Raw genomic sequence first — 144,179 nt, 5'->3', positions numbered from 1 at the left:
AGACATGTTGCACAAGAATCAGTATCTTTCAAACCCATACAGCCCCTCAGAACTCATCCGCATTTGCTTACTCAAATTGCCTGAACATTTACGACATATTATTTTAGCAGGACGTTGCAAAGACGACATTGAAGCTTTTCAGGGACTCCTACAAGAATTAGAAATTGACACAGACAGTCGCCGCATGCGAAAACAGGAAAACAAACACTACAGGTCACATACGTCACAATTCCGTGACGACAGAAACAATAACTGGACACGACAAGGCTATTCTTACAACGCAAATCGTGACGAAAACAGACACCACCCATATGACAACCACTGGCAGAGTAATAATAGTTACAGAGAAAGATCGCATTTCCGTAGTAATGAATGTGACAGAGATTACCTTAGAAACAGACAATATGGGAACCAAAACAATTATTATCAAGGGAGACAGAATAACTTCAGACGCAACAGTTCAGCGCGCAGTTACGATTCCGGGAGAAATTCTCCACCACATGACCGACAAGAAAGAAACTATGGAATCTACCGACATGACGACAGACGATATACTCGTAATCATAACGACAGACGTGAATTTCATCAGAACTGGCGGGTTTCTAACAGAGCTGGGCCCTCTCGTCACGGTGAATTTGTAGAAGTTAGGTCTCCTAATCCCAATAACGGCGCGCGCCAACAAAGAGACAGAAAATGACTCGCACAAGCAGGCAGCCGCGTGCGCCCGCTGGCTCCGAGAAAAATAACATAAGACGCTAGCCCTGAGAAAAATTTTAGCATTCTTTATCGATGTATAAACATGACAATTGCTTTTCAGTTGAAAAGTCTGAGTACTATGAAGAGTAAAGGTTTACACCACATTTCACATGTAAAACCGTTTATTGAGAGATGATCTGCTTTTTAACTTAGTCTTTGCCATAAAATTTTTCACTTTACATTACTAGTATGCTTGTCAGATTTAGAATCTGTTAACATGCAACAATGTTTGAAGTTAAATATCCAATCAAGAACCAAGAGAACTTATTTAAACAGAAATTACGAATGCATTGTTATTGTGAACAGATGATACAGTGTTATTGTGTGTGTGCATTCTTGCTTGTTTGTTGCACGATTACGTAACGACTATAAGGCTCACATACTTAGAACATTTACCAGTACTGTTAATGAGATTTTAATGCAACATTTTCGTTTATTTGAAAATACATTCTGAAATTAAAGTGTTTTCTGAGAGATACCAGATGACACAGAGGTTAGTTTATGTGACAGCTACACGATTTTATCAAGACGCTACAAATGAGTGACAATTTACAATGTTGCTTTTGCGGTGTATCTGTTTTATATCTGCACAGTTTTCTGAATTCTTCTGGAAAGAAAAACATGTTTTAGTAGTAACTTTTGTGGTATAGCAACAATGAGACAGCCTTTTTCGTGGGACAACAATACGTTAGAGTACAGTACTTTCTTCATCACAACAATAAGTGTAATAACTAAGATATCTATACACAAAGCATTTCACTTTTGTTTATCATGAGGTAAGTACATTGACTTCTGCAGAACTTAACTTTCGGAGGACGATAACTACGAGACTTTCACAGAGGTTATCTTACAACATGACGCACAGTTTAGCGCTACAGTACACGTATTTGAGTGATTAATTTCGCACTTAAAACATTTATTTTTTTTAAGATATTTGAAGTACAATGATACAAGGGTTTTCCGTGATATATTTCATTCCATTGCTGTAATCTGTAACACCTGAGGATATAATTACATTAATCCTCAGGGGGGTACGCGCTTACTTTGTGTACCATGTGTGTGGCAACCACAAGGAGCCCTAGCTAATATGGTACTTGCTTATACAACTTTACACATCGGTACCATATTTCTCTAACACATAAATTACACAGCTATCTGATTATTTAACAGAGAAAGAAATTTTTTTTTACTACGTCTGTGACAGATGTTTACGTAATTACACCGTTGGATAACTTCATGTTAACGCAATTTCACAGTTGGGTAACTTCACACTTATGAAATTGTATGTTGTTGTACTTTGTGAACTGTTCATATTTTTTTTGGAACCATTGTGATACTATGAGAGCTTTGAATGATATATTTGGTATGGGATCACGATTTTTAAAGTACGTTTGAGGCAGATGACACTTTTGACATGAGCAGAGAATTTTTTTTAGGTTTTGAAATTATTGGAGGAAGCTACGACGATTTTGAGAGTTGACTGAGGTTTTATGATGTTATTTTACGACGACGATGTGTATTATGCTGTTGCGGTATGTTTATGATCAATAAGATGATGCTATATAAGGAATGTGATTACGTGTTTATATGTATATGAATAATGAATAGAAGGTAGGGACTCTGACTGGTGAAAAAGGATGTTGTAAACCGAGAATCGTACTTTAAGAGTTATGAAATGTGTGTAAATGCGTGAATGTATCACAATGCCGGCGAAAATTTTTTGGACACTGTTATATTCATACGATTTTGTTTCTACAGATTTGTATCGCAAATTCTTGACCTATGAAATTTTTATATGAGACTGTCGCTGTAGCGAAAACTGCTGTCGTAAATATTTCGTTAAGAAAGGTAAGTGACCGTGAAGTAATTCGTTGTGAGCGGCCAGGTGTGTCAGACGCCTGGAGAAAAAGCCATTATTGGGAGCTCTTTTCAGCGGCACAGGTAGAAAAAAAAAGGGAGGCCATTATCCTCGCTATTGACGTTCCTTTGTAGAAAGCATTGTAAATACGACACGCTAATAATAACTTGGAAACATTCTTACATCTGCACACCTGATTAGGACAAGTGTATATCTATGAGAGTTGAGAGAATGTCTACTAACTTATGAAATGTCACATGACTATTGAATGATATTTTTATGCTTTGGTTTGCGTAATTGCTTATTTCATTTGATATCTGGTTTCCAGCTGTCTTGCAGCATTGGTTTCATAAAATAAAATTAAATGCATTTGCTAATGTGAACACTTTCTGTCAACAGATCTATTAAATAATTACTTTATGATCCACATTCTTCGAAAAAGGAGCTCTTGGAATGGAAAGAACAATAAGAAGGGACTAGTAACAGGAACTGCAAACATAATTTTCTTTTCAACTACTTGGTAATTTTTTTGGTAGAGTAAGTTATCGTGATGCATCACTCTAGTGTTAAGATGTGACATAGGTATTAGACATGGCTATTTTTAGTGTAATATTTTTTTCTGCTTGAACTTTGTCATGTTTAGGTATAAGATACACTCCTGGAAATTGAAATAAGAACACCATGAATTCATTGTCCCAGGAAGAGGAAACTTAATTGACACATTCCTGGGGTCAGATACATCACATGATCACACTGACAGAACCACAGGCACATAGACACAGGCAACAGAGCATGCACAATGTCGGCACTAGTACAGTGTATATCCACCTTTCGCAGCAATGCAGGCTGCTATTCTCCCATGGAGACGATCGTAGAGATGCTGGATGTAGTCCTGTGGAACGGCTTGCCATGCCATTTCCACCTGGCGCCTCAGTTGGACCAGCGTTCGTGCTGGACGTGCAGACCGCGTGAGACGACGCTTCATCCAGTCCCAAACATGCTCACTGGGGGACAGATCCGGAGATCTTTCTGGCCAGGGTAGTTGACTTACACCTTCTAGAGCACGTTGGGTGGCACGGGATACATGCGGACGTGCATTGTCCTGTTGGAACAGCAAGTTCCCTTGCCGGTCTAGGAATGGTAGAACGATGGGTTCGATGACGGTTTGGATGTACCGTGCACTATTCAGTGTCCCCTCGACGAACACCAGTGGTGTACGGCCAGTGTAGGAGATCGCTTCCCACATCATGATGCCGGGTGTTGGCCCTGTGTGCCTCGGTCGTATGCAGTCCTGATTGTGGCGCTCACCTGCACGGCGCCAAACACGCATACGACCATCATTGGCACCAAGGCAGAAGCGACTCTCATCGCTGAAGATGACACGTCTCCATTCGTCCCTCCATTCACGCCTGTCGCGACACCACTGGAGGCGGGCTGCACGATGTTGGGGCGTGAGCGGAAGACGGCCTAACGGTGTGCGGGACCGTAGCCCAGCTTCATGGAGACGGTTGCGAATGGTCCTCGCCGATACCCCAGGAGCAACAGTGTCCCTGATTTGCTGGGAAGTGGCGGTGCGGTCCCCTACGGCACTGCGTAGGATCCTACGGTCTTGGCGTGCATCCGTGCGTCGCTGCGGTCCGGTCCCAGGTCGACGGGCACGTGCACCTTCCGCCGACCACTGGCGACAACATCGATGTACTGTGGAGACCTCACGCCCCACGTGTTGAGCAATTCGGCGGTACGTCCACCCGGCCTCCCGCATGCCCACTATACGCCCTCGCTCAAAGTCCGTCAACTGCACATACGGTTCACGTCCACGCTGTCGCGGCATGCTACCAGTGTTAAAGACTGCGATGGAGCTCCGTATGCCACGGCAAACTGGCTGACACTGACGGCGGCGGTGCACAAATGCTGCGCAGCTAGCGCCATTCGACGGCCAACACCGCGGTTCCTGGTGTGTCCGCTGTGCCGTGCGTGTGATCATTGCTTGTACAGCCCTCTCGCAGTGTCCGGAGCAAGTATGGTGGGTCTGACACACCGGTGTCAATGTGTTCTTTTTTCCATTTCCAGGAGTGTATTTCATTTTCTGCTTCTGCTTGCCAGGCATGGTGCTATTAAATTTCACTTTGCATTACTCTGTTAATCTAGTTATGCTACTGATTTATTTTTCTTGTTTGCTGCACATTGCCTTATATTAGTCGTAATATTGCAATTGCTTCGCTAATTTCTAAAATGCTGCTTCCTTTGCAAATCTGCACTTTTTTGTCATTGCTGTTTGCGTTAATTGTTTTATGTGCTGCTGCATTGCCTCATCCCTTAGTTTAGCATCTGAGCTCAGTAGATTTAAGTTAGCTTAAGAGGGGGTAGACTATATAAGAAACTAACTATGATGAATTGGAAGAAATGCATTGAGAAGCTATAAGAAACAGATTGGGCAAAAATGAGTATTGTACAATTATCCGTAATTATTTTGAAAGAAATATGGTTAGAATACAGAAAACAGGTATATATAGGACTTTTTGGAAATAGTGAGGAACGAAGGGAGATCTCTGAGAAGTAAAGAAAGTTTTGTTTGCAAAATACTGCAGTAAAAGAAACCCTGTCCTTTCCTTGTGTTATCCCACTATGTGTTTGTGTTCCCTTGTGTATTTATGTTTTTCCTGTATTTATATGTTTATCTGATAAGACTTATGTTGTAGAATTTTTCTGATAATATGTTATTTTCTTTGTAAAGATGTTTAGACATTATTTATTCTGTTTTGTTTTAATGCTCATGTGTGAAGTTGATATTCCAAAAGTTATTCTGATCTTTCATGTATGTACTTATGTCATAATTCCTGTGACACTGATGTATATGTTATTTCGATTCTTTTGTAAAGCCTGTATTACAAATGTTCTCTGTATTGTTATGTTCTTTAATGATGTATTTTGTACCTTTGTAATTGTATTCTCATGTTATTAAATTGTAATTGTCACCAGTTCATCATATTATTAACTTGTAAGTTACATTTCACTGCACACGTTTCTATTGGTCATAGTATATGGACAATATGTGATAAGTAGGGACTGTTAGTGTTTGCACGTGTGTTAATAATTCAGCAAGGGACTGGTTAACAGCATTGCTGGTCCTAGGACAATTCCAAAAACTTTGTGAGTGCACAAGTGGTGGTTATGGACTTGCTATATTATCCGCAAGACTCTTCAATGGTGATTGTGCACCTGCACAGTCACAACAGATGGCTGCTGGCCATCTCTACAAGGACTGCAGTGGGTCTGCACCTCTGGTGGCCCACCAGTACCATTATCTCTACAAGGACTACAGTGGGTCTGCGTCTTTGCTGACTCACCAGTACCATTATCTCTACAAGGACTACAGTGGGTCTGCATCTTTGGTGGCCCACCAATACCGTAATCTCTACCAGGACTACAGTGGGTCTGCTCTGTGATGACCTACCCACCAATACTCTTCAAAACTTCGACTGACTCCGCTGTGGGTTTGCTCTGTTGTGACCCATGACCTGTCTGCATGTCGAGAGTCAGCACTGTCTTTCCGTTGGAAGGACAACGCTACTTCTTCAAGATTGCATGGAAATCCACTACTTCCGTGTGCATTTTCTTTTACTGCTCAGACTTTGAGAAAAACACTGCAATGTGATGAATGATCGGGACTGTCTTTATGGACTGTGAGAAAATTTTAGCTTTTGACCAACATTGTATCAATAAGTATGTGCATTTGATTTCTTTGTTATTGTACTTATGAAAAATTTTTTAAAATCTGTATTGGCCACTGCCCAAACCAATTTGTAAAATTTTTTGTGGGGAGCATGGGGGCTATGTAAGTAGGCTGTTTAGGTTTTTTTATTGGTAACGCCACCTCTGTATGAAAATCACTGGCTGTGCTGTGTGCAGTCTGTGGCTGCTTTTCATTGTTGTAATACTCGCCATTGTAGTGCTAGGCAGCTGGCTGTGAACAGCGCGTAGCGTTGCGCAGTTGGAGGTGAGCCGCCAGCAGTGGTGGATGTGGGGAGAGAGATGGCGGAGTTTTGAAATTTGTCGTGAACTGCTATATTTATATATGATGATATTAAGTTAAATACAGTGTTTGTTCTCTATTAATATCTTTCATTTGCTAACTATCCCTATCTATAGTTAGTGCCTTCTGTAGTTTGGATCTTTTATTTAGCTGGCAGTAGTGGCGCTCGCTGTATTGCAGTAGCTTGAGTAGCGAAGATTTTTGTGAGGTAAGTGATTTGTGAAAGGTATAGTTTAATGTTAGTCAGGGCCATTCTTTTGTAGAGATTTTTGAAAGTCAGATTGCGTTGCGCTAAAAAAAATATTGTGTGTCAGTTTAAGCACAGACCTGTATAAATGTTCAAAAGGGGACGTTTCAAGTGCTACAGATCTTTAGGCGTTTAGATGTCCACTAGCGTGCAGTGACTGCTAACAGTGCCACATATCAATAAAATTCGATTAAAAAAGATTAAAGGGTAACTAGTTTACAAACAAAGCAGTTCATACTACTGAGAAAATTCTATCGCTAAGTTTCTCAGTGATGACTCAAATTTTTGAGTTAACAGTGATGGTGTTTGTAGTGTATCCTTCTGACTAGTTTATTGTTCAATTACTTTCAGGCAGACTTCAACATCACATTGCTTATTTTTCTCCACTTCCTTTTTATAATTAATAGTTGATTACTAAATTATGTCACATTATCCTATACAGTATTATATATTAATATCAATTATATGTACATTTCTATTGTTACACAGATTAATTTCTTTTAATCAATTATATACTCATTTCGGTAAAATGTATTTATCTCCATAGTAACCTCATGCAACAAAAAGAATTTAATAGCTATTTCTGCTGAAGCATGTGGATACAGATATAATTAATATACTTGTACCAATGAGGCAATGAACACTAAAAAGAGAGCCAAGAAGAAGCTTGAAAATGAATAAAAGCAGCAGGATGAACACAATGTGTCAGTAAAGTTCTGAAGCAAACCTGAATATGACTCACATGTTAATTCGCAAGGTGCCACATGTTGTACTTTTCAGAATTTAGGTGCACGTCCCTTCCTAACTTCATAAAGCATTGCACTATTTTTTCTATAACTTGTAGTTGTTTATACCTATCTATTAGATCTAAATTTTAAGGAAAATATAACAATTTTTATTCTTGTTAATAAACTTAATATGCAGAATTAAATAGTTCTAGTATCTTAGCCAACATTTCATACACGTCTTCAAATGTGTGTTATTAGATTAAATAGCACATGAATTTGAAGAAGCAATCTAAATAATCTTGTGATTAATTTACTAATTACTGTTCTTTATAAACATCAATACATGCTAAACTGTTAAAAATATTTGTTAGGCGGTATTCTTCGTTAATTGTGGTAAACTGCAAAACTGTAAAACATATACAAAAGAAATTGTACATGAACGAAATAGTTGCAATGAAAGAAAAGGTGCTGATTTTCACAAAATATGAAGCCAAAAGAGTACCCTGTGCCCTTCGTTAACGTATAGTGCGATTTCTGATGTGTTCCATTAATTTTGTATTCTTGCAAATTTTGGCCTGTAACATATCAGCTACGAAATAGTTACCAAAAATGGTGACATAACATCTTGGGAAGTGTTGTTTAACCACTAAAGTTACGCTCGTTTCAGCAAAAAATTGGCGCTACGTGCCCCAAAGCAACACCCAGAAAGCCTATTCGTCCTTCAGCACAGACCGCTTGTTTTTTCATTGCTTTAGTGTGAACATTCAGGGAATTTACTCTCCAACAACCATCGTTTTAGTACGATACTTGTATGGAACAGAAATCGGGGTTTCACTTAAAAATGTGTAATTTAAGTAAGAGAGACAAGTGATTCGAGGGAGAGTGAATCCTATTCATTAGTTATCGTACTTGAGAACTGCAGTACATGGTTAAATAAATGGTTGAACAATCGGCTCACAACGTGTACTGGATTCCTATTAGACTTTACACTGGATAAATGCAGGTATTTAACTACGGTCTGTCGTGCACCGAATAATACGCCGTGACTGGAGAAGAGAGTCCGCTTTACTCCTGTTTATAAGCAAGCTTAAAGAACAGATGCTGAGAGCTACAGACTAACGACGGTAACGTTGTCTGTTGTGGGAACTGTACCACAATCTAAGCTCAAATACTTTTACCCTCTTGGGATTTTCCCAAAGAATCGGCACAGTTCAGAAAAAAAAAACACTCATTTGAAACAAAGGTAGTTTTCTTCCACATGCCATATCTTACCAGTGACAGGAACAGATAAACGAGTGTTTCACTAGCATTCCAAAAGGCTCTCGGAGCTGAACCACAACGTTTGCTTTAAGCATTAACTGCGCTACATGTTGTCGCAATATGTGATTGGCTTGAGTAAATCTTGACCGCACAATTCACTACTGTATACTGGACGGAGAATTTTCAAGATACACGAAACTATCGCTAGGCGTGTTCCAAGGAAGCGTCACTGCGCCCAATGTTTCATTTATGTAACCTATTTGCACTGACATTAGACGAATTTCTTTCGTGAACAGCTTAAAACAAGTCAGTTTACCGCCAAACAGTTGTGACAAACGAAAGTAGTGTGACTGTGCCCAGAATATAGAAGAGCGAGTGTTTTACCCGCGCGTAACCCTACATGCTCATAAAGCAATACGCGTGTGGGAGAAACGATGGAACTCACTTGTGAAGATTTTTATATACTTTCCTTCGTTGGGCTGCTGAGTTAGCTGCCGTAAGTATTTTCTCGAAAGATTTAAGATTTAATGATGATTCTTTAAATAATGTAAACAAAGTAAATTTGTGAAAAGCTCACAATTCTTTTATCAATCCCTTACAAATAAAAACATGCTGGGCCTGCTCTGCAAGATTGCCACATGAAGATAGTAATACTGCTTTTCTCTTTCGCTTATTTCATCATTCTTGAGTGACAAGTGAAAATGACTCGTAGCAGATATATAATTTGGTCAAGTGAGCGACAAATCGATCTCAGAAGATACGAAACGATAATGCAAAATGCCTAACGCTGATTTAAACAACAAAGCTCTACGATAATTTGCAGGCGTCGGAGGTTTTAACGTGACAAAGTAATATGTGAATTTAATATTTAGCGTATTTCAATGAAATATATCTCTTAATTAGAAGGTATCTTCGCTACAAAATGTATGACACCATAAACTACATCATAATAAAGGAGAATGAGACTGCTTGAAAACATGACAAACATCGAAATGGAAATAGAAAACGTAGAAAGTAGAAGTAAAAGTGGTTTACATACGATGAACAGAGTCAGTTGAAGTTTTATGATAATATTCGTAAAAGTGATTGGTAAGATGGAGCATACAATGAGCATCGAAACAAAACTAGCTTAAGGAAAACAAATGAAGTTCATCCGATGAACCGCTATCTTATTGTGGCAACTATTCGGTTTAAAATTTGTTGTTGCAATCTTTGGTTTTGTCAATTGTTACTTATTACTGACACGGATACGTTATATTTATATTGGTTAAGCTATCTGAACCAAATTAATTAATTCCAACTTGTTTTCAGCAATGCCCTTAACAGTCTTAAGGATACATGTTACAGCATTACCTTATCAGTATTGACTAAGGCATTCCACTTTGTTTGTAGAGTCGACACATAATTGAATATCTGTTCGCAAGGAGTTCTGTACAATCCCATGGATTGTCTGTCACGCTTACGTAAAGTACACTACCTGATCAAGAGAATCCGGCCACCCCTAAAAACAAACGTTTCTCGCATAAGGTGCATTGTGCTGCCACCTATTGCCAGGTACTCCATACCAGCGGAAGTCACGGACTTCGAACATGGTCAGGTGATTGGGTGTCACTTGTGACATACGTGTGTACGCCAGATTTCTACACTCCTAATCATCCCTAGGTCCACTGTCTCCGATGTGATAGTGAAGTGGAAACGTGAAGGGACACGTAGAGCACAAAAGCGTACAGGCCGGCCTCGTCGGTTGACTGACTGACTCACATAGACCTCCAGCAGTTGAAGACTGTCGTAATATGTAATAGGCAGATATACAGTATATCCAGACCATCACACTGGAATTCCAAACTGCATCAGGATCCACTGCAAGCACTATGACAGTTAGGCGGGAGGTGAGAAAACTTTGATTTCATGGTTGATCGGCTGCTCATAAGCCACAAATCACGCCTGTAAATGCTAAACGACGCCTCGCTTGGTATAAGGAGCGTAAACGTTGGCGATTGAACATTTGGAAAACGTTTTGTGGAGTAACGAATCACTGTACACAATGTGGCGATCCGATGGCAGGGTGTAGGTTTGGCGAATGCTCGGTGAACGTCATCTGCCAGCGTGTGTAGTGCCAAAAGTAAAATTCGGAGGCGGTGATGTTATGGTGTGGTCGTATTTTTAATAGAGGCGGCCTGCACCCTTTGTTGCACTATCACAGCAGAGGCTTACATTGATATTTTGAGCACCTTCATGCTTCCCACTGTTGAGGAGCAATTCGGGGACGGCTATTGCGTCTTTCAACACGATTGGACGCCTGTTCATAATGCACGGCCTGTGGCGGAGTGGCTACACGACAATAACATCCTTGTAATGGACTGGTCTGTACTCAGTCCTGATCTGAATTCTATAGAACATCTTTGGGCTGTTGGGGAACGCCGACTTCGCGGCAGGCCTCACCGACCGACATTGATACGTCTCCTCAGTGCAGCACTCTGTGAAGAATGGGCTACCATTCCCCAAGAAATCTTCCAGCACCTGATTGAACGTATACCTGCGAGAGTGGAAGCTGTCATCAAGTCTAAGGGCGGGTCAACACCATATTGAATTCCAGAATTACCGATGGAGGGCGCCACGAACTTGTAAGTAATTTTCAGCCAGGTATCCGTATACTTTTGATCACATAATATATGTACAACCCCAGACAAAAAAAAAAAAAAAAAAAAAAAAACGTGTATCACCGAGGAGGGAAAGAGGAAATGAAATGAAATATCACGGATTAGTATATAACTTTAGTTCAGTGATGACAAAACTACCCAAATTTATAAAGAAACTGGCTGTTTCAATACGACGTTGCAGTCCCTCATGCTTGGCTGCATGATCTGACTCGGTTGGGAAACATGTCATAAAGCAGTTTTATCGTCTCCTCTAGCAAGCTAGCCCACGACTGTTGTAACAGCTCATTGCCCTCCTGCGTCCGAGCTGGTCCCAGACTTGTTCAATCAAGGACAGATTTGGATAACCTTTCTGGCCACGGGAGTCACTCAGTATCCCGCAGGTGGTGAATAGAGACGCGTCCCATATGTAACTGAGCAATGTTCTGTTAAGATGTGGCACTACGGTGCTGTTGTATGAAAGATAACACATGAGCACGCAGGATAATGCGTGACGTACCACTGTGCTGTCAGAGTTCCTCAGTCACGACCTGCCGTGACCTGAAGCATACCCGGTGGCTACCAACACCATGACGCTAGGAGGAATAGTACTGCATCTCTCCAAAACAGTGGAAGAATGAGATATCTCCATAGGTCGCCGACATACTCGCCAACGATGGTCATTCATGAGAACAATTCATCGCTGAACACAATCCGACGCCGTACTTCAGCTGTCCATGCTTTCGACTGTTTGCTAGTCTGCGACAACTTGTGCGGGATGACCACGGCGACGCGGGCAGTCCATTATGTGTTACCAGGCGGCAGGTGCAGGTGTGAAGGCGTTACGTCTTTCTTGGAGCACAACACTGTGTACCTCCTTTGTTGTGGTCAGACATGATCTATCGGCCTCTTGAACGAATGTGCCTGCCCTCATGTTCCCATTCATTCCAACATCACGCCACTGTCACATCCGAATACCCCAAAAATCTAGATATTACGCATTTAGACTATCCGGCCAAGCTGAGACACAAAACGACGCCGCCTTCAATCTCTGTCAGGTGCGGAAAACCCTACCTCACAAAAACCCTACCTCACACGAGTACCCGGCATCTCCGTGTCCTTCAAGTGAGGACATCTACCGCTGTTCACACCCGTTATATAGCCTACTAGAATGCCTGGTAACACCACTAAACACGAATGACACTAATGCAGTCTTGCGGTATTTCTGTTTGACGCGCAGAATTGTAATATTAATCATGTACATACCCGCCATGTATGTGTACGAAGTTACATTGAAATCCGACCATGCCGTCCGGGTTCTTCATTTTTTTTTCTGTTAGGCAGTGTAGAATTATTTAATCTGTGCCATATAAAAGCCATCCTTCACCTGGAAGATGAAACAGCACCTTCATTTTAGAACAAATTAGTGGATTTGCATTTGACTTCACATTTTTTCCACTGAACGTTGTGAAACAGTAGTTTTTGCCATCCGTGATCATGACATATTAGTATTATTTTTTTTCAAACAAACTCCTCAGAGACATTTTTTATACTTGTGACCACAGAGTCCGTAGTTGGTTTAAAATTATGAAAGGCAACTAAACAGAAAATCGTAGCGAAATGCAGGCGGAAAGTCTTGCAGAGGGCCGACGCTTGGTGCAGGGAGTGGCAGTTGACATTCAACAAAAATAAGTGCAGCATAATGCGTATACGTGAATAGGAAGACACATTACTGTATGACTACACAACTGCACAAGGATCACTGCAAACAGTTATTTCCGTAAAATGGGTGGCAGTATGGAGACGGAGCAACCTGAAGTGGAAAGACCACATAAAATTAATCGCAGATGAGGCGGTGCCAGACTGAGATTCATTGAAAGAGTCCTCAGAAAATGTAGTCCATGACCAAAGGACGTGGCTTACTGAACACTCATTCGACCAGTACCTGAATACTGATCGTCACTCTGGGACGAGAACCAGATAGTACTCGTAGAGCTAACAGAGAATATCCAAAGAAGGGTAGCACGTTTCGTCGCAGGTTGATTTAGTAAGCGCTAAATCATCACGTAGATCTCAGCCAACTCCAATGGCATACCCTACGAGATGAGCATTCTGCATCACGGTGTCGCTTTCTGGTAAATTTCCGAGAGCGTACGTTCCTAGAAAAATCAACCGATATATTGATTCCTGTCACGAATATCTCGGGAAAAGACTATGAAGATAAAATGAGAGAGCTTCGAGACAACACACTATCGTTCTTCCCACGAACAATTCGCGAATTGAACAGGAAAAGAGGAGAGTGACACTCGTACATGAAGCACCCCCCTCCACTCACGTAAGGTGGCTTGCGGAGTGTAGATGTAGATGTAGATGTGGCATATACGTCTTCGCAACTACTTGGTGGTTACGCCACCTGCACGACTGGGTACGCATGTGAGACTGGGCTCAAGGACAGCCGAATAAGAAAGAATAACCGGGCGACCGAAAGTGGACATCTGTAAAGTAATCAAAATATCCACGGGTGTACTGCCGGTCTACAGTGTCCAACGGGCACAATATTTCGGCGATCATACATGTCGCCATCATCAGGTGAACTGACGGACTGAGCTCCTGTGAACGTGCCGGCACGGAGATCCGTACACTATGGCTGCTCAGGTGGAACTGGGTTCGGTCGCGGCGGCGGCGGATTTAAATACCCTCCGCCCGCGGCGCGCTCACTCCGCCGTCCGCGCCCCGCGCCACGGTCGCGCGGTGGAACAGATTGCGACGGCGTCTGAGATGACGTCGGTGTGATGGCTCCGTCCGCCGTGGTCGTCACAACTATACATTTGCTCGATTTACTCTTGATTAACCCAATCGCTGGTTCCCAAGCCTTGCTAAGATTATAGCCACAGTCACGATTTATGAGGTCGTCATTGGTGCGAATTTCGATGGCCTCTCTAACAACGCTGTCCCAGTATCTCGACGTCTGTACCAGAATCCTCGTGCGTTCATACTCCATAGCGTGATTTTCCGACAAACAATGATCAGCGACCGCCGACTTGCTCGGATACATCAGTCGCGTGTGCCTCTGGTGTTCACGGCATCGATCCTCGACGGTACGCATCGTCTGACCAATATACGACTTGCCACATCGACACGGAATCTGGTACACGCCGGCCTTCCTCAAACCGAGGTCATCTTTGGCGCTCCCCACCAGTGCACGAGTTTTATTCGGAGGACAAAACACCGTTCCGACCCGGTGTTTCTTCAAAATGCGGGCGATCTTTCCCGAGAGTGCGCCTGTATATGGGATAAACGCAGTGCCTACCTCCTCCCTCGTGATTTCATCCATATCCACAGGTTGTGCTGTAGTGGTTGGGCGGAGAGCACGTTGAATCTGCCTCTCTGAGTACCCATTTTTTCCGAAATACAGTTCTCAGATGTTCCAATTCCTGGGGTAGACTCTCTGCGTCAGAGATAGTGCGCGCCCTATGTACTAGAGTTTTATGTACCCCATTCCTCTGTGAAGGGTGGTGGCAGCTGTCTGCGTGCAAATACAGATCAGTGTGCGTTGTCTTCCGATACACCCCATGACCTAGGGTGCCGTCAGGCCTTCTCTTGACCAAGACGTCAAGGAAAGGTAGTTTACCCTCCGTTTCAGTCTCCATAGTGAATTTGATGTTGGGGTGTATGGAGTTTAGATGTGTAAGGAAGTCAAGGAGTTTATCCATACCATGTGGCCAGATGACGAAAGTGTCGTCCACGTAACGGAAAAAGCAAGTAGGTTTCCATTCGGATGACGACAGGGCTTCCTCCTCGAAGTTCTCCATGTACAAATTCGCTACCACCGGTGAGAGTGGGCTACCCATGGCGACTCCCTCCGTCTGTTCGTAGTATTCTCCATTAAAAAGAAAATACGTGGAAGTCAAGACATGCCTAAAAAGTTCAGTGGTCTTCTCGTCAAACTTCTGACTAATCAATTCTAGTGACTCTCGCAGGGGTACCCTCGTGAACAAGGAAACGACGTCAAAACTCACCATGATATCTGACTCACCCAACGTGAAGCTATCAAGGCGTTTAACAAAATCCACGGAATTACGGATTTGATGAGGGCATTTACCCACGTAAGGACTTAATATTCCCGTCAGGTATTTGGCCAACAAATATGTAGGTGCCCTGATGTTGCTGACAATGGGGCGTAATGGTACCCCCTCTTTGTGAACCTTCGGGAGTCCATATAGTCTAGGCGGTACCGGACCTTGGGGTAACAATTTCTTAGCGTCACCCTCCGGTAAATCTGCGTCCTTGAGAAGCGACCTCGTCTTGTTGTCCACCTTCTTTGTAGGGTCAACGCTGATCTTCCGGTAGGAATCGTCATTTAGCAGGCTCTGCATCTTATCAGTGTAGTCCTTATGGGAGACAACAACTGTAGCATTGCCTTTGTCAGCCGGTAAGACAACAATTTCAGAGCACTCCCTCAGATCACGAATGGCCGCCCTCTCTTTACTAGTGATATTTGACTTCATCGGCTTGGATTTCGTCAACGCACGACAAGTTTCACGACGTATTTCCTCAGCTGATTCAGGCGGAAGTCGAGCTGCAACCTGTTCAACAGCACCTACAATTTCTGCGACCGGAGTGAACTTGGGGGTGGGAGCGAAGTTGAGACCTTTCTGCAAAACCGAGACCGCATCATCACTCAACACCATGCCACTCAAATTGATGACAGTCTTGCCCGGAACCTGCAGAGATGGTTTGTCAAGGAGACGTGAAAACTTAGCTGTTTGACGTCCCGTTGCCTTCTTATGGGCGGAATCAGCTGCAACCCAGGTGACACCATCAATCCAATCCCAGGAAAATGAAGTGAAATTACTAGCCAGTTGCAAATGTAGTTTGAGTAATTCCTGTGAGATAAACTCAAGGCTCTGGCGGGTGAATTGCACTCTCTCACGTACCAATGCGAGGCTGGCTCGTTTCTTGATTCTCTTAGCTGCTGCAGAATCGATGTGATGCGCATAACCTTAGCAAAATTTGGAACAACGTTCTCGGAACGACATCTCTTGAGAAAGGCAAGAGTACTTAGCAAACGACATCTACGGTGGCGCAACTTTTCAAATTTCTTCATGCTGCGATACATCTCCTCCCCGTAAAGGTGTATGATGTGATTCTTGAGTTTCTCCCGGCGTATTTGATAATCAAAATATCCACGGGTGTACTGCCGGTCTACAGTGTCCAACGGGCACAATATTTCGGCGATCATACATGTCGCCATCATCAGGTGAACTGACGGACTGAGCTCCTGTGAACGTGCCGGCACGGAGATCCGTACACTATGGCTGCTCAGGTGGAACTGGGTTCGGTCGCGGCGGCGGCGGATTTAAATACCCTCCGCCCGCGGCGCGCTCACTCCGCCGTCCGCGCCCCGCGCCACGGTCGCGCGGTGGAACAGATTGCGACGGCGTCTGAGATGACGTCGGTGTGATGGCTCCGTCCGCCGTGGTCGTCACAACTATACATTTGCTCGATTTACTCTTGATTAACCCAATCGCTGGTTCCCAAGCCTTGCTAAGATTATAGCCACAGTCACGATTTATGAGGTCGTCATTGGTGCGAATTTCGATGGCCTCTCTAACAATGCTGTCCCAGTATCTCGACGTCTGTACCAGAATCCTCGTGCGTTCATACTCCATAGCGTGATTTTCCGACAAACAATGATCAGCGACCGCCGACTTGCTCGGATACATCAGTCGCGTGTGCCTCTGGTGTTCACGGCATCGATCCTCGACGGTACGCATCGTCTGACCAATATACGACTTGCCACATCGACACGGAATCTGGTACACGCCGGCCTTCCTCAAACCGAGGTCATCTTTGGCGCTCCCCACCAGTGCACGAGTTTTATTCGGAGGACAAAACACCGTTCCGACCCGGTGTTTCTTCAAAATGCGGGCGATCTTTCCCGAGAGTGCGCCTGTATATGGGATAAACGCAGTGCCTACCTCCTCCCTCGTGATTTCATCCATATCCACAGGTTGTGCTGTAGTGGTTGGGCGGAGAGCACGTTGAATCTGCCTCTCTGAGTACCCATTTTTTCGAAATACAGTTCTCAGATGTTCCAATTCCTGGGGTAGACTCTCTGCGTCAGAGATAGTGCGCGCCCTATGTACTAGAGTTTTAAGTACCCCATTCCTCTGTGAAGGGTGGTGGCAGCTGTCTGCGTGCAAATACAGATCAGTGTGCGTTGTCTTCCGATACACCCCATGACCTAGGGTGCCGTCAGGCCTTCTCTTGACCAAGACGTCAAGGAAAGGTAGTTTACCCTCCGTTTCAGTCTCCATAGTGAATTTGATGTTGGGGTGTATGGAGTTTAGATGTGTAAGGAAGTCAAGGAGTTTATCCATACCATGTGGCCAGATGACGAAAGTGTCGTCCACGTAACGGAAAAAGCAAGTAGGTTTCCATTCGGATGACGACAGGGCTTCCTCCTCGAAGTTCTCCATGTACAAATTCGCTACCACCGGTGAGAGTGGGCTACCCATGGCGACTCCCTCCGTCTGTTCGTAGTATTCTCCATTAAAAAGAAAATACGTGGAAGTCAAGACATGCCTAAAAAGTTCAGTGGTCTTCTCGTCAAACTTCTGACTAATCAATTCTAGTGACTCTCGCAGGGGTACCCTCGTGAACAAGGAAACGACGTCAAAACTCACCATGATATCTGACTCACCCAACGTGAAGCTATCAAGGCGTTTAACAAAATCCACGGAATTACGGATGTGATGAGGGCATTTACCCACGTAAGGACTTAATATTCCCGTCAGGTATTTGGCCAACAAATATGTAGGTGCCCTGATGTTGCTGACAATGGGGCGTAATGGTACCCCCTCTTTGTGAACCTTCGGGAGTCCATATAGTCTAGGCGGTACCGGACCTTGGGGTAACAATTTCTTAGCGTCACCCTCCGGTAAATCTGCGTCCTTGAGAAGCGACCTCGTCTTGTTGTCCACCTTCTTTGTAGGGTCAACGCTGATCTTCCGGTAGGAATCGTCATTTAGCAGGCTCTGCATCTTATCAGTGTAGTCCTTATGGGAGACAACAACTGTAGCATTGCCTTTGTCAGCCGGTAAGACAACAATTTCAGAGCACTCCCTCAGATCACGAATGGCCGCCCTCTCTTTACTAGTGATATTTGACTTCATCGGCTTGGATTTCGTCAACGCACGACAAGTTTCACGACGTATTTCCTCAGCTGATTCAGGCGGAAGTCGAGCTGCAACCTGTTCAACAGCACTAACAATTTCTGCGACCGGAGTGAACTTGGGGGTGGGAGCGAAGTTGAGACCTTTCTGCAAAACCGAGACCGCATCATCACTCAACACCATGCCACTCAAATTGATGACAGTCTTGCCCGGAACCTGCAGAGATGGTTTGTCAAGGAGACGTGAAAACTTAGCTGTTTGACGTCCCGTTGCCTTCTTATGGGCGGAATCAGCTGCAACCCAGGTGACACCATCAATCCAATCCCAGGAAAATGAAGTGAAATTACTAGCCAGTTGCAAATGTAGTTTGAGTAATTCCTGTGAGATAAACTCAAGGCTCTGGCGGGTGAATTGCACTCTCTCACGTACCAATGCGAGGCTGGCTCGTTTCTTGATTCTCTTAGCTGCTGCAGAATCGATGTGATGCATAACCTTAGCAAAATTTGGAACAACGTTCTCGGAACGACATCTCTTGAGAAAGGCAAGAGTACTTAGCAAACGACATCTACGGTGGCGCAACTTTTCAAATTTCTTCATGCTGCGATACATCTCCTCCCCGTAAAGGTGTATGATGTGATTCTTGAGTTTCTCCCGGCGTATTTGATAATCAAAATATCCACGGGTGTACTGCCGGTCTACAGTGTCCAACGGGCACAATATTTCGGCGATCATACATGTCGCCATCATCAGGTGAACTGACGGACTGAGCTCCTGTGAACGTGCCGGCACGGAGATCCGTACACTATGGCTGCTCAGGTGGAACTGGGTTCGGTCGCGGCGGCGGCGGATTTAAATACCCTCTGAGAACTGTATTTCGAAAAAATGGGTACTCAGAGAGGCAGATTCAACGTGCTCTCCGCCCAACCACTACAGCACAACCTGTGGATATGGATGAAATCACGAGGGAGGAGGTAGGCACTGCGTTTATCCCATATACAGGCGCACTCTCGGGAAAGATCGCCCGCATTTTGAAGAAACACCGGGTCGGAACGGTGTTTTGTCCTCCGAATAAAACTCGTGCACTGGTGGGGAGCGCCAAAGATGACCTCGGTTTGAGGAAGGCCGGCGTGTACCAGATTCCGTGTCGATGTGGCAAGTCGTATATTGGTCAGACGATGCGTACCGTCGAGGATCGATGCCGTGAACACCAGAGGCACACGCGACTGATGTATCCGAGCAAGTCGGCGGTCGCTGATCATTGTTTGTCGGAAAATCACGCTATGGAGTATGAACGCACGAGGATTCTGGTACAGACGTCGAGATACTGGGACAGCGTTGTTAGAGAGGCCATCGAAATTCGCACCATTGACGACCTCATAAATCGTGACTGTGGCTATAATCTTAGCAAGGCTTGGGAACCAGCGATTGGGTTAATCAAGAGTAAATCGAGCAAATGTATAGTTGTGACGACCACGGCGGACGGAGCCATCACACCGACGTCATCTCAGACGCCGTCGCAATCTGTTCCACCGCGCGACCGTGGCGCGGGGCGCGGACGGCGGAGTGAGCGCGCCGCGGGCGGAGGGTATTTAAATCCGCCGCCGCCGCGACCGGACCCAGTTCCACCTGAGCAGCCATAGTGTACGGATCTCCGTGCCGGCACGTTCACAGGAGCTCAGTCCGTCAGTTCACCTGATGATGGCGACATGTATGATCGCCGAAATATTGTGCCCGTTGGACACTGTAGACCGGCAGTACACCCGTGGATATTTTGATTATCAAATACGCCGGGAGAAACTCAAGAATCACATCTGTAAAGTATGTTGCTGGCTATTCTTTAATACCGCATTGTTCCACCGCCTTCAATGTAGCACGCTTATATTCTCTTTACCATACTGTCCAGAACGATACCGAGCTGCAACTGCTCAAGCGCCTCCCAGTCTTCGACAGTGGCCCCTTCCTGAGGTCATTCAATGTGTGAGGAGTGTCTCTGCCTCGACGCACTGCAAGCACTGCCCACAAGCGTTATCAGTCATGTTCATGCCATTAACTCGGTTATGTTCTGCCTGCTGCAGGTACGACGGGCCTTCAATAAGTAATGCAACACATTTTCTCTTCTGAAGCAGGTTGGTTTTATTCAGGATTACAAAACATTCTATTCTCCCCCACTCTTTTGGCTACAGATCCCTATTTTTTAAAATAATCTCCGTTTAGAGCGATGCCCTTACCCCACCACGCTCCGAGCACCTATATACCCGCATAGTACCACTCTGCAGGTCGACGTCGGAGCCAAAGTCTTGCTCCATCAATAACCTCCCCATTATCCACGTACTGGTCCCCGCGCAGTGTATCGTTGATTGAGCCAAACAGATGGAAGTCGGAAAGTGTGAGATCCGGGAAAGTTTCGTGAGCTCCTCAAGGGTGAGCACACTTATGTGAGGCTTTGCGTTGTGTGGCGACGAACAAATTGAAATCGTTTCCTAAGTTTCTTAACGGTAGCGCAGCACACTTTAGAGTTGATCGTTGCACCATGAGGCCATTTCCAGGTATCTCAGAGTGCCCTTTCATCTATACTATCAATGTTGCGATAGTTCCTCTTCACCCAAACACAGCGTCGATAATTGCTGCAACGATGGGGTTGGTACAGCTATTATGATGATTCCTAATCAGTTGTCAGAGATATGACTACTGTGTCTGCTGTGGTCGTCTGTTTGAATATCAGGGCTTCCAAAATGGCAATCAGCTGAGCTGTCTAGTAGTGAACTATGGATCCAGATTATGTAGGCCTTGTCGTTTGTTTTGTGATATACAATAGACAGAACCAGCACTGTCACCCAGCTGTGTACACCACGCACGCATTGTGACAATGAGACAGGAATTCCATTGCCGTTGCGTTAATTAGGTCTTGTCTTTGAAACGTCAAACTCATCCTGGCATCAATCTACAGAATCAACATTTCGTATGGCCTGTTGTAATGTGGTTTAAGATGACTTTTCCACACCTTGTACCTCATATATTCAGTCGCGACAGGTGGAAATTGCTTGTCAAGTATCTTCTGCAGACAAAAATGGCTCTGAGCACTATGGGACTCAACTGCTGAGGTCATTAGTCCCCTAGAACTTAGAACTAGTTAAACCTAACTAACCTAAGGACATCACAAACATCCATGCCCGAGGCAGGATTCGAACCTGCGACCGTAGCGGTCTTGCGGTTCCAGACTGCAGCGCCTTTAACCGCACGGCCATTCTGCAGACACAGTAGGATATTAATTCCCAAGTATTTTCGTCGAGGGACACTTATTCGTCGATATAGAGACTGTACACCACTCATACAGACGTACGAGAGTGGTTTGCATTTTCGGACGAGAGGACTAAAGTGTACTGTCCTTGCAATATATGCATACGTCGTCGGCGTTTTGTAATACTTCAATGTCCCTGACAAAGAGGCATTGAAGGTCTGCAGTACAGAAACTGTATAATAAGGGAGCCAAAACTGATAGTTGCGGGTGCCTAAGCTAGTTTCTCTGGAACCCAGTGCAGTTCCGTGCTGTAGAATGATTGTCTTCTTATTGTTCCCAAGGTTTACAATGATACGCAAGAGTGGTCTTGGAATCTGAAGTTTCAACAGTATTTTTCCCTGAGACTGACAAGATGACGTTGTCGCATGCTCTAGTCAAGTCGATGAAAGCAACTGGCGTATAATTATTCCTAGAGAATAAGTAACCATAACTAAGGATTTCAATTATCCGTTTTCTGCTTCGAAACCCAAGTTGTAATATTTTCTTGTTTTCACAACAACATTCTAAGCGCCACTTAATTATCCCTTCCATTACCCCATTACCATCGCTGAACACGGTAGTAAGCTGATAGGTCAATACGACTCGGCTTTATCACATCTTTTTACCGATTTATGGATGGGGACGACACAACATGTTTTTAGCGAGTTGATTTTGATCTTTGGTGTTCATACACTATTGTAAAGATAGAGCAGCAGCAATTTCCGTTCCTGTGGGATGTGTCGTAGCACTGGGTAGTTAATATAATCAGGACCAGGCCAGGTGAAGTATGGAGCTACACCAGTGAAAAGTTGTGTAATGACACTGTTGTCCTCTTCATACCCCGCCTCAACTTCTTCCTGGCCCATTACGTCAAGTGGGGCTGTCACACACAAGAACGATTCTAAAAGTTCGTCGGATGGTGGAGGCTTGTTCACGTCCACTGTTAGACCGTTTTTCAAGGTGTTTAGCGCATAACAAATCCCGATTATTTGAGTCTCATTGCGGACTGCAGTGCAGACATTTTGCCATGATTTTATTTTTTGGCTACTTGAAAATTTTCTTGGCTGTAGCTTGTGCTTTCTTAAGAACAATAAAGCTTGTAGCATTACAGAGATTTTTGTATCTTCTTGGTGACTCCCTTCGTTCCTTGACGACAGTGTCACATTCTGAATCCCACCAACAGTGTACTGTCTTATAAGTAGTCCTCCTATGTACGTTTCTTTTTAGGTATTGAAACTTCCGCTGTTTCATTGATAAGCGATACCAAATCTCTTTCGAGATCCTGTTTCGATGATCGATTGCTGTTTTTCGTCCAGTAGTGTATCGTGTAGGTTCCAGTTTGCTTTGTTGTGTTCCATTTCCTACTGACTGTGTGTTTGACAGTCTCCCTAAAATGTGCGTTTATTATAATCTTAAATGGCAAGTGATCCGAACCTAAAGTATCTCTTATCACTTCCCATGTTGTTGCGATGGACTGTGCAGGTCGAACTACCTGTGTTGATGAGCCACCCACAAGTATTTTTCTCACTGTTTTGGCATTTATGCAGCTCGACAGTGTATGGTGGCCGTTAAAGTCACTTAGTAGCAGAAGCGGTTTGTCGATGGAGTCAATTATTGTTGCTGTAAAGCCAGCTTTGTAGGATGAGACCAAACTCCGATGGATGTTCTTGGTCCGCATGCAGATACCCACCAATTTCAACGTATCATGCTGAGTGCCAGTACTGACAACCGAAAAGCGGTTATCCTTTTTTTGCAAAAACGCAGCACCACCATAGCCATCACCTGTATCTTCTCTAATGACAGAGTTGCCCAAGTGTACTAACGGTTTGTTCCCTTTTAACCATGTTTCGATGATGGCACACATGTCTACATTAGTTTCGAGCTGAAAATGTCCAAAGTGGTCTTTGTTTGCCTTTAGCTATCTTGGGTTCCATTCGATGATTTCATAGACCATTTTCGAGTGTAAGGAGTGGGGTTAACGTATTTTGGATTGGCATCTGTTTCGAGTCACTAGTAGCCTGCTGGTAAGAATATCATTCATCAAAGCCATAATTATACTTAAAACGTTGTTAACGAGGTTTATCCCAACGTCACTCTGTTGAGTCTGTGAAATGGTGGCGGGTAGGCTTTGGGAGTCATTGGAGCAAAAGGAAGGCATAGTTGGTACAACTGGTCCCAGGGGACCGCACTTTGGTGGGGTCCTCTATATTCTACAGAAATTACGCGTGGCTGATGGTGTAGTTAGGATGCTGTGTTAGAAGACAGGGCAGTGATATCGGTGGAACATCCACTGGAGTCACAGTTCCTGGTGTCTGCTGCATGGTTTGTTGCTGCGGATAATAGGTGGCGGTGCTGATTTTTGTAGTGAGCCGCTGTTGAGCCGGAAGGTGCGAAAATTCTGTTCCCTTTCTCGTGAGGTCTGATTTCAAACACAACTGCTGCTACTCGAAAGGTAATATTACTGAGAGGCATACTTTTGTTAATTTCCTTGTGTATGAGATAGAAGGGGTAGGTTCGAGATAGGGCAGTGTGACCACCGACACAGTGAATACATGTTGGTATCGCTTCAGTTTTAGACTGCGCAGCACGCACATCTTGAGTTACTTCTGTACTGTTTGTGACCATGACCAAATCACAAACAATTTTAACATTTTAAGACGCAGAGTACATACGCAACCACAGGACAGTGAACTCCATGGATATAAACAAACTGTAGGAACCACTGTGATCTAAATGTCACAGCACATACTAGTGACGGCGTTGTTACATTTTCCCTGATCAAGTTTATAATTTTACTGAATCACCAGATGGCAATAACTCCGTAGCGACACGTCATGTTTGTCAGCAATTAGTTCTCCGTATGGGAGATTTCAACATTACACATTATGCTTTGTTTAGTAATGAACAACTTCGGGATATAGACCTGCCAACGTGCTTTGTCTAAGACAGAATGTTGAACCATGTCGTTGGCAGTTAATCCTGACACAATCTCAGTTTTCACATGCTTTCTCCCTATCACCGTAATAGTGATTATCTACTTGAATAATGACTCATATTTCCGTCTAATAAGTGTTTGCCTAGCTCCATAGTGTGGAACCTGCCTATTGTGTGTATTAAACCGGGGACCTAGAAATGGCGGAGAGGCTTCGTTCCACCGTTGCCCTCAATGGTTCACAACACAGCAGTCCACCCACCCCACTGCCGCTCCACACCGAACCCAGGTTTATTGTGGACCGCCCCCCCCCCCCCTCCCCCGGAACGTCTCATACCAGACGAGTGTAATCCCAAATGTGTGCGTGGTAGAGGAATTATGGTGTACGCGTACGTGAAAACGGTGTTTACGCAACACAGTGTAACTGAGGCAGAATAAGGGTAACCAGCCTGCATTCGCCGAGGTAGATGAAAACCGTCATAAAAACCATCCATAGGCTGGCCAGCACACGGGACCTCGACACTAATCCGCCAGTCGTATTCGTGCCGGGGACCAGCAAGCCCTCCAGCTCGGGAAACAGCGTGGTAGACCGCACGGCTAGCCCAACGGCCTAGCCTGCCTATGTTTCAGCCTCTGCTTTCAATAAGTAAGATGAACGAGCCTTTGTTGTTAGATGCGTATAAATTAGCAGTGCAACTTATATATTGGTGTCTGACGATCCTTCTTGGGAGGCGTCGACACGCACTTTCTCCATTTTGTCTCTTTGGTCGTCGCATCATCCCTCTTTCGTTGACGTTTCTGGGTGAACTTAATGTCTCTTATTGTAGGTGAATCGAACGGTGGAACATGTATGTGTGTGTCTGCGTTGTGGGACGCGACAATTGCGTCGCTGACCAGTTCACTGATATGTCCGTAAAGCGCGTTAGTATCCACTGCAACACTGTGTGGATGATATTGTGAAGTTCAAAATGGCTCTGAGCACTATGGGACTTAACGTCAGAGGTCATCAGTCCCCTAGAACTTAGAACTGCTTAAACCTAACTAACCTAAGGACATCACACACATCCATGCCCGAGGCAGGATTCGAACCTGAAGCGCCTAGAACCGCTTGGCCACCGCGGCGGGCGGTTTTGTGAAGTCTGTGGAACATGGGGATGCAATCGCCACCGTCTGTGGTGGTGATCGCAGCGTAACAAAAGTTTAAACGATTTGGAAGAGCCTATGGAGGTGTATCAAATTACTGTCCAACTATCACTGTGTGCAGTGCGTGAGTGCCAGCCAAGTAGGAAGTGTTTACATCTTCAAACCGAGCCGATATTTTCCATTTAGTGTCTGTACGGAAATATTTTCTAAGTTTTCCCTCAAATGTTCCACTACTGCTGCTCCTGAGCAGAGGGTCTATAAATGTGTAGGAAGACCATGTTTAATCAACCTTCATCACTTATATTCATTTAAGTTATATCGCATTCGGGATGTGTGTGACCCTCACAACATATTATCCTATTTTTTACAGCTATACAGGTAAACGCGCTTCCACCACAGATTTTCAAGCCATATTTTCTATATACACTGCAACCGAAATTTCTAATTTCATTGCTTTTAACATCTATTTTTAGACAACTTTCTGCCCTTAATACTAAGTGGTTATTGTTGTCGTTTATAAGCGATTTCTGGAACCTTACTGCAGATGCTACTGCAGCTAATAAATTACATTTTATTTGTACAACCTGCATGACGAATGCTATTTTCTTTAAATAATGGGGTTAATATTCTTCCCTGTCCAAAATCGAACATATCTTACTGGGCCTGTGGAAGTATTTCTCTATCCTAAAAAGACCCACACGTACTCCACTATCACTGTATCATCTTCTTGCAAATAGCGCATGGCTGACGTCTCAAGAGTTCTCAACCCAATAGCGGAGATCGAGAAATTCGGATTCATCATAGCCACAAAATCGTCTGAGCCTTCAGTTTAAGCTGTTCACTCGGCTCCAAACCACAGGACCGCAGTCGGTTCTGGGAATGATGCAGCAGAATGTTAGCTCTGCTTTCAGTAGGGCTGCTGTCCTTACCATAGCAACCAGATGATTGTAGGCACTGATAATGGTCTCCGAACTCATGTGGCAGCTGTCATTCGTGCGGACGTGAGCCACAGTCTGCAGCTGGGTGCACTCAGAGCGCTCAGTTGCTGCCGGCAGAGAGTCATCCACATCTCGGACGTGTCCCTCCTCGGCAGGTAGACGAGTGTATATTTGCCTTCTTTCCTGATCTGCCTACTGTTTTCCTAAGAGGCTCCATCACCTGCCTAACATCGGTGTTGCTAATGACAAGCAGTTCCTCCCTCAGCAGTTGTACGAAGCTTTGAGGAAGATCCTCCCCCTCGAAACATACGAGGCATCCCGAGCTATCTCAGAAGTACTTTCAATAGTGCGCAAATGCATCAGACCTATTTTAAAATATAAGGGGACGGCTGAGTGGTCAGTATATACATTCATCTTTAGCTCAGAAATTTGTGGTCCCGTCACTGTTCACTGTCGGCCAGCCAGGACGAGCAAATGGAAGGCTCTGTGCCATCAGGAACCCCAGGCGACATTTTAGACACCAGAGATGCCAAAGTATTCGTCAGAGGTACCCCAAAGGCAACGCAGCCGGCAGCCCGAGTAAGCCGTGATGCGACATATCGATTTAACTTTGCATGAATATCCTCTTTGCTTCATAAATCGATAGTGGTTAAGTGTTTAATTTTAACCAGAGGATATGATGAAAGGATGATCAGTAGTGGTCGCTTGGTGAGCGACCGAGAGAGAAAACAAGATTGGATGGCGTTTGTTGAGACGGCGTGAGCTCTGGTGCTACCATAGGACTAATGGTGCACTTGCTATGGACTTGAGTGGCGAACGGAATGGGGCACGCCTGTATTGCTGTGTTGTTTTGAAGTGCGGACGGAGAGAGGGTTTGCTGGCATAGGGCATAGCGGAAGGGAACTTTTCCTGCACGCCTCGGGAGGAGGCATGACTGTTGTGATACGGCAGTGTGATGGCAACTTCTCACTTGCAGCGTGAACATCCTGGATCTGGCTTGATTTGTCTATCTTGTTATGCAGACTTCCTCTGCTCAATGGTGAGCTTGTAAGCTCTGATAAACTTCCTTGGAAAATTGTTAGTCTTATGGGAAAGCCTACTTAAGGTACCTAAAAAGGACCGGAATAAGTTGAATGTAAAACTTCATGGCAGATCAAAACTGTGTGAACTCGGGACCTTCGCCTATCGCGGCAAGTGATCTACCTCTGAGCTCCCCAAGCACTACTCATGGCCGTCCGCCCGGCTAGCCGCGCGGTCTGACGCGCCGCTTCCCGAGAGGGAAGGCGTGCCGGTCCCCAGGACGAATCCGCCCGGCTGTTTAGTGTCGAGTTCCAATGTGCCGGCCAGCCAGTGGATGGTTTTTAAAGCGATTTTGTCGGCGATTGCTGCGCAAACACTGTCTCCACATGCGCGTACACCATAATTACTCCACCTCGCAAACCTTTGGGGTTACACTCGTCTGGTATTAGATGTTCCCAGAGGGGTCCTCCGGGGTCCGAACAGCACACTAACCCTGGGTTCGGTGCGGGGCGGTGGTCGGGCGGGTGGACTGCTGTAGCTTGTTGTGGGGTTGTGGACCACTGAGGGCTACGGCGGGACGAAACGTCTCCATGGTTTCTAGGTCCCCGGTTCAATACATAGTACGCAGTGCACAATACACACGACTCACGATCCGTCCTCACAGCTCTAATTCCGGCAGTATCTCATCTCCTACCTTCCAAACTTCACAGAAGATCTCCTGCTGACCTTGCCCGCGAAAGGCAAAGGTCCCGAGTTCGATCTTGGTCTGGCACACAGTTTTGATCTGCCAGGAAGTGTCATATCAGCGCACACTCCGCTGCAGAGCGAAAATTTCATTCTGACTTCAATGTAGTTACTCCCGGGTTGTGATAAAACTCGTCTTGTACTAGTGACATAATTTAAGTGATCTGAGATCTGGCGAGTTTGGTAACTCGTGAGTGGGATTTCCACAGTGGTTAAATACACACCTAATTGTGTAAGATCGGAACCGCTGATAAATGGTTATTTTGAGTTGGCTCCTTAATCAGCTCGATAGCCGCTAAAGCCCAAATTTTGTTCGTTTGTGGAAATCTGAACGGGTTCATTTCAAACTGTGTGGCTTCATTTATTTTGAGCCTGTGCTTATATTTCTCTCATTTGCTCCAGGTAACTTGATAATTGTGCTTGTAAATCCTGGAAATTATGCCGATGGCTGAGCAGCGTTATGTATTTCGTGACTCAGTGGTCCCTTGTCAGCGCCACGTGTAGTTATTCCATCAAGTGATGTGAATAGAGACGCCCGCTCGTTCTGGACGTGATACATAAGCCTATTATTACTGTAATTCTTGAGACAACGTGCAGCGTTACTGATGCGTAAAATTTAATTCTCTAATTGGCTCCGAAAGTAATTCATTTAATAGAATGCTGTGTAAGCTTTTAACTGTGTTTCAACTTTGTTAGGGTCTTGCAATTTTAGTCTGGTCAATAGTAAATATTATTATAAGAACTTTTCGGCTTCTGGCAGCAGTAATTTTCTGGAGTTTAAAGTTTAATGAGCTCTTTAAACTTTGAATGAGAAGTTGCGATTGAGTTATTTTTCTGTACTGATTGTTTAAGTCCATTGTAGGCGTGATCAATTAAAGGTCTGATTAAGATCGTGTCTTTCATCTACGAAATTTTATCTGTAATAGAGGTGTTTCAAAGTATTATGTGTTTGTTAACTAAACCAACCCCTCGCCACTACCACCTATCTGCGAGCTATCGCACAATTACCTCGAGGCATTTCTATCGTAACCAATACAGCTTCCAGCTGTATACGGACCGCGGACAGTTACCCCGCCAACCATATACAACAGGCGCAATCACTATCCATCTTTAATTTGTTTTCGTCCGTACCAGAAAGACGCAATGTGGGTACTGCTCCTACGCTGCTTGTTGTTACTGGCTACCCGGCGCACAGTTGCGACTGACAGGCGGTCGCGCTCCCTTCGGAACCAACACACTCGCCAGCAATACAAATACTGGCCGTCTAGCGCATTGCGTGTCTGAAAACGTATCGGGAAACAACACCAACAGGCCGGTCTGTTGTCAAAGAAACTTCAGGCAGCCACCATGGAAACACGCGATCCAATAAAAGGCATAAGAGGCGCCAACCTCACTACCAGCGGCGCAAGTTCTGTATCTTCGTCAACAGCAGTGTATACACGGGCATCACTTACCTCCGTGAATCACGTACCTTCCGATGGGCACGTGAAAGACAGACCGCGGCGCGTACGTCACAGCACGTGACTCTGCAGGTCTTACGACTGCTAGCAGCCGTCTCTGGCGGGGAGTGAGTAACTATTCCATACGAGATTAATAATTCTTGACTGCGCGTTGAAATGCACACGAGCTCTCGATAGCTCACGATAAAGTAAGGGCCTTTCGTGGATATCTTTCCAATTACATACTGATTTCCATTAGGCCGTGCACGGAGCCAAGCGTTTGCGAAGCGAAGCGGACAAGTTGACTAGTGTGACGTTACGAGCTCGTTGAGGGGTCTGTATTTCTCGTGGCCGCGGTACCCTGCAAGAAGTGACGGGCAGATACCCCCCCCCCCCCCCCCCCCCACACACACACACAGGGCACGTATTTAGGTGTGCAGCCAGGCTGCTAAGCAGCGGTTCAGTTCGCTGAGACTGCCGAGAATCATCTTTCTGAAGCGTTCATATAGCCAGCAGTTCCAGCGCCGAACTAGGATGCAGCTGAAGTCGACCTCCAGAACAACAGCGTCTCGGGAGTCCTCAACGAACTGCCAACAATCGAACACAAGTAACGCTCTGCTATGTTGACCTCCTCGGGCTCCAAAGTCTTTGTCTGTGATTGTGCATTTCGGACAGCCATCTAAAGTGAGGTCCGTCAAGACATGGAAATCTACTCTGTCAGACTTGCAGAGAGAGTGTTTAACAGCAATCCACTATTAAGACTGGTCACTGATTATCAAAAGACAAGACAGCTGCCAGGTCCTATTAAATCGAGAAGTTTTGTTGCCTTCTATGTGAGCGATTTAACTGCAACAGTTGTGGTTACTGAGAAGCGTCTCTGTTTATGTTGTTATTCATAAAGTGTCTATTATTAGTTGTCTACCTCAGAACCCTTTCTTGCTGAGTGCATATCATACCACATCACAATGAACTTCATTTTAGCGGACCAATCAGGTCACAGCCCGCCTAGTGGCGAAGTCTGGGTACGGTGTTTGTGTTCCCACGAACTTATCGTGAAGACTTTCTTTTTCAGGCTGATGGAGCGTTTGGCTGTTTGCAGCCTGACGGGGTGGTGTGATACAGTCTGATGGTGTGCTGGATTAACACATTTGTAATGTGAGTTCGCTATACGTTGATAGAAATTGTGCAGTTCATGTGTAATTATTTTTTTGGTTCGCATCGCGAATTCGAAGGTAGATTTCATTGAAACTTTCGTCACTTGGAAGTGTTTGTTTCATGACAAGATCTTGTCTTTCACCTTTTGTGAGTAGAGTGGTCTTCAATAATCGATACAGAATCTTTTGCTATTCATTCATTAAAATGGTAGAACCCGTAATTTCGCCATACTGCCTATCAAACGGTTTTGTCAATCTTTTGTGAAATTATATAGCTTTTGCTTCGTCTGATTTTCTCTCTTGTTCAAACTGCTTGTGCCACATGCTGAGAATTAATGTTACACTTATCATCATGGTTTAACTACTTTTGGAGGAAATTATATGGATTTATAGTAAACATTCTCATAAATAAACTTTATCTTGCCATCACTTTCTTGCTTAGGCGAGTTGATATCGACTTGTACTTAGCAGTTAGCGCATAATCCCTCGGTGTGGAGCGTACAACTTGCCTTCAGAAATGGTAAAATTATTCTAGAATTCTTACTGTTACTAATATTAAAACTAGAGCGAATCACAATGAAAACTGTACATCATATTTCTATGCACGATTTTTTAGCAAAAAATGTAGGTTGTCATTGTTGACGGACCTGGGAAAGCCACAGTCCCTCATTCTGTAGAAAGCGTGATTATCTGACGTCTTGAATTTATGAACTATTGTAACAGACTGTGACCGCATGTCTATCACTCATAACGGGGCTGTAAGTCATGTTATTTTATACGTTTTCATTCTAATCGGTATGTTTGTTACGACATAGGTTCGCATCAGTTCAGTTTCCCTGTTTAGGTAATCCACAGAAACTAAAAAAATGGACTGATGTATGTATGTACACATCTCCTCCTAAACCACTTGGCGGATTTCTACCAAACTTGATACACATATCAATTACCGTATGGAAAGAATTGATGAGGATATAAGAGACAAGGGATGGAGTTGAGGGTGAAAAAGAAATGTAGCCCACGTCACCGCGAATACGCAGAACTTATTCATCCTGTATTTGAGAATGAGAACACTTAGTGACATGCAACAAGCTCTATATGAGATTTCAAGACCAAGCGAATCTTTATCTCGCTCACAACCCTCACAAATGATGAAAGGAAAAATGTTTATCGCTTACTACATTTTCGCCGTTCGTGTAGTAAAAGAGCCGCATCAGGCATGACGCTTTAATTTATCACTTATTTACTACGCAATGCATTCGGGAGACAGTTTGTAGACAATATTCAAATATACTATTGAAAGTATCTGCAAAATTATACCATTGTTGGACACAAAGTTCAGGAGATATGACGTCATAAATACAGAGATCTGTGAAAAACTGCCGCATCATGAGTGACGTTTTTAATTTATTACTTCTTTGTTACTAACTCTAGTCGCAGCAATTTCGCACATTAGTATCCACATATGGCCCTGAATGTACCTACTATACTTTGTAATTGGATGACAAATAATTTAGGATGTATAACGTAATAAACATTGATCTGTGTGAAAACGAAACTGCAAGGCGAAATTAGCTAGAGATGCAGGCGAACTTTGTGTACAAATATGTGTGAAATAATTTAAATATATCTGACAATGTGCGTTCGCGGGCAAAGAGACGGATAAAAGCTCCTCCTAAACCTCTGGAGCAATTTCAACCAAACTAGGCAATCATAGATCTTGCTGCCTGGAAAGAAATGCCGTGGATGTAAAAACCAGTAACCTCCTATTAGGGTGGGGGGTTTGAAGAGATGGACTCAGATACGAAAGAGGAGGACATGGACAGCGAGAGGAAAAGGACTAATAGAAGAATGGCAACGCCAGGTATAGTATTTTTAAATTTTACAGTCACATCGCATTACTAGTTTGATTCATGGTACTAAATATTATAAATGAGAGCATTTTTCTGTAATTCAGGGCATAAGTTTAGGGCACCCTCATGAAATGCATTTTTTTGTTTTATTTGTAATTGAAAACTTCTTCCTCTATACTCGTTCGACGATAGAAAATTGTCACATACAGCCACCTTCATAATTGAGGTACAGGTAATCTACATTATCAGTGCTGTTGAGTAGAGCGCATTGTACCTCCAACCATGGAAGGGACAACGAGGCCAATGTAAACTGTTCAGTCTCTCAACGTCTCCCAAAGGGCCGCTTCAAGCTTAGACAACGCACACGTTGTCACTTAACGGCAAGACGGGTTATCAGCACGGGAAGTTGCACACGGAATTGACGTATGTCACAGCCACATCATTTTAATTTCGTCCGCTGTCATAGGACACATTGCTGAAAATCTGCCTCCTAGTCATCCATCCACCCCCCCCCCCCTCTCCCAAAAATAGAACCAGCTAACGACCGCTACTTACAAATTTTGGCTCTTAGGTATTCCGGGGAGCGTGAAACAGAATCGAGTGCTACGTTTTTGGAGGCAACTGGATGGGCTGTGTCCATACTGACTGTACCCAACTGTCTCGAAACAATCAGCTTGGCCTCTAGACGTCCATTACCAAAAACATCACAAATATCAGAGCACCGTGATGCGAGACGAATGTGTGCTAATACCCGAAAATGAACCTGTGTCATTGTCGTAGGGTTCATTTCATCGAACAGTTTAAGATATTTCTGACGCCTGATGGTCATCGTAGAAGTGTACAGAGTGGGTCAGGTACCAATGCGCTTCCCAGGCATGCAGTCTCACAGGTTCAGCATGCAGTGATCAGTCATGTTTTGGACCGCTACCATGCACAGGTTTAAGATGCCTCTCAAGGCTACTGAAGATAGTTCGAGAGCTGTGCAGTATCGGGTCAGCATTTTCTTACAGGACTGTCCAGACCTCCAGTCAAGATTTCGACGATAATTCACGAGCATACTGTGTTCATCCCATGTACATGTACAGGGAGTGTTCAACAAGTAGTGCAACACACTATTTTGTCGGCCAATTTCGGTTAAAAAGTGCAGAATTTGCTGCGGGAAATCATAGAATTTTACAGCTACAGACCTCATAATTTCATGAATTTCCGATAAGTGGCACCGCTGTACGTAGCCTTGAAACTGTCGTCTGTAAGGAAGGTGCGTTCCTAGCAGAGAGTTGTCATTGAGTTTCTTTAGCCCGCATCTCGTGGTCGTGCGGTAGCGTTCTCGCTTCCCACGCCCGGGTTCCCGGGTTCGATTCCCGGCGGGGTCAGGGATTTTCTCTGCCTCGTGATGGCTAGGTGTTGTGTGCTGTCCTTAGGTTAGTTAGGTTTAAGTAGATCTAAGTTCTAGGGGACTGATGACCATAGATGTTAAGTCCCATAGTGCTCAGAGCCATTTGAACCATTTTCGATTCCCGGCGGGGTCAGGGATTTTCTCTGCCTCGTGATGGCTGGGTGTTGTGTGATGTCCTTAGGTTAGTTAGGTTTAAGTAGTTCTAAGTTCTAGGGGACTGATGACCATAGATGTTAAGTCCCATAGTTCTCAGAGACATTTGAACCATTTGAACCATTGAGTTTCTTTGGTGGGAAACCAGAGCATCAGTGATATTTATAGACACTTGCAGAATGTCTACAGAGACCTGACAGTGAACAACAGCTCGGTGAGTCGTCGGGCGAGGCTTCTGTCATCATGGCAACATGGTGGCGCAGAACTACCGACTACCGCGCGTCCGCGGCCGCGGCCGCAACAGTTGTGACTCCTGCAATGTTGGAACGTGCGAACACTCTCATTCGAGGCGGTCGACGATCACAAGCAAACACCTCGCTGTTCAACAGGCTGTACGTTGGTAGTGTTGACACACTTGTCCACGAGTTGCGGTACTCAAATGTGTGTGCCTGTTGTGATCCGGCCGAGCGGTTCTAGGCGCTTCAGCTGCGTTCCTCGACACCCAGCAGAAGAGCATAAACAACAACGAAGGACCATCTGTACGGAATTAATTGCGCTTTACGTGTCTCATCGTGACAATTTTTTGTCGAACATCGACAAAGACGGTGAAAAACATGTTCATCTGTTCGAACGGGAAACAAAACGGCAATCCATGTAGTAGCGCCACACCACCTCTCCTCACAAGAAAAAGTTCAAAGCCACACTGTCAGTCGGTAATGTCACGGCGACGATCTTCTGGGACTCTGAAGCGGTTATTCTGTTTTATGTCCTCCCTGACGTATGCTCTTGGTAATTAGAATGCCAGGGGAAGCGAAAGCGCAATTACATGCCTGTATTCCCATATGCTACTCAGCAGGACACGGATTACTCACCCTAATGTATATAACTGTGTACGTCATATATGTATGTGTCTGAATACTAGTGTATCTATACACATGGCTTTAATACCCAAATATTATTGTTGTATGCCGTCCTCATGTTCTGTCTAGATGGTACTTATAGACCTGTACAGATATTCAGTTCTTTATTCGCAGCTTTTGAAACAATTCTAGCAGGATATACATAAGAACCTCTTATTGTTAGTCTACATACATAGTCATTTGAATCGACTTCGGAACATCCCATACGTGTACCAATGACGATTTATCATTTCTTATTGTGTTACCAGTAAGATTTTTATAGCATACTACGTCTGTGTATCCTGTGTTACCTTTTCGTCTTGTTTAGTTGTGTTTCATCCACAGTATACTGAAACGATACTGTGGATGTAAAACTTGTTTCATGTCAGAATCTGTCCTTTGTTAAGTCTGTATAAATTAAACTACTGAATACTCCCAGTTTCCAAACCAGACTGTAGTATAACATTTCCAGTGTTGAGATGGCCGTATGGGCACACGCCGAAAACCAATAAATAAATTACAAAAAAAGATTTTGCGTAAATTTCGTGGTCATGTTACAGTATTAGGGCAGATTTAAACTTAGCAGGTAGCGACTGACTCCAGTGAATTAAGGAGGACAGCTGAGACAGGAAACAAAGTGAAACTGGTCTAAATACCTTGTGTCAAAATAACTTCAGCAGCTAATCAGAGAACTGACTCGTGAAAATAACATGTTATATCTCCTGGTCCCTACGTCGCCCAAACTTCCCGACCATGCGTAGAACAGGGAGTCAGTGACCAAAAGGCATCACTAAACACGGCTGTAAATAAGACTGTAACGAAAAGCACTAACGACAAAAAACATGTTTCAGATAAACTGAGCGGTCAACGTGACAAATTCATCTCCAGAACCGAAAATTTTGACCATTAATTGACAAAGTTCACGAGTATTGTGCATTAGATGGGTACGTGGTGGAGAAAGTTGTGAGGGGTGGGAAGACCCGCCGTGATTCGACAGCGAGCTGTAAAGCTGCTACAGAAGTAAAGAGAGCTTCGCAGTAAATTTAAACGTAGTCGAAGCCTAAGAAGACAAACGATATCTGATCGAAACGAACATTAGGACACTCATGCGTGAAGCGTTCAACGAATTAAAAAGTAAGCTTCTTCCTACCGACTTGACAAAAAGTGCTAAGAATTCGTTTCCTGATGTTAAATGAGTAAAATGATGAAAGCCATCTGTCCAGACACTTCGTAACCGTAATGGCACCGAAACAGAGGATGACAGAGCGAAGGCTGAAATACCGTACTTTGTTTTCGAAACTTCATTCACTGAGAAAGATCATACAGTGGTTCCTCCTTTAAATCGTCATGTGAACACCAAAATGGCATGTACTGAAATAAGTGACCACGAGGCATAAAAACAATTGAATTGCTCAACTGAAGAAAGGCATTAATTGATGAAGTTAGAGAGTAGAGATTGGTATGTGCCGCACAAATTTTTTAGGGGTGGGAAAGACCGGCCGTGATTCGATAGCCAATTTAGAAAGCTGCAACGGGGCAAGAACTTGTCCCTGCTCTAGCAGCAATGTATCCCAGGTTGCCGGAGATGCGAAGCGTTCCTAATGATTGGAAAAATGCGCAGGACATTCCCGTTTCCAAGAAGGCTCGTCGAACAGACGCACAAAACTCCAGGCCCGTATCTCTGACGTCTGTGTGTTGCAAATTTTTTAAACTTGTTGTATCTTTATTTATGGAGGCCGAAAAACTCTAGAAACAGTGATCGCGTGAGACCCAACACGCTGTGAAACGTGCACGACACCCAGATAGCAGTAGGTAATGGAGACCAGGTTGATGTCTCGCTCCTTGACTTACGGAAGACGTTCGATCCTGTTTCAAGAAAAATACGAGCGTAACTATCCAGCAGTATGATTAGATTAAAGAGGTTCTTGAGGTCTTGAGAAAATAAGAGTTCGAATATAGTAAATTACCTAGAGACCGAAAAGCTTATGTGCACGAATCAGCACGGGTTTAGAAAGCATCGCTCATGTGAAGCTCAGCTTGCCCTTTTCTCACAAGATATATTTGCTAACTATGGATGATGGACAACAGCCAGATTCCGTTTTTCTGTATTCCCGAAAAGCATTTGACGCGGTAACCAACACCAGACTTAACGAAGTCATACGGAGTGTTCATATCGAGTAGTTCCTCAGATATGTGAGTGCCTCGAAGACCTTAAGTAGCAGAGCCCAGTATGTTGTCCTCCAGGAAAGTGTGATAAGCCCGCTGTTATTTTCTATACACACAAATGATGTGGCGGACAGGGTGGGCAGGAATCTGCGGTTGTTTGCTGATGATCCTGTGGTGTACGGAAAGGTGTCTAAGTTGAATGGTTCAAATGGCTCTGAGCTCTATGGGACTTAACATCTGTGGTCATCAGTCCCCTAGAACTTAGAACTACTTAAACCTAACTAACCTAAGGACATCACACACATCCATGCCCGAGGCAGGATTCGAACCTGCGACCGTAGCAGTCGCGCGGTTCCGGTCTGAGCGCCTAGAACCGCTAGACCACCGCGGCCGGCTAAGTTGAATGACTTAGACAAAGTTTGCAGTTGGTGCAATGAATGGCAACTAGCTCTAAATGTGGAAAAATGTAGCTTAATGCAGATGAATAGGAAAACAAACCAGTAATGCTCGGATACAGCATTAGTAGTATCCTACTTGACTCACAAAGGGAGGCCACGACGTTTGGAACGCGGATTTACTGTAAACTTCGTACACTCTTAGTACTCCATGATGACAACAAAACGTGTAAGCAGTAGCGCGTACTTCTCAAGCGTTATTGAGAAAATCGCAAGATAATTTCGGTGATCATATATATACCTGTGCGTGACCATTTTTACCACGAAGCGGCGGCAGCGAGTGGTTAGCGTTCAAGCCCCGTAATCGCTGGATCGAGTCCCGTTCGTGAGTTTTTTTTTCTTTCTAACACAGTCATTTTCTTTACTATTTGTATTACAATTGATATAATGGGAAAAATACGTGTAACCGGATGAACTTTTATTAAATTTACAATGTTATTTGGCAGTCTACAAATTTTTACTATCACAAATGATATAATATTCTTAACTATCGCCTAGTAAACGACTAAACGCGTAAAGTGTTACTAAAAATGTATGCTTGTCTGTGATTTGAGAAATATTTTTTACCTGGAAGGAGCCCGAAACTACTTGTTACCTGCAAGTTTTGACCGGCACAGACGGCTTTCGAAAGATGTACAAATAATCGTCGCTTTCGACATTACGAGTACAAGTTGCACGATGGTATTTTTCGTAGAAACATGGAAAACATAAAGTTAAACGGCACCAGATGCATTGATTAAATGCTATGTTTCCGCATACGCAAGGTCTTTTGAGGTTTTCCGTGGAAAAACAAACCTCGTTAACATTTTCAAAAACCTCTCTTTCAGCCGATAATTTGGAAGCAAACCGTGCAGTACTCAGCATTTCCTTAAATATCGGCGCTGATAATTGGTCATGCATTATCGAGTGCATTTTAATAGCGTCTTCACCAGAAGCAATTTCTCGTTCTCTTTCGATTAAATACGAACAATTTTGAAGAAACGGACAAGCATACATTTTCAGTATCACTTATGCGTTTGGTCGTTTACTAGTCGATAGTTATGAATATTATATTATTTGTGATAATAAAAAATTGTAGACTGCCAAATAACATTGTAAATTTAATAAAAGTTCTTCCAGTTACACGTATTTTCCCCATTATATCAATTGAAATGTAAATAGTAAAGAAAATGACTGTGTTAGAAATAAAAAAAAGAACGGGACTCGATCCAGCGATTACGTGGCTTGAACGCTAACCACTTTTTTTTTAATCTCATTTTGTTCGCTTTTGTTAGTTGCATCTGCTCGGGGCGGACGTCGTAAGACATCCGTTTAAGTTTGTTGTTGATCGATTAACTCAGCTTTTTTTATTACAGAAGTCAGCTAACCCTCTTCTTTTTCGATGTAGTTCGTTGCGTTTGGCCTAGGTGGACGTCACAAGGACATCTTTTCAAGTTGATCGTTGATTCCTTGACTCAGTTTTTTTATTACAGAGAGCACGCAGCCCTCTGAACGAACACGCTGAGCTACCGTGCCGGCACCACTAGGCTGCCGCCGCTTCGTGGCAAAAATGGCCTCGCACAGGTAAATACATGACGACCGAAATTATCTTGCGATTTTCTCAATTACGCTTGAGAAGTACGCGCTACTGCTTACACGTTTTGTTGTCCTCATGGAGTACTACGAGTGTATGAATTTTACAGTAAATCTGCGTTTTTAACGTCGTGGCTCCCCTTGTCAGTCACATTGTCAAAATATATGGTCGTAGCGTTGCAAAGCGATATGAAATGCAACGAGTATGTGAGGGTTGTGGCAGGGAAGGCGAACGTACACTCCGGTCTATTTGGAGAATGTTTGGGAAAGTGAGATTCATCTGTAAAGGAGATCGCATATAGGACGCTAGTGCGACCTGTTCTTCAGTACTGCTTAAGTGTTTTGGATGCGTACCAGGTCTGGTTAAAGGAAGACATCGAACCTGTTCAGAGGCTGATAGATTTGTTACCGGTAGGTTCGAACAACACGCAAGTATTACGGAGATGTTTCGGGAACTCATATGGGAATCCCTGGAGGGAAGACGACGTTCTTTACGAGAAACAATGTTGAGAAAATTTAGAAACCCGACATTTGAAGCTGACAGTAGAACTATTCTACTGTCGCCAACATACATTTCGCGTAAGGACGAAGAAGATAAGATACGAAAAATTAGGGTCTACACGGAGACCTATGGATAGTCGTTTATCACTCGCTCTGTAGTAGTAGTGGTACAGGGTACCCTCCACTACGCACCGTACGGTAGATTGCAGAACATATGTCTTGATATAGATTGAAAAGACCGTAAAGGTAAAATTAAAGAGATTCGATCCGATATGCATGGTTACCAACAATCGTTCTTCCTGTGAACCATTCGCTATTGGAACAGGATGTGGGGTATAAGAGACAGTGGTACGTAAAGTGCCCTCCGCCACACCCGTATAGAGGTGTAAAAGAATCGATTGTCGTATCCGAGGGGTGGAGTGTGGGGTGCGGAGGGAAGGCAAGGAGTTATTATTGTCAATACCTCAGATTTTTATGGATAAATTAACTCTACAAGTCAATCGAGAACATTTAACAGAAAAACTGAGCATACAACTGCTGTCACAGTCAGTGACAGTAGAGAGGATTGGTGTCGCGACTTAATGCATTGACTTTGGAATCGCAGCTCAGTACTTGACAATTAACACTGAAGGCCATTCGAGACGACAACGTGGGAGAGCGTCTCGGTAGCAGCGGCACCCCACGTGACACAGAAGTGCCGCGACGCCAGACGGGAGCGAGACGTGTCGTGCCTGGTCGGTGAGACACCGGTCCGACCGACCTCGCCACTGACCAGCCCGGCTTGCGGACTTGGCAGCGGAACGTGTTTACGCACGTCTGCCAGGGCAGTCCCTCGCTACCGGCTGCGTAGCCTATGGATGTGGGGCAGTCATGTAGCTCCCTATGTTGTTCGTTTCCTTATAATCACAACTGTCACCCAAACACGTGTCCTTGGTCCGTAGACGGAGGCAACGGCTCCACTTGTGCCCTAAAATTCATCGTACCTCATGAGATCCAAGCTCTCAGTGGCGGACGTAGTGCGCAGATGTCACGGCGCCTTCCGTAGCGACGAAAGATTCTGAAGGTGGCCAGGAGAATAATCACAGCGAAATTTTAAAACCTCGTTCCACGTACAACGTCCGGTGCCTCATTCAAAATGGTTCAAATGGCTCTGAGCGCTATGGGCCTTAACATCTGAGGTCATCAGTCCCCTAGACGTAGAACTACTTAAACCTAACTAACCTAAGGACATCACACACATCCATAGCCGAGGCAGGATTCGAACCTGAGACTGAAACAGCAGCGCGGTTCCAGACTGAAGCGCCTAGAACCGCTCTGCCACAGCGCCGGCGGTGCCACATTCCTCAATAAATGTATGCTAAGAGGGCGTCATGAAATGTAATGCCTCCGAATTTTTTATGTGAAAACTCTTACAGCATTTTAAACAGTACAAAGGTTATTAACAGTCTACATTTTTATTTTTCATGTCTTCGTATTTGCAGCCCTCTGCCGCTAGAGGACTGCGAATTCTAGCATATAACATACCCGTGTGTGACGTAACTATGTCGGTGTGTGAGAAACGGCGTGCTGTAATCGAGTTTCGAATTAGAAGAATCGTCCACATAAGGACTACTCTCTCCTTTAGTATGACAATGCCAAACCACACACGAGCGCTGCGACATCGACAAAATTCCGACGCCTTGTGTTCACTCATCGATCATCCTCCATACAGTTCCAACTTTGACCCATGTGATTTTTATTTGTGTTGCTTGAGACTTTCCCAATGGATGTGTGTCTGAAATCTTATGGGACTTAACTGCTAAGGTCATCAGTCCCTAAGCTTTTTTTTTTTGTCATCAGTCTACTGACTGGTTTGATGCGGCCCGCCACGAATTCCTTTCCTGTGCTAACCTCTTCATCTCAGAGTAGCACTTGCAACCTACGTCCTCAATTATTTGCTTGACGTATTCCAATCTCTGTCTTCCTCTACAGTTTTTGCCCTCTACAGCTCCCTCTAGTACCATGGAAGTCATTCCCTCATGTCTTAGCAGATGTCCTATCATCCTGTCCCTTCTCCTTATCAGTGTTTTCCACATATTCCTTTCCTCTCCGATTCTGCGGAGAACCTCCTCATTCCTTACCTTATCAGTCCACCTAATTTTCAACATTCGTCTATATTACCACATCTCAAATGCTTCGATTCTCTTCTGTTCCGGTTTTCCCACAGTCCATGTTTCACTACCATACAATGCTGTACTCCAGACGTACATCCTCAGAAATTTCTTCCTCAAATTAAGGCCGTTATTTGATATTAGTAGACTTCTCTTGGCCAGAAATGCCTTTTTTGCCACAGCGAGTCTGCTTTTGATGTCCTCCTTGCTCCGTCCGTCATTGGTTATTTTACTGCCTAGGTAGCAGAATTCCTTAACTTCACTGGCTTCGTGACCATCAATCCTGATGTTAAGTTTCTCGCTGTTCTCATTTCTACTACTTCTCATTACCTTCGTCTTTCTCCGATTTACTCTCAAACCATACTGTGTACTCATTAGACTGTTCACTCCGTTCAGCAGATCATTTAATTCTTCTTCACTTTCACTCAGGATAGCAATGTCATCAGCGAATCGTATCATTGATATCCTTTTACCTTGTATTTTAATTCCACTCCTGAACCTTTCTTTTATTTCCATCATTGCTTCCTCGATGTACAGATTGAAGAGTAGGGGCGAAAGGCTACAGCCTTGTCTTACACCCTTCTTAATACGAGCACTTCGTTCTTGATCGTCCACTCTTATTATTCCCTCTTGGTTGTTGTACATATTGTATATGATCCGTCTCTCCCTATAGCTTACCCCTACTTTTTTCAGAATCTCGAACAGCTTGCACCATTTTATATTGTCGAACGCTTTTTCCAGGTCGACAAATCCTATGAAAGTGTCTTGATTTTTCTTTAGCCTTGCTTCCATTATTAGCCGTAACGTCTGAATTGCCTCTCTCGTCCCTTTACTTTTCCTAAAGCCAAACTGATCGTCACCTAGCGCATTCTCAATTTTCTTTTCCATTCTTCTGTATATTATTCTTGTAAGCAGCTTCGATGCATGGGCTGTTAAGGTGATTGTGCGATAATTCTCGCACTTGTCAGCTCTTGCCGTCTTCGGAATTGTGTGGATGATGCTTTTCCGAAAGTCAGATGGTATGTCGCCAGACTCATATATTCTACACACCAACGTGAATAGTCGTTTTGTTGCCACTTCCCCCAATGATTTTAGAAATTCTTATCGAATGTTATCTATCCCTTCTGCCTTATTTGACCGTAAGTCCTCCAAAGCTCTTTTAAATTCTGATTCTAATACTGGATCCCCTATCTCTTCTAAATCGACTCCTGTTTCTTCTTCTATTACATCAGACAAATCTTCACCCTCATAGAGGCTTTCCATGTATTCTCTCCACCTATCTGCTCACTCCTCTGCATTTAACAGTGCAATTCCCGTTGCACTCTTAATGTTACCACCGTTGCTTTTAATGTCACCAAAGGTTATTTTGACTTTCCTGTATGCTGAGTCTGTCCTTCCGACAATCATATCTTTTTCGATGTCTTCACATTTTTCCTGCAGCCATTTCGTCTTAGCTTCCCTGCACTTCCTATTTATTTCATTCCTCAGCGACTTGTATTTCTGTATTCCTGATTTTCCCGGAACATGTTTGTACTTCCTCCTTTCATCAATCAACTGAAGTATTTCTTCTGTTACCCATGGTTTCTTCGCAGCTACCTTCTTTGTACCTATGTTTTCCTTCCCGACTTCTGTGATGGCCCTTTTTAGAGATGTCCATTCCTCTTCAACTGTACTGCCTACTGCGCTATTCCTTATTGCTGTATCTATAGCTTTAGAGAACTTCAAACATATCTCGTCATTCCTTAGTACTTCCGTATACCACTTCTTTGCGTATTGATTCTTCCTGACTAATGTCTTGAACTTCAGCCTACTCTTCATCACTACTATATTGTGATCTGAGTCTATATCCGTTCCTGGGTACGCCTTACAATCCAGTATCTGATTTCGGAATATCTGTCTGACCATGATGTAATCTAATTGAAATCTTCCCGTATCTCACGGCCTTTTCCAAGTATACCTCCTCCTCTTTTGATTCTTGAACAGGGTATTCGCTATTTCTAGCTGAAACTTGTTACGGAACTCAATTAGTCTTTCTCCTCTTTCATTCCTTGTCCCAAGCCCATATTTTCCTGTAACCTTTTCTTCTACTCCTTCCCCTACAACTGCATTCCAGTCGCCCATGACTATTAGATTTTCGTCCCCCTTTACATACTGCATTACCCTTTCAATATCCTCATACACTTTCTCTATGTGTTCATCTTCAGCTTGCGACCTCGGCATGTGTACCTGAACTATCGTTGTCGGTGTTGGTCTGCTGTCGATTCTGATTAGAACCCGGTCACTGAACTGTTCACAGTAACACACCCTCTGCCCTACCTTCCTATTCATAACGAATCCTACACCTGTTGTACCATTTTCTGCTGCTGTTGATATTACCCGATACTCATCTGACCAGAAATCCTTGTCTTCCTTCCACTCCACTTCACTGACCCCTACTATATCTAGATTGAGCCTTTGCATTTCCCTTTTCAGATTTTCTAGTTTCCCTACCACGTTCAAGCTTCTGACATTCCACGCCCCGACTCGTAGAACGTTATCTTTTCGTTGATTATTCAATCTTTTTCTCATGGTAACCTCCCCCTTGGCAGTCCCCTCCCGGAGATCCGAATGGGGGACTATTCCGGAATCTTTCGCCAATGGAGAGATCATCATGACACTTCTTCAATTTCAGGCCACATGTCCTGTGGATACACGTTACATGTCTTTAATGCAGTGGTTTCCATTGCCTTCTGCATCCTCATGTCGTTGATCATTGCTGATTCTTCCGCCTTTAGGGGCAATTTCCCACCCCTGAACCTCTATCCGCTCCTCCGCCCTCTTTGACAAGGCCGTTGGCAGAATGAGGCTGACTTCTTATGCCGAAAGTCTTCGGCCGCCAATGCTGATTATTTATCAAAATTTAGGCAGTGGCGGGGATCGAACCAGGGACCGAAGACGTTTTTGATTATGAATCAAAGACGCTACCCCTTTTTTTTTTAATTTTTATTTATATTTACTTTTTTTTCATTTTTTTCTTTTTTTTTAATATAGATAGATTGAACCCGGGATCTTCTGCTTACACGGCAGACGCTCTATCCATCTTTTTTTTATTTTTTTTTTTTTAGATTCCTAGGCAGTTACCTAGGCCGTTATGCTATTTTTTTTTAAACCCTTTAATAAAGTGGAACTAAAAGAAGTGCCACCGCCACTTTTCATCCTATAACAAAAAAAAATCTAGGCCACTTCAGGCGTTGGCTCCTGACTAAACCTACCCCAGAGAGCTGCCTATATACCAGGGTAAATATGGGAAATCAAGGTTAGGGCTATCTTTACAAACAAAACAAAATCTTCCTTTTTCTGAATTTTTTTTTCTTTTTTTTCTTTTGTGTGTGTGTGTGTGTGTGTGTGTGTGTGTGTGTGTGTGTGTGTGTAAATGATCAGAGGCCTTCTGCGCCCCGCTGGCAATATGTTGAGTCACGTCTTCTCGAAATTGATGTGTTCCGTTCAATTGTTCAGAAATGTTCATTGGTTCAAACAGGAAACCTTCTTCTCTCTTGGCTTAACACATTCCAGCTGCGAGGCGGCTCGTGGAAAGCACTCCCAAGGAAGTTCGAGAAAAATTGTCTGTATTTTGGGTGACGGACAACGACATAATGACGGTCATTGAGGTATGTCCAAAAATCGAGTACAGAGTCTACAGTTTGTCGAAATAAGTAGTGAATGGCATGTCCGCGAATCCAATTCACAGCATTGGTCTTTGTCCGAGGAAAATAGTCACGTTCCGGAAATAATAATGAAAGGGGAGTAATCCGATCCGGAATGTCCCGCGTTAGAAAAGCCACAATACGTCGAACCAAGTGCCAAACCTCCGCCGCCGGTCCGCAAACAAACCGATGTTCATCATTGTCTGGCACTCCACACGTGGAGCATAGAGGTGATTGGGCGAGGTGGATACGATGAAGGCGAAATTGGTTGATTAGCTTACAATTGACAGTTAGGTACCAGACAGATTGAACATTCGTGTCAAGGTAACAGGCGAACACCGCGCGCCATACATGACGCCAGTCAACCTGGGGGAACTTTTGTTCAATCGGGTTAGGTGGACGACCTAATTGGAGGACATTGTATACTGCCTTTGTCTTGAGTAAAAGCTGTCTTGGTAAGGTGAGGCGTAGATAACTGAGTTCCAGAAAGAAGTACCGTATATAATGGAACTGGGCCGGAACATCCGAGATCATCACTGGGGCTGACAGTGAGACCGGCGAGTATGCCGACAGGAGGAGACCAGTGAGGCTCGTTGGGCAACGTGTCCATACCGTCATCTGGGAGCTGACAAATAGGGCGCGAGCTCTATCCGGCACGTGAAACAGACCTATCCCACCTCGTTCACGGGGAAGAGTAAGGGTTTCATAGTTAACTTTGAACAACATCCCAGAGCTGACGAAAGATGCCATCGCTGCCAACATGCGACGTGCCACAGTAAGCGGGAAAGGTAGAACTTGTGCTACATGGGGAACTCGGGATGCAATATATGTATTGACATATCGAGCTCGTTGGAGAATATCTAGGGATCGAAGGCGATGGTCCATAAGACCTGCTCTGATCATTAAAAGGAGGCGTCGGCAGTTGATGGTGGCTGAGCGCCGGAGATCAGATGAAAAATCTATTCCCAAACAACGAATGGTATCAACGGTGGTGAGAGGTGTAACGCACTCCACGGGAAGTCCCGTGCCAATGAACATAACTTGTGACTTACGTACGTTTAAAGAGCTACCCGACGCCTCACCATAAGTCGCTACCCACGTCAAAACAGCTCGAACCTCGTCGACATTACGTAAACAGATGACTACATCGTCAGCATAGGCCGTGCAACAGAATCGGTAGCGATCTATGGACAACCCTACCAAGCGTTGTCTTAGTCCACATAGCAAGGATTCCAAGGAAAAGGCGTACAAAATTGCTGATAGAGGGCAACCTTGACGTACGGATCGACCTATTATTATCGGTGGAGTGAGTCTGCCATTGTACATAATCCTGGATGAGGCACCCCGCAGAAGGCGCATCACTACCGTGATAACGGCGACTGGGAAACCCATATGGTGGAGAACGGCCGTAAGGAACGAATGGTCAACCCTATCAAATGCTTGACTAAAGTCCAAAGACGCAAGTGCCCCAGAGAGGCGTTGTGCCTGGGTAACGGCGATCATATCCCTGTAGCGGCATAAAGCTGTGCGAATATTATTATCTCCTCCCAAAGAGGCTTGGTCTGGCGACACAACATATCGGGCAACGTTTTTAAGTCGTGCTGCCAAAAGGCGAGTGAAGATTTTCATATCACTGTTAAGGAGGGTGAGGGGCCGATAGTCACTGATATTGTTGCCACCGTGCGGTTTATGTACAGGAATAATAATTCCTTCCATGAAAGCGTCCGGCACAGGTACTTCCGGAGACATCAGTTCCCGACAGATGGAGGTGAAGGTGGACTCTAACAAATCACGGAAGGTGCGATAAAATTCGAGGGGAAGACCGTCGGGTCCTGGGGAGCGATTGATGGTTCCTGCCCGGATCGCATCGCGGACTTCCTCATCAGTCACCTCTGACATCAAGTCAATCGCCGCATCTCCTGGGATACCACCGAAGTTGAGCTGTGAGACTTCCTCGATCAACTCTGGGGAATGTGGAATTGCGGCGTAGAGCTGCCGGTAGTGGGCGTGAAGCACATTCCCTATTGCAGATTGGGTTACGTAGCGACGCCCTTCTTGATCCGTTAGGACGTGAATCAATTTTCGGCGTCGATTTTGTCGTTCTTGGATGATATGGTACATCGACGGATGTTCATGAGGCATGCGATCAGCAGTACGAGATCGTACTATCGCACCTTCCAAATGCCGTCGCATGAGATTGGAGATTTGGGCCTTAGCTTGGTTCATCCTTGTATGGCGCTCAGGGGAGGCTGGCATCGTGGAGCATTCTCGTAGGATCCTGTAGTAAAAGTCCATAGTGCTCTTCCTCCAGGCGACAACATCTTTGCCATACCGGATTAAAGTTTTGCGAAGAGCAGGTTTTGCACACTGGATCCACCAGGATATGGTAGACGGATACGTGGGTCGGCGTCTATGACATGTGATCCAAGTGTCTTCTATTAGAAGTCGACAGTCAGGTGAATTAAGAAGTGCCGTGTTCAGTTTCCATAAACCACGTCCGTGCCATACTGCCTGTCTTGTGAGAACAACATCACAGAAGTAAGCCTCATGGTCTGAGAAAGCAACAGGCCAGATTTCAGCCTGTCGAGTGTGTTGAATTAGGGATCGCGAGATGTAGATGCGATCCAGTCGGCTAGAGGAGTGCGCAGTGTAGTACGTAAAGCCCAAAAGATCACCGTGAACATGTCTCCACGTGTCGACAAACTGTAGCCGCGTGACGACTGTTTCCAGAGCTGCGCATGGTGAGTGACGCGGCAATTGATCCTGAGGTCGCCGGGTGCAGTTGAAGTCTCCACCCATGACCCAGTCATCGTGTGGTCCCATAAAAAGGGGTGTAACTTCATTCGCGAAGAAGGCATTGCGTTCACGACGGTAGCTGGAGCCCGACGGCGCATAAATGTTGACGATGCGTACACCAAAGAGAGTAAGGGCCATACCTCTGCCGCTGGGGAGGTATAGGACATCTTCGGCAGGAAGACCTTCGCGTAAGATGATGGCAACACCACTACCGGTGTCCGAAGCGGGAGAAAGATGCACCGTGAAGCCATGTGGTGGTGAAAAATCGGCGACATGCACTTCTTGAAAAAGCGCAATATCTATGTCCGCATCATAAATCATATCGCGGAGCAGCGCCAGTTTGTGGGGCGCACGAATGGTCGCGAGGTTAATCGTTGCGATACGATAATGCTGGTGTTGGAGTCCCACAGGCACAGGTGGGGCTTCTTCTTCAGGAGCGACAGGTCGTCGATCTTGCCGGTCCGCTGAGAAGGCTGCTATTGTGGAGAGTTTGCGGGCGCGGGCGCAACCGATGGGGGTGCCCCATCATCAGCAGCGTCCACCCCAGTCCCTTCGATCTCCACGTCGTCTGCCCAGGAGACTGATACTGCGGTAGGGCATCGGCTGTGCACATCATCCACGTGGAGAGGAGACGTAGTTTTCTTCTCATCGGATAGGCTCTCTTCAACGTCGATCTGTGGGGGCGACGGCGCCAGTAAGGATGGGTGTTCGTTGCCAGTGGTCGCCTGTGGCGGGTCGTTCGCATCAGACTTTTCGTCATCAAAGAGCGGTTTGTCGTCCATCTTCGGGTCTGCATCCCTGGTATCCATCCGTAGAATGGATTCATCAGGGGGTGTACGGCTACGTTTCTTTCTCTTTCGTGTCGACCCTTGTTTTCGAATAGGTCGTTCAGTGTCCGATTGCGGGTGGCTTTCGTCGGACTCCGGACCAGTCTGAAGGAAAGCAGAAGTAGGTACCACTCCCGGATCAACGTCCATCTCAGTAGCATTTTCAGTCACAGTGCTGCGATGATTCGGCAGGCCAGGATCTGGCGTCTGGGGCACCTCAGAAGGAATCTCAGGAGCGGTTGCATCTACCGGATCAGACGACGTCAACGGAGCAGGAAGACTCTGTGTAGACGTGCTACCTTCCTGGGCAACCTTGGCGTATGTGACAGGGATCTGAGTCATCACCGCTGGGGACGCTTCCTCGCCGACCGGAGTCTGGATCAGGCGGCGTCGTATGCAGGCGGATCTGACGTGGCCTTCTTGTCCACAACCCGCACATGTTCGGGGTTGGCCGTCGTACATGACAATGGCTCGCACCCCGCCAATGGTCAGGTACGATGGTATATGTTTTTTCAGTTCAATTTTGACCTGACGCACACCATTAAGGACATGGTAGGTCGTGAAGGTTTGCCATTTTTCCTCTACGTAACCGATGACGTTACCGTATGGTTGTAACGCAGAGACAACTTCGTCCTTCGGCACTTCAAAAGGTAGTTCAAACACCCTAATCGTGCGTTGACCGTACTCTGCGAGTTCAAGTGTTACAGCTCCGACGTGACCATCAGAGTATTTGAACTTAAGTCCATTGGCATGGCGGCGAATAACATCTTCACACACCTCGGTGTTTGTCATTTTAATATGAACGACACTACTCGTGATCGAAAAATTGATTCCGATAACGTGGTTAGGATCTAAACGAACTTCTTCACGTATGAACGTTTCAACTTCATGTGCACGAGGTCGCGCATGTTCAGCTGGGAAGGAAACTTTAAGGGTCGCACGGCGGTAAGCGCTCGACATGTTGTTCACGGTGGACGGACACAAGCCTTAAAGCTACGACGCGGAAGTAAACAACGCCTGCAGCGGAGCACTGGCCGGCGCGCGGGGCCGTCCGCACGCTGCCACGGCTGAGAGCCGACTGACCCCTAGACCACGGGTACATCCCTAAGCTTACGCACGACTTAACCTAAATTATTCTAAGGACAAACACACACACCCATGCCCGAGGGCGGACTCGAACCTTCACCGGGACCAGCCGCACAGTCCATGACTGCAGCGCCCCAGACCGCTTGGCTAATCCCGCGCGTCTTTCCCAATGGACAAGTTGTAAATATGGTTCTCGGGTGAGACATCGGATGATTTGTGAAAATTCTACAATAATTTGTCGGCGGATCGCAAGATGTGATTCAGTTGTGCTGACGAAATATTGTGGAATTTTCACAAAGATATTTATCTGTTTCAAAAACTTAGAACACCTTCGAGGACTTCATTCTCATACAGTGATAAAGCGGTGCGAGCAGAGGTGAAGTAGACGCTTCGCCAACAAAGTCAACCATTCTATAGTGACAGCAGAAACAAAACACTATCTCGTTGTGAGAAATGTGTTCGTTGCCAGCATGACGATGTCCAGAAATGGACAAGTTTCCGTGGAGAAAGAAATACATACAGTATTAATAAAGTTTCTTTTATTCAAAAACCTTTAAGAGCTTTCATATAAGAAATTCGGAGCAACACGTTTCAGTGCGCCTTCGTATTTAAAAATGGCGTATGCTGAAATCAAGATACGGAGAAGCAGTGACATTTATCTGTCCCAGCAACTCTTCTCATTTGTTATGAATCTAAATCTGTATCCATACACACACTCTCCAAATGCCTGCATTATGGTTTCTTTCCGCTCCAATCGCGTATGGAGTGCGGGAATATCGACTGCTTAAATGCCTCTAGATGTACTGTAACTGTCTAATCTTGTTCTTCGCCGTGTCTGCGTCAGCGATTTTACTTTCTTATTTTATTTTTTATGTTTCTTTTACTTATTAATTTTTTGTCATCAGTGTCCCAATCTCTGTTTACCTCTGCAGTTTTTATCCTCTAAATTCCACCCTGGTACCATGGAACTTATTCCCGGATGTCTTACGGTATGTCCTGTCATTCTGCCCCTTCTTCTTGTCAGTGTTTTCCTTATGTTCCTTTCTCCGTTGATTCTGCGAAGAACTTCCTCGTCCCTTACTTTATCAGTCTACCAAATTCTCTTCTGTTTCGGTATTCCCACATCCATGCTCCAAACTCGCTTTCTCAGAAATTTATTCCTCATATTAATGCCTGTGTTTAAACGAATAGACTTCTGCTGGACAGGAAAGCCCTTTTTGCTGTGCTAGTCTGCTTTTTATATCCCCCCTGCTTCGACTGTCACGTCTTATTTTGCTTTCAAGGTAGCAGAATTCTTAACTTCGTCTACTTCGTGACCACCAATTCCGATGCCAACTTCCTTGCTATTCACATTTTGTTTCTTCTCATTATTTTCGGCGTTTCTGGTTTACTCTAAGTACATATTCGGTACTCATTAAACTGTACATTCTATTCAACATGTCCTGTAACTCTTCCTCAGTTTAACTCAGTGTAGCAATGTCTTCAGCGAATCTTATCATCGACATCCTTTCACCTTGAACTTTAATCCCATTTATGATTTTTTTCCGTCCTTTTGTTCTTATATGCATACATTGAACAGTAGTCGCGAAAGACTATATCCATCTGTTACACCATTTCCCATCCGAGCGTTTCATTCTTCGCCTTCTTAGCTCGCTGTTCCCTCTTGGTTCTTGTACATATTGTATAAATACATCTTTCCCTATAGCTTACTTACGTTTTTCTCAGAATTTCGAACATCTTCCACCATTTTGCACTGTCGAATGTTTTTTCCAGGTCAACAAATCCTATGAACGTGCCTTTATTTTTTTTCATTCTCCCTTCCATTACCTAGCGCAACGCCAGGACTGCCTCTCTGGCACTCTTATTTCTCCTAAAGCCACAGTGATCGTCATTTAGCACATATCAATTTTCTTTTCCATTCTTCTGCTTATTATTCTCGTCCACAACTTGGATGCATGAGATGTTAAGCTGACTGCGCATTAATTCTCGCACTTATCGGCTATGGCTGTCTTCGGAATTGTATGGGTGGTGTTCTTTCCGAAAGTCTGATGGTATACAGCCACTCTCATAGATTCTACATACCACTTTCCCAAATGATTTTAGAAATTACGAACGATTGCTATCTGTCCCCTCTGCCTTATTTGATCTTCAATCTTCCAAAGCTCTTTTATCTTCTGATTCTAGTTCTGGATCTCCTATCTCTTCTATATCCACTACAATTTCTTCTTCTGCCACGTCCTCAGACAATTCCTTTCCCTCATAGAGGTCCTTCCTGTACTCTTTCCCCCAACCGCACTGTCCAACATTTAAAAGTGGAATTTTCGTTGCAATCCTAATATTACCGCCTTACCGTTTAGTTTCACCGAAGATCAAGGAACGAAAAATAGCTGTAAATTCTTCTCTTAATATTGGTTCTGGGATAACCTGTGACTATCTTTAAAAATCTACCACTTCAGGTTTTTCAGCTTTTCCCTGAGTGTCTCCCGTGATTCAAGCAAACTTGTTATCATTTGCTTCAATATTCTCTGTTCGTTCTGCTTCGTACTGGTTCCACACACGTGATCAGTGCTTTGCGATGTGACTTACAGGTGAATTGTAAGCAGTTTAGTTTGTAGGCTGGCTGCACTTTCCCAAAAATTTCCTGCATTTTACCGACGTTTGCCGCTAGCGTTTCCTACGACTGAGCCTATGTGATCATTCCATATCATTATCCTACAATTTATCACACTCACACAGTTGTTTGTTTTTCTTCAGATGACTAATTGCACATGACGCTCATCGATGCTGTAGTCGCACGATACCAAGGTTCTGCGTTTTGTGGAGTGCTAAATTTCGTAATTCTGTACATTTTCTTTGGCTGTTTATTTAGTTATTTCTTTATTAGCTATTTTCGTTTAGTTTGTTATCTATATAAAATAACGTGCAGAATGTTACACATGAACTGCCATGAAAATAGTACATAATATTTTACGATAATTTCAAATCTACAAATAATAACTAATAATTATACCGTTTAAGGGAAAAAATCTACGTAGAAATAAAAATAATAACTAAAAAAACAAAAAAACATCTGCATATTAACATTTGGCCATATGGCGCACAGACATCTGTTCATCCTGCACCCAGGAGTCACACGCTGCTGGTCTTTTATTCTATGCGGCACTCATGATCACAAATGTTCTAATTAATAATTCTGGACTACATTACTATGCAGCACTACATTACAAACCACTACAAAGCACAAAGCTACACTACTGTACTTGGTATCAGAATCACTCTGGATTTACCATTTGTAGCGAGGTGGAAATCAGGATTCACATGTGCTGTGCTGCTGTGCCACCCAAGGTTTAGAGATTGGGAGATGGCTGTCAGGGTGTCAGGAATTCCTTCCTGGTCCTCTCCGAGTCTCATCTCCTCACTGCTTCCAGAAGATTGTTGTAGGTGGATGTTCTACCATGGCGCGTCTCGTTATCATGATGTATGGCCTCTTCTTGGTCGTCTTTCAGCCATGTAGCTTTGCACGTAAGTTGATATTTTAGCTGTCAGCGAGTTCATCTTAAGTCCCTAATTTCTCATTATATTCTAGTGTGTTGCATTTCCAAATATGTTCCTGTAACATCTTGTCTAACGACACTTTCTCAGATGATGTGATATGGGGTACTGAATGCTCCACATTCACGAGTGTCTGTGGTGCGCAGTCGTTCTTTTAGTAAGCGACTGGAATACAGATAATGTCCAGGCAGGTAGTGCATAGCTTCCTTGGTCGAAAGGACGTTACCAGAACTAGAAATTCCCCGGTCGTCACTCCGGCTAACTTTATCTTCTCAAGCATTGACCAACCCCTCTTCATCTGACTGACATGGACATCGGAGAATGTTTCCGTGCTGAGGTTATGCACGAGAACATTCATCGAGCTCAAAATTCGCACAACTTCACATGGCCCAAAGAAACGCGGAGCCAACTTACTGCAATAACTCGCCTTTCCCTTTAATGCTGCATTGCGGTCCTGCACGAAACCTCGATCCCCCACTTCAGCCTTAAGCGGTGCAAGACCTCTGTTGTAACGCTCGGCTAACTTTTGATGTGCATGTTGCACATTTCGATCGTCCTCTGCCAATTTTTCTTAGTTACTCCAGGCGTAATCTGCTCCAGTAGGAGGTCATTATTGGACCTTAAATTAGCCAGAGGCGAATTGACTTGGTACCACAAAATAATCGAAGCCGAAGAGCTCTTAAGCGACACGTGTTGAGAGGTGTTGAAGGCGAAATTTAGCCATGGAACTGATTCACCCCACTTTATCTGCAATCTGCTACGGAAAATGACAAGTGTTACCTTTAAATTGCGATTAAGTCGCTGCCCAAACGAAGGATCAGATTATGAGGAGTGGTGATGTATGTTTAACCACATTCTCAAAACAGAATCTTTTAAAGACCTTGGAAGTAAAGGCTGGGTAGTTTCACTCACCAGTGACCTATGAGATCCTAAGCAGGAGAAAATAGTCAACAGATGGCGAATTGTCAATGGAGTCGTGACACCCCTGCTTGGGATCAACCAACAGAAACCCGAGAAAGCATCAGCCACCGCCAAAACATACCTATTGCCGGCACGAGTCCTAGGAATAGGCCCTATATACTCAATGAAAAGCTTATCCATCGAACAGTCCGGCCTGATAGACTGCAAAAGGCCCTTACGTGCATTGGTGTTGGTTTAGCCTGTTTACAACACTCACATTCCCTCACCAGTCTCTTGACATTCTTATGTAGAGTAGACCAGGTAACATGATCCCCAATCTTGTTGACGGTCTTATGGACCCCCAAATGACTACCCCCAGAGTGTCGTGGAAATAACGGTAAACAGGAGTGACAAGCTCTTAAGCTTGCACTTACCATGTTGGCAATGACAAAGAAGACCCTTGTAAAAACTGCAACCAGCGGCTTGCTGCCCTTGTAACAACTTCTGTTTAATATGAGCGATTGTCAGATCAAGATTTTGTTTTCCCATCAAGTTGATGAACAGTTCACGAATACGTCTGTGACCCAGTCCTCTGCAGGCTCCACTTGCTCCTCGTGAACCCTGGCCTCTGCTTCAAACATTCCGCTTAGGCCTTCAACGACGATATCGTTGGCAGGATAAGTGTCACTTTAGCTGGGTGGACTGCTGCCCTGTTGCGTCTTACACTAAACCGTCGGTATCCTAGAGAACAGTCAGACCACCCAAAAATAGCTGTCTAGACTTCATGCCCCATTGTGTCACTGCGGCAATCTTTTAAGTGAAGTCCAACGTGTGAAGCATAGCGCTAATGAGATTATGCTCGTTCAGCAGTTGGACGGGCAGGTGTGAGAATTGCACGCTTGGGTGAACAGTTTTAGCCTAGACGATATGGGTACAGCGGTTAGGGAGCAGCAAATTTCTTCTGCACTTATAACGCTTCCAAGCGTTACGCCATTGTTGCACGATTGTTGCGCTTGACCTTGAATTCGAACTTTTTCAGCGTCCCGTATATTTACTTGATCCGTGTTGCAGAAAAATTCACTTCCGGTCTGTGTTATTCTTATGGAGTTTAGAGCGCTCGTAGCGCGATAATTGACGAAAATTGACTTCCGGTTTTTAATTAGAGCTGATAAGGACTTCCGCCGCGCTGCTCGTGGCTTGGAGTCACTCGGCCAGCAGCAGCTGCCGGTGCAACACAACACGGGTCCTAGTATTACTAGACCCGTGTTGCACAATAATTCATTTTCGGTTGTTTATTGCTTTCTTTCCTGTGGGTTGCAGGGGTTACGTCCCCTGGGGAGGTGGGCGGGTTGTCTATTTTAGTTCTCTAATTTTTCGGTTTTGTTCTGTATCAGAGTTGTCCTTGATAAAATATTCTTATCTTTAAAGTTTGATTGTGGTCGTTATTGGTCGCGCCAGACCGCTCGTGAAATTTTTTTTAATCAATTTAAAGAGTAGGCAGGTTTTGATAGTCACCTGGGAGTGTTTTTGGGAAAGTCCCTCAACGGATGGGACTTTTGCTCCAGGATATTAAGCAGCTTCCCGTGGAGAGTCTGAATGTGGTGGAGTGTATTTTGTGACTTACTGTGAAATTCAAACTTCATGCAAATGTCTTGGCGATGTCACATGACATTGTACTGCAGTTCTTGTACCTACTAACGCGTGTGTGTTAAGTCATCTCTTTTGTAAGACAAGCGGGTGGGAGGGGGTCGGGGGGGCTGAGGGTCCTTCTAAGCGGATTCTTGAATTTAAGCTTTCACCTGGTGTTAGAAATGGACTTGTACGAAAACAGTTTTGGCGAGTTCAGGGACTCAACGAGACCTTGGCCAATATATTGAACAGATCTGGAGTGCAGTCTCAGCTTTAGAATTGTTTACTGAGGCCCAAATAGCTGATCTTATATTTGAAGGAATGGTGCCATTGAACGGTTCGCGCACTGGCCTTGCCAAGAAGCCCTCTACCCTTGTTGGGTTAGATGCATTGGCTACCGGAGTAGAGGGTTAAATTTCGCAGACCAGCAGCGTAGTGACATGGAGCATAATCATCGAGAGGTTCCGGTGGATCCTGAGGGGTCCAAAATCGTTATCTTTAGAAGTGACCGGCTCAAGAACTGTTTTCTGGGTCACCAAGCAGGACAGTTTGTAACTGATTCCCCAGTACAACGGAGGGACGCCATAGGAAACGGGAGAGCCACGTAGCGTGTGGTCCTCCGAACTGTTGCTGTCGTATCACTGCTGTGGTAGGGGAACCCTTGCCTCATGTTTGTGTTCAGTTGACCCAAAAGCCTATCTGTTCCTTCGTTGATTTGAGTAGTTCTGTGTCCGTCCTGGACCAATGGTACTTAAAATATAGAACGATTTGTAATTTACCTGGCTTTCATCTTTCCTCCTGAAAATTTAATGCTGTGAATGGATTGGCATTGCCTCTGCTTGGGGATCTGCGGGCGAAGTTATTTCCAACTTTTCTTGGCTGTTTAATTTTCTGAGGTGACGGGCTTAGCCCTTAAACTGAATTTAGTGTGCGATTTTATAAGCAAGACCAATCTGTTGCTCTAATATCAGGTTAGAGAGACCTACTTTAAGTTTCAGCCTGCCGAGAAGATCAGCCTGTGCTCTCGTCACAGCTCGTTGACGATATGTATTGTGTTATCTCTCTCGGGCAAATTTGAGGTGAGATACTTGAATCCGGGAGAGGCTGATCAGCTGTTGCGTCTTCTTGCTCAATTTCCCCAGGTGTTAACCGATAAACTAGGGGTAGAAACAGCGAGAGCACAAGTTAGTCTTTACGAATGAGGTGTCAGTCCGGCAAGGCCCTTACAGACCTTCCTCACCCAGTACGTGGACTGATCAGGGGGATGTTACGTTAAGGATTGAGCAGGCCCTCTGCCTAGCTCTATGCGTCTGCCGCATTCCTTGTGCCTAAGAGCAAGAGTAGAGAGTTCCGCCCAGGGTGGACTACAGATTAGTTAACCAAAAGGTTGTATTGCAGTCCATGCTTTACCTGGTCTTCATAAATGTTTCACGAGGTTTGCTGGGGCCAAGTTTTTCACCGCTCTTGATCTAACCCAAGCTTATTATCAACTCCCGTTATCTGAAAATTCTAAAAAAAATGACTGCACTTTCCACAGACTGGAATCTCTATGAATTTAATGGAGTATCTTTTGGTATGTTCACAGATGTTGCCGTTTCGTCTCGTCTTTTGGATTGTGTCATGGGCGACCTCAAGTTTAAGTGCGTCTATAATTATCTGGAGGATATAGTGGTTTATAGCACCTCTTTTGCAGAGCATTGGAAGGCACCTGGAGGCGGTTCTGGAGCGTTTAAAGGAGGCAGGATTGACAGTCAAGCTATCAAAGATTATGTTGGAATATCGGAAAATCTCATACCTAGGGCATCTAGTTTCTGCCGATGGAGTTCGCATATACCAGGATCGCACTGAGGGTTTACATAAGTTTCCTGCGCCCAAGAATAAGAAGGCGGTATCTAGGTTTATTGTCATGGCAAATTTCTTTCGTAAGTTCGTTCCTAGTTTCTCGCAGTTAGCTGGTCCAGTCAGTAATCTTCCCGAGGAGGGGATGGCGTGTTGCTGGATCACGAGTCATCAGGCGTCCATTGAGGCTATTAAGGAAGCCTAGAGTAATCCGCCGGAATTGGCTGTTCCTGATTTCGAGCTTCCGGTTGTTCTCCAAACGGATGCCTCCACTTGTGGTCGTAGCAGCCGTTAATCTTCAAGAGAAAGACGGTAAACGACGCCCATTAGCTTGTGCCTCGAGGAAGTTGTCGCAGGCTGAAACCAAGTACTCGATTTACGAACGGGAAGCCTTAGCGGTCCTCATTGCCCTGTAGAGGCTCAAGTTTTATCTCGGACAAAAAATTTCTTTTAGAAAAAGACCATCAAGCTCCTAGTTGAGTCTCAGAAGACAAGTTGACTAGCGCATTGGACCATTCGTATCTCGGTCTTCCGTTTTAAAGTTAGCCTTATTAGGGGCCCTAACAACCAGGACAGCTGAAAACTTCTTGTTGCTGTGAAACTTCTTGACAGATTATAACTGTGCGCCGGACCGAGACTCGAATTCGGGACCTTTGCCTATCGCAGGCAAGTGCTCTAACATCTGCGTTACCCAAGCACGACTCACGGCCCACCTTCACAGCTTCAATTCTGCCAGTACATCTCCTACCTTCCAAACTTCACAGAAGCTCTTCTGCAAACCTTGCAGAACTAGCACTCCTGGAAGAAAGGATATTGCTACTTTATTTAGGATTTTAATGCGTCTCTGGCAAACGATTTCTACATGTCCATGGAAGTTTTGCTTTTCGCCGATGTCAATTTCAAGTAAACTATGTATATCTTTTCTTTTTCCAGGTTGGTCTTTTATTCTGATTCTGGGTTTTTTCGTTCTTGATAATGTTCCCTTCAGTAACATATAAACGGTTTTGTACGCTGCTATTGTTAGTTTTTTTTCTACGCACTAGTTGCTTAGCCCTTCAGGAACTGCCCTACTGTTCTCCTCTAATTTAACCCTTGTCTTAACACATACTATAATTAGCAGATCGTCTGGGTAGGCGATGCAGCCTCTAGTATTTTTGTTATGCTTTGAAGCTGCATCCCAGAACTTTGGACCACAACCAGAACTCTGCGGGCAGCCTTTGTTGATATCCTTCACAATTTACTTTCCAGTATATTCTGACTACACCTGCCTCTCTGTGCAGTAATCTCATAGACGGTTTAGAGACACTAGGGGCAGTCCGTCTGTTTCAGTCTTTTAAACAGGGCAGGCCACCACACATTATCAAACGCACCAGGTATATCAGTCATTATGCCTGCAACGTTACTTGTCGTGTGAGGTGTTCACAGTATTCATTGTTGGATTTATCGCATCCTCAGTGGATTTCTCTTTCCTGGAACCGTACTGCAAGGGGCTCATGCCGACTACTTGTCTGTAGTCCATCAGGCGACTGCATAGAAGATTCTCTCCTGTACCAAACAAATCGGCCAACAGTTGTCTTGCGTCTTTGTCTTGCCACTATGTTGGTATTATGTTATTGGAGATCTTCTAGATTCTTGGCACCAAACCTGCACATACATTCTTTTAATAACACTGTTAAATATGACACTATTTGATTCACTAGCTGATTCAAAACATGTTCAAGTATTCTGTAAGCTCTTGGTGCTTTCTTCTTCTTTAACTTCATTATTGCCGGTCTCACCTCTCCTAGACAAATGGAATTACAACATCGTTATTCACAAGCTGATCTAGTAATTCAGAGACAAGACACAGATGGTACTCTGTGTACTTCATCGTTGTATCGTCCGGCAGCAAAGTTCTGACTAAGTACCGCACTGATGTCTCCCAGTCCGTCGTCATCGCGCCGTCGGACCGTCTCAGGGTTGTTGACAAAGATGGTGACACAACCTTGTGTTGCCAGATTGTATGGAAAAACCCCAAACATCTGTTACCATTTGGTTCTTAATATACGACTCCCATTTTTCTACTTTTGTTTGGTATAGTAGTTCTTTATATTGTTGTTTGATTGTTGGATGTAAGCTCAGTCTTCTTTGTCGTTCTGTTTCTCCTATAGATCTACGGTAGTATTTCCTTGCCTGCCTTGCTCTGCGTCTTAGTGCCTGTAGAGCGGGATTCCAGGGAATTTTAAACCCTTTTGACTTCTTAGTAAGTGTTGGGAACACCTTGTCTTGCACCGTCTACAATGCTCGCATCAATTCGTTTACTTCGGCGTCAAATCTGCTTCCTTGTAGTGACTTTATCTTGTATTCTGTCTTGAAAAGCTCCCACTTTGCTTTGCGTACATTGTATAGTCGCTCGGGCTGGATGTTAGCGTCTAATTCAAAATGAGATTATGGTCAGTTGTAAGCCCATCACAGATCTTCCAGATAATGTGGTCACTGACTTTCGAGTCTGCTAGAGTGATATCTATATTGTTTGCCACACCTGCGCAATTTTGGAAAGTAGGCGGGTTGAGAGGCCTATTCATGACATGAAGGTCATAGCGTCCTGAAAGCATACTCCTGTTTCATCCGTTACGCTGTTATGCCACAACACTGAATTCACCTTTACGTCCATTACGAAAATGTTTCTGTATTGCCGGCCGGAGTGGCCGAGTGGTTCTAGGCGCTACAGTCTGGAACCGCGCGACCGCTACGGTCGCAGGTTCGAATCCTGGGATTAATCAAACACAGTATAATTAATAATTATGTTATTAATACAAATGTAATAGAGTCCTTGAAAGTAAAGTATGGGTGAAATGGGATTTTTTCAATATCTCCATTTAGGCCTCGAGCATGGATGTGTGTGATGTCCTTAGGTTAGTAAGGTTTAAGTAGTTCTAAGTTCTAGGGGACTGATGACCACAGCAGTTAAGTCCCATAGTGCTCAGAGCCATTTCAAGCCATTTGTTTCTGTATTGTCGACCCAGTATTGTTGATTTACCTTTGTCACTCGTATGTCTTTATTTCGCACCACAATCGCGGCCTTTGGATGATGACCTGATGTTATGATTTGTGCTGTAACCGGCATGTGGGGTAATGACCCGTTTCTGGAGAATCACCCTATCTATACAATATGCGTAGATATAATTCCTCTAACACTTTCCGAGTTCATGCATCACCATGACACTGGGGATCGCATTTATCGGGCCGACTTTAATCATTTATCTCTGTTCCATCACAGTTGCGGTGCGATTTGGTTGTAAGTGAATGCTACGGGAACCTACAGAGCACATAGCTATGTGGCCAGTCTAACGTGTAATCACATACAATTCGGCCATGTGTCATCACGGACTGTCTGTACAGATGTTCAATATAACATGTCTTCTGCCTCCTCTTAAAGACGACGTCAAGTAGAGCATGCAGTTCGTTTGTATTTGTAGGCATGTTGTTACCACTGACCTGATCAACTTCCTACATGACAGGAAAACTTCTGGCATCGCTCTTTGGTGAACACATGCATATCCTCCAATTTAGCTAGTCTTATTACATTTTCACAAATTTCGTAAACAGGCTGTGAGTATGGTCATGAAGTTCCTCCATTTTTCATGTAAAGTCCATTACTGTTTTTATCTTTTTCGTAATTCCCGTTTCCAACTGTAGGTTCTATGATCTGTGTATTTTCACTAGCTCCCTTTACTAGCTATTGCTTGCTAGCACACTTCGCTACTATAACGTGCTGAGTGCTGTCACACGTGACATTCATTGCACTTTCAACTTTTTCTGAATTTGGGAGTTTCTATGGTTCCCATGGCTCTGCGTCAGCCGGGCCAAATACACACATCAAAAAAAGTTTTGCATTGCTCCGGCTCCCAGAACTCCTGAACACAGACGTTGACTGTGGATATTTTATCACAGACACAGTCCCTTGGACTGTTCATAGATCTCACTAAACCCGCCCAAAGATGTAAACAACCATGTACGAGCAGCGCTTATTGGACGGAGTGGGTCCGACAGCCGATCAGTTCCAGTCATTTCATGAAGAAGGATGTATACGGCTCGTGTTGTGTGTAGTCCAACCATGCCTAGACGGTCAATACCGCGGTTCGGTTGCGTCCGCATTGTTACTGGCTTTCAACAAGGGAAGTGTCCAGGCGTCTTGGAGTGAATCAAAGCGATGTTGTTCAGACATGGAGGAGATACAGAGAGACAGGAACTGTCGTTGACATGCCTCGCTCAGGCCGCCCACGGGCTACTACTGCAGTGGGTGACCGCTACCTACGGATTATAGCTCGGAGGAACCCTGACAGCAACGCCACCATGTTGAATAATGCTTTTCGTGCAGCCACAGGACGTCGTGTTAAGACTCAAACCGTGCGCAGTAAGCTTCATTAATCGCAACTTCACTCCCGACGTCCATGGCGAAGTTAATCCTTGCAACCACGATACCATGCAAAGCGATACAGATGGGCCCAACAACATGCCGAGTGGACCGCTCAGGTTTGGCATCACGTTCTCTTCACTGATGAGAGTCGCATATGCCCTCGAACACACAATCGTCGGAGACGTGTTTGGAGGCAACCCGGTCAGGTTGATCGCCTTAGACACACTGTCCAGCGAGTGCAGCAGGATGGAGTTTCCCTGCAATTTTGGGGTGGCATTATGTAGGGCCGACGTACGCCGCTGGTGGTCATGGAAGGCGCCGTAACGGCTGTACGATACATGAAAGCCATCCTCCCACCGATAGTGCAACGATATCAGCACCATATTGGCGAGGCAATTATCTTCATGGACGATAATCTGCACCCCCATCGTGCACATGTTGTGAATGAGTTCCTTCAAGATAATGACATCGCTCGACTAGAGTGGCCAGTATGTTCTCCAGACATGAGTCCTATGGAATATGCCTGGGATAGATTAAAAAGGGCTGTTTACATACGACGTGACCCATAAACCACTCTGAGGTATGTACGCCGAATCACCGTTGAGGAGTGGGACAATCTGGACCAACAGTGCCTTGATGAACTTGTTGATAGTATGCCACGACGAATACAGGCTTGCGTGAATGCATGAGGACCTGCTACTGGTTATTAAAGGTACCGGCGTGTACCGCAATCTGGACCACCACCTCTGAAGGTGTCGCTGTATGGTGGTACAACATGCAATGTGTGGTTTTCATGAGCAATAAAAAGGGCGGAAATGCTGTTTGTGTTGATCTCTATTCCAATTTTCTGTGCAGGTTCCGGAACTCTCGGAACCGAGGTGATGCAAAACTTTTTTTGATGTGTGTAGATTCATGACTGAAGATTAAGCAGGCTGAAAAGGGAAAAAAGTATGCTTCGCCAGCTAAATGCCACTGTATTCTGGCCCCACTTGTGACACACATTGCTTCCTTTATATCGCTGAAAAAAAGTAGACGTACCTTTGGCATACGCTGAATACCTCATTTCCAAGGAAGCCTTCTGTCAAGCTAAAGTTCGAAATTGGATCCTTTAGCGAGTTATCATATTAACATTTTAGGCCATCTGAGCACACCTCCAGAATCGACAAATATTGCGTTGGTGCGTAAGCTCTTAGCGTTTTTTCGTAAGTTTAATAAACGCAACAGATTCCTAAAACGGAGACTTTAGTCATCAACAATGTATTGTCCTACACTATTTACAACTGCCTGCCAACGCTGGGATAATGTTTCGATTCCGCGACTATAGGAATCACGTAATATTGAGGTGAAGAACTCCTCATGTTCGGGGCGCATCTTCATCCGGAAAGACAGTTTGATGAAGGTTGTTCGATATAGAGCGGAAAAGGTGGAGCTCTCAGTGCGCAAGATCAGATGAATAAGGTGGATGTATAACGTGTTTTATCAGTCTAGCAGAATGCGGGCTCGGAAGCAATTCACAGTACTCCACAATGTCGCTGTTCCACCAGATGCATAACTCTATCTTATGTGGATGCGCGCAGGTTCCTTTGAATGAATTCAACCAGTCCTTCGCTTTTTTTATGTTAGCACAAAGACCCAATTTCTCGTCACCAGTGACCATACAGGATCGGAATGGTCGGTGTTGCTCACGAGCAAGCAGAGATGCGCATATGGCGACCAGATGAGGATTTTTTTTTTTTTTTTTTTTTTTTTTTTGCCTGAGCATGGTTGTGTGTGATGTCCTTAAGTTAGTTAGGTTTAAGTAGTTCTAAGTTCTAGGGGTCTGATGACCTCAGATGTTAAGTCCCATAGTGCTCAGAGCCATTTGAATTTTTTTTATTTCTTTTTATTATTATTATTTTGGCTTAGAACATGCAGTACACATACACCCTATTTTTTAACCTTCTCTGCAAATGTAGCACGATGGTGCAATGGTCTCAGTTCATCACATTTGCCAGTTCTCGAGTACACTGACATGGATGGGCCAGCCTGTGTGGCACAGCGGTTCTAGGCACTTCAGTCTAGAACCGTGCGACCGCTACGGTCGCAGGTTCGATTCCTGCCTCGGGCATGGATGTGTGTGATGTCCTTAGGCTAGGTAGTTTTAAGTAGTTCTAAGTTCTAGGGGAATGATGACCTCAGAAGTTAAGTCCCATAGCGCTCAGAGCCATTTGAACCATTTGAACTGACATGGATGATTGTGGACCAATGCGTTTAAACGATCTTCATCAAATACCGAACGTCTTCCTGAACGTGAAGAGTCATTAATGTCAAAACGATCCTCTTTAAAACGAGAACACCATTTTCTTGGTGTGATCTGTCCAATGGAAGTATCGCTATGCAAGGCGCAAATATTTCTGGCTACCCCCCTGCTGTCACCCCTTTACTGAAGTCAAATGGAAGAATATGTCTGAAATGATCCGATATTTCCACTCGACACTACATTTTCTAGCGTCCACAGCACCACCCACTATCTCCAAATGACAAAATAACAGTATGTAGACTTAAACAACAACAGTGAACTACCAATAAAAACAAAATGCAGAACAAAAACGCTACGGACTAGTGCACCTACTTAGTACTTTAGCTGTCACTTACACATGTTTTGGAAAGAAACAACCAGACGTTGCACAAAGACGTATGTGAAAATAACGCCATTTGTGTGGGGTTGAGAGATACGTAGGAAATACACTACTGGCCATTAATATTGCTACACCAAGGAGAACTGCAGATGATAAACGCATATTCATTGCACAAATATATTATACTAGAACTGACATGTGATTACATTTTCACACAATTTGGGTGCATAGATCCTGAGAAATCAGTACCCAGAACAACCTCCTCTGGCCATAATAACAGCTTTGATAAGACTGGGCATTGAGTCAAACAGACCTTGGATAGCGTGTACAGGTACAGCTGTTCATGCAGCTTCAACACGACACCACAGTTCATCAAGGGTAGTGACTGGCGTATTGTGACGATCCAGTTGCTCGGCCACCATTGACCAGACGTTTTCAGTTGGTGAGAGATCTGGAGAATGTGCTGGCCAGGGCAGCAGTGGAACATTTTCTGTATCCAGAAAGGCCCGTACAGGACCTGCAACATGCGGTCGTGCACTATCCTGCTGAAATGTAGGATTTCTCAGGGCTCGAGTGAAGGGTAGAGCCACGGGTCGTAACACGTCTGAAATGTAACGTCCACTGTTCAAAGTGCCGTCAACAAGAGGTGACCGAACGTGTAGCCAATGGCACCCCATTCCATCACGCCGGGTGATACGTCAGTATGGCAATGACGAGTACACGCTTCCAATGTGCGTTCGCCGCGATGTCGCCAAACACGGATGCGACCATTGTGATGCTGTAAACAGAACCTGGATTCATCAGAAAAAATGACGTTTTGCCATTCGTGCACCCAGGTTCGTCGTTGAGTACACCATCACAGGCGTTCCTGGTTGTGATGCAGCGTCAAAGGTAACCGCAGCCATGGTCTCCGAGCTGATAGTCCATGCTGCTGCAAACGTGATCGAACTGTTCGTGCAGATGGTTGTTGTCTTGCAAACGTCCCCATCTGTTGACTCATGGACCGAGACGTGGCTGCACGATCCGTTACAGCCATACGGATAAGATACCTGTCATCTCGACTGCTTTGGGATCCAGCACGGCGTTCCGTATTACCCTCCTGAACCCACCGATTCCATATTCTGCTAACAGTCACTGGATCTCGACCAATGCGAGCAGCAATGTCGCGATACGATAAACCGCAATCGCAATAGGCTTCAATCAGACCTTTATCAAAGTCGGAAACGCGATGGTACACATTTCTCCTTCTTACACGAGGCATCACAACAACGTTTCACCAGGCAACGCCGGTCAACTGCTGTTTGTGTAAGAGAAATCGGTTGGAAACTTTCCTCATGTCAGCACGTTGTAGGCGACGCCACCGGCGCCAACCTTGTGTGAATGCTCTGAAAAGCTAATCATTTTCATATCACAACATCTTTTTCCTGTCGGTTAAATTTCGCTTCTGTAGCACGTCATCTTCGTGGTGCAGCAAGTTTAATGTCCAGTAGTGTACTTTAATGAGCCACAAAAGTGTTGGCAGTTGCTTAACAGCAGGTTGGCCCACCTTTGAAACCCAATACAGCAGCGATTCTGCGTGGTGTTGATTCTCGATGTCCTTGGTGGTTTTCCGGAATTCTCCGCACAGGTCACTTAAGTCCTGTGAATTACGTGCGGCCGATCAATGGGCGAGGAGCTGACGCCATGATAGCGTGCCAGATGTGTTCCATCTGGTACAGATCAGGCAAATTTAGTGGTCAAGCCATCACTGTCATACTCCTCAAGCCGCTGTAGCGTCATTAAGACCTTGTGACATGGACATTTAATCTGCTGGAAGATGCCGTTGTCGTCGTGGGAGACGTCAAGCATGAAGGGATGAAGTGGTCCGCAATAATGTTAGCGAAATCCACAACTGTCGTGTTGCCTTCGATTACTACGTCGTCCCAGGAAATCCCAGGCGTATATCTGGAATATCACAATACCGACCGCATGAAACTGCGTCTGAGTCATGGTGCAAGTTTCAAAAAAGCCGTTTCCGTATATGACGATGTAACTGGATTACGACACGTTTCCATTGATGTAGTGTCCAATATCGATAATCCCATGAGCACTCAAGTTGTGACAAGTTGTTGCATCAACATGAGAATAGTTAGGGGAGTTCCACATTCAACTGTGTGCACTACATGGTGTGCTCTGAAATACTTGTGCCTGAACTGATACTCTGCCTCCAGAACAGCAACGGATCGCTGTTGATCATGCTTTACAGAGCGGTCGGCCCTTCGACTTCCGCGTTTTGTGATGAGCCGTGGATCTCCAACACCTTGTGTCCTACTCGTGATTTCTCCGTCCTTTAATCACGTCTGGTAGATGCTTATGACAGTAGCGTAAGAACAGCTCACCAGTTTCGCCGTTTGTGGGATGCCCCTTCCCAAGTGGTGGGTCACAACAATCCGCCCTTGCCAGAGTTGCTTGTGCCAGCGTATTTCCCCGTTTGCGGCCCGTATCGCCATCACAATGACATACGTTACCCGTCTCTTTTCTGCTTGCATACAAGATTATTACAAATGATATGATCTATCACACGAATTTGTTGTGGCTGTGTTATTTGACGCATTTTCAAACCTCAAACAGTTTTTTTTTTCAAGTGCTCCAGATGTTCAGTCCTCCCCCCCCCCCCCTCTACCACACCCACTGATCCTGTAGGTACGAAGTCGATAGTCAAGTTCTTCTCATGGTAGGTGCAGCGTGTCTCTAACAATCTGTTCAGAAGAACCGATGACATGAGCTCGCGGTTCTGCTTAATTTGTTGGTCGAGGAGGTGTATACACTGAATCTTTCACAAAACCCCACAAAAAAAAAATCACATTGAGTCAGGTTGCGAGAGCGCGGAGGCCATGACATGAACTGCTGATCATTGAGCCCACCACGACTGTTCTATCGGTTTCTCAGTTTTCTTTTTAAGAAGTTGTGAACATCATAATGAAAGGTGATTTGGAGCACCATCCTGTTGGTAGATGCAGTACACACTGTCGATCTCCAGTTGTGGCATGAGCCACTTTTTCACCATGTGTCGTGCAACAGAAGTTTCGAAAAAAAAAAAAAAAAAAAAAGACCGTAAACTGTGTAGAACACATTAGCTTTTGGTGAATCTCGAATGGGCTGTACGATAGCGTGGAGATTTTCTGCCTCCCAGATTTGCACATTGTGCTTGTTGACTTTGCCATTCTCAAAAAATGTTGCTTCACGACTGAATTAGTTTCTCAAAACACCCTTTCCTTTCCATAACCTATTGCAACTGAGCCGAAAGTACAACGCGTCTGACTTTGTCATCGAGAATCAGGGCATACAGCAATTGCAAGTGGTAACGCTTCAGCTTCAGGCTTTTACTTAAGATATTCCAAGCGGTCGATTGTAGTACATTCAGCTATGCTTACTCTGTTCGTCGACTTCTGTGGACTACGTGCGGAACTCGCTGGTTCCTTGTAAATTCAGACTGTTTGTAATATAATTAAGAATATCGTTCTTTTTTATAGTTCATTCCTTCTTAAAGCAAGTGAAAAATTACTCTTTCCTTACTACCTGACCTTCAGTTCCAACCGTATATTTCAGCATTAATATTTCGGTTGGCAAATGATCTTCATAAATAGAGATTATATTATCACGATACATTATTTGTACTACTTCGGTGGCCTTGGAATCACATGGAACCCCTGATGTCGCTGCGTCTTCCGGCAGTGAGCATCTTACCGGTCAGCCATCACTCCAGGGTGAATGGCGGACAGTGGTGGGCTCGCGCGTGCCTGGCCGAAAGGCGAAGGTGGGATCTGGCCGCGTGGCGGCTGCCTTACCCCTTTCCAACAGGTACGGGGTGCTTCCTAGTGGTGATGACATCGTTTCCGAGCCACCACAGGATGCCTCGCCTGTTGGGCCAGTGGCCGATTCTCCGGCAAGGTCCCGACAGTCACAGAGGGCGGGCCTATTAGTTATAGGGAGCTCCAACGTTAGGCGGGTTATGGAGCCCCTCAGGAAAATAGCGGGTAGGTCGGGGAAGAATGCCAGTGTGCACTCGGTGTGCTTGCCGGGGGGTCTCGTCCGTAATGTGGAGGAGGCCCTTCCGGCAGCTATTGAACGCACTGGGTGTGACCGGCTGCAGATAGTAGCACATGTCGGAACGAATGACGCCTGCCGCTTGGGTTCTGAGGCCATCCTTGGTTCCTTCCGGCGGCTGGCTGATTTGGTGAAGACAACCAGCATCGCACGCGGAGTGCAAGCTGAGCTTAATATCTGCAGCATAGTGCCCAGAGTCGATCGCGGTCCTCTGGTTTGGAGCCGTGTGGAGGGTCTAAACCAGAGGCTCAGACGACTCTGCGACTATAATGGTTGCAAATTCATCGACCTCCGTTATTGGGTGGAGAACTGTAGGGCCCCCCTAGACAGGTCAGGCGTGCACTACACACCGGAAGCAGCTACTAGGGTAGCAGAGTACGTGTGGCGTGCACACGGGGGTTTTTTAGGTTAGAGGGACCCCCCCTTGGGCGAAACGATAAAATACCTGACGGCTTACCAGAGAGAACATTATCATCGTTGATAAAGAACGTCCGTCCTCAGAGACCAAAAACAGGAAAAGTTAACGTAATATTGGTAAACTGCAGGAGTATCCAGGGCAAGGTTCCTGAATTAGTATCTCTTATTGAAGGAAATAGTGCGCATATAGTATTAGGAACGGAAAGTTGGTTAAAACCGGAAGTGAACAGTAACGAAATCCTAGACACAGAATGGAATATATACCGCAAGGATAGGATAAACGCCAATGGTGGAGGAGTATTTATAGCAGTAAAGAATTCAATAATATCCAGTGAAGTTATTAGCGAATGCGAATGTGAAATAATCTGGGTTAAGTATCAAAGGTGGGTCAGATATGATAGTCGGATGCTTCTATAGGCCACCTGCATCAGCAACCGTAGTAGTTGAGCGCCTCAGAGAGAACCTGCAGAACGTCGTGAAGAAGTTTCGTGATCATACTATTGTAATAGGGGGAGACTTCAATCTACCAGGTATAGAATGGGATAGTCACACAATCAGAACTGGAGCCAGGGACAGAGACTCTTGTGACATTATCCTGACTGCCTTGTCCGAGAATTACTTCGAGCAGATAGTTAGAGAACCAACTCGTGAAGCTAACGTTTTAGACCTCATAGCAACAAATAGACCGGAACTTTTCGACTCCGTGAATGTAGAAGAGGGTATCAGTGATCATAAGTCAGTGGTTGCATCAATGACTACAAGTGTAATAAGAAATGCCAAGAAAGGAAGGAAAATCTATTTGCTTAACAAGAGTGATAGGGCACAAATCGCAGAATATCTGAGTGACCACCATCAAACGTTCATTTCTGAGGAAGAGGATGTGGAACAAAAATGGAAAAAATTCAGAAACATCGTCCAGTACGCCTTAGATAAGTTCGTACCGACTAAGGTCCAAAGCGAGGGGAAAGATCCACCGTGGTATAACAATCATGTACGAAAGGTACTACGGAAACAAAGAAAGCTTCACCATAGGTTTAAGAGTAGTCGAATCATAGCTGATAAGGAAAAGCTGAACGAAGCGAAAAAGAGCGTAAAGAGAGCAATGAGAGAAGCATTCAACGAATTCGAACATAAAACATTGGCAAACAATCTAAACAAGAACCCTAAAAAGTTTTGGTCATATGTAAAATCGGTAAGCGGATCTAAATCCCCTATTCAGTCACTCGTTGACCACGATGGCACCGAAACAGAGGACGACCGAAGAAAGGCAGAAATACTAAATTCAGTGTTCCGAAACTGTTTCACTGCGGAAAATCGTAACACGGTCCCTGACTTCAGCCGTCGCACGGACGCCAAAATGGAAAATATTGAAATAAACGATATCGGAATTGAAAAACAACTGCTATCACTTAGTAGCGGAAAAGCATCCGGACCAGACGAGATACCCTTAAGATTCTACAGTGATTATGCTAAAGAACTTGCCCCCTTTCTATCAGCAATTTATCGTAGATCTCTGGAAGAACGTAAAGTACCTAGCGACTGGAAGAAAGCACAGGTCGTTCCCATTTTCAAGAAGGGTCATAAATCAGATGCGAATAATTATAGGCCTATTTCACTTACGTCAATCTGTTGTAGAATAATGGAACATGTTTTGTGTTCTCGTATTATGACGTTCTTAGATAATACAAATCTCCTTCATCATAACCAACATGGATTCCGCAAACAGAGATCATGTGAAACCCAGCTCGCCCTATTTGCCCAAGAAATTCACAGTGCCGTAGACACTGGCGAGCAGATTGATGCCGTATTCCTGGACTTCAGGAAGGCATTTGATACGGTTCCGCACTTACGTTTAGTGAAAAAAATACGTGCTTACGGAATATCGGACCAGGTTTGTGATTGGATTCAGGATTTCCTAGAAGAAAGAACACAACATGTCATTCTTAACGGTTCAAAATCTGCAGATGTAGAGGTAATTTCGGGAGTACCGCAAGGAAGCGTGATAGGACCTTTATTGTTTACAATATACATAAATGACTTAGTTGACAACATCGGTAGCTCCGTGAGGCTATTTGCAGATGACACGGTTGTCTACAAGAAAGTAGCAACATCAGAAGACTCGTACGTACTCCAGGAAGACCTGCAGAGGATTAATGAATGGTGCGACAGCTGGCAGCTTTCCCTAAATGTAGATAAATGTAATATAATGCGCATACATAGGGGCAGAAATCCATTCCAGTACGATTATGCCATAGGTGGTAAATCATTGGAAGCGGTAACGACCGTAAAATACTTAGGAGTTACTATCCGGAGCGATCTGAAGTGGAATGATCACATAAAACAAATAGTGGGAAAAGCAGGCGCCAGGTTGAGATTCATAGGAAGAATTCTAAGAAAATGTGACTCATCGACGAAAGAAGTAGCTTACAAAACGCTTGTTCGTCCGATTCTTGAGTATTGCTCATCAGTATGGGACCCTTACCAGGTTGGATTAATAGAAGAGATAGACATGATCCAGCGAAAAGCAGCGCGATTCGTCATGGGGACATTTAGTCAGCGCGAGAGCGTTACGGAGATGCTGAACAAGCTCCAGTGGCAGACACTTCAAGAAAGGCGTTACGCAATACGGAGAGGTTTATTATCGAAATTACGAGAGAGCACATTCCGGGAAGAGATGGGCAACATATTACTACCGCCCACATATATCTCGCGTAATGATCACAACGAAAAGATCCGAGAAATTAGAGCAAATACGGAGACTTACAAGCAGTCGTTCTTCCCACGCACAATTCGTGAGTGGAACAGGGAAGGGGGGATCAGATAGTGGTACAATAAGTACCCTCCGCCACACACCGTAAGGTGGCTCGCGGAGTATAGATGTAGATGTAGATGTTTCGCGGGTGGTGTTCTGGTGGTAAAATGCGTGACTGTCTGAGGTTCCTCTTATTTCAGACACCACTTAATTACCGTTTGTCGTTTTATATTTGAACGCTACGTGTAAGCTGGTTGAGTGCTATAGTGAGCGGTAAAACACAGCACTGTGCAAAGTATAGCGAGGGGTTTCGCACGGTCGGTAAGCAGACAGCGGGTATGGTCACGCCATATCTACATCCACATTTCCATTACTACCTTGTAATCCACGCTTAAGTGCGTGGCAGAGGCTTCGTCGAACCACTTTTGCACTGTTTATCAAGCGTTCCAATCTAGACCAACTCGCGAATAAAAGAACACTTAAATCTTTCTGTGCGAGCTCTGAAAGTTGGTGACAGAAATTACGTGGAAAGATCGCACCGCAACGAAAAAGGCCTTTGTTTTAATGATTGTCTCCCCAACTAGCGTATCATATCGCAGATTTCTCTCCTATATCCAGTAACATAAAAGGAGTTGTCCTTCTTTTACCTTTTTCAGTGTCTTCCGTCAATCCTATCTAGTGGGGGGAATACACTAGCAGAGGACGAACAGGCTTAGTGCAGGCACCCTCTTTAGTGGATTTGTTGCATTTTTAATCATCCTGCCAACAAAAAGTCATCTTTGATTCGCCTTCCCCATAACATTATCTGTGTCATAGTTCCAATTCATTCGCCAGTAATAGTAATTCCTACGTATTTGATTGAACTGACCGCATTTGGATTTGTGTGATTTACTGTGTAATCGAAATACGGGGGATTCCTTTTAGTACTCATGTGGATGACTTCACACTTTTCATTAGTTGCGGCCAGTTGCCACTCTTCGCACCATACACATCATTTTGGGATTTGTTTTGACCTTCTGATGAATTTATCGGTGGTAAACGAGAGCATCATCTGCAAACAATATAAGATGGCTGCTCAGATTGTCTTCTAAATTATTTACGTAGTTTAGAAACAGCAGAGAGTATATAAAACTTTCTTACGAAAAAACATATACCTCTTCTGTTTTACTCTATGACTTTCCGTCAGTTACAACGAACTCTGACTTTTCTGATGGAAAACCACGAAGTCGACGATACTTCATAGGGACGCATTGCGACTAGATGGCGCTTGTGAACAACCATTTCGAAAGTCGTAGAAGCCTAGAACTACGGAATCAATTTTATATCCCTTGTCGATAACACTCATAACTTCCTAAGATTAAAGAGCTAGTTGTGTTTCACAAAAACGATATTCTTGTTTCCGTGTTGACTGGGTGTCAATAGATCGTTTTTCTTGCAGTAATTCATAATGTTCGAACACAGTACATGTTCCAAAATCCTACGGAAAATCGACGTCTGTAATATGGGTCTGTCATTCAGTGGCTTACTCTTGTACCCTTTCTTGAATATTGGTGTGACGTCCGTAACTTTCCAGAGTTTAGGTACGGTTCTTTCATCGAACGAGCGTTGTATACGATCGCTAATTACGGCACTATTATATCAGCATACTGTGAAAGGAATCTTAATGGTATACAATGTGAACTAGAAGCCTTGTCTTTATTTTGTAGAGTTGCTCGCTACAGCAAGGATATCTACTTCTAAGTTACTTATATTGGCAGCAAGTTTTTGATTCGAATTCTGGACTATTTACTTCGTCGTCTTTCGTGAATGATTTTCGAACTCCGCTTAGTGGCACTGTCATACCTTACAACTATTATCGCGCAGTGAAAGTATTTACTGTGTGTTGCCGCTGTTTTACTTCACAAACGGCCAGAATCGCTTTGCATTTTCTGCCAGATTTCGAGGGTCAGAATTTCGTCGTGTAAAGTATTAAAAGCATCTCGCATTGAAGTCCCCACTAGATTTCGAGCTTCAGTAAAACGTCGCCAATTTTGGGGATTTTGCATACTTTTAAATTTTGCATTGGAAGTATGTTAAAAAACGTGTTTAATCACACATTCTCGTGTTTTATTAAATATTCAATGCATTTCGGAACCTGTGGGTCCATCATCAGGTGTATGTTTTCTTAATACATGATTTATTTTTGCTTTTGAATGAGGTGAAATGCATTTTCCTCTCATGAAAAGGTTTGATGTTGGGTTATGAATTTCGTAAGTCGAATGCTGAAAATGTGTTAAAGAGTTAAAAACGCTTTTCGTGGATTATGTTCACTGTTCATTTTTTCCACTGTTTCGCACATATTTTCCGAAAGTTCCTCAGATTTTTGAATCTTTGCTCGATAACAAAGGAAATATCAAAAGAATGGAAGATCCCACTTATAAAATCAATATTTAAAAAGGAGACAGATCAAAACCCGAAAATTATAGAGGCAATATCACTATTAAAAACAGTGTATAAGATCTATGCTAGAATAATAACTGAAAGACTAAAACCCATAATGGAGTGCCTGCTGTCAGAAGAACAAAATGGATTCAGAAAGGGAAGAAGCTGTACAGACAACATATTTATGCTACACCAAATGACAGAGAAACATAAGGAATTCAATAAAGAAACACACATCCTCTTCGTCGATTATGTAAAGGCTGTTGATAAAGTAAATAGACAGCTATTGTACGAATTGTTAATGAGAGGAATACCAATACACATTGTACAGGTAGTTCAAAATATCTATGCTAATACAAGAATGCAAATAACTGGGGATAATGAAGAAACAACAAAGGTTATTAATTTAGGAGTTCGACTAGGTTGCAGCCTCTTTCCACTACTTTCTAATACACACATCAAAAAAAGTTTTGCGTCACCTCGGTTCCGAGAGTTCCGGAACCTGCACAAAAAATAGGAATAGAGATCAACATAAACATCATTTCCGCGCTTTTTATTGCTCATGAAAACTACACATTGCATGTTGTACCACCATACAGCGAGAACTTCAGAGGCGGTGATCCAGACTGCTGTGCACACCGGTACATCTAATACCCAGTAGCACGTCCTCTTGCAACGAAGCGTGAATGTATTCGTCGTGACATACTATCCACAGGTTCATCAAGGCACTGTTGGTCCAAATTGTCCCACTACTCAACGGCGATTCAGGGTAGATCCCTCAGAGTGGTTGGTGGGTCAGGTAGTTCATAAACAGCCCTTTTCAATCTATCCCAGGCATGTTCGACAGGGTTCATGTCTGGAGAACATGCTGCCCATCCTAGTCGAGCGATGTCGTTATCCTGAAGGAAAACATTCACAAGATGTGCACGATGAGGGGTGGGGGGTGAATTGTCGTCCATGATGACGGATGCCTCATCAGTATACTGCCGATATGGTTGTACTAACGATCGGAGGATGGCATTCAAATATCGTACAGCCGTTACGGCGCCTTCCATGACCACCAGAGGCGTACGTCGGCCCCACATAATGCCACCCCGAAATGGAAGGGAACCTCCATCTTGCTGCACTCGCTGGGCAGTGTGTCTAAGGCGTTCAGCCTGACTGGTTCGCCTCCAAACACGTCTCCGACGATTGTGTGGTCAAAGGCATATGCGACACTCATCGGTGAAGAGACTGTGATGCCAAACCTGAGCGGTCCATTCGGCATGTTGTTGGGACGATCTTTACCGCGCTTCATGGTGTCGTGGTTGCACAGATGGACCTCGCCATGGAGGTCGGGAGTGAAGTTGTGCATCATGCAGCCTATTGCGCGCAGTTTGAGTCTTAACACGACGTCCTGTGGCTGCACGAAAAGCATTATTCAACATGGTGGCGTTGCTGTCAGGGTTCCTCCGTGCCATAAACCGTAGGTAGCGGTCATCCACTGCAGTAGTAGCCCTTGGGCGGCCTAAGCGATGCATGTCATCGACAGCTCCTGTCTCTCTGTATCTCCTCCATGTCCGAACAAAAAAATGGTTCAAATGGTTCAAATGGTTCAAATGGCTCTGAGCACTATGGGACTCAACTTCTGAGGTCAGTAGTCCCCTAGAACTTAGAACTAGTTAAACCTAACTAACCTAAGGACATCACAAACATCCATGCCCGAGGCAGGATTCGAACCTACGACCGTAGCGGTCTTGCGGTTCCAGACTGCAGCGCCTTTAACCGCACGGCCACTTCGGCCGGCCATGTCCGAACAACATCACCTTGGTTCACTCCGAGACGCCTGGACACTTCCCTTGCTGAGAGCCCTTCCTGGCACAAAGTAACAATAGGGCCGCGATCGAACTGCGGTATTGACCATCTAGTCATCGTTGAACTTCAGACAGCACGAGCTGTATACCTCCTTCCTACTGGAATGACTGGAACCCTCTCCGTGTAACAGGCGCTGCTCATGCATGGTTGTTTACATTTTTGGGCGGCTTTAGTGATATCTCTGAACAGTCAAAGGGACTGTGTCTGGTATACAACATCCACAATCAACGTCTATCTTCAGGAGATCTGGCTACCGGGGTAATGCAAACCTCTTTTTGATTTGTGTATATACATTGACGACATTATATGGCACTAGAGAATGAAACTGAAGAACTACACATATAACTTCAACCAAAAAGATTACATTATGACTTTATTATTCGCAGATGGCCAAGTGTTAATTTCTAATAATGAAGATGGACTGCAGAGAGCTGCCTACGAACTATGCTATACATGCCAGATATATAATATGTCAATATCAATACAAAAAACAAGTGTCATGGCTCTCTGTGGAAAAAATCCAGTAAGAACAAAAATTATTGTAGACAATAAGATTATAGAGCAAGTAGATAGATTCAAATTTCTATGAACTATGCTGCGTACAGGGGAGACCTAGATCAAAAAGACAAAATAGATAAATTTAACTACTTACACGGAACAGTCTGAAGAACCCTGCAGCGTAAAGTAAGAACAGAAACAAATATAAAATTTTATAAAGTTATGTCAGTACCAACATTACTACATGGAAGTGAATCTTGGGTAACGACGAAGAAAGATAAAATAAGATTACAAGCCAATGGAATAAAATTCCTCAGGTATATAGCAGGATACACCAAGCTAGACTACAAAAGAAATACAGATATCAGGAAGGAATTAAATATTTTCGATATAAACAGTAAGGTTGACGAATACCGGCAAAAATGGATATCCCATCTGTTACGAATGGCCAAATCAAGATTACCACAACACTTTTGGCGATACACTCAGCAAGGTAACAGATGCATTGGAAGACCTGCAAAACGATGGAAAGACCAGACCTAGCTGAAACAAGCCGAGGGAAAGCCTAATACATGACGGAAGAAGAATATAGCAGTTTGTGGTTCCGATAGAAGACACGTTTTTCTGATAGTGCCTCAAGTTCTGAGCCTCTTGCTTTACTGAAAAAGCCTAGAAAAGTTTCATGCTTTCTCTTGCCATAGCAGTACCAATCCCAAATGAAGGAGAATTGTGATTTAAATAATCGTTGGTCGTAGCTCGCGAAATACGTACGCCTCTCGTACATGCTAACGTTTAGAAGCAATGTAGTCAAATTATGTTCTCATGCAGATCGACTTTCTAAATGCTTTTAAATTTGGAAATTCCGTATCGTTGAAACTCATTCCCATCAGCTGGCAATTATAATCTGTATTTTTTAACTGTTGAGTATTTATTTACTCGTGTTTTGTTCGACAATTCATGCCAAAGACGAAACGCCGTTTCACATCAGCATGCACAACCCAACAGTGTGAAACGCCCACAGAAAGAGCTGGCAGTTAGCGTAATGGTAGCAATCTGGCATCGCATCGAACATGTAGAATATCCTACTGCTTCTTTGTAATGTTAATAAGCCAACACAGTCAGATACTGCCTCGTGCTATGCTGCCAGCTACACTTACAATATGTAAGTGAACAGTATGTTAAATGGATGATGACCGACTCTGGCTTCTCACCGTACCAAACTGAGTTCTTTGTCAGGTTTTGAGCCAGGATCGCATTCCTTGACGAAGAGAACGATATTCCTTTGATCTGCAGTTCAGTGTGCATTTATGTGTGTACAATGAAAACGCTGATCGCCTTGTATGCATATCACCATCATGAATCATTCAACAATCATTACTCGATTATGTCATCTGTTGTCTGCATCAAGAACTGACCATTGCTTCGATTGCACAACACCAATCGTCGTCAGTGTTCGGTCGAACGGTCCTATTCCCAAATGAGCAACTGTCTGGTGCACACAGAGGACACAGACTAATAGTGCTACTCCTGTTTTGCACTTGATAACTCTGTGCGTCATAACTGTGCTAAAAGATAACTCAAATTTCATGTTAACGGTTTTGCTTTCGAAAGCTTTCACGATTTTTCGATAATTTCTGAAAACAAGCTTAACTACAGTATCTTGTGACAGTGATTAGGCTACATATTCTAGACATCAATTTCCGTTTAGATCGCATCTTTAATTTATTCTGTTCTATCAACGTAAACTGGAAAGGATACAAAGCCATAAATGGAATGTATCTTCTTTTTTTATATATTAAAAGCGACAAGACTGTATCAGTCACGAGCATAAATTGTTTTCTTTTAGCATTGGCATTCGGATACGGTTTGGGTTTAATGTCTTCCTCACGTCTGCATGGTGCTGAAATTATTTATTGAGTGGTTTAGCCTCCTCTAGGCTAACGTGTCTTGTGTCTCCTGGTCAGAATACGAAAACCTGCCTGCGCCCTGTTAGAGCTCGCACATTCGTTTTATTTCTTTCCTCGTCCATTTATTGCCACGAACGAGTCCGCTGTCTGCAGTGCCAAAAAAGGAAGAGCGCAGGGACCTGATATACGCGAAAGTTGAGGTCGTATTTACTTTTTTCCGTAAGTCTGACGCAGTTCGTTTCACCTCCACAAGTTCTATCATGAGAAAACTAGAAAATGGGCAGAAAGGCAGTGGACAGGAGTGGGAAGAACAAAACTGTTAAACTGAATCCGTTAGCAAAGCATGGCAATACACGTGACCCGCCTACCAGGCAGTCGTGGCGAATCCCAATAGCGGCTCAAGGCGCTCGGTTACGTAACACATTCTGCAGACAAATTTTACTGCAGCCGCAGACTTCCCACCATAGAATGTTTACGTCAGGAAACCTATAGTGCGTCATTTTAACCCAGTGATTTCTTATATTCTGCAGTTCTTGCTGTAATCTGAGCTTCGTCTTTGTCTGTTACACTGTTTACGTCGGAATTATTCCTGTTACGTTTTTGTGGTATTATTATGGAAATTTCTTTTTGCCTGTGGATGCAATAATTCTGATGACTGCTGTGTCTCAACGACTCCTTGCACATTGTTATATAATACATTCTCCACTTCATCTTGGGACATCGCTGGCTCTGTGAGTCATTGTATTCAATCCTAACCTCATTTCGTTATTAAAAAAGGGAATATTAACTGTTGTATGACGGAAGAGGTACAATGAGGTGCAGCAAGACCTCCATTTATCAATATTTGTTTAATGTATAGTTCAGCTTGATATTTATAGCAGCGATCCTCAATAATAAGTTCTCAACAGACACTATATTCAGATTATTTTCATTGCCATTTTTTCTGTTATAACTTTAGTATTATGTAATGCAGACGAAGCAGGGACGTCAGCAAGTCTTTGTCAGCAGAAGCAAAATATTTTCCCCACACAAATGATTTAGAAATTTTGAGGACATTGTCATCTGCTTCTCATTTTTTCCTATTGATTTCTACACTGCTCTTCTAGTACTCGCTCAGTGTTGTATACATAAAAAATCTAACAGTATAGTTGTAGCAAAACCCGTTTCTACATACCCAGATTTTACGTTTTCCCGCCAATTACCTTTATTTTCGGTTAGTGTCGTCGTCAGCTCTGTTGTTTCAATAAATTGTCTCCCTGGCATTAAATGTTTTGTATGTATAGAATTTCCCACATTTTGCGATTTTGAACCACTACCACAAGCTTCAACATCGATTTTGAAATAATTTTATATGGAAAGTACATCGTGCTACCGTACAACCTGAATAAAATCGTACAGTTTGCTTCAGAATCTACATCATTTGGGTTGTATGAGAAATACAGTTGACGCTTTTAGGGGCACTTGCAAAGTATTTCAACACTTTCCGTCTCGTGACTGTACTCCAAACTGCAAATAAATAATCTAAAACAGTATCTGAATTTGTTCCCCTCTTGAAAGCGGGTCGTATAATACGTGACAAAATACGAAAGGGACAATTGATTTCAGTTTAGCACGATTGGTTTGCACTAATTTCGCAAGATTCTCATTGACGAACTCGTCTGCACTTTTCGTTTGGCTTGTTATAAATTCATGACAGCCATCCCAATCGAAATGTTCTATTTGTAGCATCTACATTATTCTTTAACGTATAGCTTTTGTCAGGATGCTGTAGATGTAACAAAATCTTATACTAGACAACTGCCAATCTTACAAAAATGGCATCAGATGGACGTGCACGACACGGAAATCATTCGCGATACAGGTGTTGTGCTAAACGACCATTTTGTCCACTTACACCGTTTGTGAGCAACACGTCGGTGTACTGGAAAAACACCACTGACAGACGCTGTAGAGAAAGACGAAGAGTCTGCCTCTGCAGCTTGTCACTAATTGTTAGTAGCAAACGTCCTACCATAGTTACCAAGGCGGTGGGTCACTGTGTAATGTTAATAAATAAATATATAAATAAATGAAATGTACTGGGTAACCTTGTACTCATTCTGTAATGTACCGTACTTCTAGATCACTCAGCGGCAACTGATGTACATGCGCTACAATTCATTGGTTTCCTCTCTGATGGCACGTAACACATCACACAAGATATCGCATTACACGAGACACCAACCTCTGTCAATGTGCCATTGCCTTTCATCGTTGAAAGTCGTTTACCTTCCAAACGGTGCTTTTGCGGGCATGGGTTTATTACCACATACTACTGTCCAGAGTCTCCTCAACAACACTTATAACTGGGTAATAGGTATTCTGAATCAGCTTGTATAAGAAGGCTAAAATAATTGGCCCGCAATCCTTAATATGAGTTGGCTGCACAATTGTTGAGCATGCTGTAAGTTCCTACGAACCACAGACAAAAGGCGGATTTCATGTTACTACATTGCCGGAAAGCAGTCGGCACAGTGCCCCACTGCAGGCTATTTACAAAGGTACGAGCATATGGAATAGGTTCCCCGATATGTGAGTGACCCGAATACTTCTTAAATAATGGAATCCAGTACGCTGTCTTCGATGGTTAGTGTTCACCAGATAGAAGGGTATCGTCAGGAGTGTCCAAGGGAAGCGTCATAGGACTAAAATGGTTCAAATGGCTCTGAGCACTATGGGACTTAACATCTGAGGTCATCAGTCCCCTAGAACTTAGAACTACTTAAACCTAACTAACCTAAGGACATCACACACATTCATCCCCGAAGCAGGATTCGAACCTGCGACTGTAGCAGTCGCGCTGTTCCGGACTGAAGCGCCTAGAACCGCTCGGCCACAACGGCCGGCGTCATAGGACTACTCCTGGCCTCTGCTGTCATGGATCTGACGGACAGTGTTAGCAGCAGTCGGAGATTTTTACTTTGCAGGATAAGGGAAAATATCGTCGCTGGGTGACTGCAGGATGATATAGGATGCCTTGGATACAATTTCTATTTCGTGTGTTGAATGGTAGCTTTCACTAAATGTAGAAAAATCAAAGTTATTGCACGTGGGTAGAAGAAAGAATTCTGTAATTTTCAAATTTTTAGTCTTAGTGATGTGCTGCGTGACACAGTCAAGTCGATTAATTATCTAGACATTAGGTTACAAAGCGAAATGAAATGGAACAAGCTCACAGTGTCGGTAGTAGAGAAGACGAGTGGAACATTTTTAGGAAAGTGTAGCTCACCTGTAAAGGAGACCGCTTATAAAACCCTAGTGCGACCCATTTTTGAGTACTGCTCGGGTGTTTGCAATCCCCAACAGGTCGGGTTAAAAGAAGACATCGAAGCAAATTAGAGGCGTGCTGCTGGATATGTTCATAGTACGTTCGATCAACAGCGAGTATTACAGAGTGCTTCGTGAACCTGGAGGGAAGACGGAACACTATTGTGAAAGTTTAGAGAATGAGCATTTGAGGAACGCTTCTAATGCCGCCAATGTGTATTTCACCTAAGAACCACGAGCACAAGATAAGAGACGGAGACACATAGACAATTGTTTCTCCTTCACTCCACCAGTTGTGGTACACGACTTCAGTCATGCAGAGTTTGGTGGCTTATGTACGAGTAGTAAGTATGTACGAGTGTCCATCGCGCACTTACATACAGATGGAGTAGTACCGTCACTCAGTCGATCGGCAGCTTCATTTCATTTTGATGTAACTGATATGTAACGCTCGGTATTTGTTACCATGTAATCTTTCTTTCCTTCTAAGCAACGCAGTGTACACAAGTACCAAAATAGGTGTTTCTATGTAACTAGATAAATCAGGAAGTTGAAAACTGTACAAGTAACCGTATACTGCAAGAGAATGTACTTTGTGTACAATACGTTCGTATTATTCATATGTGGTGATAATTCGTACTATGCACAAAGAAGCACAGTAACGTGCAACTAGAATATATGAAACGAGACTCTTATTTTCCTTGGTGTATACTAAAGAGGCAGATTTCTTAAACTGAGCATTGCTTTTCTAGTAGTTACTTTCCTAAAATTATTACTCGTATGTGTATACAGCGTAGAGAAAGAATGTTGCGGTTGGTGGTCGGCATACGATTCATCATTCCAACTCAAGACAAAAGTGTATGTAGCAAAACCTAGTCTCGCCAATAGCTTTAATAGGAACGCGATTTAAGAAAGGCTTCTCTGGCAACGCTATAACCGCGTGCGGCGTGGCAAACAACACGATGCATTAACTGTGCGCTGTGTCAGCGCTGTCCCTTGAGCTGCGTGAGACGAGGCGATGCCATGGGGAGTGGATTGTTGACACGCGGATGTTTGAACCGCTTTCGCGCCAAATATTAGCTTTTTTTCAGTTACAGCATCAAATAGTCTCCAATTTACACAGTCACAATGCAGTATCTTGTGCATTTATTTCTGTTTCTCTTACATGAACTTCGTACAGAGGTATATGACTATTTTATTTCATCCACGACACTAATAAAGCCAATAGAAAATAATACTAGAAACAGTAACATCGTCTGTATCCAATCAGATACAAAAAACAACATAGTTACGCTACTCTATATTGCACTTAATGCTATGTGCAACAATTCCATTCTGTACATTTGACATTTAGGTTTATATTCACAGAGCCAGTACGTACCTGTACGAGCAACGTTCGCTTTAAAGTTGTTTAAAGCGACCACCTTGCATTTGCAAACACTTCGCCACTCATAGGATCATATTTTGTTGGATCCTACGCAGCACGCTTCCATCCATCATTGCCGAAGCAGCAAGCATGCGAGCTATTAGGTCGAGGACATCCATAGGTGGATTATTATGAACTTGTTCCATAAAGTGGCCCACAAACAAAAATCTAAGGGATTAAGGTTCGGGGAACGTGGAAACCAGAACATTGGACCTCCACGACCAACCCATTTCCCTCGAAACGTTCATTGGAACAGTTACACACATTCATTCCAAAGTGTGGCGATGCATCATCATAGTGAAGCCATAGCTGTCGCCGAACAACAAGTCGAACGTTTTCTAACGCATCAGGCAAAGTATTGCAAAGAAACGTACGATAAAGGGACGCATTCAACTTGTCCAGCAATAGGTAAGGGCCGAAAAGGACTCCTCTTATGATTCCAGACCACTGGTTTATGCCAAAGCGTGCGTAAAAGTCACATTCACGGGTGAGATGTGGGTTATGTCCCGACCAAGAAATGCTTTTTTGGAGACTGAAAAACTTCCATGAGTGAAGCTAGATTCGTCAGTCCACGTCACGTTATTTATAAAATGTTTCTGATCTTCCGCTTGATGCAAAAGCCATTCACAAAACTGTACTCGTCAATTACCGTCTTCTAAACGCTGGTATTGAGTGAACGAGTAATGATATAAATGCAGCTCTCCATCGTGCAACACTTCAACAAACAGTTTTTGAGATATCTAGAACTGCTTTGCAATATCACGAGTACTTCGATGAGGTACTTGGTGAAGGGTTTCAAGAAGCACATCCTCCGTTTGTGGAGTACGTTTAGTACTTAGATTACCTCTATCCTTACCTGTAGGCCTGCCGCTGTGGCCGAGAGGATCTAGGCGCTTCAGTATGGAACCGCGCGACCGCTACGGTCGCAGGTTCGAATCCTGCCTCGGGCATGGATGTGCTTGATGTCCTTAGGTTAGTTAGCTTTAAGTAGTTCTAAGTTGTAGGGGACTGATGACCTCAATGTTAAGCCTTATAGTGCTCAGAGCCATTTGAACCGTTTGAACCTTACCTGTGGACGAATATAACCGGTTTCTCGAAGGCGTTGCTCCAGGTGACGAAAAATCTTATCGTGATGGCGCTTTTGAGGGCACAGCGCACCACACGCATGAGCAGCAGCAGCAACAGCATGGTTACCGGATGCACCCAGCATCAAGAGAATAGCGACGTATTCTTCGTTTGTGTACTCCATCAGGCAGCAGCTCTACATGAACTTGACAGGACCAGTTATAGTTGTGCACTGTGCGGTTAGTTGATACATGTATGCAATTTAATGGCTCCCACTGTCATGTGGTAGGCTATTCTCGTGTAACAAAATGATGTCCTACTTAAAACGGAGAGAGCTAGGCAACGGACACCTAAAAAATAAATAAAAACGGAACCCAGCGAGGCTTCGAACCATAGTTCCATGGTAGAGTTTACTCGGTGAGCTGCAGTGGCTGGTACGAGGATGGTTTGAAAAGTTTTCGGAATCACCTCCAGAGGTCAGCGATAGTGCAACGAGTTGTTCACGTGATATTCATTAGACTGTTGCCTGTAAACAACTGCCATGTCAGTGCTCTTGGCAGAGAGCTGTGGCAGTGACGTGGCTCTGTTGTTCTTACCGCGTAATGAGTGCGAAGATCTAAAAAATCGAGATTCGAGCAGTGATCAAGTACTTCGTAAAGAAAGGTATGAAAGCAAAGGACGTTCATGCCGATTTCCAGAATACACTGGAGGACTCTGCTCCTTCATATTCAACTGTTGTCAAGTGGACGAATGAATTTAAATTTGGTCGGGAGAGCTTAGATGATGATCCTTCGCAGTGATCGAGCAGATGTTTTACTACTCCAGAAATAATTGCAAAAGCGCACAAAATATTCATGGAGGTTCGCCGACTGAAAGTGCTTGAAATCGCTCACGCTTTCCAGATGACATCTGAAAGTGTTTGTCACATCGTCACTGAAGAATTAGAAATGAAAAAATTATCTGCAAGATAGATGACGCGACTCTTGACGCGCGCCCGCACACATGTACCGTCGCCACGGCAAAATTACACAAACGAAGGTAAGAATTGTTGCCACACCCGCCTTATTCACCTATTATGGCTGGAACACGTGAGGCAATACTAACCCTACGACTTATCTTAGAAAATAGATTAAGGAAAGGCAAACCTACGTTTCTAGCATTTGTGGACTTGGAGAAAGCTTTTAACAATGTTGAATGGAATACACTCTTTCAATTTCTGAAGGTGGCAGGGGTAAAATACAGGGAGCGAAAGGCTATTTACAATTTGTACAGAAAGCAGATGGCAGTTATAAGAGTAGAGGGGTTTGAAAGGGAAGCAGTGGTTGGGAAGGGAGTGAGACATGGTTGTAGCCTATCCGCGATGTTATTCAATCTGTACATTGAGCAAGCAGTAAAGGAAACAAAAGAAAATTTCGGAGTAGGTATTAAAATTCATGGAGAAGAAGTAAAAACTTTGAGGTTCGCCGATGACATTGTAATTCTGTCAGAGACAGCAAAGGACTTGGAAGAGCAGTTGAACGGAATGGACAGTGTCTTGAAAGGAGAGTATACGATGAACATCAACAAAAGCAAAACAAGGATAATGGAATGTAGTCGAATTAAGTCGGGTGATGCTGAGGGAATTAGATTAGGAAATGAGACACTTAAAGTAGTAAAGGAGTTTTGCTGTTTGGGGAGCAAAATAACTGATGATGGTCGAAGTAGAGAGGATATAAAATGTAGACTGGCAATGGCAAGGAAAGCGTTTCTGAAGAAGAAAAATTTGTTAACATCGAGTATAGATTTAGATGTCAGGAAATCGTTTCTGAAAGTATTTGTATAGAGCGTAGCCATGTATGGAAGTGAAACGTGGACACTAAATAGTTTAGACAAGAAGAGTATAGAAGCTTTCGAAATGTGGTGCTACAGAAGAATGCTGAAGATTAGATGGGTAGATCACATAACTAATGAGGAGGTACTGAATAGAATTGGGGAGAAGAGGAGCTTGTGGCACAACTTGACTAGAAGAAGGGATCGGTTGGTAGGACATGTTCTGAGACATCGAAGGATCACCAATTTAGTATTGGAGGGCAGCGTGGAGGGTAAAAATCGTAGAGGGAGACCAAGAGATGAATACACTAAGCAGATTCAGAAGGATGTAGGCTGCAGTAGGTACTGGGAGATGAAGAAGCTTGCACAGGATAGAGTAGCATGGAGAGCTGCATCAAACCAATCTCAGGACTGAAGACCACAACAACATGGCTCAGTCAGACTTCCATCTCTTGCCAAAACCGAAAATTTTTCTTGATGGACGAAGATTCACTTGAAACGAAGAACTGATAGTCGGAGTTGACAACTATTTCGGAGGCGTGGAGAAAACGTAGTTTCGAGATGGGATCAAGGCACTGAAACATCGTTGGACCATGTGCATTAATCTACAAGGAGACTACATTGAAAAATAAAACAAGTTTCAGTGATGTAAGATTTTTTTAACTATTCCGTTCTGAGAACTTTTCAAACCACCGTCATACATTGGTGTGGGGTGATACACGTCCCTTTGTACATTTAGATGCGCTGTACGCTGTGACAACGTCGCCACTCATCGTTTTCATATATTTGTTTTCAAAAGGTACCCGATCTGATCTTGCTAGATAAACTTTTGTCTTGAATCTGGATGTGGAATCGCATGCCGACCTCCAAATGCGGCATTTGTTCTTCACTATGTGTATTAGTCATTAATATGTCTTATGAGTGATCAGTGGTTTTTTTGGCCATGATATTAATGTGACTGTAGTTAATATGAGTTCTCAAGTAGAGCACTAAATGTAAATATTTATGACATAATTAAAAGTCTGGTATAACAGTTCTGTTAAGTCTGGTTTGTATTTGTAAAATGAAAATTCATGTGCCTGAATTAGGCAAATTTCTAGTTCATTAACACTAAACAGATAAGTACATGCAGTTAAGTGATGGGTAAATAATGAAGTTTTTAAGTTCTACGTGCCATAAGATATTATGCTCCTCTGATTGAATGTAGGTTTAGAATTTTGAATGGATTTGCGTATACTTTTGCACATTCACACTGCAATTACTCTGCTTTGATCAAATGAACTACGTTCAAGAATAGGTAATGGTCCGTTGGCCAAGCTTTAAGTTGTGTTGAATCCGCGTAGTGGTAAATCTTTAAAATGGAATCAGCTCTATCTAATTTGCAACTCACCAAAAAAAAGGCTGCTTTTATATACTTTTTTTAAATAACGACAAGGGAATGTATTGGTAGATGTGAGACTAATGAGATCTCTGGGGACTAATTTGAAGTACATTCGTGTAATATAAATGATGAAACGCTAAAGTGGAAACCAATGTCGAAGCTATTGTGAAACCTGTGCGAACACCTAAAATACGATTAAACGTTTGTGACTGGAATACGGGTATTAACGTACTGCGTAACGTGTTAGTGATATCCTGTGTGTGACGTGTGTTGCGTTGTGCAACTAGACAGTTTCGCTGACGCACACGCTGCAAAGAGATGAAAACATCACTTATTGGGTTCAAACCCGAGAGTCATAGATGCCTGTAGTTTGGTGTGCAGCAAAAGGATGTTCTTGCACTGACTGACGAGGAATTCCACTCAAGAACGCGCGCAAACTCGATAGTATCTGCACCTCGCCGCCAACTGACCGTGAGCCTTAGCTGCGCACATGCTCGGTGTCAGTCCTAATAGCGCAAGAAGAATTTGATTGTTGGCGCTATGTCTCACAGGCGGCACCTTAAAACGTGTTCAAACGACACTATCGGAGTTAATGTGAAAATATATCTGTTGAGGACTCATATTATGCATGTTATGAACCTTGATGAAATGTGAGACTTCCTGAACGCACGTCGTGGTGCATAATACATAAGGAACCAATAAATCCAGCTACAAAATATAACAAGACGCTGCCATAGAAAAAACTCCAAAAAGACGTCCTCATAGTAATAACAATCACGTGCGAGACTCCTAATCCTGTTTCTTGTGTAATTTGTATTTGACTCTTAAGGAATAAGCTGGCTTATCTAATGATATCTTTTATTTCAGCAAAACCGTCATTAGTTGTGGAAAGAGAGTTTTGATTCCACTCTGCGATTTTTTCATGAAACTTGGCACATACTAGTGGATTGTTGACACGCGGATGTTTGAACCGCTTTCGCGCCAAATATTAGCTTTTTTCAGTTACAGCATCAAATTGTCTCCAATTTACACAGTCACAATGCAGTATCTTGTGCATTTATTTCTGTTTCTCTTACATGAACTTCGTACAGAGGTATATGACTATTTTATTTCATCCACGACACTAATAAAGCCAATAGAAAATAATACTAGAAACAGTAACATCGTCTGTATCCAATCAGATACAAAAAACAACATAGTTACGCTACTCTATATTGCACTTAATGCTATGTGCTACAATTCCATTCTGTACATTTGACATTTAGGTTTATATTCACAGAGCCAGTACGTACCTGTACGAGCAACGTTCGCTTTAAAGTTGTTTAAAGCGACCACCTTGCATTTGCAAACACTTCGCCACTCATAGGATCATATTTTGTTGGATCCTACGCAGCACGCTTCCATCCATCATTGCCGAAGCAGCAAGCATGCGAGCTATTAGGTCGAGGACATCCATAGGTGAATTATTATGAACTTGTTCCCTAAAGTGGCCCACAAACAAATATCTAAGGGATCAAGGTTCGGGGAACGTGGAAACCAGAACATTGGACCTCCACGACCAATCCATTTCCCTCGAAACGTTCATTGGAACAGTTACACACATTCATTCCAAAGTGTGGCGATGCATCATCATAGTGAAGCCATAGCTGTCGCCGAACAACAAGTCGAACGTTTTCTAACGCATCAGGCAAAGTATTGCAAAGAAACGTACGATAAAGGGACGCATTCAACTTGTCCAGCAATAGGTAAGGGCCGAAAAGGACTCCTCTTATGATTCCAGACCACTGGTTTATGCCAAAGCGTGCGTAAAAGTCACATTCACGGGTGAGATATGGGTTATGTCCCGACCAAGGAATGCTTTTTTGGAGACTGAAAAACTTCCACGAGTGAAGCTAGATTCGTCAGTCCACGTCACGTTATTTATAAAATGTTTCTGATCTTCCGCTTGATGCAAAAGCCATTCACAAAACTGTACTCGTCAATTACCGTCTTCTAAACGCTGGTATTGAGTGAACGAGTAATGATATAAATGCAGCTCTCCATCGTGCAACACTTCAACAAACAGTTTTTGAGATATCTAGAACTGCTTTGCAATATCACGAGTACTTCGATGAGGTACTTGGTGAAGGGTTTCAAGAAGCACATCCTCCGTTTGTGGAGTACGTTTAGTACTTAGATTACCTCTATCCTTACCTGTAGGCCTGCCGCTGTGGCCGAGAGGATCTAGGCGCTTCAGTATGGAACCGCGCGACCGCTACGGTCGCAGGTTCGAATCCTGCCTCGGGCATGGATGTGCTTGATGTCCTTAGGTTAGTTAGCTTTAAGTAGTTCTAAGTTGTAGGGGACTGATGACCTCAATGTTAAGCCTTATAGTGCTCAGAGCCATTTGAACCGTTTGAACCTTACCTGTGGACGAATATAACCGGTTTCTCGAAGGCGTTGCTCCAGGTGACGAAAAATCTTATCGTGATGGCGCTTTTGAGGGCACAGCGCACCACACGCATGAGCAGCAGCAGCAACAGCATGGTTACCGGATGCACCCAGCATCAAGAGAATAGCGACGTATTCTTCGTTTGTGTACTCCATCAGGCAGCAGCTCTACATGAACTTGACAGGACCAGTTATAGTTGTGCACTGTGCGGTTAGTTGATACATGTATGCAATTTAATGGCTCCCACTGTCATGTGGTAGGCTATTCTCGTGTAACAAAATGATGTCCTACTTAAAACGGAGAGAGCTAGGCAACGGACACCTAAAAAATAAATAAAAACGGAACCCAGCGAGGCTTCGAACCATAGTTCCATGGTAGAGTTTACTCGGTGAGCTGCAGTGGCTGGTACGAGGATGGTTTGAAAAGTTTTCGGAATCACCTCCAGAGGTCAGCGATAGTGCAACGAGTTGTTCACGTGATATTCATTAGACTGTTGCCTGTAAACAACTGCCATGTCAGTGCTCTTGGCAGAGAGCTGTGGCAGTGACGTGGCTCTGTTGTTCTTACCGCGTAATGAGTGCGAAGATCTAAAAAATCGAGATTCGAGCAGTGATCAAGTACTTCGTAAAGAAAGGTATGAAAGCAAAGGACGTTCATGCCGATTTCCAGAATACACTGGAGGACTCTGCTCCTTCATATTCAACTGTTGTCAAGTGGACGAATGAATTTAAATTTGGTCGGGAGAGCTTAGATGATGATCCTTCGCAGTGATCGAGCAGATGTTTTACTACTCCAGAAATAATTGCAAAAGCGCACAAAATATTCATGGAGGTTCGCCGACTGAAAGTGCTTGAAATCGCTCACGCTTTCCAGATGACATCTGAAAGTGTTTGTCACATCGTCACTGAAGAATTAGAAATGAAAAAATTATCTGCAAGATAGATGACGCGACTCTTGACGCGCGCCCGCACACATGTACCGTCGCCACGGCAAAATTACACAAACGAAGGTAAGAATTGTTGCCACACCCGCCTTATTCACCTATTATGGCTGGAACACGTGAGGCAATACTAACCCTACGACTTATCTTAGAAAATAGATTAAGGAAAGGCAAACCTACGTTTCTAGCATTTGTGGACTTGGAGAAAGCTTTTAACAATGTTGAATGGAATACACTCTTTCAATTTCTGAAGGTGGCAGGGGTAAAATACAGGGAGCGAAAGGCTATTTACAATTTGTACAGAAAGCAGATGGCAGTTATAAGAGTAGAGGGGTATGAAAGGGAAGCAGTGGTTGGGAAGGGAGTGAGACATGGTTGTAGCCTATCCGCGATGTTATTCAATCTGTATATTGAGCAAGCAATAAAGGATACAAAAGAAAAGTTCGGAGTAGGTATTAAAATCCATGGAGAAGAAATAAAAACTTTGAGGTTCGCCGATGGCATTGTAATTCTGTCAGAGACAGCAAAGGACTTGGAAGAGCAGTTGAACGGAATGGACAGTGTCTTGAAAGGAGAGTATAAGATGAACATCAACAAAAGCAAAACAAGGATAATGGAATGTAGTCGAATTAAGTCGGGTGATGCTGAGGGAATTAGATTAGGAAATGAGACACTTAAAGTAGTAAAGGAGTTTTGCTGTTTGGGGAGCAAAATAACTGATGATGGTCGAAGTAGAGAGGATATAAAATGTAGACTGGCAATGGCAAGGAAAGCGTTTCTGAAGAAGAAAAATTTGTTAACATCGAGTATAGATTTAGATGTCAGGAAATCGTTTCTGAAAGTATTTGTATAGAGCGTAGCCATGTATGGAAGTGAAACGTGGACACTAAATAGTTTAGACAAGAAGAGTATAGAAGCTTTCGAAATGTGGTGCTACAGAAGAATGCTGAAGATTAGATGGGTAGATCACATAACTAATGAGGAGGTATTGAATAGGATTGGGGAGAAGAGAAGTTTGTGGCACAACTTGACTAGAAGAAGGGATCGTTTGGTAGGACATGTTTTGAGGCATCAAGGGATCACAAATTTAGCATTGGAGGGCAGCGTGGAGGGTAAAAATCGTAGAGGGAGACCAAGAGATCAATACACTAAGCAGATTCAGAAGGATGTAGGCTGCAGTAGGTACTGGGAGATGAAGAAGCTTGCACAGGATAGAGTAGCATGGAGAGCTGCATCAAACCAATCTCAGGACTGAAGACCACAACAACATGGCTCAGTCAGACTTCCATCTCTTGCCAAAACCGAAAATTTTTCATGATGGACGAAGATTCACTTGAAACGAAGAACTGATAGTCGGAGTTGACAACTATTTCGGAGGCGTGGAGAAAACGTAGTTTCGAGATGGGATCAAGGCACTGAAACATCGTTGGACCATGTGCATTAATCTACAAGGAGACTACATTGAAAAATAAAACAAGTTTCAGTGATGTAAGATTTTTTTAACTATTCCGTTCTGAGAACTTTTCAAACCACCGTCATACATTGGTGTGGGGTGATACACGTCCCTTTGTACATTTAGATGCGCTGTACGCTGTGACAACGTCGCCACTCATCGTTTTCATATATTTGTTTTCAAAAGGTACCCGATCTGATCTTGCTAGATAAACTTTTGTCTTGAATCTGGATGTGGAATCGCATGCCGACCTCCAAATGCGGCATTTGTTCTTCACTATGTGTATTAGTCATTAATATGTCTTATGAGTGATCAGTGGTTTTTTTGGCCATGATATTAATGTGACTGTAGTTAATATGAGTTCTCAAGTAGAGCACTAAATGTAAATATTTATGACATAATTAAAAGTCTGGTATAACAGTTCTGTTAAGTCTGGTTTGTATTTGTAAAATGAAAATTCATGTGCCTGAATTAGGCAAATTTCTAGTTCATTAACACTAAACAGATAAGTACATGCAGTTAAGTGATGGGTAAATAATGAAGTTTTTAAGTTCTACGTGCCATAAGATATTATGCTCCTCTGATTGAATGTAGGTTTAGAATTTTGAATGGATTTGCGTATACTTTTGCACATTCACACTGCAATTACTCTGCTTTGATCAAATGAACTACGTTCAAGAATAGGTAATGGTCCGTTGGCCAAGCTTTAAGTTGTGTTGAATCCGCGTAGTGGTAAATCTTTAAAATGGAATCAGCTCTATCTAATTTGCAACTCACCAAAAAAAAGGCTGCTTTTATATACTTTTTTTAAATAACGACAAGGGAATGTATTGGTAGATGTGAGACTAATGAGATCTCTGGGGACTAATTTGAAGTACATTCGTGTAATATAAATGATGAAACGCTAAAGTGGAAACCAATGTCGAAGCTATTGTGAAACCTGTGCGAACACCTAAAATACGATTAAACGTTTGTGACTGGAATACGGGTATTAACGTACTGCGTAACGTGTTAGTGATATCCTGTGTGTGACGTGTGTTGCGTTGTGCAACTAGACAGTTTCGCTGACGCACACGCTGCAAAGAGATGAAAACATCACTTATTGGGTTCAAACCCGAGAGTCATAGATGCCTGTAGTTTGGTGTGCAGCAAAAGGATGTTCTTGCACTGACTGACGAGGAATTCCACTCAAGAACGCGCGCAAACTCGATAGTATCTGCACCTCGCCGCCAACTGACCGTGAGCCTTAGCTGCGCACATGCTCGGTGTCAGTCCTAATAGCGCAAGAAGAATTTGATTGTTGGCGCTATGTCTCACAGGCGGCACCTTAAAACGTGTTCAAACGACACTATCGGAGTTAATGTGAAAATATATCTGTTGAGGACTCATATTATGCATGTTATGAACCTTGATGAAATGTGAGACTTCCTGAACGCACGTCGTGGTGCATAATACATAAGGAACCAATAAATCCAGCTACAAAATATAACAAGACGCTGCCATAGAAAAAACTCCAAAAAGACGTCCTCATAGTAATAACAATCACGTGCGAGACTCCTAATCCTGTTTCTTGTGTAATTTGTATTTGACTCTTAAGGAATAAGCTGGCTTATCTAATGATATCTTTTATTTCAGCAAAACCGTCATTAGTTGTGGAAAGAGAGTTTTGATTCCACTCTGCGATTTTTTCATGAAACTTGGCACATACTAGCCACCTGATGCCTGTACGAGTGACAACCGAATTAGTTCGTGGTGCCTTATCGCAATTAAACCACACAACTCATATCCTGAGTCGTGTCCTGATTGGCAGCATCCGACAACCAAAGACGTCACCTGTCACCTGTCCCTACATTCATTTCGCCGCGTGCTAAAGATGAGTTAACCAGAGTATTTTAGATTTTTTGTAACTTACCAATGACACCATTTCCACTGGTGTACAAAATTTAACATTGTAAAATTTTGGAGCACCAAAATAGGTTATCCTTGTGTATTTCGACCTGGAACACGTATCTGCCATTGGTTTTTCCACAGCACCCATAGTTTTTGTATGAATTGTACTAGTCACTATCTAATTGTATTCCGTTTTTGTGCTAAAAAGCAATGCGATTTCGTCTGCAAATCCTAATTTATAAATCAAAGAGCATGAAATGCTAATGAAATATGTTTTCATGTATACCTAAATTATTTATTTATTTATTTATTTATTTACACGTCAAGATCCACAGGACCAAATTGAGGAGCAAATCTCCAAGGTCATGGAACGTGTCAGTACATGAAATTATAACATAAAAGTAATAACAGATAAAAATAAAATGTTTATGAACCCGAAAAAAGTCAATCCATAAGTTCCAGTAAAAAAATCAACAGTACAACAAGAATCAGCTTACTTTTTCAAGGAGCTCCTTGAGAAAATAGAATGAGTGACCCACGAGGAAACTCTTCAGTTTCGTTTTGAAAGCGCGTGGATTACTGCTAAGATTTATGAATTCGAGTGGTAAGTTACTGAAAATTGATTTTTGCATTTTCTGCGCCTCTTATCTGTGACACTACTATCAAGCAGCAGTGTCCAACAGTAGTCAGCCATCATACTTGTTGCACATCGCCCCTGACACCGTTGCTCCAATGTAGATACGGTCTGATGAAATGTTTCCCCGTGTTCATCGGAGACTTCTCCAAGTACGCCACCAGGATTAGATTAGATTAGTTTTTCGTTCCATAGATCCGTGCTGAGGAGATCCTCGTGGATGTGGAACATGTCAATATTTTTCTTAAGCTGAAATAACAATACTAACAGCATGAATATATACAATACATCATTTGTTTCTATTAAAAAATTCGCCAATGGAGTAGAAGGAGTTGGCCAATAGTAAGTCTTTCAGGCTCCTTTTAAATTGATCTTTATTTGTAACAAAATTTTTTATGTTTGCTGGCAAATGATTGAAGATGAGTGTTCCTGAGTAGTGGACCCCTTTTTGAACCAAAGTAAGTGCTTTGAAGTCCTTGTGCAGATAATTTTTGTTCCTGGTATTGTATGTATGAACTGAGATGTTTGCTGGAAAAAAGACATATATTATTTAGGACAAATTTCATTAAGGAGCAAATATACTGAGAGGCAGTAGTTAGTATACCCAGTTCTTTGAAGAGGTTCCTACAGGACGTCCGTGAATTTACTCCACGAATAATACGTATTACACTCTTTTGTTTGACTTGAAGAGTTACCCCAAAATATTATACCATATGACATTATGGAATGAAAGTAGGCAAAGTATGCAAGCTTTTTCATTTTTATGTCGCCTATGTCTGCTAACACTCGAATTGGAAATACAGATTTGTTAAGGCGTTTCTGCAGTTCTGTGGTGTGCTCCTCCCAGCTGAATTTATGATCAAGTTGTAATCCCAGGAATTTAAGACTGTCAACCTCTTCTATCTGCTCTTCTTCATACTTTATGCATATGCTGGGTGGAAACCTCTTACAGGTTCTGAATTGCATATAGTGAGTCATTTCGAAGTTGAATGTCAGTGAGTTGGCTTTAAACCATTTATTAATATCCATGAAAATATCATTAGCAGAGCTTTCTAGAACTGCACTCGACATACTATTTATTTGCAATACTTGTGTCATCTGCAAAGAAAATGAACTCTGCTTCTGGCAGTGTAACTGATGAGAGATCATTAACATACATAAGAAAAAGCAATGGCCCTAAGATGGATCCTTGTGGGAAACCACACGTAATTTCTTCCCATTCTGATGATGACTGATGACTTAATTCACTAGTCCCTTGCACTGACATCCTTTGTTTCCTGTTAGCGAGGTATGACTTGAACCATTTTGCAGCACTGCGCATGACACCATAGAATTCTAATTTATTTAAAAGGATGTTGTGGTTCACACAATCGAATGCCTTTGACAGATCACAGAAAATACCTGCTGCTTGTAACCTGCTAATTAATGAACTAAGTACATTTTCACTGTAGGTGTAAATTGCCTTCTCGATACCAGAACCCTTCAGAAATCCAAACTGTGTTCTTGATAATATGTTATTTGTGGTCAGATGGTTGAGAAGCTGCCTGTACATTACTTTTTCTAAAATGTTTGAGAATTCTGGCAAAAGTGAAATTGGTCTGTAGTTTGTTGGTATCTCTTTATCCCCTTTCTTGAATAGAGGCTTAACATCTGCATATTTTAGCCAGTCAGGAAATGTACCAGTTATAATTGACTAGTTACACAAGTAACTTAGAATTGTACTAAACTCACAAGAACATGCCTTAATTATCTTTGTTGATATTTCATCCAAACACTAGAATGCTTTGTTTTTAAAGATTTTATTATGGAAGTTATTTCGTTTGGTGAAGTGAGTGACATATTCATGTACCTGAAGCTATTTGTAAAGGCTAGTTTCAGATATTCAAGGGCATTATTTACTGATCCTGACAGTCCCATTCTATCAGTAACGGATATAAATTACTTGTTAAATAGATTTGTCACATTATGCCCATCGGTGACTAATGTGTCATCTACCCTTAGTGCTATTTGCTCCTGTTCCTTTCTGGTTCTACCAGTCTCCTCTTTCACTATATCCCATATTGTTTTTATTTTGTTCCCTGACATTGCTATCTTCTTCTCGTAGTGCATTTGTTTAGATGTCTGAATTACTTTTTTTAATATTTTACAATATTCCTTGTATTTAGCTAAATCATCAGCATTGGAGCTATTCTTGGTCGACAGATACGTTTTCCTTTTTGTCTTACAGGAAATCTTTACTCCTTGTGTAATCCATGGTTTTATTGTAGACTTCTGTTTAATTTGAGTAACTATTAGAGGAAACAGTTTTCAACGATGGTACTGACACTGTTCATGAATGTGTTATAATTTTCATTCATGTCATGAGCACTATAAACATCTTTCCAGTTCATATCTTTGACAGTTTTCTAAAACACTCAATTTATGGTTGATTGACTACTCTCCTGTACTCAGGTTTAGCAGTCTTGATAATCTGCTTAGAATTTACATCTAAAACAAGGAGCTGCATGTCATTATCTGATAGTCCATTAATTACAGGTTTTATGATATGATTTTGTTCCTTTGATTTGTCTATAAAATGTTATCAATGCCTGTCCTTCATATTTAGTGATCCTAGTTGGAAAGTTTATAGTGTGAGTTAGATTGAAAGACAACATTACTAACTGCAGTAAATGTTTACTGGAAGGTTGCATTAGAAAATCTGTATTAAAGTCACCAGCAATCAAAATTTCTTTGTTTCTTCCTGTTAAATAACCCAAAAGAGTTTCTAGATGATTTATGAATAGATTATAATTTCCTGCAGGTGCTCGGTAAATAGTTACTATTATATAGGATCTGTTATGGAACTCTACTTCTGTTGCACATGCTTCTAGATGCTGCTCTAAATAGAATTTATTAATGTCAATGTTCTCGAATTTATGGCAGTTTTTAATAAATGTGGCAACTTCTCCTCCATCCATGTATACTCTGCAGAAGTAGGAAGCTAGCTTAAATCCTGAAATGTCTAACATATCTATTCCAGTGGTCACTTGATGTTCAGAGAGGCAGATTATGTCAATTTGGTTAGATGAATTCATTTCATCGATATAAATGGGTAATTCATCAACTTTATTTCTGAGTCCCAGAATGTTCTGGTGTAATAAAGATAACTGATACTGCATACTAATGGGATTATAACTGTTTTAGCGAAGATGAACTGGCAGTTTCTGATTACTTTCTGTTAAACATTGTTTAAATGGAGGCCGTATGCTAAAATCTGACTCCTGTTCATCTGTTTTCTAAAACTGAGTGTGTCTGCCAATCTCTCTTAAAACTCGTTTTCTTTCCCCTTTCCCTATCCTGAAAAAGGCATCCCTCTGACACCTGTGACCACTGGCATTTTACCACTTGTGACAGTGCCCCCCCCCCCCCCCCTTAAGTTTTCTGCAATCAAGCCAGACAGTTTTCCCTTCCCTTTCCTATTGAGGTGAAGGCCATGCCTAGTGTAGTCCCACCTATCGATAGCATCCACAGAAATCAAACCAATGTGGGACCCTATATCCGTCCTAAGCAGCCACTCCAACTCCAAGTTCACCCTCCCTACAGAAGAGTTCAAATGAGGCCGATCATGGCGTCTCAATACAGACACAAATCCCACACTCGTATGCTTCGTTCCTGATGCTATCTTCACCAGGTCACCCTCTATGGAATATTCAGAGTCTCTGTCACTGCTATTTCCCGAACCACCCACTATAACCACGGCATCCTCCTTTGTAAAATCCTTGCATAAAGAACCTACATCCTCTGTTTCCTGACCCAGATCTGCACTAGGCTTGAAAAAGTTTGTGACCTGATACTCTGGACCTAGATTTTCCTGCAGTAGTTGGCCAACACCTCTACCATGGGAACTATCTAACAACAGAACTTTCTTTCTCTTTACAAATTTCTCTGCCTTTTTGAAGTCCTTGAAAGCTTGTTGTGCCTTTCTACCGTTTCAGCTACATGAGGCTCATCCGATTCTGACTGAGACAACAGGTCAAATCTATTTTCAAGATTTATGACAAAGCTGTCTGTTGCTCTCCTTTGCCTGTCCCCCCTATTACCTGTTGCCACTTCCCACCTCTGTTCACCCTTCTCCCTCTTTAACCTGTCCAGATCCTCCCTTGCCTTGTCTAGGTCAGCTTGAAGAGCTGCAATTTTTCCTTCCTGTTCCAGTATTTTCCTATCTCTACTGCAGATCCTACAATACCACTGGTGAGCCTCATTTATGTCCCCATTTCCCACGCCACTGCATTCGCCCCAATGAAAGAAATTACAGCACCCATCACACCATACCCCGGAACTAACGATCCTATGGCATGTCACACACTTCTCACTCATGGTAAAAACAGAAATCGTATAAACTGATTTAAGTACTGACTAAAACGTAAACAATGATTTAAGTGCCGACTAAAACGTAAAAAAAGGACCCTAGAAACTATATAAAAAAATTGAGAGAGTACTGAATAAAAAAACTGGTGATTACATATAAGTTTAAGTCACTGTTTACTTACGATACGCGCGCGTGAAATTAAGTCTATAATCCGTGCTTAAGACGCGAGAAGGAAAATAAACTTACCAGGAAAAGAACTCAAGTGTGAGTGAAGAACGTGCAGCTTTAACGACATATTACAATCGAGATTACGGTAAGACTGCGACAGTTCGTTGACTAACCCATCACTACAGTCTGCTCTCTTGTTTCCAAAGATACCAGAACACAATTTTTGGAAAGAAATGCAGCAGTCCAGTTCAAGAGGGTTCAAAGCTGTGACAAAATCCGGCTCGTCAATAATCTGTCTAATTGGATGGCCAACGAACATTCCTGCTTTCACTTCGGCTTCACTCGAGGCAGGGAATTTCTGACGTAAGTACACAAAACCAGGTCCACCTTTGTTCATTGCAATGACGAACGACTTCATAAGTCCAAGTTTTATGTGAAGTGGTGGTAACAAAATGTCTTTTAAATTCATGAATGGAGCGTTTGCCACGTTCTTCCAACCAGGTTCCATTTTTGTACGGGCGGGCCTAATGTCTCTTTCGATCATGGATATCCCATTCACAATCATCTACGTGATTGGGCGGTTTCCTCCATATCATTGGAATAGTAAAAGGCGGTGCAACTTTACCTTTCCTTTCATCCAAACATTAAGATGAGACGAACAGTTCACACAGATATGTGTTGCCCATTCTCGGTCCTGATCATGTAACTTACGCCAAAAATAAAGATCGTATAGTTCCTTCACTACAGGTGTCACACGATTTAATAGTGTACTCATCACAGACGTAGTTAAAGTTAATTGGGTGATTTAAACATACCTGTGATACTGTATGAACACTAACACAGATGCACATGCCCAAGGGTGGCCTTGAACCTCCGACAGGGGTAGCCGCGCGAACCGTGACAAAGTGCCTGAGACCACGCGGCCACACAGCGTGCCAAAAACTGTACCAATGGACATTCGTGAGGACTAGCAATAGGACATTTAAAATAAAAAAGGAATCCACAGCCTCTAAAGATCTAAGATGCTGTAGAAATTATAATCTCTGTGATACTGTCGTTGTTTTATCTGAAAAAACATTTTATACTTCTAACTCACTTCTTGTATCACTTATCTCTTGGTGCCTTATCTGTCTGCACAGCTATCAGATGGTGATGCTGCTGTACAATCTAAATGAATTACAATTTATCTTAATCTCAGTTAATTTTGATGTTACTAATATCTATGTCCTAATCTTTTTTAATGTATTTAACAGATTTGTGATTGGAGGGGGGGGGGGCGTATTCGACGTTAGTGTTACCAATACATCGTTGCTGCTGATCGATGCCATTACGGCAGCCTTAAACGCATGTTACATTATCAGTATAAGAGCCTTCATGTTTACCAGAATTTGGCTTTCGAAGTCCGATCCATCAAAAGAAACATTGCTCTTCTACACAAATAGTAACGTTGAAATACTTACGTTTCTTTCCACGGTCGTGCATTACCCTATTAGTAGCGGATAAGCAATCACAGGTTGTTCTGATTTGTAAACTCGTTCCTGTAATTAAAATAATTACGTCTTCTCTTATTACTAATCATCTGGAACGAACAGTATTTTAATAATGTACGATAGAGAGGAAGAACTATAAGTTCAACGAGAGAAATGAAAATTATGATGTCTTCATATTTCCTGTATGCAAAATAGTGCGTAATTATATCATTAAGATCAACGTTACGAAAATCGCAGTAAGATTTGTCCTTCAAGTTAATGCAGTAAACGTAGGAAGGTGGCAGTAATTGAGTCTCAGGCGTGTTCGTTACAATGAAACTTGAGCTTTCTTTTGGTGTGTAGAACCAAGGCTAGCTTGGAATATCTGGTTGGGTGTGGCTGTATTGCATGCCATTTTAGAGTTTCAATTACATTGCCACCTTCTGCTTCATCAAAGCATTAAAGTTTGAGTAAGCAACATACTTCCTTGAGTCATTTTACATTTCGTCCAGAGTTTTCTTAAACGATATTCCGATCTGTGAGGATATCCAAACTTAGCGATTTCTATGAAGCAGCTAAATTATAAGGTCTGCTTTAATAATATCAGGCGTAATCTAGCTCAGCAAATTATTATTATTAAAATCTGTAAGTGTTAATAGAACGCCCTTCAAGGCTGCGATCATTTACCTCGTATCCGAAATTAGATGTTGGTTGGAATTAAGGGATTCCCTTACTACGGCTGCATGTGCTGTGAAGCTTTTGACGGAACATGCTCTACACATGCCGATCAGTACTTTAGTCTGCCCTCTGGTACGTTACAGGCACACTTCTCAATACGTTCAACCTTGCCAAAGCCTTTCTACCGCGTATTGTATATATTCATGCTAGCTTAACCTACATCACAAATGAACCCTAACAGTTAGACATGAAATGTAATTGTTGACAGAACTACTAAGTTTTTGGGAAGATGATTTTCCTACGAGACAAACGGGATTTCTCGGCTCATATTACTAGGTTTCAATGAATAAGTAATTTCCTTATTTGATGTTTGACTCATAGTCCTACTTCGTTTCAAATTGACTGCATCTAGTAAAGCTGTGGTAACATAATACGTAATTCATCAAGCGTACTGTAATACTTTAGTTTATGGTAAAACAGTTTCTTCCAGGTTCGAGTGTAGATAATGTACTAGAGAGGGCGTGGTTCTGTCATTTTAACTACACGTACGACACATATCTGACGTATATAGAGAAAGATGTTGATGCTGTAAATGAATAACTGAGGAATACCAAGTAGTTTTAGCTTTTTTGAGGGTAACTGCATGTTTACGTCGAAGAGTCCAGTAATGTCAACAAAGAGAGCTTCTGGATACTGACTGATAAACTGACTTTCAGTCTCTGCTTTTAGATTTCAGGCGAGTTATATTGCCCCAGTGGTCTTTCCTAAACCTGTGTTGCGATTTAGGTACCTCCTTATAAGTTTCGAGCCACCACTCCAGCCTGCAGTTCATCATATTTGATAGTTCTCTTGCACAGGAAGACAAAGCGGCGAGAGTGCGTTCTTTCATAGTTTCAGAACAGAAATTACATCTTGGTTGCTCAACTCCGAAGGGTAGGTTTGTTTCATCCAAATACCATCACAAATTTGCCAGAGCAACTTTTTATGGGGACAGGGAGCACAGAATAACGGATATAGTCCATCTTGGAAACGTATTAGAGGTTTTCTCTATGGGTTTTATTAGTTCTTCTGTTATCCTTTGGTTCATCAAGGTAGAGGAAATAATCAGCCAGAGGTCCCTTTTATCGATAAAATGTTCTATTCAGACAAAATCAGTGAAGTAAGAGTTTTCGGTAATAATTCCTAAGTCACATTTACAGAATTGTTTGTTACACTGCGCTATGCTTGCTTCTCTGTTCAGGCACTTGCAGAACCCGACCCAGTTACGCTTTTTCTGATTTTTTAAGCAATTGCTTAATCTTCACGTTTCTTCCTATATACTCTAAAATGTTCTATTTGTCATGTGTGATATTATATCAGAGCGTTATTGCTCCGGACCACTCACACTCCCACTACACAGTCGGTCTTGCCCTGTGGCACTTCCCAGAGTTTTCCTTTGGAATAATTCTCGTAAATCATCCGCAGCCAGAGATTCACACCATCGTAGAGCTGATTTACTTGTCAGACCATTTAGTTCTTGGTCGATTTTTTTGTGAAAATTTCCTGCTTGTCTGAGTAAACAGCCGCTCTATGGCCATGGTATGCGATAACCCAGTCAATCTTTAACAATTAACTGTTTGAATCTTCTACAACGTTACATCTTCATATCAGGGACAGGTTAGGAGCCGAATGACACGAAAAAGGCTGGGGACTAATGTCGGATTCCCGATGTCCATAGAAAAATAAATTCTCTTCTATAAATTTGTTAGTTTCTCTTCCAGGTGTGTCTGACATGGTACATACCCAGAACTATGAATATTGTTTCGATGTCTCGTAGAAGTATACATTCCTCTTGTAATGGAACGAATGTTGTATTTATTTATTTTATTTATTTATTCAACCTGATCAGATTCGGGCCATCAGGCCCTCTTTTACATCGGACCAGTGTTCCACACATGCAGCATTTCACACATCAGAGTTACATCATGACAATAGTTTAAATGAGAAAATTAGATTACTCTAGTGACAATATGAATAAAGAGTAGTTACTAAGACCTAATAAAGTAAATGCTGGCAGTATTTTTACAACAGGTGCTATACTTACAGATTATGATAAAAGCAAAAATAATAACAGTAAAAATCAAATAATAATGATAAACACGAGAAAAATTGGCAATAGTAATGAAGATTTGTGCAGATGTACATTAGTATCTTGGTGTGTAAAGTAGATGTTTACTAGTATAGCGAGGTTTGGGGAAGGGAGATTTAAGGAGGGGGGAAAGAGGGAAGTAATGAGGTGAAGTGCATTCATGTACAGAGGAAGGCATTACTATTGCTTAAGTACATACGTCATTAACTGTTTTTTGAAGCCGGACATGTTTTTAAGTTCTCTAAGATAACGAGGGAGGTTATTCCATCGTCGGGTTCCTGCTACTGTGAAGGACTTGGAGAAGGTGACTGAGCGATGCAGCGGAACAGAGAGGATTTTATTATAATGGGAACGTGTGTTTCTGTCATGTTGTTCCGACATGAGCGTTAGAGACCGGAAGAGATATGAGGGACAGTGTACATTTATAAGGCAGTAGATGAGACAGAGTGTATGGATATCTCTGCGTTTGTCTGCACGCAGGCAGGACAATTTTGCATATGCTGGTGAAATGTGATCAAAAAGTCGAACGTCACAGATATATCGGACGCAGGCATTCATGACCAGTTCTACACGTCGCGAATATTCGTGAGAGAGGCCTTGTAGGATAATATCGCTATAGTCAATGATTGGGAGTATAACCGTTTGTACTAATTTCTTTTTCAGATCGAAAGGGAAGACTTTTTTATATTTTTGTAGGATATGAAGGGATTCTGATGCTTTTTTGCCCACTGCAGTAGGGTAGTATTCAAAAATATATATTAATCATAGTCCTTCAGTCTAAATATTAAATGAGAGTGTATGAATTCGCATGGTTTATAGGTTAATGAGATCACTTTAAAATTCGCAATGTTTCTACAATAACATTACTACGCCATCTTTGACGCCATGACACACGGTTCTTAAAAGAGATTCTACACCTATTTTCTTGTAAAAGAGAGTGGTTTTCACACTTTTATGGTGTGCTTACATGAAGGCAATTTGGTATATCTAATGCCTTTGCAAGTCTGTAAGTAGAGATCGCTACACAGCATGTCCATAGACCATCTTGTGGAATATGAAGAAAGGTCGAATCGTTGGCACGATTTCCGCGACAGCATCATACAGACAGTTGATTCTAGTGCTATGAGTGCGGAACGCGTGGTGACAAGGCGGACTCAGGAAACCAGTCTGGCAACGAGAACAGGCACTGGTCCTTCCAGAAGGACTACTTCACGGGAAGACTGTAGGACTGCTCAACTGGCTCTGAAGAACAGACAGATGACAGAGGCTGTAATCTGCGGGACAGAACCGCTTTGCGACGTTTGCCGCAGACAAAGAGACTTGTATGCTGTGTCAGTCAGCTGGGACATAGAATGACACAACCTGGAGTTCTGCGATATGTGTCGCTTCTGTTTGTTGCGGGTAGAGCAACGCCTAGACTTTCATAGACGACCTGGTGAAGCGACGATTCTCGAGACACTTATCCTTCCTTCCCTTGTTTTGGGAATAAATATGCAACCAGTAGCATTTTTGGACTTTTGATGCTATTTATTGTAGGATTGAAATGTTTTCGACCCACTTCACGCTCATCATCAGAGGAAGATGTTACAGGAACGTTGTATTGTGGGCTAAGCGTAGCTAGACGCTGTTGAGAGGGTGCTGGTAAAATGATGGAAATTTAGTCATCGGTAACCAAATGTTTTTGAAACGGAAAGGTTGTTATGTTTTGGGCACTTACAGTAAACTGCATCGTGAGATCCGTAGCAAATCCTTTCCTATAATGTACTTTATCGTGTAAAACAAATGTATACAGTGAAACTTCCTGGCAGATTAAAACTGTGTGCCCGACTGAGACTCGAACTCGGGACCTTTGCCTTTCGCGGGCAAGTGCTCTACCAACTGAGCTACCGAAGCACGACTCACGCCCGGTACTCACAGCTTTACTTCTGCCAGTACCTCGTCTCCTACCTTCCAAACTTTACAGAAGCTCTCCTGCGAACCTTGCAGAACTAGCACTCCTGAAAGAAAGGAGTGCTAGTTCTGCAAGGTTCGCAGGAGAGCTTCTGTAAAGTTTGGAAGGTAGGAGACGAGGTACTGGCAGAAGTAAAGCTGTGAGTACCGGGCGTGAGTCGTGCTTCGGTAGCTCAGTTGGTAGAGCACTTGCCCGCGAAAGGCAAAGGTCCCGAGTTCGAGTCTCGGTCGGGCACACAGTTTTAATCTGCCAGGAAGTTTCATATCAGCGCACACTCCGCTGCAGAGTGAAAATCTCATTCTGGAAATGTATACAGTATTTAGCTGCACTTGGTTTTGCATGTATTCACTGAAGGTATAACACCACTTCGTGCTACGAAGAATATAAATATGACAGGAATCACTCTTTACCATATCATGATCTTCGGCCTGAGATGCATTTTATTACAGCATAAATACATTCAAGTTAATCTTACTAGCGGCACGTGCGTTCTTCTATTGGCAATACACATGTAATATGGATTAAAACTACACGAAAGTACCCAAAACATATCATCCATTCCTGTTCACAATCGTTTCATGGCCGATTAGTAAATTTCCGTTTTTTCCGCCAGCACCACCGCACCACAGCGTTTATGCAGCTAGCTGCATTTGGCCCAGAATATAATTTTTCTGTAACATCTCCATCTGATGAAGAGCCATTCGGTGTCTCGAAAACATGTTAATGATACAATAAATCGTATGAAAAATCCAAAAGAAAGAGACTTCTTGCATAGTTATTCTCAAATAAATCGCCACTTTAAATCACAGTAGCTGTTCGTCAGCTATAATGGAGATACTGAAATCCTGGAACTATGGGATGTTAGGATAGGACGATAGTACTGATTTGGCATTTGTTGAGGAAAGTCTATGACAAGTATGGTTAACGATTCATAACCAGGATGCAAATGGCCGATTCCAGCAGGATAATGCAACACTTTACGCTGCCGTTCGCACCAGAAAACTCCTTGAGAATGTATCGATCCTTAAATGGCCTTCTCAGCATGTCTGGGACGCGACGGGAAGACATATTATCCCATATCAGATTCAAAGCAGCAATTCTCAGGAAATGACACAAGATGATTCAACCATGTACGTCGGTATGCTTCTTGATGTCAGGCCACTTCACTCTAAGTTGGTAGATACTGGTACAGTCCTTGAAAGAATCGTTGAAGAAGACTCGACTAAATGCCTATCAAGCAGAAGCCCCATAATTCAAGACTGGAGGCGCTCGGGATTTAAATAAACTTACTTGAAACTGATTTAAAGTTTAACTAACTAGGCTTTATTGCCTCTGAAACATGTTGTAAATGGCTATCAAGTGCACGTTTACTGCCCATGCTAATTAATGATTGTTTTACTACAAGTTCTCCACACGAAAGCAGAAATTTATCAGTTCGACCCGATTGATTTGAACGTTTTCAACAGTCTTTGACCCACATCTTTTCGCGAGTTATTACCTCAAGTTGTTCATTGGTCTTCTTATATAGAAATGCTCGCCATAATGTCTCATGATGTTCACGAAACACGCCAAGCTGAGTTTGTAATACGACGAGAAAGTTCACACGCAATAACTTCCAAACAAATCCGCAAAAAATTCCAGACTTTCACCACAACTATTTAATACTGGAGCCGCTTTACCTATACGACATGAGAACCGACAAGACGTGAGATTTGCTTCTACTTGGCACTAATTTGTATAGCGCGGTCTAACACTGATGTGCACAGTAACACGGTTCCCGAGCGACTCAGCGGCTCCCACAAATACATAACTGTTGCACAAAGCACTACACACAGTGCGGGAAATGCTTAATTCCTGTTAGCCGATAATTTTTGCAATCAGTCAGACAAGCTCGAACACTTCAATACTTGCGGTATTTCTTAGCTCATCGAATAACACTACCGAAGCAGTTTATAAAAGAAATTCTTTATTTACGAAACCAAATTAATTTTAAATAAAGCGATGTGTGAATTACCTCCAGAAATGAGATACAATTTAATTTAATACCTAACTTCTCTTCTGGCTGCTTTTACACAAAAGCGTGTACACTAAGACACACGTCAAATGATACGTCACACACGTCCTGATTGCACAATAACTTTCCCGCACATACATTTACATAGCTTTTTTTTTAAATTAAACATCCGCACTTTACGTATATCCTCCATACACTGCGTCTCTCCACAACAGTCCTACAACAAAACATTATGAAATAACTATTTTTGAAAGTGGTTACTGTTGGAACAGAAGCTGCTCTAATGAAAGCAAAGAAAAGTCTAGAAAAATGATTTATGTGAATTAATCTCTTTTGTTGTAGTTTCAACTGATACTATAGGTGCATACATTATAGTCCCTAGCTCAGTTTTGCAATAACAGAAAGGTTGTTACGCGTTTTAGGAAAAATTTTATATCTCGTAAATTACTTTAGCCACTGAAATAATATTTTTTACAATACAGTAGTATTATGAATACAAGTCTAGTCTACGGAGTAGCAAATAGATCGAATAAAATTTAATACTGCTTCTTTAGAGTCATAGTGAGTATGCATAACGATTCAATCGGATGCCTGGCGAGGTCACGCTGCCCAGCGTCCAGCGACAGCTGCGCAGTCTGGAAAAAAAGAGAGGATTACACGCCTCGCGGCTACATGGCAACAAACACTCGTTAAGATCGCTTACTTCACTGTAAGGTGGAAGGAGGACTCGGAGTAATTTGCTACGGTACGAGTTTAGTTAGCTATTAACTGCCTGACCTCAACTCTTTGTAGCCTCTCTTTTTGTTTTATTTATTTTATTGCAATCACATAATATTTGATTGTAATGTTAATCACTCAGTCCTCTCCAGAGATATTCGTAACCTTTGAACGTTTGGAATTAGATGTGCGGTATGAGTTTTCTGTAATAAAGTACTGTTGATCTCCAGCATAAGATAGCACGGTTCTTCCTATTGGTGTTGACATCGACTGTGCCGAACGCCGTCTGAAGGTGGTGACCCAGTGCTGCACGCTTGCAGAGGTGGAAAGACTGGCTATGAAGACTGCGCTGCATGGCGGACTCAGAATAACATCGCCAAGGCAGGGTACCTTCGGCACCAATAGATAAACTGCCCATCTGTTTTTATTTATTTGTAAACGCTAGCGGCATTAGGGCACAGTTTAACTGTTGCGAAATAGTTTGCTCGCAGCTGACATAGGCTTGTAGAATGGATATTCAGAATTTATTGGTCACATAAAAAACTACTGAACATATTAAAATGTTTTATATCATCACCAGCCCAAATATTAGTCAGCCCCTTAAAAGAGCACACTGGTCACTCTGGAACGCTGTATATGGTTAGAGCTGGCACCAGGTGGTCATGTGAACCTGCACTTCTGACGTAAGCTATGGCAGTGAAGTGATGTGTGTGTGTGTGTGTGTGTGTGTGTGTGTGTGTGTGTGTGTGTGTGTGTGTGTGTGTGTGTGTGTGTGTGTAAACAGTGCAGGAAAGTGGGTAAACAAGGAGACGTGAGAGGTTCGGCAGGCAAGAGCTGTCTTGTTTGAATGTATCCTTGTCCACAGCGTGAATGACTGGTGTATCGATATGGACAGTTCAGTGCCTGTACAAAGAGTGCTGTCCCACCACAACCATGTAACAGTACTCTCAAAAAGAACGTAATTGAGATGGACCAAAGAAGATTGTCAAGCCTTGTCAATAATAATAAGTTTCAAGTCCTATAGGAATAGCTGCTGTTACTCACTTCAATTCCGAACGAATACTGCAAAGGAAACAGCATGCAATGGACGTTTGGAGTCGGGTACCTCGTGAAAGGCCATTGATCCTAGCAGGACATAAAACTGCGCATCATCAGTGTTCCATACAACACAGAAACAGCACAGCTACTAACAAGATGCATGGAGAGTGGTCCAACGAGACACGATTTTGCCTTTTTTCAAATTATGCAAAGAATCTAGTGTACGGACTTCTCAATGAAGCGTTTGAACTGGTGTGTGTGTGGAGAGTGTTGTTGAGGCTGGAGGTGGTTCTGTGATGCTGGAAATGTTTTTCGTAGCACGGCTTGAGTCGACTCATTGAGGTTACAGGGAACATGAGCCTTTATTTTTTTTCCCCAACATTTTTGGTTGCCCTTTCTTCTGCATCTCCATGATGAGTATGCTGAACACCAGGGCACTAGTGCCAAAGCTCAACCTCCCTCGCAGTCGCACTGTGTCACTGCATACGACTTGGTTCTATGTTTTACATTTCTTAACAACTTAGAAAAAAATCAGTATTATTCATTTATTTTTGGCGTGCTAAAGGCATAATTTTTGATACAAACTGTCGGCATACGGACAAACGGAAACAATTTCATAGAGTTTCGCACTCAATTTGCCACGTAATCATGACTTATTTAGTTTCATAGTAGAAGAAATGCGTTTCACAGAAATATGTCGATCGAAATATTGTAGCACTTTTGCAACTACGAGCGTGTTTTGAAAAGTCCTCGGAACGGAACAGAAAAAATTACTTACATCACTAAAACATTGTTTCTTTTTCAATATAGCCTCCCTGTAGCTTAATGCACTTGATTCAACGATGTTCCAGTGCCCCGATCCTATCTCGAAAATGAGATTCCTCGAGGCCTGCAAAATAGTTGTCAACTCCGGCTATCAATACTTTCTTTAAAGTGAATCTTCGTCCACCAAGAAAAATTTTCAGTTTTGGAAACAGATGGAAATGTGACGGAGTCATATCAGGTGAATAAGGTGGGTGTGGCAACAATTCATACCTTAGTGCGTGTAATTTTGCCATGATGACAGCACATGTGTTCGGACGCGCAATGTCTTGATGGAAGATGACTTTCTTCCTTACTAAACCTCGCCTTTTTTCGTGTCTCTTTTATTGCAGTTTTTCCACGAGGTTAGCATAGTATTCTCCAGTAATTGTTTGTCCATTGGGGACATAATCTACAGACAGAATGCTCTTCACATCCCAGAACACTGATACCATGACCCTTTCCGCCGAAGGAATTGTCTTGGCTTTCCCTGATGGCGGAGAATCAGCATGTTTCCATTGCTTTGACTGTTGGTTTGTCTCTGGAGTATAGTAGTGGACCCAAGTTTCATCTGTGTCACAAACCGGCGCAAAAGATCTTGTTCGTTTCTACTAAAACAGGCCAAACATTGTCCCGATATGTCAGTTCATGCATTTTTGATCTAGCGTCATGAGTCGCAGCACCCATCTTGCAGATAACTTTTTGATTTCTAATTCTTCCGTTAAAATGTGACATACCATTTCAGATGACATCTGGCAAGTGTGAGCAATTTCACGCACTTTCAATCGGCGAACCTCCATGACCATTTTGTGCACATTTGCAATGATTCCTGGGGTAGTGACACATGTTGGCCGACCACTGCACGAATCATCATCTAAGCTCTCCCCACAAAATTTAGATTCATTTGCCCACTTGGCAACAGTTGAATATGAAGGAGCAGTGTCTCCCAGTGTATTCTGGAAATCGGCATGACTGTCCTTTGCTTTCATACTTTTCTTTACGAAATACTTGATCACTGCTCGATTCTCGAATTTTTCCATCGTCGCAAATTACTACGCGGGAACAACAACAGAGCCACGTCACCGCCACAGCTCTTTTCCAAGAGCACAGATGTGGTACGTGTTTATAGGCAACAGTCCGATGAATATCACGTGAAAAACTCGTTGCGCTAGCGCTGATCTCTCGAGGTGATTGCAAGAACTTTTCAAATCACCCTCGTATTGTAGAGACTGGGAAACTCAACCTGAGGAAGACGATGTAGATGCCCTACACCGTTTTAACAAAAAAAGATTTGTAATTAAAACTGGAATTACCTTGCAGGTCATTCAGTTACATCTGCACATGCTCATGGGCGCTTTCAACTGAAACGGCAAACGTTGTCGGAAACAGACCTAAGATTGTCAGTGTCCTCCAAACCCTTATATAAGTACCCTTGTAATTTTTTTCAGGGCGATCTCGAGGGTTGGATCCCCTCCATTCCAAGACGTAGGATTCCACTTCCTGGGCTACCCTCAGGGTCCAATCTACGCTTTCGAAGAGCCTGTTGCGGCCGGCCACTGTCGTCCGTCCGCCGTCCGACGTCTGTCTATCAGCCGCCGCCTCCCGGCGTTCGCCGCCGTCTGCCGCTGTTGTCGTCTGTCCGTCCGTTCGCCTGCCTGCCTGCCTGCCTGCCTACGTGCCAGTCTGTCCGTTAGCCACCGCCCTGAGCTCGCCGCCGCCGTCGTCGCCACCTGCCGTCCGTCTGCTGCCGTCCGCCGCCTACCATCGTCGCTGTCTGTCCGTCGCCATCTGTTCGTCATGAGCCTTCCCACCTCCACTGTCATCTAAACCTCCCCGTCACCCACTTCCACTGTCACTTCCCTGAGTGCCGCTGACGCTATGCATACGGGCCTAGTCCTTGGCCCGACGTTTGGAGTCTGTGTATAGCTGTTCCTCCCAGATCCTCACGGGTTGGAATAGTGTTGCCTCTCGTTGTGGATGGTCCTTGCGTGTTGTTGGTGATGAATCCTGGTTGCCAGCATGCAGGCATGCTGGCGGGGACGTTGGCTGTTGATGTAGTACTAGTTGGTCTTCCCATCGCGTGCGATGATCTTGTTTAGTGCGGACTCCAGCTCGGGGAGAGCTTCCTCTCTCCATCTCGGACTTCTTTCTTCAGCCGTGCGACCGCATCCTCCAAGATGAAGCCCCAGTCGCGCGGCGTGAAGGCTGGGTTGGAGTTGATGGTGTGGAGGTCCTTCTTCGTGACGCACCATGATTGCGATCTTCTTATCGCTGGCAGGTTGGTGGCGTCCGGGAAAGGAATGACTTCAGAGTGCATCCCTCCTCCCTCTTGATGTTTGTCCTGCTGCTGCTGCTTTTTCTCAACATCCGGCGGCGGCGGTACAGGCTGCATCACGTCCATGGGCGTCTCCCCGGTTTTCTGCATTGCTACAGGTTCCGGGGCGACGTCCGTTTGTGTAGACACATCCACCCCAGCTTGTCGTACCACCGTGGGGGTGGAATCTGGGGCGGGTGTCTTCTTTTGCAGCGTCCTGAGTTCTGAGTTCTTCCCGCAACTCTTGCAGCTGCCGGTGGAGACCGACGATCTCCTTCTGCACTGCCGCCCTCTCTGCCACCATCGTGGCTTTGAGGGCGACCACGGCGTCGTCGGTGGTGGCGCTGGGCGGGATTGCGACCTCGCCGTTTCCCCCTTTGGGAGGTGGTGGCGGGACGGCTGCCTCTTCTCCAGGTACCGCTTTCTTGGCGCTTGATGTCCGCTGCTTCAAATATTTGCAGCTGCGTGCGTTTGCAGCGTGCGCGCCGGCTCAGTTAACGCACGTTGGCGCGACGTGTGGTGGCTTGTCGCAATCGCGTGCGTCATGTGTCTTGGCACATTTCAAACACGCGACTGCGTCCCTACACGTCCCGACATGGCGTTGGGCTAGTTTCGTTCGCGTGCGCGAGCGACGGTAACGAAGTGAGCCGCAGCGAGTCGTGCAGCGGAGTGCGTGCATGTGCCGTGTGACAAGTGGCGGCCACTGGCCTCCCCTCTTATACCTCGTCTTCCCTCCCCCCTGTCACCTATTCCCCCATCTCCTCCCCTGCTGTTTACCCCACATCTGCCCCCTTCCCACCGCCTTCACACCCACAACAGCTCCTACTCCTGCCCCCACTCCTGCCCCCGAGTTTACAGTCCCTGTACGTACCATCGATCCCCCATTGATCCCCCATCCACCCCCCCCCCCATCATTCCTTTCCTCACCTTAGTTCTCCAAAACATTCACCCTTTCCAACGCCCCCAAACCCTCCAACAGATCTCCATCGGCACCATCTTTCAGTTCTACATCTACATCTACATCCATACTCCGCAAGCCAGCTGACGGAGTGTGGCGGAGGGTACTTTGAGTACCTCTATCGGTTCTCCCTTCTATTCCAGTCTCGTATTGTTCGTCGAAAGAAGGATTGTCGGTATGCCTCTGTGTGGGGTCTAATCTCTCTGATTTTATCCTCATGATCTCTTCGCGAGATATACGTAGGAGGGAGCAATATACTACTTGACTCCTCGGTGAATGTTCTCGAAACTTCAACAAAAGCCTGTTCCGAGCTACTGAGCGTCTCTCCTGCAGAGTCTTCCACTGTATCATCTCCGTAACGCTTTCGCGATTACTAAATGATCCTGTAACGAAGCGCGCTGCTCTCCGTTGGATTTTCTCTATCTCTGTCAACCCTATCTGGTACGGATCCCACACTGGTGAGCAGTATTCAAGCAGTGGGCGAACAAGTGTACTGTAACCTACTTCCTTTGTTTTCGGATTGCATTTCCTTAGGATTCTTCCAATGAATCTCAGTCTGGCATCTGCTTTACCGACGATCAACTTTATATGATCATTCCATTTTAAATCACTCCTAATGCGTACTCCCAGATAATTTACGGAATTAACTGCTTCCAGTTGCTGACCTGCTATACTGTAGCTAAATGATAAGGGATCTTTCTTTCTACGTATTTGCAGCACATTACACTTGTCTACATTGAGATTCAGTTGCCATTCCCTGCACCATGGGTCAATTCGCTGCAGATCCTCCTGCATATCAGTACAATTTTCAATTGTTACAACCTCTCGATATACCACAGCGTCATCCGCAAAAAGCCTCAGTGAACTTCCAATGCTATCCACAAGGTCATTTATGTATATTGTGGGTATATTGTGTTCAACACCTTCGCCACTTACTACTACAACCAAGACCACCTTCACTCGCCTCTAGACCCCAGTTTAGGCCTCTTCACTCTCCTCACTTCACCTCCCTCTCTTCCCGTCATGGCATGGCACCTGTGTCACAGCCTCTTTCAGAACATCTGCTCCTTCCACACCAACAAATACCTCCTGAAGAACACGCTCTCCCACCACCAGGTCGACACCTTCTCCCTGAATGAAACCTTTCTCCAGCCCCACCGTACTATCCACACCTTTCCCTATATCCTCCACCAAATTGATGCTCCTGGTCTTCGAGCACAAGGGGGGCCTCATGGAGGCCCATGTTCCTACTAAAACTATCCACCCCTACTGGCCCACTCTCCCTCTGTGGGCTGTCCTCTTCCTCTGTGAATCCTGCTGCCTCTGTCGCTCCTTCCTGCGCACTCCTCACAGGGATACACTCCAAGGCCACCGATAAATACAGTGACATGTTCAGAACCTCATTACAGCAAAGAAACGCCAGGACTGGGGCCAGACCTCTACACGACTCAACGCCACCCTCCAAATAAACTCCTCCAATTACTGGTCAGCATTCCATCGCCTTACCGCTTCCCATTTAGCACCCCATTACTCCCTTCTCCATAACAACCAGCCCCTTCCCGATCACCTAAGTAAGGCCAACCACTTCGTTTCCCACCTTGCTGTCCCTGATCTCCAATTTGGTTATTCTCTTTTCACAACTATCATGGAACACGCCAAAACCTAGGTTGCTCCAGTTGCTCCCAGTACTTGGGGCAGTTGCCCTCCTCTCTTACACCAACACTCCAATCACAGCACAAGACATTAAACGTATCCTCCAGTGAAAACGCATTGGGGCCATGGCCCCTGGTCACGACTGTGTCACCTACCGCCACCTCAGAGAATGTTCCTTCTCCTTCCTGACTCTCCTTGCCAATTTACATGTCATCCTCTCTAACAGCTTCTGCCCTGACCTGTGGAAGACTTCTCCCATTCTCTTATTTGTCAAACCCAAAAAACCCCTTCCATTGCCTCTTCCTATTATCCCATCTGCCTCACCTGCATCTTCAGTAAGGTCTTCGAATCCATTCTCTCCCATCATATCCATCACCAACTTAATCAACACCACCTCCTCCCCCTTACCCAGTGTGGCGTCTGACCCTCCTCCTCCACCAAAGACCAACTCCTTAACCTCATCCACCTTCTCTCCCTCCAACTTAACTCTTGTCACTCCACCATTTTCGTTTCCCTCAACCTCCTAAATGCCGACGACCTCATATGGCATCCCGATTTCCTCTTTAAACTCCAAACCTACGCCCTGCCTATCAATTTTGTTCATTTGGTCGCATCCTTCCTGTGTAACCCTCCATGATACCAACTCCTGTATTTTTTATCCCACTGCTGGCGTCCCCCAGGGCTCTGTCCCATCTCCTGTACATCGCCAATATGCCTAAGCAATCCCCACCTCTCCACCTCCTTCAATATGCTGAAGACATCACCTTCCTGACTCTCTAACCTACCCTTTAATGGTCCCAACGCACCCCCCAAACCACCTTGACACCTTGACCAGTTCACCACTTGGTATAACCAGTGGTTTCTTCGTATCAACCCTTCCAAAGCCCAGGCAGTTATCATAGGTCGCATCACCCACTCCTTCCATCTCCATGACTTCTACCTAACCATTTATGGTGATCCCATCCAGCTCACCCCAAGCCTGAGATAGATTGCCCCACCCTCAACCATCACCTCACCTGGACCTCTCATCTCCTGACCATCCATCAGTAAGCCCATTCCCACCTCCGCCTCCTGAAACTCCTGTCTGGCTGGACATGGGCATTGCATCTTTCCACCATCCTCCACACCTATAAGTCCCTCTTCCATCCTATCCTCTGTTATGACAGCGTTGCCTGGATCCCCCCCCCCTCCCCCACTTTTATAAGGCCCTCCTAATCCTAGAATGCCTTGCTCTCTGCCTTGCCATCCTTATCCGCCTTCTTTCCCTCAAGCGACTTCTGTATGACCTCATCCCCTTCCCCCACATCTTCCTTTTCCTCCAACATCTCCTCATCCTTTACACTGTCTGCAGGCTTGATCCCCCCCACCCCGTGGTTTCCTCCTACCTCTCCCGCCCCTGCCCATTGCCACACCTCTGTCGCAGCAATCCCTCCCTCTTTCCACCTCCACACTCTCCATCTCCTTCATTGGGGCCATTTCCAGCATGTCCCCCTCCCAGATGTTGAATTTCGCTGTGACATCTACCCTTCCTACCAACTGTAGCCTAGCCTTGTTCCACCCCAGTACCCAGGGCACTCCTTCTCCACTCCCCTCCTTCTCCCAGAGGAGATTTTCCTCCTTCCGCCCCCTGAGTCCCTGCACCCCTCTCCTCAACTGTTTCTTCTCCTGTCCCTTCCCTCCTTGCACTCCTTCGGCCCGCCACCCATCTCATCTCCCTTTCTCTCCACTCCCTTTCGCCTCCTTTTCCCTTCTCCCTCGTCCCCCACCCCTGGCAGACCCTCTCAGGTTTTTATTCATTCTCAAGTGTGCTGCATTAGTGTTGCGTTTGGTGTAATTATCTAATATCATCAAGTGATGTGGTTTTAATTATGTGACCCATGATTGTTCCATGCTACGCTGTCCATCAAGTGGCTGTTTTAACCGCTCTGCGACTTTTTATGCTCCAGCCGAACTTTGCCTGGTGCCTTTTAATCCTTACAGTGTGTGCTTTTTTGTGTAAAATGCTTTTTCAGATTTTTACCTCCGTTTCACAGTCACCGCTTTTTGTATGCTTTCTTCTTATGTTGCGCCTTTTTTCCCTATATTCCGCCATGTTTTCTTCTTCATATTGTTTTAAATGTCTTCCTGTCTACTTGTAATGTCTCTTGGCTGAAGAGCGGTGCCTATGCTGCTGCCAGCCCGCCCCTGGTGGGGAATTGCAAATACAATAACGGAAAAAAGTCTTTTCAGGGCCATAATAAATTCTTCAAACCTTGCGTTTTCTTTAACGCCAGTGAACTCAGGGAACTAGACTTTTTGTCAGAATTTGTCCCTCCTACAACGTGATTTTCTTTTTAAATGCATCCACATCAAATCAGAAAGAAGTTATCGTGCATTGTCTAACAATGGGCAGTGTGCAGTCAAGTCCACTTAAAATTCGAAATCTGCAATCCATTCTGAATGTTCTAATTTATGTTCCTGCACTGTTGTTTTCCTTTATAAATTCAACGATAGCGAGTTTTTAGCCGAAAAATCGTTCCATTCATGCCCCTTGACTTAACCAACGTACTTTGCAGTAACATATGAAGTCTTCATGCTCGTCATTCAGTTCCACTGAAAACTGTTGCAACTGACAATGAAATGGAATAATGCGTGTGACTAGAGAAGTTTTACTGTTTGGACCACCAGTTTCATCACTTATCTATGTCTGAAAATTTAGTACGAAGTGCTTGTTGATGTACAGAACAATGGATCCCGTTTCTCAATCGTAATTTTCTGCTCCTTCATTGTCAACTAAATCTCTAAATTGTTTCTACATGATACTGTATTTCAATACCGTTTCATAGCAAATAAGCAGTACCCACCGCTTGTGAGAATTTTAAGAATTCTGACCCCCCTCTTCTGTCACTGCCATTCATTTTAAAGGACTGTGACGATAGATCACTAGATTGCCTTTTTTCGGGCAAACAGGCACTGGACCTGTGAATGACCTTCGTTTCATAAACAAATAGCGAACGGTAAACAGCACTGACACACTGATTCTGCCAAACTTAAGAGAGTTGTGTCGACCGAAAATTGCCGCATCGTAATACTAAATGAAATGTCGCTCTATTTCCGGTGCTTCCAAGAAGGGCCAAGAAGGGCCGAGTGACAGGTCGAGCCTTGGCCCTTATGCGGTCCGCACTCGCTGCAAGCGTGAAGTTTGGCACCCCGTGTCTGGCCCTTCTGTAGACACTCATGTCTTCCAACATGACCTCAGATGTGCCCACAGAGCTCATTTGATGAACACTCTGGCACCTTATCGCGCCCTGAACGGCCCACCAAATCACCTGAGCTTCATCCCATGAAATTTTTGTTGCTATCTGGAGCAGCACGTGAAACTTAAATGTTGTACAGGTGCCGGCTGACAATTTGTGGGATGGAGATCCGTACCTTCTGAGCTTTGTCGGTCAATACAGGGACGGTTAACGCTATTTGTCGATGATGCTGAAGTGTCGACAAATGATGTCCCATTTGTGCTCGACTGGAGACAGCTTTTGTGATCAAGCTGGCCAAGACAATGTGTAGACCCTCTGTAGAACTTGGTGAATTACAACAGCGGCACGTGGACGAGCGTTATCCTGGAAAACACCCCCTGAAATGCCGTTCATGAATGGCAGCACAACTGATCGAATCACTAGAATGACGTACAATTTTGCTGCCAGGGTTCGTGGGATAGCCACAGAGTACTCCTGCTGGTATACGAAATAGAACCTCAGACCATAACCCCAGGTGCAAGTCCAGAGTGTGTAGAACTCAGACAGGGTGGTTCAGGCCCTCACGTGGCCTCCTCCTAAAAACACATGGCCATCACTGGCACCGAGATAGCAACAGATTTTATCAGAAAACCCTATGAACTCGCAAATACGGTTATTTCGGGTTAGTGGAATGCACACTACATGACGTCTGCCTCTGAGATTTCCTTGAAGTAACCGATTTGTAACAGTTCCTTGTGTCACTGAGGTGTCAACTGCTGCTCAAATATCCAGTACGACGCGTCAGAACCGTACACCAAACACGATGGTCTCCCCTCTAGGTAGTGCCACGTGGTTGTACGGAACCCAGTCTTCTTGCTATTGTACATTCTCGTTACCACCGCTGCCACCAATCTCTTACAATGGCTACATTCCTGCCAAGTCTTTCTGCGATTGCCGCGAAATGTCAATAGACATCAGTTTCCAGATGTCGAAAGACGGCTGCCAACTTTCGCTTATGCCGCACAATTCCTCCTTGCTGTTGCGATTTTTTTCCGTCAGTGTACGTTAATGAGTAAATTAATCAGAGACGCTTTCCGTAATTTGTGGCGTTATGAGTTGGAGAGCCGTGCTGATCTACCTCTCTTCAAGAGCCAACCACGTTTTGCGATGGCCAATCGGTGCAGCTCTGCGAGACGTTTGCTATCCCCTCCCGACGATGCCAGGTGCGCAGTGTAGGGTTGACATTAGGTAACAATGCCATATTACTCTTCTGCGTTTCTTTGTGCATTTCTCACGATGTGATATATTGTTTGTGCTTAGTGCGAAGCTACTTGCTAAGCGGACCTCACAGAGCCCAGAGAGGTCAGCGAGTTCAGTCATTCTGTGGAAGTTCCAAGGCATTATTACTGTAAGACATGGCTATTGCACGTATTATTTGTTACTGTGATACAAAAATATTAATTAATGCCAGAATAAAGCAACAGCTTCACATTTTCTGGAGCAAGTTCTTCAAACTGCTCTGGCAAGAACTGGAGGTCGTGATGTGAAGCCTCGTTTTACTGAGAGAAACTGGTTTTCAGTAGAAGGTGAGCCACTGGCTTTCATGTTCTATCAGAAACTCCTGTAGCGTCCGCGTTTGAGAGATATATCAGATATCCCCTCTCATCCTAAGCAAATACTTCACGCTCCACGACACCGTTACTTTCAACGTGAGCTGTACCCGGTATCAAGGTGTGTATACTGTCACTCACTTTGAAGACACTTTTGTGCCGTGCCTTAATTCCAGAAAAACATGTACCGCATCCTGTCAATATGGGCCATTTTCTTCCACATTTCTTCCTTGCTTCCAAAAGTCGAACTCTTGCACCCCAAACTGGCCCGTAAGTGCTGTTGCGGTCTTCTACAGTCTGATTTGGTGCACCTGTCCACTCTAGCTTATCCGACGCTAGCCTCTTCATTCTACATAACTACTGCAACATCATTCCATTTTAACCTACTTACTGTATTCAGATCTTCGTCTTCGTCTACATTTTTTTCCTCCACACTTCCTTCCATTACCAAAGTGACAGTTCTTTCATGCGTCACCATTCCCATAGACCGATCCCTTCTTTAAATGAGTTGTGCCATAAATTTCCTTTTTCCCTCATTCCAATCACTGCCTCACCATTAGTTACTCGATGTACCAGGTGGCCCACGCAGTCCGTCCTCTGTAGTTCTGTGCTTCCCGCATACATTAGTGCAAGAAGTATTGCCTTATCGCTTCTGTCCCAAGGGCGTGCCTCGTCAAACGGATTAGAGGACTGAGGACAAAAAAAGAGCAGATTACCGACAGTGAAAGAAGCTACACCCACATTTTAACGTAAATTCATGTTTGTGCTACTAGTTTTATGAGTATTATGGAAATGAAACCAACCCCTGGGACCATATGGAGTAGTCATACAAAACTTATTAAATTTCGGACCCATTTTTGCTTCTTATCTAGTACTATATTTTTTTTAGGTGTTATGAGTTTCAGGAAGTTTCGAGATTTTTTTTTTTTTTTTGTGGTTTTAGGGCGCACAACTTCAACGGTCATTAGCGCCCAGACTACGTTAGGAATGCACCGCGAGTCACAAGTTTAAAACAGCAACGAAACGGAAAACACGATAAAAGACAGACTGACAGGCATAGGATTAAAAAAAAGAAAACAGCATAATCAAATGTCCTTTGAGAGGGTTGTCAAATTGATAAAATGAAGAACGCGAGCAGCTGCTCGTGGGTCATCCGCTAAAATGGCTTCTACAGTACATGGCAGGCCAAGATCAAGACGCAGAGTGTTAAAATCCGGACAGGACGTTAAAATGTGGCGGACCGTCAGCAATTGCCCACATGGGCAGAACGGCGCCGGCGCAGCCGTCAGCAGATGGCGATGGCTGAACCGGCAGTATCCAATTCGTAACCGGGCCAAAACTACCTCCTCCCGCCGAGAAGGGCGTGAGGAGGACGTCCAAGCCACGGGAAGAGGTTTCAAGGCCCGAAGCTTGTTGTCTGGAAGTGCAGCCCAATCGGCATGCCACAGCGATAAAATGCGCCGACAAATTACCCTGCTACAATCTGACGAAGGGACACAACAAGAAGCTGTCCGAGGCTGGAGGACCGCAGCCTTGGCCGCGGCATCTGCAGCTTCGTTCCCAGGGATACCGACATGGCCAGGAACCCACATAAAGCTAACCGGAGAACCGACGTCCACCAGCTGCTGAAGAGAGCGTTGGATCCGGTGCACGAAAGGGTGAACCGGGTACGGATGACTGAGGCTCTGGATAGCGCTTAGGGAATCGGAGCAGATGACATATGCAGAATGTCGGTGGCGGCAGATGTAAAGAACAGCCTGGTAGAGGGCAAAGAGCTCAGCTGTGAAGACCGAACAATGGCCATGGAGCCGGTATTTGAAACTTTGTGCCCCGACAATGAAAGAACACCCGACCCCGTCAATGGTCTTAGAGCCATCTGTATAAATGAAGGTCATATTAATGAACTTCGAACGAAGTTCGACAAAACGGGCGTGGTAGACTGAACCGGGGGTAACCTCCTTCGGGAGCGAGCAGAGGTCAAGGTGGACGCGAACCTGAGCCTGGAGCCAAGGTGGCGTGTGGCTCTCGCCCACTCGAAAGGTTGCAGGGAGTGAAAAATTAAGGTGTTGAAGGAGGCGACGAAAGCGAACTCCAGGGGCTAGCAGGGCAGAGACATACAACCCGTATTGACGGTCGAGAGAGTCGTCAAAAAAGGAACGATAAGATGGGTGGTCGGACATTGACAGTAGCCGACAGGCATACCGACAAAGCAGTATATCGCGCCGGTAGGTGAGTGGCAACTCACCAGCGTCAGCATGAAGACTCTCGACGGGACTAGTGTAAAACGCTCCGATCACAAGTCGTAAACCCCGATGTTGTATGGAGTTGAGGCGGCGTAAAATGGATGGCCGTGCAGAGGAGTATACGAAGCTCCCATAATCCAGCTTGGAGCGGACGATTGACCGATATAGGCGATGTAGGACGGTTCGATCCGCTCCCCACGACATGCCGCTGAGAACACGGAGGACATTTAGAGAACGGGTACAACGGGCAGCCAAATAAGACACATGTGGAGACCAACTAAGTTTCCTGGCAAATGTAAGACCTAAAAATTTTGTTGTCTCCACGAATGGGAGAGCAACGGGACCGAGTCGTAAGGACGGTGGGAGAAACTCTTTGTAGCGCCAGAAGTTAATACAGACCGTCTTCTCGGCAGAAAAACGGAAGCCATTGGCGACACTCCAGGAGTAAAGACGGTCAAGAGAACGCTGAAGACAGCGCTCCAGGAAACACGTACGCTGCGCGCTGCAATAGATGGTAAAATCGTCCACGAAAAGGGAGCCTGATACATCAGCTGGGAGGCAATCCATTATTGGATTGATCGCTATGGTGAAGAGAGCGACGCTCAAAACTGAGCCCTGTGGCACCCCATTCTCCTGGCGAAAGGTGTCTGACAGGACAGAACCCACACGAACCCTGAACTGTCGATCCATTAAAAAGGAACGAATAAAAAGAGGGAGGCGAACGCGAAGTCCCCATGTATGCATGGTGCGGAGAATGCCCGCCCTCCAACAGGTGTCGTAAGCCTTCTCCAAATCAAAGAACACAGCCGCGGTCGGGCGCTTCCGCAAGAAGTTATTCATAATGAAGGTCGACAAGGTAACCAGATGGTCAACAGCAGACCGGCGCCTACGAAATCCACATTGTACATTGGTAAGGAGGCGTCGAGATTCGAGCAGCCAAACCAATCGAGAGTTAACCATTCGCTCCATCACTTTACAGACACAGCTGGTAAGCGAGATGGGTCGATAACTGGAAGGCAGGTGCTTGTCCTTCCCCGGCTTAGGAATCGGGACAACAATAGACTCGCGCCAGCATGCGGGAACATGTCCCTCAATCCAGATGTGATTGTAAGTACGAAGAAGAAAACCTTTACCCGCACGCGAAAGGTTCTTCAGCATCTGAATATGAATAGAATCAGGCCCTGGAGCGGAGGACCGTGATCGGCCAAGTGCGTTTTCGAGTTCCCGCACGGTGAATGGGGCATTATAACTTTCACGATTCGAGGAGCGGAAGTTAGGTGGCCTAGCCTCCTCTGCCTGTTTGCGGGGGAGGAAGGCAGGGTGGTAATGAGCGGAGCTCGAAACCTCTGCGAAAAACCGGCCGAAGGCATTGGAGACAGCTTCAGGGGCCACAAGGACGTCATTCGCGACCGTCAAGCCAGAAACTGGTGAGTGGACCTTAGTGCCAGATAGCCGGCGCAGGCTACCCCAGACAACAGAAGAAGGAGTAAAACTGTTGAAGGTGCTTGTGAAAGCAGCCCAGCTGGCTTTCTTGCTGTCTTTAATAATACGACGACACTGTGCACGTAATCGTTTATAATTGATACAATTCGCCACTGTAGGGTGGCGTTTAAAGGTGCGTAAAGCACGTCGACGAGCACGTAAAGCGTCTCTACATGCTGCGGTCCACCAGGGGACCGGTACGCGACGTGGAGAAGAAGTAGGGTGAGGGATGGAATATTCAGCAGCAGTGAGAATGACTTCCGTGAGGTGTGCGACCTGACTATCGCAGCTTGGGAATGTTTGATCCTGAAAGGTCGCCCTGGAAGAGAAGAGCCCCCAGTCTGCTTTGGAGATGTTCCAACTAGATGAGCACGGAGAGGGGGTATGCTGCAGGAGATGGATAACACACGGGAAGTGGTCGCTCGAATATGTATCAGAAAGTGCATACCACTCGAACCGGCGTGCAAGTTGGGGAGTACATATAGAGAGGTCTAAATGGGAATAGGTGTGAGATGTGTCCGAAAGAAAAGTAGGGGCGCCAGTATTGAGGCAGACAAGATTGAGCTGGTTGAAAAGGTCTGCTAACAGGGAGCCCCTCGGGCAGGATGCTGGAGAGCCCCAAAGGGGATGGTGGGCATTGAAGTCTCCAGTTAACAAAAATGGTGCAGGTAGCTGAGCAATAAGTTGCATCATGTCTGCCCTGGTAACGGCAGACGACGATGGAGTGTAAACGGTACAAATGGAAAATATAAAAGTGGGGAGAGTAATGCGGATGGCAACTGCCTGCAGGCCGGTGTGCAACGTGATGGGATCGTAGTAAATATCATCCCGGACCAGCAACATAACCCCTCCATGAGCTGGGATACCTACCACAGGGGGTAGGTCAAAACGCACAGAGGTGTAGTGTGCCAAGGCAATTTGATCGCTCGGGCGTAGCTTCGTTTCCTGGAGGGCTACGACGAGCGGACGGTGCAAGCGGAGCAGCAACTTCAAGTCCTCTCGGTTGGAGCGAATGCTGCGAATATTCCAGTGAATAAGTGCCATCGTAAGAAAAAAAAAGGAAGATGAAAGAAGGGGTCACCTCGAAGGCCGCTGAGGGCCTGGCTTCGAGCGAGCACTGCCGCCGCTATCAGTAGGCGGACAGTCATCGTCCATTGGGTCTATAGGTTCATCGGCCATCTTGGGAAGATGGCCGGGAGGGGGAGCTTCCTCCGCCGGTGAACGGCCAAATGTTCGGCTACCAGCGGTGCGGCCAGGCGAAACGGATGACGGCCTGGGGCGGCAACCGCTGGGTGGCGCAGGAGAAGAAATGCGCCGTGGCGGAGAAGGAGAACTGTGCTTCCTATTAGCCTTCTTGGAAGGTCGTTTGGTGGAAGTACCGGTCGAAGGCTGGGAGGTCGAGGTACGTAGGAAGTCTGCACGGGACGGTTCCTTCTTGAAGGCCCGTGCATCTGACTTCTGGGTCTTCGTTTTAGCAGAAGCTGATGAAGGGGCTGGTGTCTGTGGGGTGATGGGAGGAAGAGGAGACGTCGACCGCGCGATCTTAGCACTGGCCGAACGGACGACCGTGGTGCTGAAGGTCAGATCGCATGTCTGGGTTGCCACCTCCCTGGTAGTCCGAGGAGAGGCGAGGACAGTACTGTATTTCCCCGCTGGGAGCAGCGTGGGCTTCCTACTAGCCAATAGCTTGCGAGCAGCCGAGGTGGACACTTTCTCTTTGACCCGAATTTCTTGGATACAGCGTTCTTCCTTATAGACAGGACAGTCGCGGGAGGATGCGGCATGGTCACCCTGACAGTTCACACAACGAGGAGACGGAGGTGGACAGTCACCCTCATGGGCATCCCCGCCACAAGTGACACATTTAGCCGCATTGGAACAAGACTGGCGAGTGTGATTGAAACGCTGACACTGGTAGCAGCGCGTAGGTGTCGGGACATAGGGGCGAACAGAAATAACCTCGTAGCCCGCCTTGATGCGCGATGGCAGCTTAACACTGTCAAAGGTCAAGAAAAGTGTCCGGGTCGGTACAAGGTCATTGTTGACCTTTTTCATGACCCTATGGACAGCCGTCACGCCCTGATTAGCGAGGAAAGATTGAATCTCCTCGTCAGTCAAGCCGTCGAGGGATCTAGTATAGACCACACCACGAGACGAATTCAAAGTTCGGTGAGCCTCCACCCGGACAGGGAACGTGTACAGTAGTGTGGCCCGAAGCAGTTTTTGTGCCTGAAAGGCGCTCTCAGTTTCGAGTAATAAGGTACCGTTACGCAACCTGGTACAAGATTTGACAGATCCGGCTATGGCATCGACGCCCTTCTGGATAACGAAAGGGTTGACAGAGGAAAAATCCTTTCCGTCCTCAGATCGAGAAACGACGAGGAACTGTGGGGCAGGCGGTAGTACTTTTGTCACTGGTAGCTGGTCAAGTTTCCGTTTTTGGGCAGAAGTCGAGAGAGATGGAGTGAAATCCATTGCGGAGGAATCCCCCATGATTGCCAGCGTCTCCGATGGCGCGCTCCTTCCTTGTGGGGACCCTCTCAGAGGGCACTCCCGCCTTAGGTGAATGTTTACACCTCAGGTCACACCTCCCGAGAAACACACGGAGGGACCAATCGGCATGCTCAGAAGGTATCAGCTCAGGCAATCACCCCTCCCCGGGCCTGGCCTTTACCAGGGGGTACGCGCGTGCCTTACATGTCTACCCAGGGCGGGGAATTACGCGTTACCCCGTCACCGGCTACGCGTGCGGACGCGTGGGTCGGCCTTCAGGCGCGCACAGGGAGGAAGGAAGAAGAGGAAAAAGGAGAGAGAGAGGGAGAGGGGAGAGAGAGAGAGAGAGAGAGAGAGAGAGAGAGAGAGAGAGGACAGACTGTCTCAAACGCCGAGGCGGAGACCAGAGAAGGCAAGGAGAAGAAGGCAATGAGAAGGCAAGGAGAAGAAGGCAATGAGAAGGCAAGGAGAAGAAGGCAATGAGAAGACAAGGAGAAGAAGGCAATGAGAAGAAGGCAATGAGAAGGCAAGGAGATTTTGCAGGGGAAAGAGTAAGGAAGACAGTGAGGTGGAGAAGAGCAAAGAAAGGAACCAACCAAAGGAAGGAAGAAACGAGAAGTTAAAAAGCAAAATGACCGCAAATAGAGGACGTGGAACCGTCCGTCTCCGGACGCAGGCGCTAACTACCCCCTTGAGGGGGAGGGACTCCTTTTAGTCGCCTCTTACGACAGGCAGGAATACCTCGGGCCTATTCTAATCCCCGGACCCGCAGGGGGGAAGTTTCGAGATGTGAGATATGCTTTCAGATACATCGCATGGGATGGTTGGTTAGAAACTGTATATTCCAGTGGTTCCAAAGTGAAAGCAGCAGACTGTTTACCATTTGCCAATTTCATGTTTTATTCGTTGCTTACTCTAATAATAAAGATTAATTTAGTGAAAAATTTTACATTTATAATCCAAAGTGGAACCACCTCCTTAAAATAATTAATTCATTACTTATTACCAATTTTTTTCTATCTGTTGCTTACTATGATAATAAAGGTTAATCACGAGGAAAACTATTTTTTTTTCATAGTGTTAGAACTCACAGGGATAAAGTAATAGAAGGCACAGTTTTCAGAGATGTAAACGAACTACTAGACTGTGTTACATTTGTACGTTGTTATTTGCCGTCAACAGTAGACAGAATTAATGCAGCTACGTAATTTTAGTATAGTCGGTGTTCAGGTTCCATGCTGTGTGGAGCGCATTCTGTGTACTGACGTACTGAATACCTCGTTTTTGTTTACCTTGAAAGTTGACGCAAAAATGATAGAAAGCCTAGTCTCCAGTTAGTAACCGTTACGCTTCCGATTTTCTTCGCATATACGTACTGCAAACCATGCATGAGGTGCGTACATTTATGACGCACACTGCCCGACAAAAAAAGAATGGGAAATGTAAACCTAATGGAATTTCACTAATTGAGGGGGCATCCGATATTATTTTAGTGATTGCAATATGATGTTAAAACAGCAATGAACTTGTATGAGCCCGCTTATGAGTATGTCGTTGCACCCGCACTGGCCTGAAGAGTTCTCTCCTGAGACAAGCTCACTCGCAACTGTTTTAGCAGGTCCTTCATACCTGGGATGGTCCCACACATGCTCTATCATGGTCATATCAGGGGACCCTGCAGGCCACAGAAGCATCACCTCAACATCATGCAGTCAGTTCATAAAGAAACGTTCCATGTGTGGATGAGCATTGTCTTGTTGAAAAATGGCACCACGATACTGTCACATGAGAGGAGGAAGCAGGATGACAGCGACATATTCCCTCACATCACTACCAGCCGTGCCTCAAATAACACTATGAAGTTTGAAGTAACACCGCTGCGCCTCACCAAAACATTCGAAGAATGGGAACTCTCCCAGGTTGCCGTCATACTTTCCGACGATGAACATCCGCGGTGGTGCAAAACCGCGATTAATCGGTGAGCACAATGCTTCTTCATTCATCAGCCGTCAACGCCTCCCGGTCGTGGTACTACCCCAAACTGAACCGCTTGTGTTGTAGCGGTAGACTACACATGGGATGGCAATTCTCTAGTTTGGTCGCTGGTAGTCTCCAGCCAATGGTGCGGAGTGACGGAATGTCGAAGGGAGTCCACTTCTCTGAAGGAAGGCGCAGACGTGAATGTGTTATAATACAGTGCGTTTCGTGCACAACACGCTGATCCTCCGTTGTGTGGTCAGACGTGGTAGACTAGAACCTTGGCGCCGAGCACACTGCCCTCGTGTTCCCATGCAGTCCAACATCGGGTCACAGTTAAATCTGAGTGCCCCATAAATCGGGATATTGCACTATGCAACCAACCGGCCAAACGGAAACCCGCAAGGAGGTCACTTTGAAACTCTATCAGGTGCTGATAACGCTGTCTCACATTACCACTCGGCCTCTGCATGTCCTTCACAGCAATCATTCTCTATCAGACGCTGTTAACGCATCTTACACACTCTATTAGGCCTGGTAATATGCTAAACACTGCGGCCGAAGCACCTGTCAAAATAACTGCAACTCTAATCGATTACGTACCCGCCGATGTACACAGTTGCATTGAGAGTCAGCATGTGTTCTGGGGGCTTCATTTTATTTGGTCAGTGAGTGCACACAAAATTTTGCTGGAAAGAAATCTCTAATAAATACGTAATTTTATTCTCGGGCCACTGTCACACGGAACTTCACGTGCCCTTTCGATAGACTTTCCAAATTAGTCTAGTGCGATATTCGTTTTAACGACATGTATTAACAGGAACATTAAAACACGAAGAATAACTAACACCCCAGAAGCGATAGGCGTGCTGCGGACTCCACCTTAAAAATCATTTTGTACGTAAAAGGAAAGACACTTACGCCTTTCATCTGCTCTGGGCGTAGCATGAAACGCGTGATCAGCAGTATTTGTTTGGACTGACTCCAGTTACACATTCCAAAAACGAAATTCCAAATATCTCCAGAAACACTAGACAAAATGCGCCTTAAAACTCTTAGGAGGGACTCTTGGCGTATTCGGCGAATTATTATTACATAAAATTTCAGATCTGACTCATAAAAAATGAATGAGAATCTCGTCATTTCCTGTACTGTTGATACGTTTGTTACCCAACACAGGCCTTGCGAATGATCTTCTGCACTATGAGTCGTCAACGTTGGTTTGTATGAGCTGTCATATGAAAATGAGACAAATGGAAAAAGTAAGTGAACTGAATTATTTCTAAAGTAATTGTATATTTTTAACACATATATCCCACCGTGAGACAAGATAGTCAAACCTTCACGGAAAAATGTTTGCGTTTGCCTAAGGAATCATGATTGCACACAGGCTTGCACATCTTCGCCCGAGCAAATCGACGGCCAGGAATGTGTTCCAAAAATATGAAAATTGCTTGGGAAAGATCGGGGTCTGTATGAGGGACATGTGAGGGCTCCAGGGCTCCCCAGTGAAACTTCTGGAACGTAGTCGAAATAACGTTGGCGATATGTGGGCGTGTCTGTAAAGACGTGCTCGCATGAGTAAGATCATGATTCCGAAAGCAGTCACGAACATTATTCCATGATGGCACTGACCGTCTAGTCTCTCAATGAGATAAAAGTAATAACCACTTTGGGGATTAATATTGAAGTAATAAACAGTTTACTTACTTTTTCCGTCTCTCTCGTTTTCATTTCCCTTCCCTTGTATAATCTAAGTTAGTCGATAGCGACTTCTGTCGTAGACTCATTTAGCAACAAAATAGACCTTGTCGGTGGTATTTTTATACAAAGTGCGAAACTGAGACAGACCTTTCGACACGATGACCTCTGGAGAAACCAGAAAGGATAGTTTCTCGCAGCTGTCCCTGTAGGCCCGGTCGCGATGAAGTCAGCTGATGTCTCGTACTTGCATGTGGTTCATCCTGAGAGCAATTATTAGTCTTGGGACTGGGTCTCACGTTCTAAAAGCCACATGCCTCTTTTACTCCCAAACCCGATTAGACCGACTTTTTCAGCTTGACATGCAGTTATTTGTGAACAACACTTTATCGATACATTCGCAAGACGTGAAGGTGGGGATGTCCGCCGTCAGAATGCATAATTTACTCTGTAAGTAGATGTCGGAGTTGTTCTGTATGTAACATTCCATTGACCTGTGGCATTCGAAGAACTCAAGTTCCATCAATCTAATTCCAGACCGTCATCTGACTTCGTCTCTCTGGTGATTTTCAGACTATACTATTACCAACAGGAAAATGCTCCTATCGGAGCACAAAAAATGAAACTGAAAAGTGGGATATCGAGTGCCTCAATCTACCTTTCCCAAAAATTTTGATATGCGAACATACTTTTTCACGTGTAACTCACTACCAACTCTCAGGTACTCACCTAACTATAAGTCGCTGGCACCGAGTAGTCGATTGCTGTAAGTCGGTCACACCCTTCCACTCCCACTTGACCATTCTCGCCCACTCATTGTCATTATCTATTTGTGTTTCTCTTATTGTCACCGTCTCCTGTGTCACAGTCACAGTTTCCTTCGTTCTGTCCTACTACTAAACTGTCCTCTCATTGCCACTATCTCCTTCTGACTCCTGCTATCTCATTCAATACTTCTCATTGCTGCTGTCTCTTCTCACTGGCACTATCTTTCTGTTCCTAGTTGTCATTGTCATACACCCTGTCTTTCATTATCGCTGGCTCTTATCCATATCCACACTCTCCTACTCTGTATTCCTCTTCCACTGATATTGTTTCCTTCACGGTTTTCCTAACATTGTTCTGTCTCTATCAACTACATTCCACTGCGACTGTCTCTCTCTCTCTTTCTCTCACTCCCGTTGTGTCCTTCGCCTTTACTATACCACAACCACTGTCTAATATCTCTCAGTATTTATTACTTTTCCACCTCTTTCCCACTTCCACTGCCTCCTTTTCTCAGCACGAAAAATCGCGAATACGTTCACATTTCTCAATTTTTCGGAAAACTTTTAAATGTTCTGAGGAAGGTAGAATGAGGCAGCTGGTATCCTACTTCGCAGTCACAACATGTTCGCATTTTGTTTCTTTCTTTTTTCCACTCGTATCCTTCTTTTCTCTACTGTTGCAGGACATGTCACTCGTATGGAAAGAAATTTATTGGTCAGTAAAATTCTAATCGTTTGCTTACGTGAAATTGAAATAATGCAAAACCAATATTATACGTCAGACCGGATTTTACGTGAAAAAAAAAAATTGTATCTGCTTCTGTGCTACAACATGTGGTTCTCAGAACCATTATGATAAGGGAGACACTTTACAGCATATTTCTCGGTGGTACGTCATTTTATAAACTACGTTTTCGCCTCACACCGGCTTTTACCCGCGTATTTTGCGTGTACACGTGAACTTCTGTTTATCATAAATGCATAAAGATATAAAGAAAACTTTCAAATTTGTTCGATATGGGCTTCTTAGAAATAAAACGTTAGAATTTCAGTTATTTAGTTTACATTGTCGTCTTGGAATCCGCCGCTCTGGTTTGGTACGAAAAATTTGTAAATAAATGCTTTTTTTCCAGGTTCTACAAGAAACTGCCCATGATTTAATGTTGCCTCCACAACCCCCTAAGGCTCATCGTAGGCACATCAAATGCAAAAAGAACCAAGCGGGCAGCTCCAGCTGCCAAAGCTGGAAGAAGTGTGCAACATTCAAGCTACGACCCTGTACTGTAGGATAGTGACACTAAGACAATCCTGCTGTTAGGTATATAAATGGTCCCTAGCCCAATGTTTATCCGGAACACTTGACTCTATATCAGCAATAGAACCCGAGGCATAAGCCATGAAAAAATTCCGTTTTCGTAAACGGCGTTTTCGAACATATTGGTAAGCATACTATTACATGCGTACTGACATTCACACATACACGCATCACTTTCAGAGATTTTCTTGAAGCTCGTAAAGCTAGGAATGGTTTCATTGGCTTTAAAAATATGATTAACATAGCCGTATGTGGCACTTTCGAATCTATTTTCTGATACAGTATGACACATTCCTCTCTTTTTCTCAGGGGAGTATTATACTCACTTGGTCCGTATACGAGTAAGCAGTATCGTGTCACCATTGCTACGTCATGTCTGAAAAAAATCTGCGGGCTAGGTGATATGGGACCCCATATTAATCGTAGAATACGTTACTTGTATAGGAATGATTGCTTTCTCAACGCTACCTAACATGCACAATCTTTAAGACGAGTAATAGATAAAGAATGTATACTGGCTCAAACGTGACGGATTAACTGATTTTTCCATTGACATCCTACGGGATACATGTGTATATGGAGTATTCCCCGCCACTTTGCAGATAATGATAGGCGTGGGTTCGAACACGATGTGTCTGCATTTCTTTCCTCACTTTTTGACAAGAATAGTAGAAGTGGTCTCCATCCGGAAGAATCGGACTGTCCATGACAGGAACAGTGTGTCAGTTACAAGAAACTGGTTCTACATTTGCGTTCCTGCAGTGTTTCTTCTTCATATTATTACGTTTTTAATCCAGAAAGTTCGAGATCTTCACGGCTCAGATCAACAGGAAAACTACTGCTCACGACGTGCTGTGGGAAGTGCTTCAAACGAAGCTTTTCAGGGAGCCACGTATCAGGTCTCGCTGTGTGCTTACGTAGAGCCCCGCGTGCTGCGCCAACCTTAGCTTGTGCACTTGCACGCTTACCCAACTCCTGCACTACAACCGGTAGTTCAGCATTAGGGCGCCGACGACCCTGGCGTCGGCAGAGCTCACAGCAGAGCCTCGACAGTGTTGCCTAAGCGAAATTCCTGCACGACTTTCGGATTAGAGTTTTCACTCACCTGACCTCCATCTGCTGCTCGCTATAGAACGCTCCTAGTCTTGCTCAACTTGAGCGCGAGGCTTTGCCGAAGACCTGTACAACTTCATAGCGGCTGCCCTGAACTATTTCAGTCTCTTAGACTATTTGATCATTTCATTTCTGATCGACCCACCATGTTCTGCTACATAATCCATTAAGATTCAGTCCTTGCGTCAAAACCTCTTGGCAAGTAAATTTACTCTCAGGACAGCAGTTTTACGACTGTCATCGGAGTCCATAGAAAGTTTTTCAGGAGGTGGCAAGAATAAAAATTTTGCCGTTTAGGTATAACTGATTTCGTGAGTTTCAAAACGTGTCGCGACCCAAGAACTAAGACTGCCAAACACTACACAAAATTTATTGTATCTCAGATTACTGGTAGGTATCCATGTAGCATTTTTAAGGTACCTAAACGATAAACACACATCAATAGCATAATCAAACTACATTTTTTCTTGCAAATACGCTTCTCGGGTTTGCCGCCGGATCGTATTGTGTAAATCGCACAGGCCACAAGTTGCCATCATCCTGCGCAACGCGGTAGTGTCCTATGCTCTTTGGTGCTTAGAGCACGTGTAGTCTCAGATGCCGACAGTATACCTGGTGAGCTAAAACACCTGAGAACGGTACTCCCACAGAATGGCTATTCCTATAGGCAGGTACGCCATGCACTCCGTTCCAAGCAAACTCAAAGCAGGGATGTAAATGAAGTAACAGCGTTCTTGCCCTATTTTGGCGGAATGTCTTCGAGAATAGAAAGTATCCTCAAAAAGCACGACGTCAAGTGTGTTTTTCGACCTCCGGCACAACTAAGGAATTTATTGTTCTCGGTCAAAGACGACCTTGACCTCAGGAAACGTGGCGTGTATAAAATCCCATGCCAATGTGGAAAATCTTATATTGGACAGACATGCCCAACCGTGCGAGAACGTTGCGTCGAACATCGTCATACACGCCTGGGGCAACCTGATAAATCAGCGGTAGCGGAGCATTGCCTGGACACGGGACATCGTATGCTTTACGAACAGACGGAAATTTTATCCCCAACGTCATCTTTCTGGGATTGTGTTATTAAGGAGGCCATACATATCCGCACGGCGGACAATCTTATCAACAGGGATGCAGGTTTTCATCTGAGCGCCGCCTGGAATCCAGCACTGGCTGCCATTAAATCAAAAACAGGGAAAACAAGAACTTCCGTTTCCTCAAGTGACGCAACGCGTAGTTGAGATTTAGTTGATACTTTAACCGCAGGAGTGGCCGGAAGCACAGTCATTGTCCATATTGCACGCGCGGATGGCCTTTCTGCGGTTCCCAGCAGGGGGCACCAGGAGCGCCGCTTTCCTCCAACTACGAGCGTCTTCTCGCGCACGCGTATTGCCTGCCCCCTGTAAGGGATCCGTGATCCCACGAACATAGATGCTAGTATCCGACGCCCAGGTTGATAGTAGACAGGAGTCGATTGTCAAGTGCTGCAGGAGGCAGTGAGACCTATTGTCGAGTGCGTAGTACTGGAGAGTGTCGAGCGACAAGTGGTATTGGAGAGACGGGCAAGAATGGTGGTCGAGTGAGTTGTAAACGGTAAAATTCACCGGAGTATTACGAGTGAGCACGTCCCCCTGATCGTCGTGGGGTTGACCCTCACTAGTACCGATTCGCGAGTGATATGAAACAAAAGTGACAAGTGCCGAATTTCGTGTATCGCGTCAACCGCCTCGGCCAGCAAGAACCATGGATTGCAGTGAGGATTGTTGTGGATGTTAACCATCATCATTGCGTGTGACGAAATACCTAAAATCAACAACCAATAAGAGATATAATCGTAATCAGATGTGTAAGGCGAAGGTCGCAACTGCCTCAGTATTTGTGTGTTAGTAGGAAATATATATCAGTTTGTACATCTCAACCTTTATGGTCCTTAATAATAGACAGACAAACTTTCCATCATTCCACTATTCAGTTGCAAAACAGCCGCACTCGGTTGAAATATCCCCGAACACACAGCATAAAAACCGATAGCCTTTGATCCATTAAGCACACGGTCATATAATCATAATTATTAACTGTTTGGCGGCTTCGGTAAGTTATACAAAACCCAATAAAGAATTAGACGGGGGTGTTTCATCCCGTCATGATAAATTTCGACGCCGCCGCGCGATGATCATCAGTCGCGCCTTGCAGCAGTGACAGCAGCAGCTACCACCACCTGATGATGTCGAGCAGTTGCAAAAAAATGGTTCAAATGGTTCTGAGCACTATGGGACTCAACTGCGGAGGTCATAAGTCCCCTAGAACTTAGAACTACTTAAACCTAACTAACCTAAGGACAACACAAACATCCATGCCCGAGGCAGGATTCGAACCTGCGACCGTATCGGTCGCGCGGTTCCGGACTGTAGCGCCAGAACCGCTCGGCCACCAGCGGCCGGCTCGAGCAGTTGCATCGAATAAATGTTGTGCAATTTACACAATACGATCCGGCGGCAAACCCGAGAAGCGTATTTGCAACAGATCCGTCGGGAAAGCATGAAAGTTACATTTTTTCTTGTTGTCAATACCAATATGGATGCCTGCTTTTTGACTCTACGATGTAAAATTCCTTCAACATGAGAAAAGGTCCATTAACTTTTTCTCCATGTCTAATTGTTTGTGCGAAGAGAGCGAGACACTACTGAAAATCTCGCGCGACATGCATGGGCTGTAGCTAAACTAGTTTTTGTAGGCCAATTTGAGATAGTTTCCCATACCAAATTGTTCGTCTCGACTTCCTCTACAACTACCGATGTACGTTGGCAGCAATGATAACGTACGGAATAACAGAAAATAAATAACAATGTACATTAACTGTCTTCTATCTCGGGAACCTTTGAGAATAGACCATATGTCGATATGAAGGGATTTGCTTCAAATGACCGTGCCTGGCATATCCTTGAATATTAACCATCCCTCCTGAGACACCCAGTATAGAATTAGCTGGACATTTTAGGTCGCTTTTGTCCACAGACAAATGGTACACTGCTGTTGTGATTCCGTTCGCAGCAAGGGGAGGACACTTGAGTGCTTTGTCGAGGGAACGGATGGGATGGATGACGGGCGTGTACACTACTGCCATGCTTACGTTGTGCAACTAATCTACACGCCTGTGCGTTGGATCGAAGTTCGATGAGGGCTACATGAAAAATGGGCAGAGAATATATTGAGGGCGGTGTTTCGACACTATGCTTTCCAGGTTCACAAAACCATATCACTAAGAAACCTACATAACTTCCCGTGGACAGTATGAAAACCAAGAAAACACTCAAGATTTTATATTGCTAGCGTCGTAGAGCTTCCCGTCGTACTCGGTAGTCTTGTTTTAATTTTCACCACAGATAAAAGTATAAAAGTAATAAGTGTGATTAATGTTTAGACCATTTTGCGTTTCCTGAACGACCGTTCCAATGCTCTTCAAATACTGTCTCTATCATTACATGTGCGTAGTGGAAGAGACATCCGTTACCACACTGATTGATTAATGTCTTCAAGTAAGTGTGGCAGCAACATACACTATGTATCAAATGTATCCGGATGCCCACAAAAACATACGTTTTTCATATTAGGTGCGTTGCGCTGCCACCTACTGCCAGGTACTTCATAGCAGCGACCTCGGTAGTCATTAGACATCGTGAGAGAGCAGAATGGGGCGCTCCGCGGAACGCACAGACTTCGAACGTGATCAGGTGACTGGGTGTCACTTGTGTCATACGTCTGTACGCGAGATTTACACTCCTAAACACGCTTAGGTCCACTATTCCCTATGTGATACTGAAGTGGAAACGTGAAGGGACACGTACAGCACAAAAGCGTACAGGCCGACCACGTCTGTTGACTGACAGACCGCCGGCAGTTGAAGACGGTGGTAATGTAATAGGCAGACGTCTATCCAGACCACCGCATAGGAATTCCAAACTCCATCAGGATCCACTGCAAGTACTATGACAGTTAGGCTGGAAGTGAGAAAACTTGGATTTCATGGACGAGCGGCTGCTCATAAGCCACACATCACGTCGGTAAATGCCAAACGACACCTCGCTTGGTGTAAGAAGCGTAAGCCTTGGAGGCTTGAACAGTGGAAAAACGTTCTGTGGAGTGACGAATCACGGTACGCAATGTGGCGATCCGATGGCAGTGTGTGGGTATGGTGAATGCCCGGTGAACGTCATCTGCCAGTGTGTGTAGTGCCAACAGTAAAATTCGGAAGCGATGGTGTTATGATGTGGTGGTGTTTTTCATGGAGGGGGCTAGCACCCCTTGTTTTGCGTGGCACTATCACAGCACAGGCCTACATTGATGTTTTAATCACCTTCTAGCTTCCCACTGTTGAAGAGCAATTCGGTAATGACGGCTGCATCTTTCAACACGATCGAGCACCTGTTCAAAATGCACGGCCTGTGGCGGAATGGTTACACTACAATAACATCCCTGTATTGGACTGACCTGCACAGAGTCCTGACCTGAATCCTATAGAACACCTTTGGGATGTTTTGGAACGCCGACTTCGTGCCCGGCCTCACCGACCGTCATCGATGCCTCTCCTCAGTGCAGCACTCCTTGAAGAATGGGCTGCTATTCCCCAAGAAACCTTCCAGCACCTGAGTGAACGTATGCCTGCGAGTGTGGAAGCTGTCATCAAGGCTAACTCCGTATACCAGTGGAGAGTGCCACGAACTTGTAAGTCATTTTCGCAAGGTGACCGGATACTTAATCACATAGTGTATCTTGATAACACGAGATACTTGAGTGTCTTCCGATTCCCATCAATAAAACAGGGACCAAAGACGTAGCCCTTGAAAATACGCAAAAACGTTAATAGACCAAGAGCATTGTTTTTACCCACTTCTTGGGGTCAGCGTGGATTTTCAACTGACGATTAGTGCATACTGTGAAGATTGACTTGTCCATGGTTTGTAAACAATGCTTCATCCTTAAATAAAATGTTGCGTAGATACGCCCCATTACTTTGCACTTTCCGTAGATAACATTCGGAGAACTGTAACCAGTTTTGGACGTCATTGCCATGAGGCCTCAGATGCAGCGAAACGTGAAGAGGATGAAATGCGATGGGATGTAGTGTTCGCAGAACACTCGTTTGGTTGATTCCTCTCGTACTTCCGAGATGCCTCTTAGTGACATCTGCAGTGCGTGTTACTCCAGATAAAACGTTAGTTCCATTTCTTGAATAATTTTCTCTTCTTTTTCCTTGGTGTATTTCATTCTAAATTATTCCAGTTTCTATAACCTTTTCTATAACGTTTGCAAAGACAGATAGTGACTGCTTGACACGGTTTGGACACTTTCCAGCTTGCAATCGCACCTATGCTCTCATAGCTTGGCGAAATTTGCAATTTTTCGACTGCCGTATAAATTGTGAAGTCTAAATAGCTTTACGAGCAAGTTATCTTGATTACTGCAACTGCAGAACAACAACTGATACACTTCAAGCGTACAGATAAACACAAGATCCCTACCTGCTTTATGTGTTTGCTTCCATTTGGTGTAACAGGGCAAACGTTTGTAAAACCTCTTCTCCCGACGGTGAGGCGGTGATTCGCAGCGTTGCTCTCTTGATACTATTTGATCATGTCCCATGCGTGTTATGTCCTTGAAGTTCTCTTAGAAGATTCTTTCAAATGCCGCAGAATAAAAAACTGTGTAGGCCTATTATGCTTTGGCTTCATATAATGTAACGTGGCAATTTTATAACAAGTGCCATAAGATCAGACGATGCCAGCAAAAGACTTTTGAAACCGATCATCTTGGAAACAACAAAATGGTCTGCAATGCGATCGAGGCGTACGAAGTGTTTTCTTCAGTTCCAACCATTGAGATCGCCCTACAGCACAGCATATGTACCTTACGAAATATAATTATGAAAAACGAAGTTCGTATTGTGATATTGCGACTATAAACGATAAAAACTACATGCGAACGTCATGACATTAGCCATATTGTCCGCGATAACTTAACGAAAACCGTACCTCGACATATTTATTCATTCTGAATACATTTGCGGCGGCCTGCCTTAGCTTCGTCATCCTATGTATAGATACATACAGTGTCTCTACACGTTTACGTTGACTGGTGCATGGAGCACACAGTAGCATTGTCTTCTGAGTTATGAGAGTAAGTATGGTCACTTACCGCAGTTATTCCATTCTACACCTTTAATGTTCTAATTGCAGTCACAATGAATAAACATTAACAATTGAAAAAAAGTTAAATATATTTTAGTCGACGACCGTTCTGCCGAAGAAGTCCTCCGTTCGCTTTTGCACCATGCTAATCGTTTCGTCTCTCACTACATTAGGCTGCCAATAGTTATGGGACAGCGATATGCACATATGCAGATGGAGTTAGTATCATGTACACAAGGTATAAAAGCGCAGTGGCAAAAAAATGTTCAAATGTGTGTGTAATCTTATGGGATTTAACTGCTAAGGTCATCACTCCCTAAGCTTACACACTACTTAATCTAAATTATCCTAAGGACAAACACACACACCAATGCCCGAGGGAGGACTCGAACCTCCGGCGGGACCAGCCGCACATTCCATGACGGCAGCGCTTTAGACGGCTCGGCTAATCAAATGGTTCAAATGGCCCTGAGCACTATGGGACTTAACATCTGATATCTTCAGTCCCCTAGAGCTTAGAACTAATTGAACCTAACTAACCTAAATACAAAATCGAATAGGGGTAATGCAGGAGTAGGTTTAATAATGAATAAAAAAATTGGAGTGCGGGTAAGCTACTACCAACAGCATAGTGAACGCATTATTGTGCCCAAGATAGGCACAAATTCCATGCCTACTACAGTAATACAAGTTTATATGCCAACTAGCTCTGCAGATGAAATTGATGAAATGTATGATGAGATAAAAGAAATTATTCAGGTAGTCAAGGGAGACGAAAATTTAATAGTCATGGGTGACGAATTCGAGAGTAGGAAAAGGGAGAGAAGGAAACATAGTGGGTGAATATAGATTGGGGGAGAGAAATGAAAGAGGAAGCCGTCTGGTTGAATTTTGCACAGAGCATAATCATAGCTAACACTTGGTTCAAGAATCATAAAGGAAGGTTGTATACGTGGAAGAATCCTGGAGATACTAGAAGGTATCAGATAGATTATATAATGGTAAGACAGAGATTTAGGAACCAGGTTTTAAATTGTAAGACATTTCCAGTGGCAGATGTGGACTCTGACCACAATCTATTGGTTATGAACTGTAGATTAAAACAGAAGAAACTGCAAAAAGGTGGGAATTTAAGGAGATGGGACCTGGATAAACTGACTAAACCATAGGTTGTAGAGATTTTCAGGGAGGGCATAAAGGAACAATTGACAGGAATGGGGGAAAGAAATACAGTAGAAGAAGACTGGGTAGCTCTGAGGGATGAAGTAGTGAAGACAGCAGAGGATCAAGTAGGTAAAAAGACGAGGGCTAGTAGAAATCCTTGGGTAACGGAAGATATATTGAACCTAATTGATGAAAGGAGAAAATATAAAAATGCAATAAATGAAGCATGCAAAACGGAATACAAACGTCTCAAAAATGAGATCGACAGGATGTGCAAAATGGCTAAGCAGGGATAGCTAGAGGACGAATATAAGGATGTAGAGGCTTATCTCACTCGGGGTGAGATAGATGCTGCCTACAGGAAAATTAAAGAGACCTTTGGAGAAACGAGAGCCACTTGTATGAATATCAAGAGCTCAGATAGAAACCCAGTTCTAAGCAAAGAAGGGAAAGCAGAAAGGTGGAAGGAGTATATAGAGGGTCTATACAAGGGCGATGTACTTGAGGACAATTTTATGGAAATGTAAGAGGATGTAGAAGATGAAATGGGAGATACGATACTGCGTGAAGAGTTTGACAGACCACTGAAAGTCCTGAGTCGAAACAAGGCCTCGGGAGTAGACAACATTCCATTGGAACTACTGACGGCTTGGGAGAGCCAGGACTGACAAAACTCTACCATCTGGTGAGCAAGATGTATGAGACCGGCGAAATAACCTCAGACTTCAAAAAGAATATAATAATTCCAATCCGAAAGAAAGCAGGTGTTGACAGATGTGAAAATTACCGAACTATCAGTTTAATAAGTCACAGCTGCAAAATACTAACGCGTATTCTTTACAGACGAATGGAAAAACTGGTAGAAGCCGACTTCGGCGAAGATCAGTTTGGATTCCTCAGAAATGTTAGAACACGTGAGGTAATGCTGACCCTACGACTTATCTTAGAAAATAGAGTAAGGAAAGGCAAACCTACATTTCTAGAATTTGTAGACTTACAGAAAACTTTAGACAATGTTGACTGGAATACTCTCTTTCGAATTCTGAAGGTGGCAGGGGTAAAATACAGATGGCAGTTATAAGAGTAGAGGGGTACGAAAGGGAAGCAGTGGTTGGGAAGGGAGTGAGACAGGGTTGTAGCCTGTCCCCGATGTTCTTCAATCTGTATATTGAGCAAGCAGTGAAGGAAACAAAAGAAAAATTCGGAGTAGGTATTAAAATCTATGGAGAAGAAATAAAAACTTTGAGGTTCGACGATGACATTGTACTGTCAGAGACAGCAAAGGACTTGGAAGAGCAGTTGAACGGAATGGACAGTGTCTAGAACGGAGGATATAAGGTGAACATCAACAATAGCAAAACTAGGATAATGGAATGCAGTCGAATTAAATCGGGTGATGCCGAGGGAATTATATTAGGAAATGAGACACTTAAAGTAGTAGATGACTTTTGCTATTTGGGGAGAAAAATAACTGATGACGGTCGAAGTAGAGAGGATATAAAATGTAGACTGGCAATGGCAAGAAAAGCGTTTCTGAAGAAGAGAAATTTGTTAACATCGAGTTTAGATTTAAGTGTCAGGAAGTCGTTTTTGAAAGTATTTGTATGGAGTGTAGAAGTGAAACATGGACGATAAATAGTTTGGACAAGAAGAGAATAGAAGCTTTCGAAATGTGGTGCTACAGAATAATGCTGAAGATTAGATGGGTAGATCACATAACTAATGAGGAGGTATTGAATAGAATTGGGGAGAAGAGAAGTTTGTGGCACAACTTGACTAGAAGAAGGGATCGGTTGGTAGGGCATGTTCTGAGGCATCAAGGGATCACCAATTTAGTACTGGAGGGAAGCGTGGAGGGTAAAAATCGTAGAGGGAGACCAAGAGATGAATACACTAAGCAGATTCGGAAGGATGTAGGCTGCAGTAGGTACTGGGAGATGAAGCTTGCACAGGATAGAGTAGCATGGAGAGCTGCATCAAACCAGTCTCAGGACTGAAGACAACAACAACAACAACTAACCTAAGGACTTCACACACATCCATGCACGAGGCAGGATTCGAACCTGCGACCGTGGCAGTGGCGCGGTTGCGGACTGAAGCACCTAGAACCGCTCGGCCACCGCGGCCGGCCTCGGCTAATCCCGCGCGGCTAGCGCAGTGGCGGAGCTGTCATTTGTACTTCGATATTTATGCTCAAATGTTTTCGACGTGATTATGGCCACACGACGGGAACAAACAAACTTTCAACGCTAAATGGTAGTTGGTACTAGACACATGGGCAATCCATTTAGGAATATAAGTTATGCAATATTCCAAGCTCCAAAGTGTCACGAATGTAACGAGAATACTAAATTTCAGGCATCATCTGTCACTTAGCGAAGGAGAGACTCAGCGTTTGCGTAGAGTTTTGAGTGCTAACAGACCAGAAATAACCGCAGAAATCAATATGGCACGCGCGATGAACGTAACCGTTAGGACAGTGCTGCGAAATTTTGCATTAATGGGCTATGGCTGCTATATCAGAGTAGCCGGATACCGGTGCAAAAAAATAGCTGGAGAGAAACGCTGACGACGCAAGGCGGGAAGACCGTCT

This window comes from Schistocerca nitens, chromosome 4, assembly GCF_023898315.1.
Source record: "Schistocerca nitens isolate TAMUIC-IGC-003100 chromosome 4, iqSchNite1.1, whole genome shotgun sequence".
Lineage (NCBI taxonomy): Eukaryota > Metazoa > Arthropoda > Insecta > Orthoptera > Acrididae > Schistocerca > Schistocerca nitens.
This window is presented reverse-complemented; position numbering follows the sequence as displayed.